The sequence below is a fragment of the Dysidea avara genome, chromosome 14 (assembly GCF_963678975.1).
Source record: "Dysidea avara chromosome 14, odDysAvar1.4, whole genome shotgun sequence".
Classification (NCBI taxonomy): Eukaryota; Metazoa; Porifera; class Demospongiae; order Dictyoceratida; family Dysideidae; genus Dysidea; species Dysidea avara.
In genome coordinates, this window is record NC_089285.1 from 733,049 (window position 1) to 845,322 (window position 112,274).

The following is a 112,274-nucleotide window of genomic DNA, read 5'->3' on the forward strand; positions in this document are numbered from 1 at the left end:
TTGATTTAATCAAAACCGATTAATCGGCTAGTAGCCAATATCGGCCGATACCGATTATTGAACCGATTATCGGTGCAACACTATCCATTAGTTGAACCTTCGTTATTTGCAGCTAATGCTTTTATGTGGTTTATATGTGACCTGCACATGCTGGGTTGACAGATCCAATTTGCCACTGAGTCCAGAATCCAGTGTCCAGTCTAGGTTTTAGTACTTCCTACAACATAAATAATGTAGCAGCCTGCCAGTTCTATGGAATAGCAGCATTGCAGGGGGAGTCTTATCACCACCAAGAATTTGGAGTCAAGCCCATTCAATACATACTATGCTCTCCCGTGGTCATATGATCAAAGCATTCTAACAGTTCCCATAACACTCTAATGAAATGTTCAGAAGCTTTATTACCAAAATTACCACATAGTAAGGAGGGTATCTAACGATGACCATCGGAGACTAATTGTATTGTCGTAGAACAACATTTTTATTGACACTCTTAGTTGACAGTTACTTTTATACTGTATTGGTGTGGTAATGTTATTCTGGTCAAATCTGTATAGGATTATCCCTGTTTAGCTACATCCTTTTATTGTAGATTCCTATGGGTGGAATGAGATACGAAGTAAGGCAATGTGGTGTGCGAAGTAAGGACCTGGGGCCCATAGTTAGTATGTCAATTCCTCCATATGCAGGATATAAAGAAATAGTTAGGAAGGAAAAGTAGCAGTTTTTTTGCTAACATTTTGCTAACAATTTGCAGCTAACTGATGATCCACACAATTATTTCTTAGCTGATGCACAAGGATCAAAGATGACAGACAACATTGGAGGAAAGGCATGGAACCTGACTGAATATTTACATGCTCATGGTATGTACCCTCAGACATTGCTCTACTGTGTTCAGGTGATCATAGACATAATTGTAGTCTAAATTGTTAGTGTAAATTTACAGGAAGACTGTGAAAGTGCCTTTGATGACACTTCAACGACCACTAATTGCAATTAAGTGAAAGATCATCTGATGAAAATTCCAGTGATAGGTATGTATAAGTCAGAGAAAACTCAGATGAAAAAGGAAGTACCAGCTAATCAAGAAGCAAAAGCACCATCAAGTGATCAAGGTATGGAGAAATATGTCACACATATACACTGTGAACTTCTTTATGTATACCGTATTGTCTCGAATTACGGCCCGGGCGTTTATTTCCTTCAAGCAACTTTTAACCCCGGCTACTAAACGAGACCGGCTACTATACGAGACCGGCGTTTATTAGCTCTGGTGAGTTTAGAAGACCATGGCAGCTGGTGAGACGAGTGAAGCGAGTAGACTACGAAGTGAAGCAGACTACGAAATCTATAGCATGGTTCGAGGCCACCATGTTTATAAAACAGTATGGACACCAGTAATAGAAGAGCAACTCTACCTCGAACAAGAGTACAGCAATCCATATGATGATTTCGCCGTAGCTGTAATTAAAGATCACCAGATAGTAGGCCACATTCCAGAAAATTTTGCAATGATCACGTGGCATTTTATTTCACATGGGGGCTCTGTATATTGTCGTATTACTGGAAGAAGGAAGAAAGGAAAAGGCCTAGAAGTACCTTGCAAATATATTTACTGTGGGCCTTCAAAGCATGTAAAAAAACTAAAGAAGCTCCTTGCAGAGGCTGATACTGACAAAGATTGACTGAAATGTATGCATGTTTTTATTGGCAAAAATTAATAATTTATATTAATGATTGAACATGATTAGAATATGGTACAGTATATACATGATAAGAAAATCACACTGAAAATGATGTATTGTACATAGAATACATGCAGTAACTAGCTATGGTCCTGAGCACTGCCGTCACTCACTACTGTCAATGTCGCTGCTGGTTGTTTCTGAATCTTCGTCTATTCTAACTTCATTACTTTCAGCTTCTTCTTCATCTTCCTCTGCAAACGGATCGATGTCGCCATCCTGCAATCGTTGTAATAACTGGCGTGATTTCTCATCTAGCATCGACTTCCCATCTGCACATGGTTGGCCTTCCTTAAAGCAGTGAATGAGATTATCTTCTGCACCACTAGTGGCTGTTGTAATACCACAAGACATGAAGGAAGCCTTAATGGTCTCACAGGAAATTTCCGCCCAGCTAGATTTTATCCATTCACAAAGCAAAACTCTGGAAGGTGCCTTCAAATTGCCACCACGTGTGAATTGGTGACCAGCTGAATCAGCCATCCATGCATCATACCGACTCCTAACTTTGCTCTTGAAAGCTGCATTCCATACCACATCAGGGGCTTGAATGTATTTTGTGCAACCACCTGGCACAATTGCTGTTTTGAGTCGCAATCGAGAAACCTCTGCTTTGACGGTACTGCTTATGTGACACTTGTACGAGTCCCAAACAAGGAGCCTCTGACCAAAGCTTAGTGCACCAACAATGCTTTGCAAATAGTCCACTGTAAGCGCATCGTTCATCCAGCCATTCGCACTGAATCGGACAACAATACCAGGGATCTTTTCTAGTGCTTTGATCAACCTAGTACCTTTTCCTTTAAAAACTATAAAAGGCTTCAACTTCATGCCACTAGCCCTAGCTGATAACACCACTGTGAAGTGGTTCTTTTCATTTCCAGTCGTCTTCAGAGGCACAGAACGTGAACCAGAAAATGTGACGGTAGTGTCTGATGGCATGTCCATCCAGCATGCAGTTTCATCCATGGCAATTATATTTTGTTCACTAAAGCTGGATTTTATCATAAGATGTCGTAAATGAAGGACAAAATTTACCAGCTTTGGAATGCAATCAGCTGGTGTTGACTGAGCCAAAGTAGTCCTCCTCCTCAAAGATAAGTTCTTGCGTTTCAGAAAGCGATACAACCACCCACGACTTGCCTTACAGCAATCAGAACTGGACAATTCCTTGGCCCTTATTTGTACCATCCTCAACGAAATCCGAAGATTTTGTCCGCACATTTCAACAATCCAATCGAAAAGCTCTTCTTCCATTTCAACATCGTCTACTTTTCGGCCGGCTCCTGTAAGCCTTTTTCGAGAGCTGTTGCCTTTCATCTTTTGTTCTGTAAATGAGTCCTTTTGCTTACACCATTCACGGATTCGTTTGGCATCAACATTGAAATGTCGTGCGGAACCTTCCTTACTGTGTTCTTCGGCAAACTTTACAGCTTTTAACTTGAAGGTAATATCATAAGAAGTTTTCCGCTTTGCCATTCGATATCAGGTGCAAACCAGGTGGTACTGCCCAAATTTATTAGAAACTTAAAAGTACCCGGCGTTTATTCGAGACCCCGGCGTTTATTTCTGTAGTTGTGCTTTTACCCCCCGGCTACTAAACGAAACCCGGCGTTTATACGAGACCAGCCGTAATTCGAGGCAATACGGTATACTTGTAGTGAAACTGAAGGCTGACTCATTTTAGGTTTCTGCATCAGCCATTACACTTGGAAGGAAACTTGGCGAAGGAGGATGTGAGATGGTTTATTTATCACAATACATTGGGACACGGGTGGCAGTAAAGAAGATTAAAAAAGCTGATAATGATCATATGAATGAAATTAAAGCTATAAGGTATTATACTGTACATGCATGATGTCACTTATGATCTAATGTTTTTTTGCCATAGAGTACTACGGCACCCAAATGTTGTTTTATTCATGGGTTACACCTGTGAAAAAAATAGCATTCAGATCATAACTAATTATGTAGATGGAGGTCATCTTAATTAACAATTGGGATAGCATTGTGTGGTTCTTTGTACCTCAATGAACGACATCCGATTAAGATGACCTCCATCTACATAATTAGTTATGATCTGAATGCTATTTTTTTCACAGGTGTAACCCATGAATAAAGCAATATTTGGGTGCCGTAGTACTCTATGGTAAAAAACATTAGAATCATTAGTGACATTGAACGACATCCGATTAATACTAGTTCATCACATATTTATCTATTTTAGAAAAGATTGCTAAGTTCTGCAGAGAAGAAGTTGATAGCTGAACATTGTTCGAGAAATTGTAACATTGGTGGATGAGTGGATTGAATAAACACCAGAGGTAGTCTCTCCACAGCACTATAAAAATAATAAATGTCACAATCTTATGCTTTAAAAATCCACTTTGTCGCTACTCCCCAAAACTTATACATTGTAAGTACAATACAGTGACTAGAATTGTGCTAGAGTTAGTTTCCTTCTACTTATAAGCATGCTAGAAATCTCACTCTCTGGAGTTTCTATTTAATGACATCTATCTGAAATGACATCACAACATAAATGGCGTTGATAGTGGGGGACATTAATACTTTTGCAATGGAAGAATTGAGCAATTCTCCGTTTTTATCATATGGTGATAAAGGAATACAAGAATCGTGTCCAGGTACAGTGGTAGAATTTTACGGTGCATGTTTTGCTCTTCCATAGTGGGAGGGAGATGGTTTTCCAGAACAGTTTGATGAAGATTTCTCATTAACAGAAAGGAACCGCCTTGTACCAACTGCAGTTCCCTCAGTGTATCCTTGGACAACCGAAAGCTTCAGGCGGCACAGTGAAACTTCACAAAAAGCTGTATCTGAAAAGTAGCGATGTGATTTGTAAAGGGAGAAAAGTGGTTTAGAAAGCACGCAATGCAGTGATAGTGATGTTGACAGAATAGACGAAGATGAGGATGACTCCAAGGAAGATGACTACTATTATTTAGATGATGCCACTGCAACATCAGCAAGTGAAATTGATGCCCTTCAAAGTCAGATTTTAGATTTACGTGCACAAATTCTGTAATTACAGCAATCAATTGCTGAAAGTCAAATGTTTGCACAGAAGTCACTGTTCCGTTTAGAGAACATCAAGGACAACGATGACTTGATTAAATTTTATACAGGCTTTCAGACTATACCACATTAATTGCTGCCTAAAAAATACTCTTGGAGTCAGATACCAGTGTAATGCGACAGTGGCATGGCAAACATTGCAAACAAGTTTACAGTGAATCTAAACAAGGTAGACATAGTAAGCTTCCTCTGATTGAACAGTTTTTTAAAAACTCTGACAAGACTTCATCTGGGGTTGTTTGAGATGGACTTAGCGAACAGGTTAGGGATATCACAGTCAATAGTATCAAGGATTATGTCAACTTGGATCAACTTGATGTACCACACCTTTAAAGGAATTGAGGTGTTTCCTTCTTGGCATATAGTAAAAAAATACATGCCCACTGTCAAACACTTGCATAATCATAGATGCAACTGAGTTTCGTTTAGAAAGACCATCCTCTCTTCTGTCACAGTCCTGCACCTTCTCTGCCTACAAGAACACAAATACCGTTAAAGTTCTCATAGGTGTTACTCCAAGTGGAACAATATCCTTTGTGTCTCCATGTTAAGAAGGATAAATTTCAGACAGGCGACTAGAAGTTAGTGGGCTATCAGAGAAGCTGGAGCCAGGGGATGAAGTAATAGCTGATAAAGGTTTTCAGATTAAAGACATTCTGGCACCACTTGGTGTTTGCTTGAATACACCACCATTCCTAGCTGCAAATACTCAATTGTCTGCCGATGATGTTGTGTTGACACGCAAAATTGCACGATTGAGGATCCACGTAGAAAGAGCTATATGACGAGTAAAAGAATACCACATATTACAAGGTGTTCCACCTGCTGCTATCTGGGACACCATCAATCAGATTGTTTATGTATGTTTTATGCTGTCTAATTTAACCGACCTTTAGTAAGCTAGTACTATGATTGGTTTACATAACAATGTCAAATCATGTTTATATGTTAAGTGTGGAATCATAATAACTATGACCATTATAAATAATTAACAAAGGAGTAGGGTTCCATCTATTCCACTGTTCACAAAGTTCCCAAGCTATCAATGGGATAAAAATACGACTATAAATCTAGCTATCATTATTGGCAGCGATTTACAAGAGATAGCTAACTGCAGTATGTTATATTAACAGTGCTTAAAAAATTAGCAAAATGTGAGCGGATCTGCAAAAAAGGGATGTAATCGCACAAGCCTAAATGTACAGTGAATACATTGGGTGAAATACCATTTGTTTACGTCATGTCAAAGCGATCGTACGTGATCAATTTTTTTCACAAATTTTGCCTGAATAAGGAAAGACTTACCCAGTAATTAATTCCCCTGGTCGTGGCAACACATTTTAGCTCCATACCTCAATCCATTTTGTAAGTTTCAATCATTTTTGCAAGCAATTTAATTTTATTTTCCCTATACTTGCTACAAATCAATTTTTCTCTTTGTAGGGATGTAACTCCTGCATATGAAGCCGATTAATAAACTCAATGAACCAATTGGAAAGTAGAAAACAGTTTTTAGCTGACAACAGTGAATAGAATTGTCTATTGAGTGAATTTTTATTTAATGCTCACCACATGTGTAACCTTTTTAATGTAACAGGGGACATTAAATAGAAATTTGGCATGTTTGTTCCAGTCCAGTTGCTGTACAATATATATGAAAACCGGTCACACTACCATGTGTTTTGAACATTACAATGTGTTTTAAAAATCTATTTACAATGTGTAAATCATTTTCTATTTAATGCCTGCTACATTAAAAGTTTGGAAACTTTTAAGTGAGCACTACTGCATAAACTAGTGTCAGTTTTTGCATTTGTTTAATGCAACCAATTATAACTGCTGGTGACATAAACTGTCAAAATGATTAAAAGTTCATGCTTTCAGCCGGTTGAGTCAGTTCATCCATTCCAACAAGTTAAACCCGCTCTTAATTATTTGCCTACTCCAATCAAATTTGTAGTGTTCTAACTGGCACTTACTAAATAGTTGGGCATACACTGGTTGCAGTGGCAGATCTAGGATTTTTAAAAGGAGGTTTCTGAAAGTTGGTGTAGCTGAATAAGGCATCTAATGACACTTCTCTAGAAAAATTTGAGATTTTAGAAGTTCTGAGATTGGATTTTAGGCTACTTTTAGTTAGCAATTAGCTACAAGAAATCCAATGCTTTAAACTGTAAATACTATAGCTAACTATAGGGCAAAAATGGTGACTATAAGCTGTAGCTTTGATTGCTCTATTAGAGTAGTTACTTGACTGCTCTATTAGAGTATCTCGATCGTTTTTACTGCAGTGGGAGATGAAAAATGAAGTGTTGCTGAGGGTTTAATAGCTATAAATGGTGTTAGTTAAGTGCAGCTGCATGCATGCTACTGAAATACACTGGTATTATAGTTGTTTGATAGGTATGACCAACTGGGAATTGTGTCTTGTATGTGTAACTATCATTTCCAAATTGCTGTATGTCTCTTAGAACTGTTACAGTTAAGCGTGATCAGTGCTGGTTTTAGTCTGCTGTATTTATATTCTGGGAATACCAGAATTAGCAAAAAAATGTTTATGTGGTGGACTTGGGTTAGATCTTTCAGCACTAACGCTAGGAGTAATCAGGGCTGATTCTAGCTTTCCAGGCTAGCAACTGTAGTATCTTTTTTCAAATACATCAGTAGTTTAATTGATCAAATAATGTACAACATGATGATTAAAAAGACAATTTTCAATGTTAATAATGCATAACAACAAAATCTGAGTATAGTACATAACTTTCTGTTAGTATCATGTGTGTGTATGTGATGTCCCTGTACAGTTGCAAATAATTGTGAAGAATATTTGTTTCCTATTTGTGAAACCAACTTCCTCAAGCGGAGCAGTCTAGTCTATACTTATTTCTTTATAATAACCATTATTTAGTGATTGTTCATTTTGATTGTACCACTGTATGTGGTAGTGATATGCTGGCAAAAGTAAAAGGCCTAAAGTTCTTTACTAAAAGTAAACATGTGTGCATGCTTTCTTCACAGCTTGGCTGTAGATAGAGTACTAGTGATGCACACATATGTGACTGGATTTTGGGAAAACGATCCAAATCGCACATTAGAAGTTCCGAGATAAACGGTTTTAAAGAATTGAAGCCAGCATAACTCTCCAAGGATAGCAAGCACGCGTATGAAATTTACACAAAAGATGCATCAATCTGTTACCTTTCAAGCCACTTCCAGTACTTGTAGCTGCTTGTACAGTTTCCCACCAAATAAGATAGAAAATCTGAGCAGTTGGACGAGCGAAGTAGTATTACGAGTGCTCACAAAGGGGTGGAGGCTGGGGGGTGGCGGGGAGGGCAAAAGTTAGACCTCAAAATGGAGGCAGACCACGATTGGAGTCCAGACACCAGATTACAGGGCTGTGCTGGCTCCTTAGTGGCTGATATGTAGCAAAATCAGCAGAGAACACGTCTGGCCAACATTATAAGGCTGTCCACCAGTAAACCACTGACTCTTGCCAAGCCAGGTCCTTCACAAGGCCTGAAACCGCCATTTGAGCACTCCACACCACCCAGAAAAGACGTGTGTAAAAACCAGCCTCGTGTAGTTTGAGTAGTGCTGAGGGTCAAAACTTGTAGTACGATAGTGTAGCTATCCACTGGTGGTGTTAGTTTGATTTTGCCTGATGTGCGATTTGGATCGGTTCTGTAAAATCTGGTCACATATACTGTCTGACCTTATCTATTCCATTCAGGCAACTTTTCATCCCAGCTACTAAACAAGACCAATAATTGTAGTATGAGGCTACCATTTAAATGCAATGCTATCATTTACACATAAAAATAATTTTGGAATTAACTTCATACCTCTGTCTTGTTCAATTAATTAAACATATGCATTTCCAAAACAAGGTTTGATTCTTCTATGTATTCATGGATTGATGGGTCAGCATGTTTGTTTTCCTGTAGATGTGAAATAGAACTACAGTATGTATGTACCAAGGTCACATGAATTGGAATACATTTGTGAAAGTAAAGCTCATACAGTGTATAATGCAATTCATGATCAGGTGGAAAGTTTTCTCAAAATTAGCAACTCATCCCAAGGGTATGTTACCATTAATACTCACCAAGGTCTATATCGCTGTTGACTGTTGCTGATCGACTGCAGGAGAGTAAACTGATGTTAACGAGTCATATTACAGATTGTATAATTTATAGTAATATAATGTACATAATAATAATTACTAATTTATAACAATGTAATAGGTGCACATACAGTATATTATTACTTTTAAAATGGTCCTATTTTATATTCTGTAAGTATTCTCTTTCTGTTACTGTCTCGGCACTGTTCTCTGTACATGCTGCATGACATATTAATTGTTAGGTTCAAAGTTAAATTGGCCATGCCTTGCCAATGTCGATGGCCCTCCTAAATGACACTTCCATGGGCTTTGGCACTCTGGAATACATGAATGATATTCTTATGTTGGCTTTATTCTTTGGGTAAACATCCTGTGGCGTACATGTAGCCATAACTTGATCGAGCCATTCAGCCAAGTTTTGGATGCTGCTGGCATCCATTGTAACACCTGAAAATGACAGCACAACCATGTAAATGTTGTAAATCTGTTATTTGTGTTGTTGGTTCAGTATTTCCGGACATACAAATCACTAAAACAAAAAATCAGCCAGGTGTGAAATCATGGCCACTTTATAAGGATTCGCTGCACATTAACCCTTTAGGGACCAGCGTCGTACATGTACGTCCAACTTGCCCTAACTATCAATTAAAAAAGTAGCTGTAACCAAAGTTCGTTACGCTTGACTGAAGGCATCAGTCAGGCAGCAGGTAGTCAGTCAGTTAGTAGAAAATTCCATTAAATGCAAAATTCTAAAAAAATCATAGAAACTTGCTGGAAGGGTAACGAACTTTGAGGTCCTGAGTTTTACAGACAAAATGCATATTTTGCAATTTCAAGCTCTAGTTCATTTAAATACTACTAAAAGCTAATCTATGGTTATCAATATAGTGCCCAAACAAATACACCTGATTCTCCAAAAATCAGGAGTATCCTAAAATTTCATACAATGTTATTTTATAGGCCTGTTGTCAAAAAAATTTTTTTTAATACGGTGCGAGTCATTATAAATGTCCAAAATTAGTGGTTTATGGCCTATGACAGTTTAATGACCATAACTCCACCACTGAAACACTTACAGTGTGACCAGAACTATGGTCAAAAAGCCAAATCACATCATACAACTCTCTGGGATACTTAACTTTAACAATTTTAATAACATGTTCAACTTGGGCAATAAATTTGTCACTGTTCCAGTAACCTTCACCCTCAGCCCCATACTTCAGTAGCACACGGGCTGTCTGCTTTAAATCAGGATACTCTAATTTGCCTCTTTCGAACTCTTCCATCATTAACCTCAACAAGCCATTGAATTCATCAACAAAATCGCTTACCATTATCCCTCGACCTTGCCCTTTAGGTCTAATTAACTGGTTTTCCTTCTCAGCCCAGATCCAGCCCTGATCCTCGTTTGAATGATACGTGCTCTCGTCATGAAAAAGCAAAACTAAGTGTCTACGTTGGGGCCCGATAAAAGGCTCTGACACTTCATCTGTACGTAGAGGTGGGGTTGCATGAGTACTGGACAAAATTTCTAAACGCCTCAAATAAAGGGTTCTGTATTCGACTACATCTTTCCTCTCATGCCCATCAATGTAGACACCCTTTTTGGTGCTGGAGGGCTGAAACCCTAGCTTGTGGAGCCACCTACAAGCTGTACTCAAACTAACATTGGCTGGTATGCTAGGATGGTGCTCCCTTACCAAAGGCAACAGGGTCCCATTTGCCCAATTACAAAAATCACGGGCAGTCATGTTTGGCATACCCTTCACAGATGCATGTCCATGAACCCACTCTAAAGTAAGATCTCGATATTGCTCGTACATCATCACATGGTAGCCATTGTGTCTTCCTCTGGAATCTTCAGTAAATTCTCCACTGTTGCTCAGAAAATCTTTTCTCCACCTTCTTATTGTCTTCTCATTCACTCTAAAAAGTAGCCCAGTTTCCTTTGCAGTAGTTGTCATAAACTATCATCGTTACTTTCTGCTTATCTGTGCGCTTCATGTCACTAACCCAGTCCTCAAATATAGCGTGAATTTCATCTTCAGCAATCGGACCTTCGTAATCTTCATCTTCATTGGCTTCCTCATCACTACTATTTTCTTCTAAAGGTGCCGGAAATCTTCAGATGGAACGGTGTCGACAGCACTAGTGCCTTCTCTGGTATCTTCACTCATCTCTTCCGACGTTCCAGTTCTGACCTCCTCACAAGAAACCTCACAGACCTCAAACGCTTCTCAACTTTTAGCTTATTCATTTCAGAAGCCCTTTCCCTTAGGGACGCCTTGCGCTTTCTTGACATATGCATTTTCCAGCTTGTTGAATTGAGCAAACAACAGACAGGAAGCAACAAAAGGTGCGAAATATTTATTGTTGTGATGCAGTGCGCATGGTTGTGCTATGGAAACCACTAATATCAAAGACGCCGCTTGCGATCTGATTGGCTAAAATAAAACAGGTGCAACATCACTATCACTTTTTGCCATGTAGATACAGTAGCTTGCATAAAGAACAAAACGAAAAAAGATTAAAAAACAAATGCACGAATTCTAACATGGCTCCACCCGTTGCCATTTATGGTATACTTTCAGTTACTATTTCTAGCTAATGTACAGTGCATCTATTTCTAGAAAATCTATTATTAGAATCTACAGCGTGTATTGCAGAACTTTTTAAAAACATGATGATTTGTATGTTACATAAGCCACTTTTATGATCATTTTCTAACATACATACATGCATAAACATAATATGTGTCCATATAGTTGACGTTGACAAATAGCAGAGCAAATCTCATTTGGATAAACAAGATTGCTATACCCATACTGAGTGAGCTTCTTCTTAATGTGGTAGGCTTTAAAACGATCTATACACATATGGAGGTTATAAGTCTCACAACCAGTTGAAGGACGCACATCCTTGAAAAAATGCACAAAAATTGAGATAGGCATTTTCTTGGCCTACCTATGTGCTTACAGATGTGAAAGTTTCAGTGAGCTGTTTTGCTAGGTCTCTCTATAGACCATTTAGCAACCTGATGTGTGCAAATGATGTCATCACAAAAAAATCATGTGAAAAGTAATACGCGAGCTAATGTAAGGCAAAAAACATCTATAATGCCATCACACTGTTGCGCTATTAACTACACCAAGTGCCATAGGAAGGGCAAAGGCGTTGGGTTTTATCAAATTCCTAAAGATTCTCCTGAGCGAAGACGTAGATGGATTGCAGCAATTCACTGCTTAGATGCAAACTACTGAAGTAACTCGGCTTTGTGGTCTGCATTTTGTTTCAGCTATACTAGTTAACTGCACTTTGCCATGAAGGTCCATCTAGCTAAATGTACTGTTTATTAATGCAGTGTTACAAAAATATGTTCATTTAACACATTTACAGGCAATATGAGATTTAAATTATACAGAATATAAAATTTATTGTGGTCATGTAAGGATGCACTTACCATGTAGGTAGACTGGTTGAGAAGGAAGGAAATATCATTATTCTCTTATTCAAAAACTAAGCCAGCTACTACTTAGTCCAGAATACGTCGCTATCAGAGGTTGATGCAAAGGACGACACTAACACCTGAAAGTAAATAACAATGTGCTTGTAAAAAAGTGCTGTCATTGTGGAGGCTGACTGCAATCAGTAGAAGTAAGCTGAGACATCATGCTTGTCATATCTTTATCCACAATAATACGTTAGTGAGGAGATCACTGATGGTGAAAATGAAAGAATGATTGAGCAACTGACATATTATGTGAGCTAGCAGGTAGCATGCAGCCCACCAGTATTGCCATGTTAGAACACAAAGGACAGTGTCATTCAAAATGAAATTACAGGTAAACCAGCTGACACTAGCGAAGCAGCAGAAGATAAGAGTAAAAAAGACCTTGAGAAAATAGTTTCTCGACAAGCTGCACTAATTCAAGTTATGCAGTCCATCAAAGAGACTTGCCAATGATGACAAACCCATTGACTATGTATGTGTCAAAACAATGGATTTTTGAATCGTAACTTAGCTTGCTCAAATACATTGAAAGAACTAAGCTACAATTAGTTTGTGTTACCAGTACTAGATTATGCTTAATCTATTTGGGATTCTTACCACTAAAATCAAATTAACAAACTCAAATGATCAAACACAGTGCAGTGCGCTTTGAGATGTTAGGGACAGTATTAGTTCTTTGTTGTCATCACTGGTCAATCTTACAATTTTGTAGAGAGAGCAAAATAATCACTAATCCTGACAACTTAACTCCCAACACCATCACCAAGCTCTAATACCAGATCAAGAAGCATCATGAAGTTCCTCAACCATAGTCTGTTCAAGTATTCCTTCTTTCCAAGAACCATCCCAGAATGGAACCAATTGCCATCAAGTACTGTCCATGGTGATACACTAGAAAGTTCAGGAATTCACTTTACCAATATGGAATGTAGCTACTAGTGGCTAATTGTAATTGAACTGTACATTAGCTTTATGTCCCAAGTAGGCTCAGATAATCAAATAATTTGCTTTATAACTCTACTCCAGGAACTGTTTTCCATCCTGATGTTTTAGACCATCCATGTTTGCCGCACCTTAAGGAGACTGCTAAACTATCGTATATCCTGGCTATTGAATGCTCTGTTGACCCAATAATCATTGAATTGCATCAGTCTCTGATATTCAGGATGTTCCAAGTGTTGTTTTTGATGCACTTTCTGCTGCTAAGGCATCAGTTTCTTGCGTCCGTTTATCCACTTTTAAAGTGCAAGGCTCATAGCTATTTACGTTCTTCTCATGACAATTATTGGAATTCTACCCCTTGAATCTGTAACAAGCAGGCTGAACTTTACCTTAAATTAAACACACCTGTGACTAACCTGGAATATTCGTCACAACACCAAAGACACTTGCTTGGATATGACGACCTGCAAAAAAAATTCAACAAGTGGACTTAAAAATTCAATAGGTCTAAAATCTGGATACTGGAAAATATCTTTATAATGCACCTGTCAATGTCTAGCCCCACCCCCCACCCCCTGGGGTCCTCATACACCTACTGGGAATTTGACATCTACACTTGCACCATCCCTATGGCAGCTTGCTGAACCAAAACTTATTTTGATAGGTAAATCAAATCCCCCTATAGAAAGCCCTCTATCAAGGTGGGGACATAGTGGGGCTTTGATAGTTTACTGTGTTGGAATTTTTGAGAGTCACAACATATACCCTAGGAAATTTTCAGTATAACAATATCTCAACAGCATTTTTAAGGTTGTGCATGTGATTATCAACCTGGGAAATTTTTACATATTAGACTTTGTGAACTTGAATCTGAAGGTATTTTTGTGCAATTATAAATCAGTATACAGTTTAGTTGTCACTCACAATTTCAGGGAATGAGTCTTCTGAGATTTTAAGGAGGGGACTTCCCCCTAATAACCCTAGAATAAACACTGCCTAATAAACATTAAAGTGATCTGGTAAAAGAAATTGCTATACAGTATACCTCTGGTTTTAAAGTGTGCATTCCTACACTCGTTTACTTTGATCTCACCTATGTAAAGTACAGTATAAAATCTGCAGCTAGTATATGTATTCATTTTGTAGCCACCTATGTATATAAAATAATAATTATAAAGCTCAATTTAGCTTTTGCGATGGTTGCAAAGCAGCCTGCACAGCTGTATAATATAAATATATACAGCTAAATTCATTGACCCAAAATGATGTACTACCACAGTTTAGTTTCTGGAGATGCCAATTTCACCACGAATACCATCAGTCTGATTGTTGGTGGATTTAATCAGCCTGTTGTGGCAAGATCCCTAATTGAGCTGCCATGAAATGCAGGGGTGAAAAGGGATTGAGCTGGTGGTGTCCTTAAAAAGTTCTTTCAAGCAGAAAAGAAAATTGTACTTGCTTTGTACGTTCTGTTAAGTACCCTTTTATTACACACCATAAAAATGGAAAAACATCTCCAAATTGTACTGATACTTGTTCAATATCTTCCCAACAGCTCCACCAGCCTGTTGTGCTATAAGTTGCCATTGATTTTCCTGTCTGTTTAAGCCACAAAAACCTTATTTTAGGACTATGTGAAAACAGGCTAATTCAACTTGTGATAAATTCAGAAAGATTTGGCATATTGAAATGTTCTCCTACGAGGTCAATGGTATGAGAAAAGCAGCTAACGCTCAAAAGGTTAGGGTAAACAACTTTGAGAGTATGAACAGCTGTTTCATTTAAGGCCATTTTAGTTGGTTCTTTTGGTAAGACAAAAAGCAGCTGGCTTATCGCATGCAGTTATATGTAACAAGCCAGCCTAACATAACAATGTAAAACTACTATCAGTAGCTAAGAGCCTAACACATGATGCATAAATTGGTTGCATAATAGCTATAATGTTGACTATACCCACCAGTTTCTCTGGGTCCAGGAGTCTCCATTAAATAATTAAGAAGTTGTCCAAGTTTGTGATTATCAGTTAACTTTTGCCATGAAACACATTGATGTGAATAGAACTCATCATTAAGGGCTAACAACCTCCCCCCATTCCTTGACATTAAATCACCCTTTTCTTAAAAAACTACAATCCTCTAATTTCTGACAGTTGTTTACAACCACAATGTGGCCCACAGTAATGCAATTAGCCTTTTGTGGACAATCAGTATTTTGCACATCAGTAAACACCAAGTGATTGCGAGCAGGAATTACACTCAGGTACACTGTTATCGTGGGTAGCTTAGTGGATTTATAGACCATTGTGGTAACAGGTTAATCAATAGGCGTCTTCGAGGATTTAAAAATAAGTAGCTACTATAGTACTTGACTTAATCAGTCAATTGATATGCTTAAGTAATAGTTAGACACTCACAATAGGCGTCTTCGAGGATTTAAAAACCTGAGGTGCGTCAATAATTACCTCGGCTGCGCATCGGTAATTATTGACGTCAGTGATGGTTTTTAAATCCTCGAAGACACCTATTGCGAGTGTCTAACTATTACTTAAGCATATCAATTGACTGATTAAGTCAAGTACTATAGTAGCTACTTATAATTAGAGCTGAGCGATAGTAGAAAATTCACTATCACGATAGATATTGAAGTATTATTCACGATACGATAATATCACGATAATTACACTTTGAATGATCTTCAGTCAAGTTCCAAGCATTTAATGCATGTTAAGCATAATTAACACAATCATAGATTATTATTTGCTTGGTTTTCTTGTAAGTGCATCAATTAGGTAATTAATTGATGTTAATTATGCTTAACATGCATTAAATACTTGGAACTTTACTGAAGATCATTCAAAGTGTAATTGCGTGGGCGGCCGATATTTCTACAATTTTTGTTATAGAGCGTTTTCAGCACTTGATCCACATCCGTCGGACGCCACTTTGATGCACAAGTTCGAGCCTGTCGAAGTGTGTTATGTGAAAAGGTAATAACAATGCTTTCTAAATATTTTGAAAGACTACCTGAAGAAGCCAAGGCTCGATATAAGCAGAAAATATCGTTTATCAACGGATTAGATCCTTTTCTAAGTCCCTACAGTAGTGTCGTTTCAGAGAGTGAGAGCTGTCCTCCTGTAGACTCTTGTGACCTGGTTTCGTACTTGGTATTGAAAACAAGCTCTGTATCCATGAACAACAAGCACGAGAACTTTATGTAAAGACTAACAAGCCGAACCATCAGAATTTCGGAGTAATTGAAAATGGTTTGTTTATTAACCCTGAGTGGCCTTTCATTGGGGCTTCTCCTGATGGTATCATTGAATGTCTATGTCATGGGAGAGGTACCCAATGCCCGTACTGTCATCGAGGTGAAGACATTGTTAATGTAGCATCAAATGACAAGAACTTTTGCTTGAAAAAAGATACTGATGGAAGTTTACACTTGGATCCTAACCATGCCTATTACTACCAAATCCAAATGCAGTTGTTTGTTTGTGATGTAGATTATTGTGACTTCTGTGTAGCAACATTTGCTGATTCTGGTAATAGGTCAGGTTTGCATGTTGAGCAAATTTACAAGAACTCAACATTGTGGAGTCAATGCGTGAAACAGTCTAGTGTTTTTTTAGTAAATGTGTTCTTCCCGAGCTTATGGGAAGCTGGTTTACTAGGCCTCTTGCCAGTGAAGATCAAACTGATGAGAGCATACAAAGTGTTGTCACACAATCTACTTCTCAAGCCAGTGATAGCCAGCTTGCCAACATATTGCTACTGTCATGGTCCAGAATCTGGTCGCATGCTAGCTTGTGACAATGAAGAGTGTCGCATTGACTGGTTTCATCTTGAATGTCTCAAGATGGATGAGAGTATGATTCCAAAGGGCAAATGGTACTGTCCTGATTGTAGGAAAAAAGAGAAATGTTCTACAAAAGGTAAAGGAAAGAGCAAGGCAAAGAATTTATAACAATAGACCATCAATTTTGTGTAATTCATTAAGATTAATTTTTGTTGATATATAAATTATAATCAAATGACATGATTTGAATATGATTACACAATTAAAAATGTACAGTGCGTCAATGTCGCATTGACTGGTTTCATCTTGAATGTCTCAAGATGGATGAGAGTATGATTCCAAAGGGCAAATGGTACTGTCCTGATTGTAGGAAAAAAGAGAAATGTTCTACAAAAGGTAAAGGAAAGAGCAAGACAAAGAATTTATAACAATAGACCATCAATTTCATGTAATTCATTAAGATTAATTTTTGTTGATATATAAATTATAATCAAATGACATGATTTGAATATGATTACACAATTAAAAATGTACAGTGCGTCAATGTTTACGTATCATTCAAATGGGACAACTGAGTCACATAGCTTATTCAAGGCACAGCAAACCCGAACAATTCTGTCCACTTGAGATGATTCTCCTTTTCTGACAATTAAAAAATCTTTTGGCGATGTTCACTGAAGTATTGAACATTTCTGCCTTACACAGCCAATCACACGTTCAACATGTATACGCACATTAGCTATTGTACGAGTATTCTCCACTTCTAAAGCTGACAGTTGTGATTTCCCTTTTGTGAAGGCTGGAATTTGCAGTGATGCTTGCATCATGCCGACTGACTCACTTATATCAAAACCTCTGTCAGCTAAGACGACATCACCTGGTAACAGTTTCTTCAAAATTCCACAACTCAGTTAAATGTTTATCACTTACTCTTCCTCCCCATGAATGGTTGCTGCCTGTATGGTTGTATTTCTGTAGTGCACGGACGTACACAGTGTTTTACTTTTTTTTTTTCGAACAGGAGCGAAGGAATCATTTCTACTGACTCACTGATAAGGCCATCTCTACATCCATAGATCCTTCACTCCTACTGTGGCCTGGCCTAAACTGGTGGCTTCCCGTATAGTGATCGTCGGAGGTTCGCGTCGCGAATACTGCTGTCCAGAGCATTACTCAGAACACTGCTGCATCACGATTTTTTAAATACAACACTGTACTTTAATAAATATCTTTTTATATCCTCGATTATCAAATTAATGAAGTCCTAATTGTCACGCATGCGCTTAGTTTAACTACATGTCTTAAATTGTTGTTGCTCCGTACTGTGAGTATGGGTGTCCGGATGGAGCTCCTCTTACCAGTGCCAGGTTGTGGTAAACTGCCAATAAATTTGTGTGAAGACTGCTATGACAAGTCCTTTCATCTGTTGTCAGTGCATGTTCCTTCTACAGGAATGAATTCCGTCATGCTGAATGGTCCAGTGATGAGTGCGGTCTCGGGTAACATCTTACTTTGTTGCAAGTCATATGCATTATATAAATTACAGTAATTGCCCACACCAGCTATCTTGAGGTAAATATCTGCTTGTTCAGTGGCAAATGGTGTACAACAGTAAAAAGGCATAACTCCTGACCATAACACATACAACTATATAAACCAAAAATACACTGAAAAGGAGAAAATAAAATAAAATGCAAACATCAATCTACCTATTTAATACAGACCATAATGAACCATAACACATAACTACATCTACACCAAAAAGTACACTGAAAATCAGAAAATACAACAGTACATCAACCTGCCTGTTCAATACAGACCATAACAAACTTTAAAAAACAAAAAGTATGCAAAACACATGCTTGTATAACTAAAAGCAGTAAAGCACAACCAATAGCTAATTAAAATCATTGTTTCCTTAAATATTCCCAGTGTAAAGGGGTCCTGCACACACAGGTCATATGGAGGAGTGGGGGGCTTACTATACTTATTACACCCAGCACAGATAGGTTAGGTTCTTACATCTACAGTATCATGTATCATACAGTACGGTAGTACTGTGTATTAAAGATCATGGTGATGTGGGTTTTCCTAGCCAAATAATTCACCCAAAAACCATCTTCACAACTCCATCCTGGTACCTTGGCAGTATTGGTTAGGTATAACCAAGCCCAAAAGTGCCTTCAGTACAATCCCAAAGGTTTCCAATAAATTGTTACAAAATTTAAAAAAAAATATTCAATGAAATTTTCTACCATCTAAATGCCTGCCTTCCTAATGCCTTCAGGCAAGTGTAACTCGACAATGGCTAAGGCTATGGGGCACTGTTCGACGTCGCTTCGTCCCAAGATGTGCCTTTTGGCATACCTCATTACGTACAATCCACTCATCATGGACTTATCTTTGTCCTCCTTTGTGTTCCATTTCTTTTTGCAGTGTCGATTAGCATGATGCATGGCTTCCCTACAGTACGAGTACATTTGAAACGGAGAATAAAGTAGCCATTGCTAGATGTCAAAAGACAACAGAAGATACAGCACTGATCAAAGCCATTCGACACATCCACTTAAAGGAGATTGTACCTGTGCATGGTGACAAAATGAGGCTGAGGAAAATTTTGAATGCATTCGAAAAAGAGGTAAGTAAAGGTCTACTTTGACGTGACTAGCAGAGTTGAGGTCGTTACACTAAAAATGTAACTAGTTACATACTACTCGTTACTGTTATGCGATGTAGCACGCTACAGTTACATATTATTTTATGAAAAAGTAACGAGGTACATATTACTCGCTACTCCGAGGGCTGTCATCTTTTTAGGTATCTTGGAAAATGGCGTTAAGAAATTCTTTTATGAATTTCAGAAGAGGGTGTGCCAAAGAAAATAACCAAAGTATAAGCAGTGAACCAGCTTCAAAACGTAAGAGAGTTGAGCCCAATGACAATAGAGAAGAAATTTCTGAATCCGAGTATGATGATGCTATTGAGACCATGAAGGGTGAGTACCAAAATAGGGTGGCAAAGAAACTATATGATCCAAGTGAAGTAAAAAGATTAATGATTTGACCCAACTGAAACGCCAGGCTTGGATAACGACTGAATGCCCACTTTTCTCAGAGGTCATTGATCAGTTCCCTCAAGTAATTGGGTAAGTGTACCGTAATTCTAGTATGTTAGCACGAAATGTTTTCTTTTGGTATGTAGATACGAAGGAAGTTTAAAGCAACTGTTCCAATTGAAAGCAACATAAAGGACTTCATTACTGTCAACTGGCCTGTGTGGAAAACCAAATCATCGAGTTGTCAAGAGTTGAATCTAAGACCACGCCATACATAAAGAAGCTATTAGGACTTTTGGATAAATGTGATGATTTTGCACGTTCAGATGGTAGGTAGCAATTAGGAATAGTGAATATATGTAACAAGGTCTTGTTTTTCTCAGATGTTAATGACTGTGTGCCTGGAGCTGATTTGCCATCTGTTACGTCCAAAAGGGTTTCCCAAGGATAGTGTTTTTCTTAAGCACTTTGAAGTATGTTTACTTGTAATTTTTTAAAATTACAACTGTAGACATGGCAATGCCTCTTGCCATCCAAAATCAATAAACAAGAATATTTCGGTGGTTTTATAGATGTGGACTCTGCAGTTTCAGCAATTGCTCAGTCAGAACCATTTCTGGTTGTAATAGGATGTTCTGGAGATGAGGGTAGCCGAGTGCATCTCATCAAAGTCAGTAATAGATGGGATGCTGGACATGATGGCCATTTACTTCTCTTTTGACATCACTTATCCCAAGTATATTAGTTCCATTCTTCTATTTATCCAGCACTATGTGTTTGATCTCAAGGATGAGCAACTGTTGCCACCAGCAACTGATCTAGAGAAAATATGGCAGTGAACTTGTATGACATGAAAGTTGGTACATTATGTATATATACATGTACAGCAGTTTTTAATGCTTGTATAATCATTATGTATATATGTACAGCAGTTTTCAATGCTTGTATAACAGTTTTTGATATCACCCTTATGTAAATTGTGATTATTGAACACTGCTAAAGGGTTTACTGAAACACCTAAAGGGTGTTATGTACTACCCAAAAGTTGCAGAAACTCCTTTAAGGGTGAAATGTAACCCTTAAGGGGAACCTGACAACAATTGTAGTTAAAACTAAGGTTGTACCGATAAGCCCTTTTTGACTTCTATCGATACCCGATATATAGAATGAACACACAAGCCGATACTGCAAGCCGATACCGATTGTCAAGCAAAGATTCCACATACACAATAGTGACACAATATTGCTTGTAATCAACATGTAAACAGTTGTACAAAAGTAATAAAAAATGTTGTATACATTGTAAACTCTTGTACATATGTAAAAATCAAGAATAAGTGATATAGTTAGTTATTCACTTGCACGATGTGACTTGTAAAAGGTCCATAGTTCAGCTCTAAGTAGTTGCTAAACTGAAATTATTTTTGATGAACAGAAGTATTTCAGCCTTTTCAGGGTTTAGGCGACTACGCTTTTCATCGTAAATATCACTAGCCCCAGAAAAAACACGTTCTGATGGTACTGATGTTGGTGGTGGTGCTAGGAAGCGTTGAGCCAACTTCGCCAAAAGTGGGAATCTTGCTTTGTTGCTTTTCCACCAGGTAAGACAGTTGCTTGAGTGAAACTCCAGCAGGGGTTCTGACAAGTATTGTTCTAAGACGCTGTTATCGCTGCTTATACCTTCAGCTGATGCTCCACTCTCTTCTAGTATTTCATTAAAGCTTTGCCAAAGTTCAGTGGTCTCTCTATTAGCACGTTTCGATGGTGGTTCATGTGCTGCATCAGTATCTGACTCAACCTGCCTAGCTTTCTCTTGTTCCATCTCTTCAATCAGAATCTTTCTCGCTTCAGCCTGCTTACTAACACTACTGAAAAATCTATCTTTAAAACGAGGGTCAAGTAAACACGCTATCACCAAAGGGACATTCTGCTCCACATCTTTAAATCTACGGCTCAGTGATGCCAGCATTGCATTCTTCATTGTCCTGACACCTAAATCATCATGGTGCTTTTTCAGCGTTTTGTCTAACATTTTTACAAACGGAATGATGACAGATATGGAAGCACTAGACGAGGAAACCGACTTGGTTATTTCATCAATAGGTGACAGAGCAGCTATAATCTTTTCTGCAAGCTCAAGCTGTTTGGTAGTCAATGCAGGTAAGTCTGAATCAGTGCAGTACGCTGCCAATGCCATTTTTTGTTCAGAAATGCTCTTCACCATTAATGTGTACCAATGATGTTCACATGAATCACCTTGGCAATGCAATACTTTTTGTGGTAAGTTGTACGGACACAATATGGAGTCTATGAAATTTATAAACCCGAAGGCCCGGGCTGTAGTGCATGAGCGAAGTGAGGGCGCTACTAAGGGCCTGAGGGCATAATTTATACTATGAAAGTAACTAGTATCTAGAGTACTTAGTTACCTTTTGGAAAGTAACTGTAACTAGTTACTTTTCTGAAGTAACTACCCCAACTCTGGCTGGTATGAGTTGACATGATGACAGAGTGCATGAAATAATAAGCAATATTAACTTACAATTTTGTGCATATACTTCATTTTGCCAAAGGGAACCCCATCTAGTAAATACACATACAGTTGACTGATTATTTACCTGGTACACATGCTGCCATGCAGCATGCATGGTCTATCCTATAAAGATATTAAACAAAACAAAAGTGAGTGGGTAGCACTATTATTTCGTGAAGGACTTCTTCATTTTTAAACATTCTGAAAACTACAGTATGCATATGAAATAGTATAGTAGTCACACACACAAAGTCCAAACGGTAATATAAAAGCATCTGACAAGTCAGTCACACGTAACTTCCGGATATGTAAAACAATGTAAATAAACAAATCTGGATAGCTGATTACTCTTGAACAAAGTTTTTCTTCCAGTATGTAAGTCCGATAGTGTGGTTCATAAAGTTGAAAACTGGTTCACATAAAGAAAATACTTTATTACCTTTAACAATGAAGATGTCCTGTATGACTCCTACAATAGGCAAATCATGTTTCACATTGAGGATGACTCCAGCACCAAGTTTGTATTCATTGCCGTCAATCTTCATCCATTTGCAGCTGTATAGTAATAAATACTATAGTGCATCACACACTACACTAGACACAAACGCTATATATATATACACACACACACACACACATACACACACACACACACACAAAGTAAAAAGCAAAGTCTCTAGATGCTGTCAGACGGTCACACCAATCCAGTGAAACACTGGGGTGCATGGGCACTAGTCAGGCGCTAAGAGCCATGCTGGCAAATCCATCTGGGGAGGGCTGGTACCCTGCAGGTGGAGCACACACCACACACACACACACACGCTACACATACTACACACACACATGCACACACTACACACACACACACACATACGTGCACACACACACACATACGTGCACACACACACACATACGTGCACACACACACACAACCTGAAAACTTCGGACACTGGAAACTCTAGTTGATCATTAATGACATCACACAAGCATTCACTAGCACATTATCTGCCAGATTCCAATCTCATCCAAAACTTTCTCCCATCAAAACATACAATATCATAAACATTTCACCTGCTTCTGTGACTTGGGTCTTGTTGTCATACACTGCCTGCGCATCTTTTCAGCACTACAGCTTTCTTTGAAGCCGCCCAATGCGAGACTTCCAAGGTTGTCTGTGGAGACTATAGCAAGAGTACCAAAGAATTTTCTTTTAGTTCCTTGAACAATAAATTCACCTTTCTCCTATAAAAACATATGTAGCATCATTACACACTACACCAATACTTGTGATTACCAGTTTCTTCAAATCACTAATAAACGGCTCCATTACAGCATCCATACCATATTTTGTAACATGAATAGACTTCACCAATACCAAAAGTTGTATACTAGCAACCCTAGACCTGTACTTAGGAGGAAAATTGCCGAGAGTAAAACAGAATGACCCTATACTATTACAATTAACAGAATACATACATGTACCTAGTTTATGTATTTTAACTTTGGATCCCAATGGGTTACAGATTTCTAATTCATCATAGTAAAGGAATATTTGCAAAGTATCACTGTAGATAGGAAAGAGAGGATGCTTGGCAAAAAACTCCCCATCACAATAGTCATGAAGAATGGAAGAAGAGCTTTTGTGGCCACGCTCAACCTAAATTATATATTGCAGAAATATTATAAGTAACCTACGTCAATGTACCTCTGTAAACACAGCATCATTCCTTAAAAGTACTTGAAGACTCTGAAGTATGGGTACATACATAAGAGTGTCATCTTCCCTTCCATACATGGCGAGTTCCAAGTGTAACTTCAACTGGTTCCTAATATAATTACATAAAATATATTGTGGAGGTTCAATTTAAAACTGAATGCTCACAATAAAGTCGAAGTGAAGTTACTTCTGTAGTAGTTTAGCTGCTTGCATTGAGTTTCAAGGTCAGCAAAAGGATTTGTACTTTTCAAAATACTTCTCAATTTCTTGCACTTGTGAATGAGGAATATTTGCAGTATTCATAGCTTTATTGATCTATAGATGGCAAACACAATGTTAGCAAATACATAAATTACTGAAAGATGATACCTGTGGCTTGAGTGTGCTGATGTTTTGTTGACTTAACGCTGTTACACCTTCTATAATACCTTGCAGAGATGCTTGAGTATCCTAGTGAGAACATGGCCAAGTTCTTTGTAACGTATCTTGGGAGGGTGTATATGACTGGTTGTCACAATCATCAGGTGGCTTATCAGTACAGGTGTCGCAATTGGTAGTGTCCTCCTGTGCTGCCTGATCCTGATCTGGTAAAGTTTCACTAGGCTCCATGTGCATCATAAATATGATTAAAAAATGTTCCTAGATTTCTGTATGTTCTCTGGTGTTAGGAATATATATATATAGTATGATGTAAAAATTATATGCACATGCGTATCCATTGTGTGACATTTATTAGAAATCAATGAACATGTGTACCCGTTACATGGTGTCAGAAGTAAAGTACTAGTAGTACGATTGAGTGGAAATGGCGAACTGTCAACTCCCTCCCCCAGACGCGATGGTCTGCACAGGAAATACAGCGGAAAATTGGAGAGTATTTAAAGAGGCTTATAATGACTTCGCCACGGCTACTGAACTGACTGGCAAGGCCGAATCAATACAAGCAGCGAAATTGAAGATAGTGATGGGTAAAGTGTGCCGGCAAATTTTGTCACGCCTAGACATCAGCGATACAGACAAGAAGCCGGAAAAGATTCTGGAGAAGCTAGAGGAGTACTTCGCACCCACACAGAACGTCCTTTACGAAAGATATCTCTCACTCCACCCAACAACAACAGAACGAAATGATTGATCAGTACATTATCTGCCTGCAACACCTAGCTGAGAACTGTAATTTTGTAGCATTGCACGACGAAATGTTACAAGATTGCCTGTATTGGGCTGCCGCGACAAGGGAGCAAGAGCTAGTCTATTCCGGGAGAAAGAATGCTCACTCAAGAAGGCACTAGAAGCCCTGCAAATTAGCGAAGTAACACACGAACAGCTGAAAGACATAGGAGGCGAAGACAATCCTATTCCTGTAAGTGCTGTTCACCACAAGAGAAGTACCAAGAAAGCCATACAACCCAGGAACCAGATCCCAGTTTGTAAGTATTGTGGTGGAAAGCATGAACCAGCAAGAACAAAATGTCCAGCATATGGGAAGACCTGTGGTAAATGTGGGAAAGCTAATCATTTTCATACAGTTTGTCTACAAGTCAAAGCAGGCACCAAACAGATATCTGTTGTACAGGAATCTGAGTCAGAAGTGTCAGAGAGTGAGGAGAAATTTTTTGCTGTTGAGCAGGTGGGAACAGTCAACCACAACTGCAAAGGACAATTCTTCGTCCCTTTGAGTTTCAACCACAAGCATGGAAGCACTAATATTGACTGTCAGTTAGATACTGGTGCCACATGCAATGTGATAAGTCTAAGAGATGTGTGTGCTATCCTGCATACTCAAAGCCCATCCCTGCAACCAGAAGCCTCACAGTTGAAATGTTATGATCAAGACACACGGTAGTGTGTCGTGCGGCCCAAGAAGCCGGCGTGCCACCCGTGAGTATATTAACAGGAAGAAAGAAAACGCAATTTTCACACCTATGTAGTTCAGTGATCCCTTATCTGATTGGAACCAAATTTGCTAGAGACGTGCCACCCAGTTAGGGGAGTCTATATACCAAAATTGATTTAACGACATCTACATCATTCAAAGATTGTGTTCCTAAAAACATCATGCATAAATATTCAACTGCAATGGCCAAGAAATCTGTTACTGTAAGCATGTAGTTGGAACCGTGTATAGTAAAACTAATTATATTACCACATAGGTGCCATTAGGATTAATGCTCCAGAACGAAAATAACCGTGAAGATATGCTGGATATCCTGAAAACTCTGCACAAGTATGTCCCATCAAAACCAGGAACCGAAGGTTTGTATTTTTATATTACTATCATGGAATTATATTTTACTTTGATGATAGAGGTTTCCACACTTCTTTTTATGGGAGATCAGTTAACAGTTGAGAGGGCTCGAAATACTGCCAAGTCACGTGTGAATGCTCCTTCAGCTTTGGAAGCCCTAGAAGGATTGCAGCCAGCTGTATGCGATTGGCATGCAGAGTGTATATTTTTACAAGTACGTATATCTTTACATTAATTATTATTGTACATCATATTTATAGGTAATATTCAACAGATTATACAAGCATGGTTCGAACTTGGAGAAAGGGTGCCTGATGCAACTGAGGAATTTAATCAACAGACGAAACGTTGCTTCAGACACCACTGGAAAATTCAATGCTACAGTAGATTTTTTTGAATTAGTTGTTGAATGTCATATCACTGCAGCTGCCATGAATTATTTTGGAATGCAATCACCTGATGATCCTTCCAATGAAAAACAAAGTTCCTAATAATATTCCTAATAAAGATAAATGGGAGGCATTAAAAAGGGCAGTTAATAACATAGTGGATCGATATGTGACCACTCATGAAATAGATCAACTATCAGAACGTCATCCCTACAGCTATCTGCTGGATTCAACCCACATCAAGCACGAATTCAAACTGAACATTCGTATGCATCAGCTTGTGAATTACATACAAAAAGAATTATAGAGGAACATAGCTATGTCAATGATATGTCACCCTCCACAAAAAAAAGACGTGTCTTACCTGCATCAATAGGCTATAACCAACCATCTATGTCATCAAGAGAGACCGCACCTGATGGAGTATTTGAATATGCATGTGCAGTGCTCAATGATGGGTTAAATTTCTTGGAGTTTAGAGATGCAATTCATGAAGGTGACGGCGAGAGGATTATACGTTGCTGGAAGGTAATGCTGTTGTATTTTTTCCATGGGAAACGTACGAAGTATACACTTGAAGCCATTCACTTGCAAGCTGCAGTAAGTGCTTGTGTTTCTCCATGTCTACGTGAGGAGTTAATTTGGTGTCGTGTAGTAAATACATGTGGTGGGTTAGGGAATAACCTCCCAACTGACTTGTATATGGAGCATTTAAATAGAACACTCAAAGATTATCTCGGAGGACTAGGGCCAAATGCATCAGAAAAAAACATGGTACAGATGAGCAAGTCTCTTCGTGGCTTAATGGATGTTACAAAATATTTTGATGATATAAGTGAAATTAGTCCTGAGTCTATCTCTCACACCAAATACTCTAATAACAAAGATGCACAATTGATTTTGAAGGAATTAACTACTGAATCAAAGGTATTTGACTATATACCTGGCCGCTTTCACAAGTCATTTAAATCCATCAAATCACACATTTCGAAACACCTGGATACACATGACCTAATAAATACAATTAAGCGACACCAACAATCGATTGCAGACCATATGGACCTGAAATCAATATTGTCACTAGAGAGAACACAAAACTGATTGTCTGTATATGTATTTTATCTGTATAATGCCATTTGTAAAATTTCAATTGCACGATACGCAAGAACAGTCAAAACATACGTTATAGTATTTACAAAAAATGCTCTAATAATTGTAATATTTGTTTAGCATATTCATAAGATCTTATCCCAAGATCAAACAATTTTTGTTCTGTGTCTATGTCATGCAAGTTCTTTATTATGTCCTCAATAGCTCCATCACTAAACCAGTGCAAATTTCCTCCCCTACTAACAGGTATGAGGTGTTTGCAGACTTACACCATTCTTGTCTGAAAGAAATCAATGAAAGACGCAACTGCTTTTGTTGATGTTCACTCAGAGTAGCAGTACCATTAGCTGACTTTGCTCTGCCACAACAGTCAACATCAGCAGATGGTTCACTACAGCTAGGGCAGCTGCAAGACTTGGTACATATATCACAGCTCATGTGAGGATCACATTTCTCAAAGTTAACATCCTTTATAAATTCATTCATTAATATGAGACGTCTACACTGGTGAAGATTTCTGCAATATATGCTTTCATGCTATCTTGCACATTACTGGATAAATCCTTGTTTTGAAAATAAAGTATTGCATGTGCTTTCTTCTTATCACAGCCAGCTCGTCCTGTTTCTTGTACATAAAGTTCAATATCCGTAGGTGGACCCTAATGAATGATTCTCCTACTATTAGGAGAATCAAGTCCCATTCCGAATGCCACAGTAGCAATTACAATACGAATAAATCCACTTGGGTTTGTGAAGTCAGCTACAATTTTAGCTTTGGTATTTCTGCTGTGCAGCCATCAAATTTGTCACAAATACGACCGCTATTCCCTTCTTTGTTGTACACATATAAGCAATTACGCTTGTGTAATTCAAGTACAATGCTTTGAAACAAAGTCATTGTTTCTTCATAGTTTTGACAAAACACAATACACTTGTCACTTTCTATTCCATCTTTGCATAATCTATCAATCAATGGTTGTAACATTTCCATGTGTGAAGGTTTTTCCATTACTGAATAATATAAATCCAGATTATTAGGCAGGTGAATAATTTCATGGCAGCTGTGCATTTCTAATGAATCATAAATTAATGTACGAGTTACTTAATTAGCAGTTGCAGTTAGGGCCATCATGTTGACTTTAGCTGGTATCAGTGACCATACTTGGCCTATATTGGAAAATTCTTGCCGGAAATCTTTTCCCCTGAAATAATACACATGCTGTCATATACCTTCTGTCTAGTCACGTTTCTAATAGAGCAACTATGTTATAGTGCTCGGCGGTATCAGATTTTGATTAGTCGATATTAGTAACCCCAAAATATCACGATATATCGGTATATAGTTGTTATATGCACATGTACTCTTTGCATACAATTTCTTCTTATACAGGTTGAATAATTTAACTGATATGCAATTTACAGCCAGTAATCAGGACAAGGTAAAGTGAGTTAGAATCAAGTACTGGACAGGACAGTCATGATTATGAAAGATTATAAAAAAGTTACAGAAATACAACTTGTCAACTGTATGTGTATATGCACACAGACTTATTCATGTACGTATACCTTTTCAGTAAAACAAAAATCAGTATTATAAAGATCACTGTTGAATAACTGAGACTTCAGAGTTTCTACAAGTTTTTGGCTAGAAATACCAACATGTTCACCTTGTGTGGCTTAAGTGCATTCCTCTTCTTAGACACAATGTGACCAGATAAACTGAACACTCTTTCTGACGGTGAACTACTGGCACATACACATAAGTATTTTCTTGCCAATTTGGAGATCACTGGAAAATCTGTGGCATGTATTTTCCACCATTTTAGTGGATTCACTTCCGGATCAATTGTAGATATTTTTAAGTATTCTTCAACTTCATTTCTCATCTTGTCTTCAGCTGTCTGCTCCTCGCCAGGTGTCACTGTCCCTGCAGTGCTACAAACAGTACTTGTAGCCTCTCTAAGTAGGCTGCTTAGCTTGCGTCGTTTGTTTGGCGGACAACCAACACCTCCACTACTTGTAGATGGCTCATCACCTGAGACCACAATTACAGAATGATCATCTACACCAGCTCCAGATTCTATCAACTCAGTGCCTTCTTCTATCACACGCTGCTTAATCACATCTTGATCTTTCAGATGTTTTGTCTTGACCCTTGGATCAAGGAAACTGGAAACATTGATTAACTCGTCAAAGTCAGATTGATCATATTTTGTCATAAGGTAATTGATAATCCTTTCCTTGATATCAGTAACCAATGTGGTATCTGTAGGAGATGTAGCCAAGGTCTTCCTCTGCAATAAATCAAGCAGTGGCTTAATGGCTGAAGCAGTAACACGTTCTTCACCTGACAGTGTGTCGGTAAACTCGGCCAGTGGGCTGAGAACAGCGTGAATTGATTGAAGCACTTCAATGTCTTGCCAGGTTGGTAGTAGATGTGAACATCTTCTATCAGATGCAAACACCTGTCGAATAGCAGATTCTTGTTCTAATATCCTTCCTACCATCAACTGTTGAGACCCCCACCGTGTCACACAATCACTAACAAGTGAGTGTTGGGGTAATTCGAGGGTAGCTTGAGCTTCTGATAAATCCCGTTTTTTCTTCCAGCTATGGGAAAATGAAGTAACAATCTTCCTGCATATGCTCAATGCCCGTTGCACTCTGGAATCATCTTTAATTGAGTTACCGATTGCTAAATGAAGGTTGTGACCAAAACAGGAAAGATACGGCCAAGCAAGGTGTGATCTTATGGCACACAAGATGTTACTACCATTGTCAGTAGTGATGCACACTTGGTTTGCTGCATCTAAATCCCAGTGTGAAAGAGTGTCTTTTAAAGCATCTGCAATATTTTGCCCTGTGTGATCTGCAGGGAAATATAGGGTCTGTAAGCACTTTGTCTTCAACTCCCATTCATCGTTGATGTAATGAATGGTGTATGACAGATAAGGCTCTCCTGTAACGCTAGTCCACATATCAGCAGTGGCAGAGAAAGCTTTCGCTTGTTCTTGAAGATCTAGCTGCAGTTTCTGACGGGTGTCTTCATAAAGAGCTGGAATGGACGTTTTTGAGAAATACTTACTGCTTGGCAAATCATATTGTGGGTCCATTTTCTCCACCATGTTTCTAAATCCAACTTTATCAACGGTGTATATAGGCAAACTGTCTTTCGCTAGACAATAGGTGACAGCAGTAGTAATTTTGCGCCATTTTCTCGTTGTTCTGTCATATTGTTGCACTTTCTTCATACTACTCGCGATGGATGGCTGCTGCCGCTTCTCTAAATCTTCTTTTCGACGATTTTTTGTCTTAAAAGCAGTCATTACTAAACCATGAATCGTCGGGTGATGAATTCTCAGGTGTGACAGTAAATTTGAAGTGTTCCCTCCCTTCGCCCGTACGCGTTGGTAACACTTTCGACAAACAGCAACATCTTCGCTTTTAATCCTTCCATCGCTCTCTTTTTCTAAACCGAAATATGTCCACACAGGTGACGTTGCATTTTTCCTGGCCACTAACTCCATCGAATATTTGAGAACATACAAACACGTGACCATTACTGCACAAAAAAACCGGTGTTTCTATAAACCGGTTATCTGAATATTGCACAACTAACTAACCGGTTACGTACATAAACCGCGATAACTATAATTATTGGTATACCGCCGAGCACTACTATGTTACCTGTATCCTTATACACATTACCATTTTGAAATCAAATGAGCCTCATCAACGACGATACCTGACAAATTATCACTGACAATAGTGCAGGTGAATAGGTCCCTGTGAACCAGTAGGGATTCTGGACTCATGTACAGTAGTTGGTATTTTCCCAGTGCTATTTTGTCATCCAATTCCTTGCCTTTAATATACATTACCTGCAATCCCCTTTTCGTGAATGACAGTACTTGATCAAGTATTAAAGAGGTTAAAGGAGATAAACAAACAACAATAGAATGGGGTGAAACCTCAGATTGAGCATGACCAGCAGTGCCCTCTTTGTACTTCCTAATGTTGTCAAACACTAGTGGTAACGCTGCATAACACAGACTCTTCCCACTTCCTGTTGGTAGTGACACGAAGACATCTCGTCCTTGGACAAAATTATTAATAGCTTCAAACTGCTCCTTCAAAGCGCTATTATACCCCAGAAACTGTACAGCTGATTCTATACACTCAGATATAACACTATCTGGTAAGCACACTTCAAAACGAGGTATAAATACTAGACTATCCTCTAGCTCCATTCGAGGCTCCATAGATACAAACCAACTCGCTTCTAATTGTTCCACACAAAACAATGTGATTGGCTATAACATGAAAATGGCGCAGGGCCCAAAATTTACGCCAATGTCACCAGACCCTACTCAACGCAGTGGGTGGGGTCTGGGCACGAGACTATCAAATTATTTTCCTCTAAATAGTGAGCACTCTGAGCTTTATTTGAAGTTAATACGATGAATACAGCCAAAGTTATGGAGCGATTTCTACAAGGTTAGTTTTATTGTTGTGTAAATATTAAATGTTTGTACTTTGTTAGGAATTTTACACAGGCTAGTTTTGTGTGATAAGTTGGCCTTATACATCAAAAGAATCGCCTATGAATGGCGAATACAATGGCCCCTGTTTCGATCTAATAGCTTGATTTGTTGCGGAGTTATAGCTCTTTGTTTACTGCCAATAATCTTGGACGTAATATTACGGCGCTGGTCTTTCGAGCAATACCTACTTTGGACGTAATATTACGGCAGTGGTCCTTTATGGCACGCGGTTTGTAACAAAAATCACTCCTTACAAGGACTCCCTGTAAGTTTACAAGGAGTCCTTCTAAGATTGCAGGAGTCCTGCTAATGTTACGAGGACTCCTGCTAACGTTACAAGGACTCCTCCTAAACAGCAACTGCTAGGACTCCTAAGTCTTACAAGGGCTTCTTGTAATCAACTTCCACATAGTCCAACTTACAAGGAGTTTTCCTAAGAATACAGCAACTAAATTTAGGTGGCGCATATCAGTTTAGTATACGGCTACCTTCACCTTCGCCCACTTTCCGGATTATTCCATGGCCACGTGTAGCAAATGGATGTCTCTAACGTGCTACTGCAAGTAAAAGAATCTAAGCGGGCTTTGGTTCTACATAGAAATGGTCGTGTAGAAGCCATTCGCAGGGCAGTACGATCTGTTGACGAAAGTATTTTTGTCGTGTTCAACCGTAAAGATGTGCCATCCAACGCTTCACCATACATACTGTGTTGAGTGGAAAGATTTCTTGGACGTAACTTGCCACGATGTGGATTTAATCTCGGACAGGGACCGGCTGCAAGTCATACCGGCGCCATCCTTCTGTGGGTCAGCAGCTGCAGTCGCACGTGCTGATGGACCTAGCACGAGTGTAAGTCAACGCACAAAACAATTTACATTTAATATCAGTGTAAAGTGATAATGTTGATATGAAGGTATAAAAGTTTGCTCAACTTGTTTACTTTGCTTGCTAGCACTAGCGATTTCAGATCTCCCATAAATTACACCAACAATAAAACAGTACCGGTAGCAGCTAACAACTTACCGCATTTACTACTGGCAGTCATAGTTTCAATCTGCAGTCATTTACGTGCATTTTAAGCTTTACTACGTAAAATTCCATGGGACTATTACAAAAATATAGTAAATTAAAGATTACGTTATATATTTTCCCATACATTTCTAATGGCAATTACTGAATTGGCCACTTCAAGGTTAGGAGCTTGCCCATGCATCACAGTTTGGCTAGATACGCTTTGGGACCTATCATCATTACAGCACTACTTGACAGCCCACCCTGCCCTGGTCTGTTTTGAAGAGATTGATATTAAGGGATATCACTGGGGTTTGAAGGGTTAAATATAAATGGCCACCTCACTAAAGAAAAGTGAATCATTGTCCCTCTGACTCTACTATGACTGGTAAAAGGTGAATAAACCAGTCAGACAGGCTGTCCATAGCATACTTAACCTGAATGAGGAACCTTCTCCAACCCAGACTGATTTCAATTTCCTCAAAATCCCAGAGGTGATAGGTGGGAACAGGAAGGGTTTCCCTGCTTTCCACGTTCTGTTTTTATTCCTCTAAGGATCTGGTATAGCCTGGGCATTTTGTTGATGATGTGGTCACTTCTCCCATGAGCTATCTGCAGCTGTTTCACCCCTGACAGGTATGTCCTTATAGTTGAGGATCAAGCAAGCTGAAAAATAACACAGGAGTTCCTCCAATGTAGGCAAGGGGTCAGGGCAAAGCTACTACAGAATTCTCTATACCGCCATTCAGCTGCTGGGTATGTTTTGTTGGAGGAAGGGGCCTGAGATAGGAGAGATACTGGTGGCTAAGGTACTCCAGTGGGTTACTGGTCTGCTTAAACACCTGTGTGAAAAACGCAGACAGATAATTCCTTGACAGTGCATCTGCATCCTCATTGCATCTACAGCCTCATTCTTGGTCCCTTGAATGTGAGAAGCCACAAACTAAAAATTAAAATTTGAAAAAATACTAGACGCTCATTAAGTGGCAGTCTCTACTGAAGGTGGCATTTAACACTGCCACTACTGCTTCATTGTCATCATGAACTCCACTATTTGACCACCCCAGCTGTGACCAAGTGTGGCTGCTGCTATGACAACTGGGATCAACTGCAATAGAGAGGGGGGGTTAGCCTTGTGGTCCACTGCAGCTGAAACCAGTTAGACTGGGTGTATGTCACACAGCCCCATGAGCCTGAGGCATCTGAGTAGACTTAGGTGCTTGGCACAATTCACCACAAGACATCGGCTTGCACAGGGAGGCTAAGCCCTACCAATTCAAGTGATCTGGGTGGCTCCCTACTGCCTGGAGAATAGACAGCCTCCTTTGGATTGGCCCCCCTGTTCTGACTACCTTTGTTTCAAATTGCAGCAGCCCAGTCAGGCTTTCTAATTCTTCTTTGGGGACTAAACAGTGGCAGATTGCCCTTTTTAGCTTGTCCTTCAGCTTACTTAGTATTGCATCAAAGTTTGACATGCTCCATCCAATTTTGTTTTGCTTTGTGCACATTAGCTCAGGCTAGTGTATCTATATAATTATGTATATGTATATGTGTAGCCACATATATAACCCAATGTATCTATGCATATAATAACCCAGTGTAACCACATGTAACCTCTTGTAATCACATGTAAACCAGCTAGTGTATCCTCGTGTGACCCAGCGTATCCACTTGTAACCCACATGTAACACAGTGTATCCACATGTAACTCAGTGTATTCTCTTGCTATCCAGTATAGTGACATAAAATTTCATATATCTTTCAAATTCAAATTGTAGTGTTAACATTCACAGTTTTACTCACCAATTTTTAAAACACCTTATGTAATGTTACTATTAATTTTAATTCTAATGATCCATCTGAAGTGAATATTTTTCACTTCCTCTTTGAGCCCAACCCTGCTACAAATATGATATTTATTAAGACTACAGGTCTTTTTACACCTAGTCTATACCATTGCATCTTTGTATCTGGTTACATAGGCTACTTTCGCAACTTTATCATGTCTCATTTTAAGGCATATCTAGTAGAGGTGCTTATAAGCTCTTGTTGTTATGCACAATAATTATTATTCCCTAGGAATTGACAGGAAAGGCCACGACTATTAGCCAAAGTGTCTTTAATGTGTCTGGGGCTCATTTGGAAATCAGTGAATATGAAATACTAGAATCAGGAAGAAATGGAAAACGTTCACCAGCTAAGGAACAGTGGCCAAATGGAACTAGTTTGATGGAAGGGATATACAAGCGCAAAGCTGTTCTGTATATTCGTGAAAAGCTGCCAGAGGTAGTTTGTTATAGGGCAGTTGTTTTTGACATAATTATTGTGTTGATACTGTATACATGTAAATTTTCAAGGGACGTAATTTTTGAGGTTTGTTGACCTAATAAAGTGATACTATACCTAGACCTTGCAAACTATTGGCTTAATAATGTGTAACAGAAAAGGACCAAACCAGGGAAAAATCCCTCCTACCCCTATTGTATTGGTAGTTGATATGGAGACTACAATGTTACCAAACCCAATGTGCAGGGATCTGCCCAGGATAAGAAGAATTGTGGTTATTTGAGGAGCTTTTGTGCTCCCCAGACATTATACAAGTTACAAACCATAGTGCAAATGTGCAATAATGCTTTTTACTGAGTTAGAGTAGTGGCTATTTTAGTTGAAGTGGTGGTTATTTTATCTGAGTACTGGTCGGGCCCAACCACTGCCGACCACTGTAGGCACAACCCTGAATGTGGTACTTCAATAAATAAACCGAATTGTTATTTGTAACTTATTAGAGAGAACGGGATGATTTATTAGACCAATAAGGTTTTTCTGTTATAAAGTTGAACCAATATGCATATTTCAGTCTGAGTCAGATGAAGTATTTCCAGCTGTATGCAATATTTCGGGGAAGAGAGCTGCTGACCCTGAACCTGTTATTGACCTATCTGGCAATATTGACACAGATACTGATCAACCAGATCAAAATCCAGAAGTGTTATCTCCTATATCTCCTGGATCATTTTACTCTGCTCCGGCGTATTCTGAGCTATAAGAATTTAGACGCATTAGAGAGGAACAAGATACAGAGTACAACGCAATGCTTGAAAATGATTTGGCTTTTGAGGTATGTTTGTAGTAATGTGCATAATCTGTGTGTATGTGGGTGCATGTATGTGTGTGTTTTTGTATTGCTATGTACATGCCAGTGGCAGATCAAAACTTTGAAAAGGGGGGTTCCACTCTGATGATTGTTTGCATTGATATTTGTGAATCGAGACAAAAAAATGTTTCAGAATTTACAGAGTGCTCTTAACTTCAGATTATAACTGATCTCAGAAATTTGCAACCATGGGTGGCATTGAGACACACTGACTGTTGTGATTGCTAGAATGACTGCTTTATTAGAGTAGTTTGATCTAGCTTCCTTGATGTTCTTACAAAATGGGGGCTCCATGGAACCCTTGGAACCCCCTCTGGATCCACCACTGCATTTGTATGATCATAACTTAAGTGGTACAAAGATATATGAACAGGGGCAAATATCAGCTAATAGTTTCCAATCACAACTTTCCCCCTATACGGTAGCTTTGCAGATTTTACTTACATTTTCAATTTAGAAACCTGTGTCTGAGGACCATGTGCCTGAAAATATGTCTGAGGAGAAAGCACAACTGAAGGATGCCCTAAATGATTCATTTAGCAGTAGTGGGTATCATGTGAGAATTCGTGTTCCTGGGGAGACCAGTGCTAAGCTAAGCTGTAGCTTTGGGATGGATGTAACCACTAAGGTATAGATAATAATGCGGATACCTTGTATGTTTATAATGTTATAATGTTTCAGAATTTGTATCAATACGCATTTGCGTTTAGTGATCTTAAAGGCAGATTGTTGATTTATACCGTGTCTCCACGGTCAGCCGTACCTTGCTCAGATTTGTTACTGGGAGATGGCAGATTTGGACACATTTTTGCTGTTGAAGATGATGAAAATGGAATAGACCCAGGTATTCTTTTTGATTTAGACAAGTCACAAGTAGTTTGCAGTGAAGCAGTAAGTGGTATGCCATCAGAGGAAAGTCATGTAACAAGGATAATGGAATTTGATGATAAAATGGCTGAACATTCATCAAATTCAGGTAATATTTAGTTTTGAAGTGTCACTCACTATAGAGTGAATTCATATTATTATAAGGGGGAGAGTATCCTACTTCAATATAACACTAGTTTCTGTGAGCACTAATCCAGATTCCATCCTTAGGTCAATGGATACTGTATTAGCCTCAGGGCAAATGCTTTGTCTGGTCCATATTGCTGTACTAATTAAGTCTTGCATTGCCAGACTAATTACCAGGGTGGCTCAGTGCCAAAGTGAAAAGATAAATCATTGAGCATACTCACAGATGTTCCTTCCACTGATGCTTTGTTTTTGCCTAAAGAGTTTTGCACGATACAACCCATAAACTATACTTCTGTGTAAATAGTAAGCTATCCTTGCATAGCAATATTATACCAGGAGCATATAAGCACCCCAAAGGCGCAAAGGAGCGTGAAACATCTGTGGTACAGGATATCATCAGTGCAGAGTTATCGCTTCTATATACAGAAAACCACTAATGGTGTTGAAACGTCATTAGCCATAGATCCCCCCTGTAGAGCATCATCAATGTCTCTTCACTAGAAGCCAAACGGCAGCACAATTTCCATCCAGCAGCGATGCCTTACACTTAAGCAACACTTAATCAACACTTATTACGCTGGTTAGCAGGTTGGTTAGCACCACTTCCCTCTTATTACCAGCTTTTGTCCTATTGCCAGTGGAATTCATCACCATAATCATCGATACAAAGAAACAGGTGCATTGCAAGAGCTTCTTACCAATTGCTTACGCAACAAAACCACCAACAGATGGTCTGTGGATTGGTGGTGTTCCAAAAATGGTGATGAACACCTAAGCATGGTTAATATCAGATGTTTCACTCCAGCGCTTATATGCTCCTGATTATACACGGCAATGAATTAAGAAATAAATAATAATATACAACAAATCTTGTGTAACTCTGTAAAAAGTACACAAACAGGAATTTTAAAAATGAGTAGGGATAAATGTAATAAAAAGTACTGAAACAAGGAGAGATTACAGTATCATTGCATCCCCAGAAGTCTTGCTAGTGCACACACAACCTCTACTCCAGCACTATTACAGAATCAAATTTGGCATACAACTGAAGTAGGAACTATGTGTGCACTAGCATGACTTCTGGAGGTACGTGGATAATCTCAACACTTTCTATTACATTAGTCCCAAATCATATTTAAAATTCCTAATTTTTTGTTACACTCATAATACATCTCTCAAAACTTATTCATCCAGCTCAATCAGTTGTATTTTAAATAGTGGCTAGAGCTTCATGTTTGCTTGTATCATATATTTACAAAATGTGTATGACATTATGCAGATAAGGTGTTTAAATGTTATGTTGTTTTTATGTTAGCAACTGAGCGCCAGTTTGTTGTTGTTTTAAAAGAAAGTAAGTTGCTTATAATACATGTTCATGTGATTTCCATTATGTGTATGATTGACTATATTAAAAACTTTGCTTAATTCTCCTGTGTACTTTTTCTATTTTTAGCTGAGCAGGAGTGTCACACTTTTCTGCAATCATTTTGTACATGAGGACCAACTCACGCAGTATGTCGCAGCCAACTATTTGACGATACACTAACATTGTTTGCGGACGATGGACCTACCAATCATTTTCCCTTCTGTGTCAGATATGTTGGTGAGCAAGCAGTGGACTGTGGTGGTGTAGCCCGTGACTTGTTTTCTGGATTTTGGGAGGAGGCTACAAAGAAACTTTTTGATGGCTGTAACCTCCTAACTCCCTCCGTTCGTCCAGAAGTGGATGTAACCATTTTTCCAATTATGGGTAGGTTACTCTCACATGGCTTTTTAACCTGCAGTTATCTGCCAGTAGTTGTAGCATTCCCTACCTTAGTTGGCGCACTTATTGGCCCCACAAATATTGTGCCTGATTCAATATTACTGGAAGCAATAGCAGACTTTTTATCTGAAGTTGAATCCAAAGTGATACAAGAAGCCATTAGGTGCACAACAGAGTTCAATTCTAACTTTAAGAGCAATTTGATTTCAGTTTTTGCGAGATTTAACTGCAGGGAAATCCCAACAAGCAAAGCAATCAAAACTTTACTCATAAACATAGCTCACTACGAGTTTCTGTCAAAGCCTCTTGCTGTGACAAAGCTCATTCACAGTGGCATTCCTTCCATCCACAAACAATGGTGGGACAGTAAAACTGTTGAAGAGCTCTATGAAATCTACATGGCTACACCTGCTAAAGTTTTGGAAGTGCTTAGTTCAGATTTGGAAAACAAAAACCAAGAACGGGTCTTCATCTACCTGCAACAGTTCATTGCAAGCATGAACATGGATATGGTACGCAGGCTTTTGTGATTCACCACAGGAAGCTCAGTTTGTTTGTCTAGTCACATTACTGTGATATATAATGAGTCAAATGGATTTTGTAGATCCCCTGTGGGTCGCACTTGTACCAGCACCCTGGAATTACCAGCCACATACGTGACTTATCCCGAATTTGTTTCTGAGTTTAAACATGTCCTTCTATTACCAGAATATGAATGGATAATGGAGATTTCTTAATACTGTCTTTACTAGTTCAGAAAATGCTGGTTCATTTATTACTTAAACCGATTACTTTGGTTTTTATGCATGTCATATAATTGATGTGTTTTTATGTGATCATCGAAATAATTATACTGTCACAACAAAGTCAATATACTGTATTGTTCGTTGGTATAAGTCTATTCCATAGCTTTCACTGTTATTTAAAGGATCTACCGTATTAGTAAGGTTCCTGTAATTGTCTTCTGATAATTCAAATTCAATTATGGAAATTTCAACTGATTCGTTAAAGTCATCATGGGAAAGTCCTGCTTCATCTATGCCATAATTTTCATCTACTGAATCAAAGAAATCTAGAGCCGTGAGGCCAGACTGGTGAAGCTGTAATATACCAGACACAAATAGTTGATAGGGTGTCTTGTTGTTTTCTGTGCGTATACTATGATTGTTCCACCCTTCCCTGAAGTCATCAAGAGATTTTTGTATCTTTGGTTTGTATATGTAATGAAGAGCAAATAAATGTTTATGATTGAGAGGATCCAGTAAGCCTTCTAACTCCATGTGATAAAACAGGCAGTAGTATAATTGTGTCACACACCTAAAATGCAACTTGTGATCAACATTAACAGCATTAAAATTTGTTACCTGTGCATATCTTTCCACATCCTCTCGATTCTTTGGTTGTGCACAGAGCTGCCTGTAATCATGCTTCCTCTCTCAGTTCCTCGAGTCTCTAACATGTACCTGGCTACAGCAGTGTTTTCTGTTCCTTGATCAGATCTCACTCGTGATGGTCGTCCATACTGACGTACAGCAGACAAAAAACCTTCATATACAGTTATTGCTTTATTGTTAGAAGCACATCGCAAGTAAATAATCAGTCGAGTAAACCCATCAACTCCTCCATGGGTGACTAACTTCCATCTGATTAACTTGTGGTGTCCGTCTACAAAGTAGGTGTAAAACAAAATCAACAAAAAATATTTACCTATGTGCCAAAGAGCATTAGGTGATGGTACTTTGTATTGTCTCCTGTAAGTTATAGAATTCCACCGCAAAGCAGTGCCAAGTGGGTCAGCTTGTTTTAGGGCTTCTCTCAGTCCCTGGACACGTAATATCCTTGTGATCTGATTAAACCTAAAATCATCGTTTGTCCCAAGTTCGGGTGTTCTCTTTTAATCTCTCTAATCAAATCTTTTAAAGTATCATTGTCAGGTAAATGTGATGGGTCAGAAAGTAGATCATATTCAGCTCTTCTACGGTAAAGTGTCATTCGACTTATAGTGCGTTTACACTAGCACAAAACACGGCACGGCACGGAACAACATGGCACGGCTCTGCTAATGTAAACACTTGATAGACAGAGCTGTGCCGTGCCGAGCTAAACTGGACCCACATGAGCATACGTGCTGGCACGACCCAGCACGGCACGGTCTAAAGATATACAGAAATTTACAATGAATTACAGAGAAGATTAGAAAATGGCTTGGAGTGACAAAGAAACGTTCAAACTTATCGAGATATGGGGCGATGCTACGATTCAAGAACAGCTAGAAGGCTGAAAAAAAAATCGCGAGGTGTATGAGAAAATTTCCAAGCTGATGTGTGAGGAGGGTTACGACAGAACATGGACCCAATGTCGCGATAAGATAAAGAAACTGAAAGTAGATTATAGGAAAGTGAGAGATAAGAACAAACAGACAGGAAATAAGCGACGAGATGGCAAATTTTATAAAGCAATGAACAAAATCATGGCTGATAAACCTACTACACAGCCACCTATGTTAATTGACACATCTACCGATGAACCAGTTGATGTTACAGCAGTCCTTGAAGAGGAAGACAGCAACTGTGGCTCACCCTTCACTGATAATAGTATTACTGAAGAGAGTCGTGTGGATGGTGGTGATACAAGCAGTCAGAAGGATGATTCGAGTACAACGTCGGCCACCAAAGAGCCTTCTAGAAGTGATGAAACGAAGCCCCTTGCAGGTTTGAAAAGAAAGCGAAGTACAAAACTTGATAAGGTAGAAAAGGCTATGGAGAAAGTATGTGATAGAATGACGAAAGGTCAAGCAGAGAGTGATAAGCTTTTCATTGACTTGGAGGAGAAATGCATGAAACTGGATTATGAGATGTTGAAAATGGAGCAACAGTGGAGAAAGGAAGAAGCAGAAAGAGCTGAGCGTCAAAGACGAGAAGAAAGGGAGTTCCAATTACGTGTGTTTCAGATGATGCACCCTCAGGGGAACACCACTTTCTATCCTAACCCCCAATACTACCCTAACATGGACCCTCCTACCTAGTAGCTATGAATGTTGGCAGAGTAAAACTATGTATTGAGTATATTGATTATTACTACAAGCTGTTGTTAACTTGTATTAATTGTTATAATAAGTAACTAATGTTTCCCTAACTGCTTTAGCGTCACTTTCAGGTCGTTCCACTGGACTAGTAGTTGATGGCTGCTCTAATAAATCAACTGTTGAATCATCCATCCATCCATCAGGAATTTCATCTCCAAATATTTCACAAATGTTGTGAAGAATACAACATGCTGTAACGACGTGTGGCACATTAGATACATTCATGTCATTACGCTTTGTTAATCTGCGCCATCTTGCTTTAAGCCGTCCAAATGCATTTTCTACAACTATCCGAGCCTTTGATAAATTGTAATTAAAAACTTTTTGTTGATTGGTTAGAGCAGTGTTGAATGCAAATGGTTTCATAAGAAAAGTTTTTAATGGGTAAGGTGAATCACCAATCAGAAATAAAGATATATTTTTGTCTTGTATTCGATTTATAATTACAATCAAGGATTTTTCACTTGTTAACTTTGAAAATATTCCTGAATTAGCAAAAACTCGTGCATCATGCACACTGCCTGGCCAGCCCACACACACATCACGGAACAGGTAGTTAGAATCAACAATTGCCTGAAGAACAACTGAGTACCACCCTTTTCTATTGTAGTAATCTGTGTGGTTGAGGGCAGGAGGTGTTATGGGTATATGACATCCATCAATGGATCCTACACATTGTATCATTCCCGTTTTAGACTTGAATTCTTCTGCAGCAGTTTTAAGGTCTTCACCACATGGAAATTTAATAAACTGTTTCTGTAATACTGAAATAATGGCTTTACAGGTATCATGTAGTATCACGCACACAGTGCAGCGTGCAACTCCAAATAAATGTGCAATTGTTCTATACTCTGAACATGTTGCCAGACACCACAGAGTCATTGCTAACCGTTTATTAACAGGTATAGCATTACAAAGTTGAGTGTTTTCACGTTGGATGACTGGTCCCAGCTTTTGACATAAATAGTAAAATGTCTCCCGACTAATCTGAAAATTGTCCATCCAATCCACAGGAGTAAAGGTTCTTAAGACAATATAATCCCACCAGTAGGATGACCTGTTTAATTAATTAAAAGCATTAAATGCTTAATATTTAACTGATTTGATCAAAAACATAGCTACAACATATTCTACGTAAACATTACTATTGTACATGTATAGGCTACCTCTCATAAGTCCACTGCACCTTTGGGCGAGGTACTGTGGCTGCTAAAAGTCCCACAGCAACCGACATGAGAAGCAAATTCCTCCTTCGTGAAGTATTACGCTTGAAAATTGCCATTCTCCTTCGCTGTAAAGCAGTTCTCTTCTTAATGACTGAAAGTAGTTGTGACTTGACACGATGTTGCTCCCGGTTGCCAAAAATTAACCGTAGTTCACCAGTATAATCCATCATCCACTATCGCTCCTTGGAGATCTGTAAAGTCATGTGAGGTCACGTGGTCTTTAATTCGCGTGCCGGCACACTTTTCGTTTGATAGTGTAAATGCTACTAGTTCTCGTGCTAGTGCCATGCCGTGCCGTGCCACGCCGTGCTAGAAGTCTAGTGTAAACGCACTATTACTCCCAACAAAGAAGAAATGTTGGTCCATGAAAACCCCAGTGAAGTCAAGTACAACAACTGTTCCCTTTGTATGACAAACCGTGGTCGGCCTCTTACACCAGCTTGTACAGAAACACGGTAAGAATGACCTCCAGTAGATTCCAGCATGTCCAAGTATTGATCCCATTTGTGCTCTATTTGCCTGCAGCATTCTATCAACTCCTCAATTTGCTGGACTATTGGTCTCAATTGCAAGTCATTGGCAGATTCTAGCTGATCTCTAATGACTGTGAGGCTCTCCACACAGATCTGCATGTTTTAAACACAAAATTAACAAAAGCAAAGCAAGGGCGATGGAGCAGGGGATTGGACAAATGAGATTGACTGTTTGGTTGCCTTGATCTTTTACATGCGTTTAACAACAAAAGGGTGAGGGGGATGACCCACCTGCTTCCACCGACCTTAAAGCAAATGACCTTTTCATAACATTGCGCACCTGTAGCCTCTCTATTATGTGAGTAGAATGATCTACATCCACACAACCAAAATGCTTATTTGCATTCCTTAAAAATTCCGTAAGCTCACTAAAGTATTGTTCCCAGCCCAAAATATTCGACATCGAAAAGACAAACTCAAATCTTGTTCAAGATCGTCCACCTCGAGATCTTCACTGCAAAGATTTCTATTCAACGCACATTGATTTACTAGACTATTTAATGCACACTTTTATTCGCCACATAAATAATTGCTGTGTCCTTAGGAGGAGCCCAAGTAAGAGGAAGGTGCTTACAAGGAGTCATTGTAAGACTTAGGAGTTCTAGCAGTTGCTGTTTAGGAGTCCTTGTAAAGTTAGCAGGAGTCCTCGTAACGTTAGCAGGACTCCTGCAATCTTAGAAGGACTCCTTGTAAGCTTACAGGGAGTCCTTGTAAGGAGCGATTTTTGTTACAAACCGCGTGTCATAGTCCTTAAAGGGTTAATGGTAAAAATTTTAATAACGACAATTCAGGTGAATTTTGTGCCAATTGACCAAGCGGCACCAAATTCACCTGAATTGTCGTTATTAAAAATTTTACCATTAACCTACCATCACAGCCATTTCTTGGCCGCTACCTTAGATTTCACATCTTTTTTCACCATAGCCTTTTCAAGGGCTGCACTCCTTTTTTTACAGCTTGGCTGTTTTTGATTAGATAATTCAATCATCAACACTTTAGGCAAGTGCACACTGGAATGTAACTACTTCAACAAGTCCTACCAGCTCAGCTTTAAGGTCATCAATGGAGACCAGAAGCCATTACTTTCAGGTATCACGTGTACAGAATTAGGTCTTATAACAGTACATGCAGTGTGTAATGTTATAAGTGCTAAATTCACTGAACAATATGATGTTTTTAGGGTGCTTGGGGGATGAGTATCATATTGAGGTAGATAAGTCAATACCACCGGTACAGCATGTTCCTAGAAGGGTACCTGTGGCTATGAAAGAGCCTTTAAAGCGAAAGTTAGCAGAGCTCACTAAGCAACGTATTATTAAAAAGGTTGAGGAGCCTACACCTTGGATTAGTAACATGATGGCGATCAGGAAGCCTGGTAAACTTAGGCTATGTATAGATCCCAGAGACCTAAACAAGGCAATAAGACAGCCAAAGTATCAGATGCCCACATTAGAGGAGCTTCTGCCAACACTCACTGTCAAAAGCAAGGGTATTCACAGTACTGGATGCTAAAGATGGCTTTCATCAGGTGAATCTGGATGATGCCAGCTCATACTTGACAACGTTTTGGACTCCATTTGGTCGTTATCGCTATTTGCGCATGCCATTTGGTATTTCGTCAGCTCCTGAAGAGTTCCAAAGAAGAATGCATGCAGTGCTGCAAGGCCTTCATGGAGTGGAAGTTATTGCAGATGACATTGGTCTTTGGCTGTGGTGACACTGAGGAAGAGTGCCAGCGGGATCACAATGCCAACTTACAGCTTCTTCTCCAACGAGCACGAGATCAGAACCGGAAGCTCAACAAGAAAAAGCTTAAACTGTGTCCTCCAAAAGTCTCGTACATGGGACACCGCTTGACTAAAGATGGTCTCAGCCCAGATCCTGCTAAGGTTAAAGCGATCAGTGATATGCCACATCCGGGTGGTGGAACGCTTTTTAGGTTGCTAACAGTACTTATCACGTTTCCTGCCACAACTAGCAGAAGTAGCAGCTCCACTGAGGCTGCTAACAGAGCAGTCAGCCATGTTCACATGGCAAACCCAACAAGAGGAAGCATCCCAGTCCTAGAAGACTATGATCACCAAAGCTCCAGTCCTAAAATTTTATAATGTGAAAGCAGAAGTCACAATACAATGCGATGCCTCAGAAAAGGGCCTAGGTGCTACATTGCTGCAAAATGAACAGCCTGTTGCCTTCATCTCATGCTCTTTGACACAAGCAGAACAAAATTATGTGCAAATAGAGAAAGATTGCCTTGCCATAGTATTTGCATGTGAATGCTTCAATCAATATACTCATGGCCGGTAGCAGACAACAGTACACACAGATCACAGGTGATCACGGATAATGGCCCACAACCTTAGAGGCCAACAGTATGAAAACCTTGCTAAGCAGTGGGGTTTCAATCATGTCACCAGTTCTCCATACCACAGTCAAAGTAATGGCAAGGTTGAATCAACAGTGAAGATCGCTAAAAAAAGGTTATGAAGGACAGCATTGACATAAACCTGGCTATGCTGTATTGGCGTAATACACCAACAGAGGGTGGACAGTACAGTCCAGTGCAAAAGTTACACTCGAGAAGAACATGCACACAACTCCCTACTTCAAGCAAACTGTTAAAACCAAAAGTAGCAAAGAGAGTGGTGGAGGAAATTAACCGCCGAAGACAAAGAACTAAACAACAATATGACCAAACAGCTAAAGAACTGCCAGCCCTTGCAGATGGACAAATTGTCCACATTCAGCCAGTCAAGCAAAAGGGTCAGTGGAAAAAGGGTCAGTGGAAAAAGGGCACAGTCTTGAAGAAAGTTAGTGCTTGATCTTATTTAGTCAAAGCGCAAAGGCAAAACCGAAAGCATTTATGTCATATCAATGAAGTACCACCAGGCACGTTAACCATGCATCAAGGAGCTGAGGATGAGTCGGCTATACCGACAACGATCACAAGCCAACAAACTCACAAGAATGAACAAGTGTTTGATAGTAATGACTCAACCTAATCAAACTCAGAATCAATCTAGTGAAGCTCAGCCCTTGGAACGTGTAGTCTCTAGAGCTGGACGAGTTACTAAGCCACCAACTCGGCTTAAGGACTACATCAGACATTAAAATATTTATAGCCTTTATTTTTGTAGAACCTTATAATTTTTTTAGGCCATGATTGTATAGTAACTCTGTTGATTACACTGTGATTGTATTACTTTTGTTTTTGTGAAGGGAGATGATGTAGAGTTTATTTTCTATTTGTTGTTGTAAAGGAGGGAGATGTTAGGGATATATATATATATACATAGTATGATGTAACAATTATATTATGCGCATGTGTATCCATTGTGTGACATTTATTAGAAATCATATCCATTGTGTATCCATGTGTATCAAATGTGTATCCATTGCTTTTTAGGTTGCTAACAGTACTTATCACGTTTCCTGCCACAACTATATAACAATTATATGCGCATGTGTATCCATTGTGTGACATTTATTAGAAATCATATCCATTGTGTATCCATTGTGTATCAAATGTGTATCCATTGCTTTTTAGGTTGCTAACAGTACTTATCATGTGTATCCATTGTGTGACATTTATTAGAAATCAATGAACATGTGTACCCGTTACATCTGGCAGCCTTCAATGCCACAAGTTATTGTTATTTTGAAGTCTGGTCGATGCCCATGAAACAATTTCACATGTTGGATATACTCCTTAACATTCAGCATGGGATATGATGTAGCAGAGCATGCTGTGCACATAATTCCTAACGTTTTCAATTATCTAGGCCGAATTGAACCAATAGGACTTCGCTAGGTCTGCAGCAAATGGTAAATATACATACAATGACACAAACACAATTACTAAATGTACCTCACAGCTAAGGGAACACTCAACTTGCTAGCTCAACTGACGAAACAAAGTATCGCAACGTGGACTTACAGATCAAATTTGGTGAGAAGTCAATGACTCATTAGTAGTTTCACTCTGCTTTCTCTTCCATCTTCTTTTCTTCTCTTTAACTGTTTGTCTATTGCGTTCATCTTCCTCAAGCTCTTTATTGGGCTTTTCATCACTCTTCCTTCTCTTTAACTGGTTGTCTAGAGCCTTCAAACTTTTCAGTGGGCTCTTCATCAGGGTTAGGCTCTTTATCAATATGGTTTGTGGCATCATCATCTTCCTCATCCATGGCCAATAACCTATCATCTTCTTGTTCACAACTATCTTTAGTTCCTACCACAGAATTCATTACATACAGTACATAATTCTGTTAGTAGTAAGTTGAATTGTTGTCTCCGTATTAAGGAGAAGCATTCAGGGCCATCGAGAGGGTTAAGCAGGCCAGGGCACATTTACTTGGGTATCTTACCATGTTCTACAGGTAACATGAGTAAACAATGCAATGTTAAACACATCCTTTCCAGTTGCTGCTTTAGCTGTTTTAATTAGAAAACTCTTACCTATGTGCTAAAAGTCCTCTGTGGTGGGTGATATTTGGGATATTGCATCCTTAATTTTGTTTAAAATTCTACTCTGATTGGGATTAAGGCTTTAATTATGCCTTCAACATTAATATCATGTTCAATATGAGCTACACATTCAAAATCTGTAATGTAATTAAAAACTGTAAAGGGCCACCAGCTGGCAGGCTCTCATTCATGTCCTCCGCTTCCATCTCTGCTTGGCATTGTTGGACAAGTTGTTATTTAACAGTGGTATCTGCATCCCTTAGGTGAGAGAACTGCTCATGATACCAAAAGGCATCCAGTAGGTCATTTTTGGAAACATTGAATGTATGCATTGATGTATGTTGAATGATCTCCAGTAGGGTTGGGCGATATACTGGTATGGTAGCAGCATTAACTTGCAAGGAGCCTTACAGAAATCTCACGGTATGGCATAATTTTTCAATAATTCTGCAATTGATATTGTATCACAATATATTGAGTGTATCGAGCCACGTAGGCATAAAATTTTGAGATTTTGAAATGCAAGTGCCAGTTTACAGCCATGTTAGCATTTCCATATTCTGTGTGTCTTTCAGTTAAGAAAATTTAACATGTAATTATTGCATTGTGATATCGCAATATATCATTGTATTGTGATATATGTATCAAATACTTTAAAATCTTGTATTGTCTCATCCCTAGTTTACCCTTATAAACATTTAAATTGTTCGAGAGTTTCTGCATTATAGTAAGTATATTTAAACAGTTAAGCTTACTGTGCTCTAGATAAATTGTTGCACTAATGCTATAATTTATAACACTAATAAAAATCTGTGTCTGGTTGTTTTGTCAACCACACACTATCAATGCTAGCTAAACTATGTCTGGTAGACTCTTAATTTATGTACATACTGCATGGTGCTTAAAATAACGTTCATGCAGATATCTGACATTTTATTTCAAACCAAAGTTAGTGGTCATCCGAGGATGTTCCATTTTGGTCAGACATACATACTAATCCTTGTCTTATACTTTAATTTTACTTAGAAAATTTACAGTTATTTTAATGCTTGATATATCTGAGCAATTTTCAAATCGCTTATCCAACATAGCTTTGTTCAAGCACAATCTCCCAGCATTTTTTTCTACTTAGTCGACTGACTGCATTCGTAAAATATGAATGCATAAATTTGTAAACCGGATGCATTAAACAGTCTTATAAAAGCTCAGAATAAGAAGTTATGTTGTACAAGTATTTGCAATAATTATTACGGTACATGTTAGCAACAAGTTAAACCACGCATGCAAGCGACACGCATCTCACACGCGTGGGACACGCAATCCAAACGCGTGGGGTATATGCAAAAACACGCTGGGACGCGTTACATGGGTGTCAGTTTGTGTACCAAGTAACTAGCTACACAAATGCATGAAGATCGCGATGAAACATAATTAGTCACAATTAAAGTATTAACCTCTCACAATGTCAGTGAAGAAAGTTCACACTGACCACGACGATCTCGCTTCCTGAGCTTATGTAGCTATATTATAACTGTACATGTACAACAACAGTTTGCTCTTCATTATAAATTTTTGCATAAATTACCACATACAATCAATTTATTCGAATGAAAGGCTAAGATCAGGTGGAGGCGGTAAAATTTGAGAAATGGGAAGAATGAGTTTAGAAATATGCCAGCGAGTGGTGAATATGTGGCGCAATAAAATAAAGCTAAAAGATATTCAGCGTCGTCTTCAAGAAGAAAAGGTATCAGTAAGCAAAACCAGTCTTTGTTTACTAATATGGAAGTATAAAGATACAGGAGCTGTTACTGATCGGCGCAGACCACCATCCTGCGCAAAGAAGCTACAATTATGCCAGCTCATTATGATAGATGAAGCGTTAGCCGAGGATGACGAGTTGACCAATGCAGAGCTACGTAGCATCTTAAAAGAAGCTGGAACAGACGTTTCTCTCAGCACAATTCAACGTGCTAAGAGACATCTTGGTTAGTGATCTCTAACATAATTATTTAATGTATTAACTGTATGACAGACAGTATAGACAAGGGCGGGTAAAGCTGTTAATATTTGTAGGGTTGTAACTTCTAAAGTTTTTCAGCATACTGTATATATGGGGCTGAACTTCACAGCATAAAGGGTTGGCACTCCAATATCTGATGGTCATACTCAAAAAATAAGCTTTTACTCATTAAAAAACCACACTTGACCACATTTTTAGTATATTTCTGTAAATTTATGCTTACATTGCTAATCTGAAAGTATTGATGGTGGTACACACTTTCAAGCTGTACTTGTCAAAATCATTTTGTGAACTACAAGAAGGAAGATAATTGAGCCTATGTAGCTAAAGTACACAAGAAAAAAGTGAGCCTAAACAAAGTGTACAAAAAAATCAAAAAAAAAAGAGGTATACATGTAATATTCCTAAACAATATAACAAGGTGAGAGTCAATCATGTAACAATCACTTATCATCAAATTACCAGTTAAACAATGGTCAACATTTCATGGTTTTCTTTATCCCCTTGACAGTTGCCTGACACCCCCTTGCTACGACGTAATCGTCGTCCATACTCATCAATAGCCTTCACACATTGCTGCCATGCAGCTGCCTCACTTTCAATAGACTTCAGTGGCCACATCCTCAAACAGGCTACTCTGATAGCTGATATAATATCAGGGTCAAGCTTTCTCTTGCCCCACTGTCCAGAAACATTTGATGATACTTTGACTTCTTCAGTAAAAAACTTTTCTGCTAGTGTTCTAGCAAAATTTGGTCGGGACACACTTTCAGCTAAACGATCTGACAAAAACCGAGTATTAAATATTTCAGTTATAGGATATACCCTGTTATCTATTTTCTTCTCCTGCCTTGGAGGGATGTCTTTGAACTCTTGATAAGAACTATCTTTTGCCTGATATGACTTCAAAGTGTCAGTTATGGTCTTTGCTGAATCAAGTTTCCTTTTTTCACTTAGCAGTGAGACATCTAGAGGAGGAGGGAGAGGTGGTACTTCTTCATCTATGTCACTTTCCTCAAATGACCACTTAGAACCTTGACAAGAGTCATCAGACTTGAAAGCTACAGCTTTCATTGAATGATTCATCAGACACCTGTGGGCTTGGAGATGGTAAGTCAGCTGACATCAGTGATGCACCGGAAGAGTAGCTTTGATATGGAGTTTTAGGGACTTGTGGCTTCCAGTTGTATGATGAACTGTAACCATAATTATTTATCCACGGTCTGTAATCAGTGTAATTGCCATATGTCATTTGGTGATGATGGCCATTAGCCTGATTTGGGTAAATTGGCGCTGGTAGAACTTTTATAGCTGCCATAACGGTATCAGTTAGGTGCTTGAAGCCATCTTTTAACTACACCAAAGCGAAGCGAATAATAAATAATACTAGCAACAAATCCTTACTGTTTGAATCTCGGTCAATACATCAACACTTGCCATTACACCACCACTTCCCTGCATTACAGAATCCTGGCAATAAAAACAAACTCAAAGATGATGTATAGTGTTAAACCTGATATTTGGATGTGTACAAAATGCCTAATGTAGCCACCTGCTTTACAAGGTGACTGTGTATGTACTAAGGCCAACCTGATAATCCACAAATGTGTTATTTGTGCACAAATAACTTGCCCAATGTGGTCATTAACTAAGCTCCCATTAATTAGGTGTAGTTTGTTTATAACCTCCCTAACAACTTGTGTACAAAATAGATGCCTTGACTGAGTGTGTTGCACCTCCTTTAGATGGTGCTAACTTACCTCAGATGGTTTCGTTGATTGAACATCTAAGGTGCTACAATAAGGGAAAAACAAATAATACAACCACTCTACTACAATAAGGGAAAAACAAATAATACAACCACTGTAATGTTGAAGTAGCCTCAGTATATATGTAATAATAATCTAATGTACTCAGGTGCATATCCAGGACTTTCTCAAGGTGGTTTCCTTGGCACAAGGTTCTGGGGGCACAGCTCCGTGCCGCTGACAGGTATCGAACATTAGATTCATTGATAAACTGTTTTCAATATGCTTGGTTCCATGAAGTCCTAATGTCAATTATGGTTTATGGCTGGTATGTTAGCTACTATCCAAATAGCTACATATCCAAACTGATACTCCAATTGGAAACTCAATGTTTTATCTGCTGAATTGCTCTTTAAATTTCAAGCTAATTTACATTATTCTTTTAATACCCATATCGTATTCTTTTAAGAATGAGGCAAAAGTTAGACTAAGGCAAATATGTATAGCAATAACCATATGCAAACTATAAAAAAACTATTACCTCATCTTCACTCGCAGCAGGTGAACCTATTTCCATATTTATGTCACATTTTGTGTTCTATGACAAAAAAAATCAAGCAGAATAGCATGTGCTATGTACTACACCTTAGTGTTCTCTTCAACTAGCTGTCTTTTTTTGCCTTTTAGGTTTCTGCTACAAAAGAGGGATATTAAGCTATTGCATGCAACTCTCCAAATTATTATTTTGCCATTAACTTACAAAGATACACGAGCTAACATAACTGAATTTCCTTACTCTCCACAGTTGATGTTTTTTCTTTCTACTGTTGTTTTTCTATACATACAATGAAGAGATAAGTTGTACTCAAGACTATTCTGAATTATCAACCTTTTGGGTAGTGTCACTACTGTCTGCTTTGGTACCTTCCATATCATTATTACACTTAGATAAGTACTCAGCTTCCAAACACGCTCTCTTTTCAGCTTCTTTGTATGATCCTATAACAAAGTTGAGGATTATACTTAGACCCTTTTTGTGGTGAATTTTGGAGATGTCTAAGTTACTTAGACCCTTTTCATGTTTACTTAGACCCTTTCATGTTTACTTAGACCCTTTTCATGTTTATTACGCGCACCCGGACTGGTAGCGTTGGCAATGCATCGCCACCTGAAAATTAATTTTAAACCTGTAACTGTTGTTACGGGTGGAGTAATGGCTTGTTTCTACTAATGAACGCTCTATATCTCTTTGTCACAAGCAGCTGTCAACAATGTTAAGGTACAAAAACTACATAAAGGGTCTAAATAACTTAGACTTCAGACCACAGGGGTCTAAGTAATTTAGTAACCCTCAGGCCCTGTAGTAGCGCCTTCGCTTCGCTCAGGTGCCACGACACAGGGCCATCGGTTACTAAATTACTTAGACCCCAATGGTCTGAAGTCTAACTATTACTTAAATTGTTATTAACATACGATAGGTATACAGTATTATTGAATGGATTGAAGATATGGCACATGCAAATATAAAATACATAATTGACATTCTTCAAATAATATACAGCACAGAAATAGTTGGCAAGCATTTCACTGTTGCACTACAACAGCATAGGCCAACTTGTTGAGTGACTAGTTAGCTTTCCTCAAATCACTATGTTGCATTACTGTACGCATCATGTGTGTAGCACTTAGCAACACACAAATCATTCAAGCCTATTCCTCTAAAGAAATGCATAGGGGTCATTCCATGTCAAATCAACAAGGAATTTAGGGTCACCTCTCGGATTTTGATGAAACTTGGTGTGTTTGTAGTACCTGTGGTGCTTATCACTCATGCAAATTTTTAGCTCCATACATTCCATAGTTTCTGATTTATGACCACAAATATTTTGAATATTTCATGAAAATTTGGTCCATCTCTAGTTACAAAATCAACTGCAACTTTGTACTGTGTAAATATTTTTAAACACAATTTTCACTGATGGAAGACTGTTGATTGACCTTTCCAGTAATCCCTAAATTATGGGATATCTACTTAATTATGGTTCAAAAGTACTTTATTGAAAACTTTAAACCTTCATATTTTGAAAAATGCTACTTGAAATTTTTCAAATTCTTTTGTGAATAATGATTGGGTCATAGTCTATGTTTGATAAAATTTTTGTGGTGGGACCACAATGGGCTCAAGAGATATAATGAATTATGTTGTGGTATGCGGTGGAATTTGCAGTCTATTATTGCTGTATTGGAGTGTACACCTCCATTAACCACTCACAACAAGGCAAGTTTGTCTTACAGAGTGAAGGTATCTAGGTACATTGCAACCTGTATTAATGACCATGCACCTGTATTGAGAGACCATCCATAAGCTGCAGCTAATTTATACTTAAATTGGATCTTAATGTACATGTATAGCACCAAAAGCATCAATCTTTTCTAGCAAATCCAAAAATGGTCCTTATTAGACAGATTGACTATAAACGAGATCATCATGCATCCATAAACACATTAATGTTGTAGCATCTCTTCAGTAATACCTTATTTATTAAGTAAAATCTTGCCATAGTGCACTTACATACATATCCCCACTCTACACTATTCAAGTTACGTACATGGCTGCATAGGTACAACAGACCTCCTCAAAAAGGATATTTGAGTACCTTGATAACCTCATGATCTTACTTTATAATTGTACTTACATTTTGGATCCAAGACAAGTCTGTGGTTTCTCAAAAATTAACACTTCATCAATGGTCCATGGAATAGAATAGTTACACTATGTACAGTAGATGCATTACTTGTACCAAGAGTTTTTATATTATTAACACTTGCTTGCACCTCAATGTGTGATTTATAGTACTGTAATTACTAAAACTAATGGGTTTTCAAAGTATTTTGTGTTCACGTTTTGAAGATCAGTACAGGTAAATGTTAAATATGTGGTCAACATGTTTACTTCCTACATGAGTATGTGTATGAATTTATGATCAAAGTGGTCGTGAATGTAAAGTAATGTTGTAATCAATTTCACACATTGAGGTACAATTAATGCATGTATATGGTAAAACCCCTCCATTGCTAAGACCATAATAAAGTGCTCATATTACAGAAGCCACAGAAGTATCTTGGTCTAAATGTATGTGCACTGCTAGAGTGGGAGTACAGTGTATAAACAGGTGTCCTGGTTATCAAGGTATCCTGGTTATCAAGGTATCCAGGTATCCCTTCTGAGGAGTTCTGTTGTATGTACATATGCAGCCACATACGGAACTTAAATATGGCTAAGTTCACTACAATGGGATTCAAATTAATAAAGAAGGTACTTGTAAAGAGATGGTACAACATTAACATGATGTTTATGGACACATGCATGGTGGTCAGGTCTGTAATTTATAGTCAACCTGTCTAATAAGGACCATTGTTGGATTTGCTAGAAAGGGTTGATGCTTTGGTGCTATACATTAAAGAAGTATAACTTAACTGCAGCACATAGATGGCCTTTCAATACAGGTGGTCACTAATACAGGTTGCAATGTACCTAGACACCTTCACTCTGTAAGACAAACTTGGCATAGCCTTGTTGTGAGTGGTTATTGGAAGTGTACACTCCAATACAGCAATAATAGCCTGCAAATTCCACCACATACCACAACATAATTCATTATATCTCTTGAGCCCATTGTGGTCCCACCACAAAAATTTTATCAAACATAGACTATGACCCAATCATTATTCACAAAAGAATTTGAAAAATTTCAAGCAGCATTTTTCAAAATATAAAGGATTAAAGTTTTCAATGAAGTACTTTTGAACCATAATTAAGTAGATATCCCATAATTTAGGGATCACTGGAAAGGTCAATCAACAGTCTTCCATCAGTGAAAATTGTGTTTGAAAATATTTTCACAGTGCAAAGTTGCAGTCAATTTTATAACTATAGATGGACCAAATTTTCATGAAATATTCAAAATATTTGTGGTCATAGATCAGAAACTATGGAATGTATGGAGCTAAAAATTTGCATGAGTGATAAGCACCACAGGTACTAAAAACACACCAAGTTTCGTCAAAATCCGAGAGGTGACCCTAAATTCCTTGTTGATTTGACATGGAATGACCCATAGATTCTCCCATTCCTTCGTCCATGGTTTCACCATACCTTACCAAGCATTTCAATGGAATGGTCTACACCACGTGACAACTCGATCAGACTGCCAAGACCATGTGCAGGAAGTCTGCAAGACATTCCTATAATGCGTTGTACTCAAGGAATGCAGCTTGAAACAATTGTGGTCAGATGGTGCAGAAATCACTAATACTTTCTCAGCTTATGGTACATAAATTACTGTATGCTGCTTTTTTACTACATAGAGGAATTGTTTCTCTTATCAGAAACTCTCCTGGACTACTAAACTCTGAATATTGTTTTCTTATTTGCAATTATACAGATATGGATGGAATGAAATTACAAAGGACGATAGACAGTTACAAAAATAAATTTTCCGACAGAAAGTTGTCACATCTGAAGCATGTGAAAATGATGAATAGCAAGCAGCGCTCCACTCCCATATCTTTCTTCCATGATCCTAGAAGCAACTTTCCTATATCTACAACTTCACTTCGTTTGCCAGATTTGTTGGTATACCTTTCCAACATTCGTACCCTCCCATCTCTGATTTGTTGTCACATTGGCAAACTGCCATAACACTATGTAGGGACTGGAGAGCACATTTAGGATATAAGGTTGCAACAGCTATTACTAGAATTAAATAATTAAAGTAAGCAGAAAAACCAAGGTCCAGGCTGTCTCAGAGGATAGCTTCCGGGTGTCAATACTGCTGACTAACATTGTTGTTTAGAGCATTCTCAATAACCTTCTAGAGAATCGCTTCCAAATGTAACACCCTTAAAGTTGTTTCTTGTCCTTTACCTCATTCTCTTAGACGCTAATTTATTTTTGTGTAATTTTAAAAGTTGTGGCTACTACTGCAAAATTGAAAAGAATACGATTGACCCTTTAGCTCTGGAAGTGTGGGCATCATTCTTCAATGAGTTTGCCACAGGCACACAGTAAGGTTTAAATTGTGACCAAAGAATGAAAGTTGGTCCACTTTAGGTGAATATTGACAGCATTTATCATATTTAAACCATTATCAGTAGTGATACACACTTGCTTCTTGGATTCTAAATTCTATGATTTCAAAAACTCTGTCAGAGCATCACTTAAATTCTCTCCAGTATGTTTCTGAACTGTGTCACTGAAAAAATAATTTTATGGAGCCTTGTTTACTTGTAACAGCTTGTATACAGTAGGTTGTAACTTGTAACTGAACATAAATAGTAGTTAAGTTTTTTTTCTTTTCTTTCAGAATTGCAAGATGTTAGGATGATGGTTTGGCATCAATAGCAACACTATAGTATGTAGCTATAGATCATATCATCAATGGATGTAGAGGTTCTGCATTGGGGGTGGGGGAGGAATTCACAAATTTCCATTTGAAATTCCTAAACCAACAGTTTTTCTCAACCCATAAAATTAGTTTTGCTACAGAAGGCTTCTTTTTTGTAATAGTATTTTTAAATTCACTCATACAATAAATCTAAAGATTTTGTAATTTGTATGCTTACAAGGGTCACTAAACAAATCTTCCTGCAAAACCTTTTTAAAAACATACTGCACTACAACTATAATACATCCTGCAGAAAAGTAATTATTGCCACAGACTTGTCAGTACAGTATTCAATTAAAATGCGTCCCTACCACTTCGCCGCTCACCGATAAACACTATCTTCGTCTTGTACTTTTCCCGTCACTCCATTTGACCATCCTATCCTGACCAATTCCCAGCTCTAGTTCTTCAATAAGTAGCACGTTGCTTTGCGGCAAATTAGAAACTATCCCATCTTCGAACCTTGCCAAAACATGAGTTTCCTCGACCTTCTTCTTTTTTGTTTCTAAAAGCACACAGTGAAATTTGCAACTGCCAAGAAGCCACTAGCACTTACCATCACGGACAGCAGCAATCCGCCTTCTACTAAGCAACTTCCTCAACATTTTTGCCAGGTGGTCGCAACTGCTCACACGTGTTCAGCAGGTTTGTCAGGATTACACTAAATTTAAGGCACACTACAGATTGCATCACGTGAGTAAAACATTATTACAAACAATCATATCGCACTGAAGACGTATATACATGAATAAAAACATTATAAGTGAAACATTAGGTGTTCAAAATGTTCAGTTTGTTTTTTCTGTGACAGTGATCTTTGGAGAGCACGGTTGCGGATTGTCTCAGTACTTGTCTGCGGTAGTAACTTCACTAACTTGTAGTACTGCCAGGGGAAGACTGGAGTCAGCTACATAGCTACAATGAGAAATATCAATCGCATATAATTGTGCATAGCTATACATACGTACTTTAACTACATGCATGTGTCACTGAGCGTATGTGCATGCACACGCGTTTCTATCATGAAAGGCCACGCGTTTTAGCTTTGGAAGCCTTGCTCTCCACGCATCTCACACGCGTGCGACACGTACAAAATGTTTAACTTTTGACTAACATGTACTGTAAGTCAGATGCTACAGTTGAAATTATCCTGTTTAACTCTTTAAACTCATGTTGATCGTGAGCCCTGTGTGTTACTGTGAAACTCTTTAGATGCCTAAGTAGGGTAAAGAAGGAACTTTTGAATGCTACATAATAGTTACACACCAAGACCAAGGGAACTAAGCGATTTAGTAACCCCGATGGCCCAAGGTTGTAGCGTCCCGATCACAGCGAGGGCGCTACTAAGGGCCAGAGGGGTTACTAAATCGCTTAGTTCACATTGGTCACGGTGTCTAACTTATTTAGACTATGGTTTAAAGTATATAGCTTTATAGCCAGAGCATTAGGGTGGGGTGAAAGAGCAACGCAGAACGGCAGAACGGTTTCTTCCTGAAGTCCTTACAGCGCCCACAAAAATAATTATTCAACCGGTAACCAGAGTAACAGCTAGAGCTACAGTAGATATGCCGCTTAGTCTACTATTTGTCCAGAATTATTCGCAGAACACGGAGAAGAATTGTATTACAGTATTATCAAGTACTCCAGTGCACCTTTCGTGTTATAATTATTTTTCACGTACAAAATAGCCTGAGGGCGGGTTACTAAATGAACATGTGTAGGTGACTAAATGAGCATGTCAGGTGACTAAGGGATTTAGTAACCCTCTAAATGAGCTGTACCATAGTCTAAATACTGTTTAGCGTTAATTGAAGGATGGCTTTCAAACGTTTTACTTATAGGTCACACAAGCTGTTATTGTTTGGTATCTTGTGGTTTTATAAAAATAATTCAGATAACAGGGATAAGAAGTGTCAATATGGAAAATTAGTACCTCGGTATGGTTTCCTTGCTTGAAGAACAAGACAACTGTGTAATTGAAGATGAAAAGAAAAGCAAGCACAGAATTGTCAGAATCAGAAAGGGCACATGCCTGCCATGAGTTTTTAGAAAGAAATAATAGCAGTATGCTGTTTTGTTAGGCCTCTAGCGTTGCAACTGTGGTTAGTAGGCTGGCAGGCAGACAATTTTAGCATTTAAAACAAAAAAAATCTGTATTCAGCTTCCTGTAACTGTTTACTTGCTTTTTTAACACTTGACTTGATGCTTCCATAAATGTGACTTTCATTGTGCACGATAATCCTAAGTTGGTTTTTGACAGGACTTTTTGTGGGCGTGTGCCACTTTGGGGGTTATCTTATTTATGCAGTACTACCATACTGCTTGACAGATACATGCAAATGTAAAGGATATGATGCATTCTTGGGCGTAAATGGTGTATTATTGTCATCTCACCGTCACTATTATTGTTGGGACAATTGAAAGTCTTGCAACAACAAACATTAGGTTTTTTCCTCAACATAGACCCACCACAGTCAGGGGTGTACTGAGGGGAGCTTCCAGGGGTTTCAGGAAATCCCTTTGGATTTTAAAAACATTAAGAAATTGAAATTACAGGTTTCCAGAATCTGGAATCTATCCAATTGGAACCAAATTTGCTACAGAGTTGCCCGCCAGCTAGGGAAGTCTACATTCCAACTTTGAAGGAAATTGCTCCAGCCATTTCCGAGCCAAAGTTTCGATTTTTTTCTTCATTGTTTTCTTTGTCTATTTGCACACTTGCAAAAATTACTATTGCAAATGCGTACTCTGATCACCTTGAACTTTGGCACACAGAAAGGGAGTCCAAAGGCGAATCATATTATCAAATTTGGTGCAAATCTGATGAATGGTTCAGAATTTATGACCAATTATTCGTGTAAAACTATGCAGTGAAGAATGGTAATAGAAGGAACAACTTACCCAGTAATGGACTCCCCTGTTCATTACGAACACAATGGTGCAAGTTGCAACTCTGTACTGCATTGTATTTGTAAGTTACAGCCGTTTTTGTAAGTGCATGTAATTTATTTTCCCTGTACTTGCTGTACAAATTGATCTTTCTGTTGTTTCTACTTTGTAGGGCTGTAACTCCAAAAGCTGTTGCCATATGAGGCTGAAACTTGGCTAGAGCATACACTTGGCTAAGTAGATTATAAATGTGACCGGGCCTGCGAAACAGGGCATGTGGGCACAAACTACACTCCGTGACTCTACAGGTCATATCTCAGTGCTGGAATAGAATATTTGTATTCTGTAACTTTCATCATAAAGCCAATTAAATGCTTACTAAGAGCCGAAAATTGCATTGCCATAGCACAATAGTACAAAATGTTATGAGTGATGAAAGTTTGAAAAAGTAGGCAAAAATCATGTGCCCACATGCCCTATTTTCGCAGGCCCAGTCACAAATATTCAACAATAAAGAATTTCAAAAAAATGCACCATTATGTCAGGTTTTCGCAGATCCGGTCACATACATACAAATCGCTGAGTGCTTCACCTACAAAAGTTCTTCAACCAATTGATGACAACTCTGCAAGCAATCCCAAAGAGGAAAGAGTACTCTCCTACCTTCGGCAATACATTGACAACATGCAGCCTGCTCAAGCACAGTGTTTTCTAAGGTTTGTGACTGAGAGCTCAGTTTGTTTGGTAGTCTATTATTGTGCAATTTAAACAACTTAAATGGCTTCAACGCCAGCTTAGAAGCAAGCACCTGTGGTAGTGTGTTAGTTGTGTGGAGTACAGTACGCGTCAAAATAAAGTTAACATAACGTAGTCGTAATTACGGTCGTAGTACATATTTTCTACGGTCGTACTACAGTATGGAGTAGATGTAGGACACAGTAATACGATTACGTAGTACGGCTAGTATTATGTAATAAATACGCACGTGCTACGCTTGAAATAATTTCGTATTACGAGTGGAATTACGGTATCAACCACGCTGTATAGATTGAATGGCTGCGCGTGCCATTACGAAAGCTCTGCAGCTGTCAGCAAAAGATAAACGTACGTATATGAACTGTATATAGTTACTCACCATACTAAATTATTCTTTTGTAGAACAATATGTTTTAATCTACTGGCGAGAAGAGAATAGTGTGAGTACCCATCCGGCAGACGAAGTCACGGCCACCCTCGACTGTGAAGGGTTGCCAATCATCGGTTCGCTGGCCAAGGCAACGGTTAACAAGAAACCGTATGAAGGGGGTGAAGTTGCTGAAGTAGGTACGTACATATGTACATAGCTAGGTGTTAAGTGAATGCTAAAACGTGTTTTATCAATTCTCAAGGAAGCAAACGGAATATCCTAGAGCTAGAGAGGCTGTTTTTAAAGGGTAATTATACACCATTTGTAAGTCCATCAGGTAAAAGCAGTGACAATGATTATGTTGTTTATTTTTATAATGTACGTACAGTCACAGGAGAGATGGGAAACAAGCCGACGGAACAATATCCAGAAAGTGAAGAACCAATGGCTCTAGACCCAGTATCAACAGAGGGAGAGCTAGCTGTAGGAAACGAAAACTCAACCGAAGGACAGCAAAGGAAGCGGAAGCTGAAAAAGCATGAGTATGTACTTGTGCATGTAAGGTTGTTAAAGCTTTCCACCTGTTCGTGTACATCAACCAACACAAATAGCAGCTCTGGAGGCATACAGCAAAGGAAGCAGAAGTTGCAAACATGTGAGGCTGTTTAAATGGAGCAGGATTAATACCCTGTGGGTTCCCCATTCACCTCAATGACACGAGGTATAACTTTTGTCAAGTGACGGATGTACCTTTAGTGAAAAATAGCAACTTATATGGTACCAGGTACATACGTAAGTATAACCTATGTACCTAGTGCATTTGTGCTTATCCACTGTCTTCCAAAACGTCTTGATGCCTTCCACCAACTCTTCCTTGGTATGTGGCTTGGCTTCTCGCGGGATAAACTCTTTGAGCTCATGCCAAAGGTTTTCAATGGGGTTGCAGTCAGGGCTCTCGGCAACGGTCTTCCACCAGTTGATCCCATTATTCTGAAAAAGCATTGGACACGACCCGAAGTGTGTTTCGGGTCGTTATCCTGCATAAAGCGATGACCATTTGGAAACTTCTCGGAGATAAATGGAAGAAGATGCGAGTCCAAAATCCTGGCGTATACTTTGGCATCCATTATTCCCTCAAAAATACAAATTTTTGTGGGACCTTTCAGGCTAATTCCAGCCCAGACATGCACCTTTATAGGATGCTTAGGTCTAGGAAACAAAATTGAACAGCACTAATATTATATGCATACATATATGTACAGTCACTAGGAACTACATTAAGCACCTTATGTAGGGTATAAAGGAGCATAGCAATAATTTGTCAGTTACAATCTGTACTTATGTACGTATGAACACTGAAGTTGGTAGACATTTCTTTAAAAAACACTTCAATATAGTGGCCACCTCTAGAAGGCCTAGGTCCCTTCATTTAACAGTCACCTCAATATTGTGACCATATCATGAAGCTCAAGGTCCCTATTAATGAAGCTTCACTGTGTTATGTACATAACTACATAAATGGATGCATACTCAGAATGCTTGCTTGCCTGGGTTTGTTCTTAGGAGAACAGTTTTTTTTTACGGTAACAGAACCGCTTGTGAGTATCGCATTGAATTTACGATTCGTCGCTCCATATGACATTGTCAAACCCGTATTCTGCTTCATTTAGGTACTGCTTTGCCCAGGCGAGCCTTTTCTGCTTGTTTATTTCTCTTATTAGCTGACAGTATGCGCTGCCTCTGTAGGTCCATCCCAGAGCCCTGCAATACCGTAATACAGATGATATAGAAACACGCATACCCCTTTCTAATAAGAGTTTGTGCAACTGGTAGGTTGTAGTTTTATCATCCTTGTTCATCTGTTCGTCCACGATCCCCTTAACTTCTGGCGTGAAAAAACCTCTTCTTCCTCCTCCTTGTATAGCAATGGTACCGGTTCTTTCATATCGTCGCAGGAATTTCCAAATAGCTACCCGTGAAGCTTTGATGTCTTGTTCCCGAAGTAACTTTTCTATGCTTGGAGGTTTTCTTCCATCGAAGTAGTACTCCAAGATTTTCACCAAGACTTCTGAAGAAAATACCATTCTTACAATCGACTTCAATTAACGCACATTACTCTAAAAAGTGCCCATATGTAATTGTTTCGTACGGCAATGTGACTTTAACGGTATTGCACCATGTGGATGAGGCTGCGTGGTTGGGTTAAGCTGCTTGGACATGAAGCTCTGAAGACTTTGGCAAATCGAAGGTAAAACTGGTTGTGATGTAATTGTAGTGCTATAATAAGAATAAGTTGGTCGCACGTGAGTTCACCTCGTGTCAAGTGGTGATAACGACGGCAAGGGTTGTGACGGGTGAAGTCGACAATAAGGAACCAGACGAATCGCTTACATGGTCCTTCGAGCCGGACACGCACTGGTGTACAACGGCAAGACAGTCAGTAGCAGAAATCTTTAACCACAAACGCAGACACCTTGGTACCGGGTTATAAATGGTACCCGACCAGGCTAGTGCATTGTGTCAATTATTGTGTATTTCTCTGCTGTTTTCTTTAGGCGATCCGATTCAGTTTGGTGGACACCAATTAGAATTTATTGTAATTGACACCCGTCGATACTTCGACTAAGAGTTGCAACATTTTTCAATTGTTAGCGACGATGGAAACCCTTGCACGAATCAAGAAAGTGAGAGCTGGACATCGTTCGTCAGCCTCAAGACTGATGAATCAGCTGGAAGAAGCAAGTGCCGTCACTGGAGGACCGGCACTCGAGAAGCTGCATCAGTGGAAACTTTCATTGAATGAAAAGTTAGTTAAACTTCGCACCCTTAATGACGAAGTGTTGGCATCAATCGAGGATGATGCGATAGAGGAAGAGATAGAACAAGCAGACGTGTTCTCTGAATGATTACAACAGTCAATATGTCACGTAGAGCAGCTTATTTCAACACGTCGAAATACACCTCCCACACACGGCAGTTCGCCAACAACTACCGCATCAACAACTACAACAGACACAGCAGCAACTACCACAGCAGCAACTACCACGGCAACAACTACCACGGCAACAACTACCACAACCGGCACAGGTGCTGCTTCAGAACTAAGGCCAGAACATAGAGTGACACCAGCTACAGATGCTGGTAGCAGAGTCAAGTTACCTAAGCTAGTGCTGAAGACCTTTAACGGTGACCTCACTAAGTGGGAAGCATTCTGGAGTACATTTGAATCATCCATACATCTTAACCCATCATTGTCTGCAGTAGATAAATTCACGTACCTAAACTCATTGCTTGAAGGTTCTGCAATGAGAGTGATAGCGGGCTTACAACTCTCTACTTCTAATTACACCGAGGCAATTGACATTCTTAAGAAGCGATTTGGTAATAAACAGTTGATTATTGCTCGCCATATGGACACATTAGTAGAACTAGCATCAGTTCCATCTGCAACCAACACTAAGGCTCTTCGCCGCTTTTATGATCAAGTAGAATTTCAGGTACGAAGCCTCAAATCACTCAGTGTTCCTTTGTCTTCATATGGACATTTGTTGTCATCCTTATTTATGAACAAGTTGCCTGAAGACCTTAGGTTAATTGTCAGCAGAGAAATTGGAGATGCTGAATGGACTGTAGACCAATTAATGACTATAGTAGAGAATGAAATCAGTGCTCGGGAGAGAGCCTTTTCTTCTACTGGAGGTTCACAAGGGTCTGTGATGTCCACTACAGCAGCCTTTATTGCAGGTGATGGCCAACCCAAGTGTTGTTATTGTAGACAGGGACACTCTTCATCGTCTTGCACTGTTATAACAGACATCACCCAGAGGAAAGGTATTCTAAAGCGAACAGGGCGTTGTTTTGTCTGTCTAAGAAGGCATCACCTCAGCAAGGATTGTAGATCCTCCGCCAAGTGTGCGCATTGCAGTGGACGGCATCACTCCAGTATTTGTAAGAACAGTCGTACAGTCTCTAGAGGACAACCACGCTCAGACTCCCAGAACCATACTGCTGCAGAACACAATGCAACAATAACGCCACAGTTACCGCAATCCAGTTTACCAACACTGCAGCCACCAACATTCAATTTACAAGCTCCACAGCCACTGCCACCTGGTCAGCAGGACATACCTACTACCACCCAGTTGTATTGCGTCAACACAGAAGTCCCAGTTTTGTTGCAAACTGCCAAGGCGTATGTACACAAATTAGATGAACCTAAGCGTGGAATGACCATTAGACTGATGCTGGATGGGGGGAGTCAGCGGTCCTACATAACACAGAGAGTGAGGGATGCACTGGGGTTGTTACCAGATCGTGTTGAACAGGTTCAGATCAAAACGTTTGGCTCAGATACCACAACAATGCAGACAGTGGAGATGGTGAGAGTTGGTATACCTCTTAAGAATGGTACCACTGTTAAATTGATGTTGTCTACAGTTCCGCTTATCTGCGAGCCACTATCTTGTCAACCGATTGCATATACCAAGGAGAAATACAGACATCTCAGTGACCTTAATTTAGCAGACTTTTCTAGAGTTGGCGATGACCTGCAAGTAGATGCCATGATTGGCTCCGACCACTATTGGCAGCTGGTAACAGGACAAGTGATCCGTGGGCAGAGTGGTCCAACCGCCATTGATACTCATTTAGGATGGGTGCTATCTGGTCCAGTCTGTAGTGATGCTAACTTGCATAACCTGAACCCTACTCACTCGCTCCTTGTTCAAACCTCTGATGTACAGTCCATGGACCAGTTGCTTAAGAACTTCTGGGAATTGGAGTCACTGGGTATACAATCCGTCGAACCTTCAGTCTATGACACTTTCAAACAGTTCATTAAGTTTGATGATGGCAGATATGAAGTAAGTCTCCCATGGCGCTCAGATCAGATACGGCCTCCCAGTAACTTTCTGCTAGCTAAGAGGCAACTTGAAGGACTGCTTAAGAGGCTCCGTCATCACCCCGAGGTACTACAGGCATACAATGCCATCATCCAACAACAGTTAAATCTGGGTATTGTGGAGAAGGTCAGTGATGAGGGCTGTAAGGACACTGATGTAAATAGAATCCACTATCTTCCTCATCACGCAGTCATTCGTACAGACAAACAAACAACCAAACTAAGAATAGTGTACGATGCTTCTGCTCAGGACAAAGGCCTATCTCTGAATGACTGCCTATTCTCAGGGCCAAAGTTTGACCAAAACATCTTAAGATATTCTCCTCAGATTCCGCACTTACAGGGTAGCCCTTATAGCTGATGTGGAAAAAGCTTTCCTGATGATATCTGTTGCCAAGGAGGATCGTGATTCCCTAAGATTTCTGTGGACAGATGATGTTGCCAAGCCACAACCAGAGATCCAGGCGATGAGATTCACTAGAGTTGTTTTTGGAGTGTCCGCAAGTCCCTTTCTACTCAACGCTACCATTAGCTACCATCTTGAGAAGTATCGTGATGACCACCCAGATCTAGTGAACACCTTGAAGCAATCCATTTACGTTGATGATGTTACATATGGTGCTGATGACAATGATGATGCTTATAACCTGTATAGTACATCCAAGAAGCTGTTTGCTGATGGAGGATTTAATCTACGTAAATTTGTTACCAATTCGTCCCACTTGCGTCAGAGAATAGCTGCAGAACAGAAGTTGCCAACTGAGGTGGAGTTGTATGGTTGCATTATGGAAGAAGATGCAACATACACAAGCAATCTTCTGACAGGAAGCATACCTGGAGGACATAAGGTTCTGGGCGTAAGTTGGGACCCAGTACGTGATGTGTTGTTGTTTGATATAAGGGATATAGCCAATTCTTTGCACACTTTAGAGCCAACAAAGCGAACTATTGTTGGTTTTGCTTTCCGATTTTATGACCCTCTGGGTTTTCTAGCCCCAGCAATAATAATGTTAAAGATGTTCTTTCAGGAGCTGTGCAAGGTTAAGCTGGATTGGGATGAGCAATTATCTAGAGAAATGTTGACTAAATGGAAAGGTTTGCTCTCCAGATTTCAAGGTACTGTTATCACGCTTCCTAGATGTTATTTTCAATTTATAGACAAACAGTCACCAAGCATCCTGTATGGTTTTTGTGACGCCTCCGCTGCTGCTTACGCCGCAGTTGTGTACCTCTGCGTTGGCTCACAGTCTGCTTATTTTGTAGCATCCAAGACGCGTGTAGCGCCACTCAGCCAACAGACTATTCCCCGATTGGAGTTGCTATCTTGTCTCCTACTTGCCAAACTTATGTGTCATGTGTTTGAAGCACTTAATACAGTGATTGATGTGAAGATAGGCTCATGCTTTACAGACTCCAAGGTAGCTCTCTTTTGGATACAAGGTGAAGGCAAACAGTGGAAGCAGTTTGTTCATAACAGAGTCACAGCAATCAGACAGTTAGTGCCAGTACAACACTGGGCACATTGTGCCGGGAAAGACAACCCAGCCGACTTGCCTTCTCGTGGTGTTTCGACCAAGGACTTGGAGAAGAGCTTGATGTGGAGACATGGTCCAGATTGGCTACCCAAGTTTTTACCTGCTGACTGTTCTGATGAGGGATCCATGCCAGAAGACTGCATCTCAGAAATGAAGGTGAACAACCCCAGCAGTCACACTTTACTGATAGCAACAGAGAATCCTGGTATCGGGAAACTGATTAACTGTGCACACTACAGCAAATTACAGAAGCTGTTAAGGGTGACTGCACTTGTGCGGAAGTTTGCTGCAAGGTTCAAGATGGTTGGTGATGTTGCCTTGGTTGACTGGACGATCACTGCTTCAGACCTAGAAAGAGCAGAACTGGATTGGATTACAGATTCCCAAAACCAACTGACCAGTGAAACCAATTTTGAACTATGGAAACACCAATTGGACTTATTTGTTGACAAACACAATATTTGGAGATGTGGTGGCAGACTGAAGAAGGCTAACATACTGTATGGACAAAAGTATCCGATTTTGCTCCTCAAACACCATCCATTGACTACCTTGATTGTGCAATATGCACATGAGCGAACCTTGCACAGCGGTGTCAAAGATACTTTAACAGAAGTCCGGTCTAAGTACTGGCTTGTCAAGGGAAGGCAGTTCATTCGTAAGATCATCTATCAATGTGTCGTATGTCATAAGCTAGAAGGCCAGCACTACAGAGCAGCACCTCCTCCGCCGTTGCCAGATTTCCGCGTGAAGGAAGCACCTCCATTTGCATATTGTGGAGTTGACTTCGCTGGACCTCTCTACATTAAGGTGGAAGATAGATCAGAGAGCAGCAAGGTGTGGATTGCTCTGTATACATGTTGTGTTACCCGTGCTGTGCACCTTGAGTTAGTCCCTGATATGACCACACAGACATTTCTGAGGTCTTTCAAGCGATTCACAGCTAGAAGGGGGATTCCGCTTCAAGTTATTTCGGACAATGCCAAAACCTTTGTTTCTGCTGCACTAACCCTTGATAAGATGTTAAGTGACCCAGAGGTGCAGCAGTATATGGCAGGCTTGAAAGTCCAGTGGAGATTTAATTTAGAGAAAGCACCATGGCAAGGCGGCTTTTTTGAACGAATGGTCCAATCGATGAAACGATGTCTAAGAAAGACCATTGGCAAGTCGCAACTATCACTTGTTGAGTTGACAACTGTGCTAGTTCAAGTTGAGGCCATTCTTAATTCAAGGCCGATATCTTATGTATCTAGTGAGGATCTTGAAGAGCCATTGACACCTAGTCATTTGTTGAGTGGTCGTCGATTACTGTGTCTACCAGATGGTACAGATGTAAACCGAGTTGATGAGGACTTTGACATAACCTTTCAAGATCTCAGGGATAGAGCACAGAACCTTACCAAAGCACTGAATCAATTTTGGAGTAGATGGCGTGAAGAATATCTTCTTCAGCTTAGAGAACGATACTCTACCACTGATGAGGTTGGTGTACTACGATCACCTATACCTGGCGAAGTGGTTGTGATACATGATGAGGATCGTCCACGTACACAATGGAGACTGGGCAGAGTCAGTGAAGTACTGAAGAGTTCTGACGATCAGATAAGGGGTGTAGTACTGAAGGTCAACACTAATGGTCGACTGTCGACACTGAGAAGACCTGTTACATGCCTTTATCCGCTTGAGATTGCTCCGCAGATGTGTTCAGAGGATCAGATGCCTATTAAGATGGCTCATCAAGAGAATACAGACGCATCAGTATCCCAATACAGATGTAAAAAACCTGTCAGAGTAGCAGCTCAGAGAGCCAGACAACAAGTACTGAAGTGGATGACTGACTCTAGTTAACCTGGTATTATGTTAACATATATGTACATGTAACATATGTTATGTTGTAATTAGGACCACTTATGTACCTTCTAAGTTGACCATGGGTCAACTTGGGGGGAGTGTGATGTAATTGTAGTGCTATAATAAGAATAAGTTGGTCGCACGTGAGTTCACCTCGTGTCAAGTGGTGATAACGACGGCAAGGGTTGTGACGGGTGAAGTCGACAATAAGGAACCAGACGAATCGCTTACACTGGTATTTGTATTGTCATGGAACTAGTCGTACCATATGTCGTACCATATGTCGTACCATATGTCGTACCATAGATACTAGAATACATAATGGATTGGAAACGCAATACATTTTACGGTGACGGGCTCGATACGGTCACGTGATTTATGGCAACGTTACCAAGTGTACAAACTGCAGTTGTTCTTAACACTGAGACTACTATTACAGGTTTTATAAAGCGTTAAATCATTGCTAAAGGATTTAGCTATTTATTAGGTTGTGACTGAAGGTTAGTCGTTTCATGCAACCGAAGGTGTGAAAGAAGGAAGGCGAAATTTATATTCAAAAACTAGTGTGGGGGTTTTAGTGCATAGGGTGTATTACATACGAAGTTTTAGAAGTGCTGAACAGTTTATTACATACGAAGTTTTAGAAGTGCTGAACAGTTTCGCAACATAGTAATGAATGCAAAATATAGCACTGTACAGCAGTTACTTTCCATAAGCGAAGCAAAAGAATGGCTACATGACGGTAGTGGCTGTGGGGGTTTTCCTGGCTTTGTGAAAACGAGTCTAGCGATACATGCTATACTAAAGAAAAGTTCATACATTCAAGAGTCCTAAAAAAGTATGAACGAATTGAACAAGACACCTGTTTTCGAGAAAACTCTGGGGCGAATTCGACAAAAATGTATTGTGCCTATTTAAAATGCTGCTGTGCCCTGTAAATTTTATCACGTGACCGTATTGAGCCCGTAACCGTAAAATGTATTGCGTTTCCAATCCATTATGTATTCTAGTATCTAATGTCGTATGTACCTTTTCCTTTGCTGTTAGTGTGCCTTCTGTCGCCGCGTGGTGTTATAGGCTGAACCGCTGAACAAAGCGACATGAAACTTTGGCGAAGAGTGAAGGTAAAACTGGTATTTGTATTGTCATGAAACTAGACGTACGTACCATTTCCTTTACGTATAGTGCACCTTCTGTCGTGTTCCACTGTACTGGTCAAGTAGAGAAACTGAGATATTTAACTGGAAAAGATTGTGACCAAGCTAAGTTATGCTATGGTTTTGCTTTCTAGAATAATCCATTTGTATTGTTAATGTGTTTACAATCTTTAATTCATGCATATTACACAGCTAGTTGGTGAGCAATAGGAGTTTAAATATTGATGCTGATACCTCGATGCCTGATACTTTGGCATCAAGTACTTCTCAAGAAGAATGAAATTTTTGATGACTGGTATTCATGTGATTTTTTGTTTGAATTGGCCAAACAATTTACAATCTTTCCATTGTCATGTATTATCACTGTAAACATTTGTCAGTGCATGACATGCTGCATTCTTAACTTATGTAAGAACCTTATTTTTTCATTGCTCGATGCACAAATTCAACTTTCAAGTTTGGTTCTCAATATTGGTATTGACACATGAATACTTTGACTGTATAGCCTTGTTCGATTAAACTTGTGATAGCCTGAGGTACACAACAGCACAGGATTGTTTGTTGTATATGTATCTACATATTATTCTTTTTCTCAATCCAGAAAGAAGTCAGCTGATCATATACGTATATGTACATATAGTTCATATTGTTGTACAGTGTACATGTGCCGGCTGGTATAATATATCATTAACATATGCATGTGTATTTGCTCATAATCCGGAGCCAACTACAGTTAGTTGTGTGCATCACTGCGTTTCTTTTTATACTGGGTAACACTTTTTTGGCATAGTATCATGCGTATCTCTCAAGTTCTATACTGGTTAACACTTTCTTGGCATTGTAAGCCAAGGAAAGAACCACAGTCTCTCTTTGTAGGGTTCACGTTATCAATAAAATCTTCAGCAACAATTAATGTTTCAAGCTTTGTGGTGGATAACACCACTACATACGTATTAAAACTCTGTATCGTTTATTGTCATTTCTCTTCCAAAAGTAACCCTACATAGCATGCATTGTTGTATTCCATAGAATAATACATATAACGTAATGCCAACTGCATCTGATCATGCAACACCTGATTTGAACTGTCAATAAATACTGCTCAACACTAGAAGGGGCTTTTCCACCTCCACCAATCTATGAATATGCGATGCGAAGCATAAGTGCATCTTCAGTTTATTATGTGTAGTAGGTATCACTGTAAGATTCAAATGTTTCGGTGACAAAATTTCACCATACGGAACACAGCCTTCCTCTTGTATCCATTTAGATCACGATGACTGACATTGTATTGGTACATGCGCAGTAGCTTCTTCAGCCCATCATTCTTCTCTCCCATCAATAATCTTTTGTTCCAATAGTGAAGAGCAGTTGGATTTTATCTGTCACACCATATTCTGCATTAACTGGCTGCGTTAACACTCATCCTGTGTCATACGTTAGAGCGATATGTGAAACTACGTACATACAATACCACTTGTTGATTGTTCTTGCATGCACAACTTCTCTTTTATAGTGTCGTTCAACACTTTCCATTGGACCTGTGAATACAACAAGATGACATATATAATCTATCACCTACAGTACTTGGCAGACAAGTGTGTGGATCCTTGATGGATTGCGTAAATTAATTACTTAATCCTGTGCTGAAAACCTCAGGCGACCCCACTGTACCGGAATGTCACTAAGTGAAATAAAAAGGCTAGAAATGAACAGGGCAAAATAAATATAATATGTAATATGATTGAATTGTGGTGCTGTACATATGTATAAAGTATTTGTGATGCTAATGGTGCCATATATAATGTATGACCTCACTGACAATGACAGGTTTGAATATATCACTGACTGGATACAGGAGTTACAGGGATACTCTCAACACAATGGTATACCTAGCAGATGTAATGGAACTTGTGCAAGTAAATATAGCTAAGTATACTGTTGTTTATTACAAATCGTACCTGTAGTGATGACAGAGGCTATACACATTGAAAGTAGTGACAGGGTGCACAACTATGGGACTTCAACTGTTTTTTTGTATGTACGTATGTCAACATATTATTTTTATAAATCATAAAAACTGCTGAGGGTTACTCAGTGTACAAAAATATTTTCTATGGCTACTCTAAGCAGGGAAATATCCCATGTTGGGTAATCTAGCGGTGATAAACCAATGTGACCGCATTTTGGAAAATCAGTCTTGATGTCACATTTGACAACCCAAATATTATTTAATTTCAATCAACTTTACAGTAATTAGCTATAGAATCAGTAGAATTATAGTAAATCCTGCAAAATATTCCAACAGGTCTTCCTTAATGGAAATAGTGAATTGTAAAATTCTATACGTGGCATTAAGACAAAATCTGGTCACATATTTTGTAACAAGGACCTTTAAATAATAAATATAATTAAAAAGAGTCCACATCTCTTACTCCAGTATGCATACTTTAGCCAGGTGTATAGATCTGTGCGAAGTAAATAAAGTAGTAATTATAAGTTTTGATGTCCTTTCTTTCTAGAATGTGCAGTTTGACTGAGGCACATAATAATGTGACCAAATTTTGGAAAATCACCCTTATGGGTGCATTGTACACATTAACTATTTAGCTCTGAATACACCTTGTAAATTGAAATTTTTACCCATTTAGGGTTACAATCAACTATAGATGCTTTGAATTACAAGAAAAATTTCAGAAATATTTGAAGTGTTTTCTGCTGTCAGCAGCACCATGGTGAAATCAAAAATTCTAATTGTTTCAGGCACCACCATAAGGATGATTTTCCAAAATTCGGTCACATATACAACCAGATTTACACCTCCAGTTTCCTCCTTTTCATCATCATAAGCCAGAGTGCAGTGGGACACAATCACAACAAAGAATACAATGTTTTGAGTAAATGGGTGACTGCATCAGTTCAAAGAACTGTTTTTCAGCAGTGCCCTACATACAATATGAAAACAAATTACACAGCATTACTACAACATACAAAGTACAAGAATAATAATAACAACATGCATACTGCAGTACAAGAACAGCTTGGAATACATTATTGTACATGTAGTCTGCCAACCCTTGCTTCTTTGTTTTCCTCTTCCTTTAAATGGGTGTCCTACTTTAGGCCGAACACTTGAACAGTCAGTTGGCATCTCTTAAACTAGTCTATTTTTTCTTTTCTTTGAAAGGCAGTCACCGGTCTCTGAAACAAAAGTGGTGTTCGGCTTTTTCCACATTCCTTCAAATTCGTTGTACGGATACTTTTCTTGTGTACCATCTTAGTTTTTCCTTATGGAGATGAATGAACTGATGGTGGTCTAAAGACATCACTGTGTTATCATCGGAATTACTTTCTGTTTTGTTGCGTTCTGATTCCATTCTTGCCATTTCATCTATCATCATAAATTCATACACAATGCCTGGGGCAAAAGAATATACCTAACAGATCAGTTAATATCCTTGATATCAGTGGTTACCTTTTCAGAATCGTCTCAATTGGTTTCCAGCTGACTTTCCATGCCTGCTGGCCAACCTCACATGCCTGCTAGTTAATCCTGTAGTACTTCTTGTCCTCTGAATCTATTGTGCCTTATTACATCTCGATTAGTCTGCAAAATGCCATCGACGCCTTCCACAGTCTCCTTTCTTGTAAAACTAGTAAATACTTCGCTACATACGTCAGCTGTAGTGTAAACATTATCTTGTCCATCATCAGTCTTCTCTGCAGAATACGTAAAAGGTGCTTGGTACATCGGTACGTCTGATAGTAACAACACTGATAGCAAAAGGATATACAGCTTACATGTTCAGAAATCTTGATTTCGGTCGATGCACAGGCACCTCTGATTTCCATGTTCAGAACCTGGCCCACACGCTTTAAAATAGAATCAGTATCACTGAAAAGCAACTTTTGATAACTCCACTAGAAGCTTCCTTGGTGGAACGTCCATCGCACAAACGTACACTCATTTTTTACGCTTCGGCTACCCGTTCACAAATATGGCATTATAACGTATACCCTATTTCTTTCTAATATGGAAATATCTATTTTATGCTGTAGCCTAGAGAACAGGCATTACATCAGTGCTTGGATTACGTCGACCAACATGCTATGTCATCACGTGACATGGTCAGTTATTCCAAATAGTGCATAGTGTAGTTAGCTCGTTGTCTTTGCTTTGCGTCGTAGTGGTAACTTAATATCCCTTTGAAAGTGAGATGGATTAGATTATAGTATATAGATATAGTCCAGTCTATGTATGGCTGTCACCAAAGTCAGAGTACTTGATCCTCGCGGACTAGGCCTTCAGTTTTCATTTTATATTTGGCTATCACAAGAATCTGTGTACGTATCTTACCAAGTAAGTGTATATGCAATTATGTACGTAGCTAGCTACATATTATTGAACAAAAAAATTCACTGCATGTGAATAGCTAGCTACATGTATTGATGTTGCTCCACTCGGTGCCTGCATAATAGAACAAACATGGAATCATATACGTTGTTAGTGTAAAGGCATTAGACATACTTTTAAAGTGTAGCTTTAGTAGCTCATACAGGAGTGTTTGTAGCTAGTTTCTGCCGTCGGTATTAAAGCAATGTCCTGACATGTCACGTAGTGCGTAGAGATCGGCCGAATGCCTGTGTGGGGGCAATAGATAGAATTACTAACTACTTACGTAGCTAGCAACATACAATATTGAACATCCAGCTATTTAATATTAGACTAGCTCCTTATACCTAAAAAAATTATCGTAATACGATATGGTACATAGTTATAGCTACGAAACGTAGTATGATCATTGGAGTAACTACGATCGTACTACGATACATTTTTTGTTAACTACAGTGAAACTACAACTACGCTATGGTGTACTTACGCTACGCTATGTTAACTTTATTTTGACGCGTACCGTATGTACAACTTTTATGCCGACTTGAAATTTTAGTTTGATTGCATATTAAGCAACCCACGTTTGTGGTATATGAATGCTTTTTGATTCTAAACTGGACTTGTTTTGTCAGATGTAATTATATGTATTATGATTTTTCTTGGTACTAGGTTGGTATACTTTTTGTATACACATGCGCATGTGTGTTTATATGTGCAAACATAGTTCTTTTTGTTGATAATCATTAAAAGTCTACATGTTAATATATTATACTACAATAAAACATTACGAAGGAAATAAAGTGTATCTTCATACAAGTCAATACCTAAGTTATCTGTTGACATGGGTTGGGGGATAATTATTCATAAAAATGTTAAGGGTACATAATATAATGGTACAATTGGTGCATACGAACATATGCAAGGCATGAGGGTTGCATTTCCAGAGCGCAATATAACTTTATCTGTCACTATCAGACCAAGATAAAAGTGATAGGTCATTTAGATTAGTTGGTCGGTCATGCTGCGTGGTGGATCTATGCTGGTATAAGTGACTACTATGAAATGCGAAACATGAGCTTTCTATGCTAAATAATAGTTAGACACCAAGACCAAGGGAACTAAGCAATTTAGTAACCCCAATGGCCTGAGGCTGTAGCATCCCGGCGCTACTAAGGGCCAGAGGTGTTACTAAATCGCTTAGTTCCCATTGGTCGCGGTGTCTAACTTATTTAGACTATGGTTTAAAGTACATACCTTTATAGCCAGAGCATTACGGTGGGGTGAAAGAGCAACGCAGAACGGTTTCTTCCTGCAGTCCTTACAGCGCCCACAACCAGAGTAACGGCTAGAGCTACAGTAGATACGCCTCTTAGTATACTATACTATTTGTCCAGAATTATTCGCAGAACACAGAGAAGAATTGTATTACAATATTATCAAGTACTCCAGTGCACCTTTCGTGTTATAATTATTTTTCACGTACATAATTGCTTGAGGGCAGGTTACTAAATGAACATGTGTAGGTGACTAAATGAGCATGTCAGGTGACTAAGTGATTTAGTAACCCAGTAAATGAGTTGAAACAAAACCACTTTTAGGGGGCAGTATGACGGCGTTTCCATCATACAGGCGAACAAATCACATTTATGGAATAATGAAAGCAGTCTAAAGCATACAACTCAAGTATGATTGGTCACTGCACGTATTCAGCCAGCAACTCGATAATGCATTTATCAAGCTTGCATTCGGACACCCAGGGAACACCTTTTTCCAAGCGTTTAACCAACTCATACAGTAGCGGACAAAATAAAGTTTACATTTTGTCTTTTAAAAACAAGTGTAATTTAGTATAGGCTCAATGGTTATTATGATTGAGTAGTCTTTAAAACGATAGTGTTTCGAAAGAAAAAACCACTGTATAATCGTTTAAACTATGATGCAAGCGTTTAAACTGTGACGTAAAACCATCGTGCAACCGTTTTTACGAACGCTAAAAGGCGCAAAACTATCTTTATAAAGAAAAAGCAGTCCTAGTACTGTATTTTTCAAGACTTGCAGAGGATAATATGGAAGGCGAAAGACCTGTAGGTGCTCAACAAGCAATGGCGATAATAAACGAAGAAACTGGTAAGCCATTAGTGGTTTGTGGGATATCCCCGTAGCATTAGAGTAATTTGTTGAGTAAACTTTGCACCGCCCAAACATACTAACCACAAACCACTAGTCCATTTATGGCCATTACATAATTTATTCGCCAGAGGGAGCATTTCTTCCATTAGTGCTTCAAAAGTGAAGCCAGAGAAAGTGGCCACAGGGAAGAAGTGTGAGGTTGGCAAGAGGAAATATATAGGCACTGTGGTTGCTAGAGGTAACACAATTTATATATAAAATAATATACAACATTATATTCCAGGCATAAAATTGAAATGGACAAGCTCGAAGACAAGTTTGTCACTGGTGAATGGTTTCCACCGGGCATCACTCCAGCAGCACCAACTACTAAAAAAAACAAAAAGAGGAAACATAAAGAGAACAACAATAAAGCAGAAAATCCAACCATAAAAAAATCCAACCATAAAAAAGATGCAGTATGCAAATCAGAATAAAGTGTATATAATCACTTATATTTTACAATTTACAGGTACTATTTTATTCATTACACCTACCTCTGAAGTAGGGTGTAGCTCTCTAGAGGTCCCAGCAACTAGTTCCTCAAGATCATCCGTGATACCTGCACCACCAGCGACAACACCAGTCAGCTTGCCACCAGTGACAACACCAGCCAGTTCGCCACCAATGATAATATCAGTTGGTTTGGCTGCAGTGACAACGCCAGCCAGTTTGGCTGCAGTGACAACGCCAGCCAGTTTGGCTGTAGTGATGATGCCAGCCAGCGTAGTGATGATGCCAGCCAGCGTAGTGATGACACGAGTTAGTGTGCCACCAATGACAACACCTGTCAGTTTACAACCGGTCATTCTTCCAGCTGTTACATCTGCAGTGGTGGCATCATCAACTAGTTACAATTCAACACCCTCACCATCTTACAGCAGATTCCCTTTTGTACCACCTACTACCACAACAAGCAGTATCACACCAGCTCATTAGTCAAAGAAATGACATCTCCACAGGCTGACAGGGTACTCGATGAATTAAGATACATTAACTGGGACCCATACGATGAGCTTGCATAGGTATCACGTTTTCATCTTACAGAAATGTATTCATTGTTATTACATACAGGCTCCGAGGATGATGTACCCTACACCTACAACAACAGTGACAATGGCAAAAACAATGGCAACATTAGCATCAACAACAGCACCAGCAACAACAGTATTGGCAACGACAGCACCATAAGTACTGACAACAATGGCACCAGTAACACCACTGAAATTGCCCAATTTTTGGCTTCTTCTATGAAGCTAGTACTGGAGAACCAGCATTTAATAATTCAACAGCTTAGAGCTTTTGAAAATACTTTACATCAAATAAAAGGTAAGTACCTTGATATATGTTTTCAGTTGTATATTCTTTCAATAGTGTGTGAATCCCAATCATTGACAACCACCTGCTTTGTTAATGAATCAGCCAGAAGTATTCCATTACCTACATGTACACATCAATTATCATCATGAAATCAACACATGGCAACGGATCAACAAATGTCAGCAGCAAATCAACGAACACCAACGACAAATCAACAGACATCAATGACAAATTAACAAAGATCAACAAGTAATCAACAAATGCTAGCAAACCAACCGATAGCAACAGACCAACAAGCATCAACATTGTCACCACCTGCTTGCATCGAGATACTAATATCCAACAATGCTCGTAAATATGGTATGGTTTCATCAAGTGAAATCAATAGACGTAGTTTAGTGGATCCAGACATCATTGTTGCCAAATATAAGCAGTACCATGTTGAAAGTAAAGTGTCAATACTTGCACAACTACTGGCCCAGAAGTCCTACTTTGGCGATGCTATACTAGGTAGATGCACTGTTGGGGGATGTAAAGAAGACCTTGCTCTTCCCATAGTGGAATTAAATCAATTGAAGGGAGGATTTTTCAATTGTTTCCTGAGTATTGGCTGGACCCCATCAAGTTTAAGAAGACATGGACTGCTTGTTCATACTCCATTGGCCAACGCTGCAAATGGAAGTGAAACCACGTGTAAAACTATATATGTCACTACAATATTCAAGAAGTTATTTATCATTGTATGTATTAATGTTTAATACACAATTACTGCATTATTGTTTATGTATGGCAGTGATTCTGCTTAACTTACCATTTGATGTTCTTTCGCTCTTCACAATTAGTGGTCTCTTTAATGGCCGCTGTAAAGCCATAACCTCACTTTTGACATCCGATGTTAAGCCTGCCATTTCTGTGATGCCTGCCAGTTTGGCTGTAGTGACAATGCCAGTCGGTATTTTTAGCAGCAACTGTCGAGAACTAGTAACTATGACATCAATATAATTATTATTAGATATTATGTAATGTGGTATCACGTGTATGTATGTTCTTGTTAGTGCCCTTCATGATAAGTGAGAACACGTGTAACGGCACATTGTAGTTCGCGAGTGGAGTATTCCATACCAAATCGTTCATAATGGAACCTAGTGCTTCGAACTATCTATCACATTTTGGTGCTGCATTGGACCAGGGATTGGGATGGATGCCCTTCAACGTGCTCGAGCTTCCAGATGCGGCAGCCATTCATTTGTTACGAAGCTACTAAACAAGGCCCAAGCAATCACTGACACTGATGAAGCCACTCCTCAGACGATTTCCAAACCGAATAGATCTTATGTTGAGCCAGTTGTCAACTAAGAAGCGCCAATTGGAGGAACTAGACGAAACTATCCTTGCGGCAACTACAACGGAAAAAGGTCATGAGGATGAAGTTACAGAAGTAGAGATGTACCACTTTCATCTAACTGAGCAAATCACCACTCTCCACTGGTTTTGTAGCCAACTACTGTCTCGGCAGGTCCAATCAGTGTTGAAGGAAATATTCTCTTCGATGAAGGTGCACAGCGCTCCTTCATCTCTCAGGACCTGGCAGACAGACTTTGCCTAAAGGCAACCCATACAGAACGGATCTCCCTGTCCTCCTTCAGAAACACCGTATCTGCTACTAGATCCTTACTAGTAGCCAGTATTTCAGTGCACACACAAGACCAGAGTGCCATACCAATGTCAGTCTTGGTAGTACCCAAACTTGCAGCCCCTCTACAGAACTCTGTACGTATGGAAAAAAGGAACGTGTCTTACTTGAAAGACCTGAAACTAGCCCACCCTGTTACCGAGGATGACAACTTTGAGATCAATGTTCTTGTGGGGACTGACTACTATTGGACGTTCGTCCAAGACCACATCATTCATGGCAATGACCCTACTGCAGTCCAGTCTCGCTTGGTCACTTACTCTCTGGCCCTCTGTTACATTCATCTGCAGCGGTATCCCTTGTTCATGTCAACTTTACTGCTATGGACAACCAGGACCTGGACGCTTCTGGACGACTGAAGCAGGTGGAATCTCCTCCAGCACAATGGATGCTGATGATTCCTTCATGAAGGCCTACATGCAGAGCAGTATCAAACGTCAGCTTGATGGAGCCTTATCACTTAAGTTCCCTTGGAAAGATGATCATCCTCCTCTGCCCTCGAACTTCTCCATCTGTGAAAAGCGCACCAGATGTTTGGCTCAGCGATTAGCCAAAACCCCAGAATTGCTGCAAATGTATGGCAAAATTCTTTCTGACCAGGAAAAGAAAGGGTTTATTGAAAAGGTGAATGACTTCAAAACTCACCTGGCACATTACATACCTCATAGACCAGTTAGGAAAGATTCAGATACCACACCTATCAGAATCGTTTACGACTGCAGTTGCAAACAGTCATCCCAGCATCCTAGTTTAAACGATTGCCTGCACATTGGTCCACCTTTCCTTAACCACCTCTGTGCCATACTCTTGCGCTTTCGTCTTTATGTGCATGCTGTCTCTGCTGACATCGAGAAAGTATTTCTCCATGTTCAACTCGATGAATCAGACAGAGATTGCTCTCGCTTCCTTTGGCTTTCTAACCCACAAGATCCGAGTAGCCCTTTCCAGCCTTACCGTTTCAAGGTTGTCTTATTTGGTGCTAGCTGTTCACCATTCATGCTCAATGCAGCAATCACATTTCAATTACAGCAGCATCCATCACCAGTATCCACCAGAATCTTTGAGGAGCCTATATGTTGACAATGTTGTTTCAGGCTGTGACACCGAGCAAGAGGCCCTCCAATTCTTCCTAGAGTCCTGATCACTGATGAACATATCTAAATTTAATCTACTTACTTGGGCTTCTAACAGTCGATCTTTGAGGGACTTAGCTAAACAGCACAATGTTGCTGATGAGAAAGAGATACGCCATGTTTAAGCTTTCCTCTCCTCCCTCAAGTCTTCAACTTCTTACACACTGACTAATAGTACCTAGCGGTGAGCTTGGATGGGCTGAATACTGTACGTACCAGTCAGTGATACGACTGAGTCCGCCGAATTTTATTCTCTTTCCCTGAGTCTTGAACTATTTCTACTGTGCCACAATAAGGTGCCTAAACCCTCACGAGCAGTGGTGACTTCCGTTGGAGCCGGTTTAATAAACCGGTGTGTCACACGAGATGACTCAGATATGAGCTCAAACGTTCCTGAAGAAACAAGAACGAGATAGACTCTAGTGAACGTCCAGTAATTATTCACGAACAAGTAAACACTTTAGTATCACCTTTTAAGCACTACAATTCCTCAGAGAAGCAAACCGCTTTCAACTACTCAACACGGCTCTGTTGTTAAAGAAGCCGTTTCTATGGTAATACTCTTCACTCTAAATAATGCGCTTGTAATAGAAATGGTATTTAATAATTGTACATATGTATTTCAAAATATTCTTGACTCTTGAGTAACAATTCGTCCTGCTTTCGTACTGTCTGTTTCCTTCACTACGTCTTGGTTAGCCTGTAAAATAAAACATGAGTAAATGGCTGCCATTGAAAAGGAAGCCTAAATAATTGCTTTCCTTTTTTACATTCAGTGGCTAGAATTGAACTGGTTAGTTAATGGAGAACATAGTGAGACAGCTATAACCTGCATGTGGCTCATTCATATGTATACTGGCTCACTGAGTTCACCTTAGCTACTAGCTAGCTGGTAATGGGAACTCTTCAGTTTGGTACCTTCACTTACTTGGAGTTCTCTTTACCCTTAGTGGGTTACTGTTACTCTCCTAGTAATCCAAACTCCCCTTTCAGAGTAAAATATTTTACTCCCCATAGTTACTGTTACTCAGTGGCGTAGCCAAGGGTGGGCATGGGCGAGCATTTGCCCAACCATCACAGTTTCTTGCCCAACCATTTTCTTATACTTGGAGTGGCTGTGAAACAATGAACACAGCATTTAGACAAGGTAAAGCAGCAATTAAGTGATGTGCAAACAATTGCCAAGTTGATGTTCAGTCATAATGCAACAGCTGCACAAATTAGAGATTGATTGTTTGTTATTTTATTTGTTGGGAAACAGTCTGATTCATTACACACTACACAGTCTCAGTTATAATAAGTACATGGAACAGTTATAATAAGTACATGGAACAGCTAAAACCATTGATCCTCAAAAGGTCCCTCCAACTGCAAGAGCAACACATTTTGACAACTTGCATGTGCATTGGAAGGAACTTAATGACTTACTTGATCCATTACTATGAGTAAAAGAATCAAAGCAACAGCTGATTGTGACAATTATATTTGTTCAGAATTTATATAAGAGGCGCTTACTTATATAACCAGTCTTATTCTTGCTTTAATGCAGCTATTTTACAATGCACTTATGAAATTTTATAAAAAGACAATGGATATCAATTTTGATGTTCACAATGACCAGATTTGCAAAAATTAGTCTACCTAATTGAGAAACCGTAATTTAGTGTGCTCAAGATGAAATGAAATTTTATCCAACTATTAAGTGATGCAGTAAAATTTTCCAACCTTTACTTATGAGTCATCGAGTTGGTACATTAAATGTGTGGAAGACCCATGCATTCTTCTGAATCATCTCAATACTTCACTGGCTATAAAAATTTCCCCAAGGCAGGTTTTAGATATGTTACTCTATAAAAATTTGCTTTCTAATGATACCAGAATCAGCTCTCTCCAAATTTTTTCCGGGTCCAACCTTAATTCTGCCGGACTATTATGATTACAGTAGTGTTGCACCGATAATTGGTTGAAGTATCGCTAACAGCCGATATTAGCTAATTTTACAAGTATCGGTATCGGCTACAAAGTGGAAACGATTTGCCAATTAACCCAAACCCACAATCAATCGTTAATGATGGCAATGAACAGGTGAAAGTAAAGAAGGCGGTGAGTGTAGCAGTAAGTGGTTTGCTGTAACTGTTTTGGCTTGTTTGTTTGCACAAGTATGGTTGCAAGGCTACAATAGGCTGAGTACATTTATCAGCCGCCCACGCAATTAGTTCATCACTCTTCACAAACTGTCTGGAGTCCCACTAAAAACACTGTTTGATAAGCTGGCTTAAATGTTTTATAACTACTTGGCTTCCTTTTCCATGAAAGGGGTTATTAGTGGCAAAAGTGTAGAAAACATTGCAAAAGTCAGCCTCCCACGCAATTAATTACATAGATTACATTATCATTAGCAATGGATTACATTATCATTACAAATGCAGTTTATACACATAAACTTTAGGTGATTTTCTGCTCCTCCTCCCCTGTTCTGAAGAATATCAGTAAATCTCGGCATATCGGCTACAGGAATAGGCAAATAATTGGTATCGGTAAATGTGAAAAATGCATATTGGTGCAACACTACATTAAAGTAATTCACAAAAATGTAGCCGTAACAAATTGTTGTATAGCATTACAGATGCTTGAATATAATCTTGAAGTGACGGTTCCTGTTGGTCTCCTAATCCAGAGTTTAGCAAGGAAAAGACTCGTTCTACAGCTGCTGAGGATGGCTGCACAAGTCAATTTTTTTTACTACAGTACACCAGTTTGGCAGACTTGTTTCCTGACTTTTCCACCATGACAGTTTGCCAACTGTGTCATCAAGATCCTCAACCTTAGCAAGACAAGCCAGAAGCTCAGCCTTCAAGTTGCATATTTCTTCAGTAGAAAGAAATGGAAAGGATTTAAAAAAATTTCCAACGGATGAAGCATCAGGGTTAAGATTCCTTATCATTGTTGGGTTTGTCAACTGTGAATCTTTAAAAGCCATTAAGGGAATTTTCAAGCTAGTATTAAGCTGTAGATTAAAATATTCTAAAACTGGCTGAAGATGGTGTAACTTCTACATATCTTCAAAAAATGAAGAGACTAGGCCTGGTGTGTGGACCAATGTCAGTTTTGATCAGAAATCATTTTATGCCTCTGAATTGTAGCAATAACTGTTGCATGACCTCCCAATTGCTCCACCATCTAGTATGGTTTTACATTGCAATAGCTTTGCCAGTTTGATCTTTTCACAAACACTTTGTTTCAGTGCTATGTGAAAACAGTGTCAACCATGCACTAACAAATTCAGTAAGACTTGGAAGTTTAAAGTGATCACCCACTGGCAATGCTGCAGAACAATAAAAATTTCCTGCAAGAAGAGATAGAGCTCTGGCTAATATTGTTTTGTCTGTGGATACTTCGCTCCTGTATCTCATAAGTGATCCAACTGATCCTGTTGTTGTTTGGGGAAAGGTAGCAGGACACTTTGAGAAGAAATGTGGAAAAATGAATGAGAAATCACTAGGTGGTGTGGAATATTTTTTGACGTTTCTTGATGATAAGTAAGTATATTGTCTACAGTGTAAAGACCAGGTATTTGAAAAACTTTCTGGATGGCAAGTAATGGTAGAGAGATCCACTAGTCAAAAGTTGAAAGCTATACGCACAGACAATGGAGGAGAATTTACCTCCACTGAGTTTGAAGCATACCTACGAGCAGAAGGAGTAAAACATGAACTTACAATACCGAAAAACCCAGAACAAAATGGTGTGGCTGAACGTATGAACAGAACCCTTGTTGAGACCGTTAGGTCAATGCTGTCTTGTACCAACTTACCACACAAATTTTGGGGTGAAGCTCTTTCCACTGCAGCTTATCTGCATAACCGAAGGATTATGTATTACTAATAAACACAATTAATTCTGTGTAAAATGCATGTGTGTAAAGTTCAGTGATATGTAGTTGAAAGTAGTCTCAAATTCAAAAATTTCCTGGGGGGGGGCATGCCCCCAGACCCCCCTAGAAGGCTTGTGCTTCGCACTGCGGGCTGTGCTTTGCACACCAGGATGTTACACCTCTATCTTACGGCCATGAAATTTCTTATGGCCATGTAATTTCAGATATGGCCAATCAAATTTACTTTTGATTGGCCATTCTGTCAGAGCAATAATTTTTCCTTATATTGTACACTGCTCAGTGACCTTTATTCCATATACACTATTCTATTACCTTAATTAACCAATAAATGAATTGAAAAGTATTGAAGTAGAAATAGTGTTGTTCATCTGCTTAGTAAACTGTGATTTGTAGACTGCATCCATACCGGACTAGGACAGATAATTCAAGGATTAGAGGTACTCATAGAAAGTTAGTGTATGTACACTGTTTATGGAGAATAATTATTTCAATAAGAATGCAGTGTAGCTGAGTCTACCTTAATGGCCACTTTAAACAGCAGTAGTTCTGATTGAGAGCAGCGATTGAGGCAGCATTAAACAAGTTATAGTAATGGACAATATAATTAGTCTAGAATTACATTGTGGTTTTTGACTAGAATTGCTAGATTGAAAGTTATGTACTTACTCCAGGTACGGTACAAATCAGCCACAACTTAAACGATCCATGCATTTACCACGCACGTCATTTACATGTGCCTGCTTCTCGTGCAAAGCCTCGTGCAACTTTGCGTGGATTTCAATACACTTAACAGAAAATATGCATGTAGCTAACTATCTAGCCATTACATTAGTACACATTTTATACTAGCATTGGTTGTTAGCTTAACCCTTTAAAGACCGCCGCCGTAATATTACGTCCAAATATAAACTCACTTGAAAGACCGCCGCCGTAATATTACGTCCAACTTCCCCAAGCTGCTAGATCGTCTTCTTCTCTTCATAGAGCTTTAATTCGAATATATATTATTAGATGCGCTTATCGGTAACCAAGTTCTGTCGTTAAGACTAAAAAATGGCGTTGGAGGTGATGATTTTGAGCGCTTGAGTGGGGCGGTCGTTCTTGCGCGGCTGTCCAATTCTAGCGACGAAATGGACGATTCTGATGATTCCTTAGAGGTTGTTTACGCTGGAATGGATGCAGGTGAGTTAGAAGAGGTGAGTTCTTGTGGTAATCTTTCTGGTAGCGACGATAATAATGAATCTGGGAGGGGAAACGAAAGCGTGATCGATCCTTCACTGCCTGGGCCTTCTAGCGGTTCTGTAGGTGTTTCTCGCCGTTCTAGTCGATTGTATCGAGCTGAAAACGAAACGGATAGCAGTGAGGAGAGTGCGAGAAGTGAAGATAGCTTGTCTGATGACGATGAGAGCGAAAGGGAAGAGAGTAGCCCACGTGGGAAAGCCCCCAAGCGAGCTAAAACTTCACAAAAGTCCGCGGAAACGGAATGGAGGAATGCTAATGGTTTTTCACCACTCCCCTTGAAGAATTTTGATAATAGCAACTCAGGTATTCAAGCACCTTTTAAATTGCCTACTGATGCAAAGGAAATGGACTATTTCAAGCTGTTTTTTGATCATGAGCTAGTAGGTGAAATTTGTAAAGAAACAAATAGCTATGCAAACCAGCTTTTAGCTAGTTCTACAGCAAAGACGAAAACATTGCAAAACTGGGTAAGGACCACTCACGATGAAATGTACAGGTTCCTTGGATTGGTTATTTTGATGGGTATTGTTGTTAAAAAATCATACACGGAATATTGGTCGACTAATCCAATCATTCATACGCCAATTTTCAGTGCGATTTTTACTAGGAAACGTTTTCTTCAGATCAAACGATGTCTTCATTTCTCAAGCGACACTGGAGGTGCTTCAGCAGATAGACAGACTGATAGATTGAGAAAAATTAGGCCTGTAGTTAGTTTTTTAACGAAACGGTTCTCCGAAGTGTTTATGCCATTGCGTAATCTTTGTATTGATGAGAGTCTTCTTTTATGGAAAGGAAGACTCTTGTTCAAGCAATATATACCAAAAAAACGCAACCGTTTTGGAATCAAACTATTTGTCCTGTGCGATTGTAAAACCCGCTACATCCTTGATTTTATTGTCTACACTGGTGATAGGAGCGACATTACCTTTGAGAAGGAGTTTGGCTATACTGGATCTGTAGTTAGGACTTTACTATCACCGTATTTAGGTAAGGGTCACATCTTGTATGTAGATAATTGGTATAGTAGCCCAACTTTGTTTGCAAATCTTTTTAAAAATCACACGGGTGCTTGTGGGACTGTTGGTGGTAGGCGTACTAAAATGCCATGCTTTAGGAAAATATTACGTAAAGGACAAATAGAAGCTTACCGAAATGATGCACTTTTGGCAATGAAGTGGAAGGCCAAACGGGATGTACGCATGCTTACGACTGTGCATAAACCGGATATAATAGATACAGAAAAAACTCACCATGCAACAGGAGAAATTATACGTAAGCCTGCCTGTGTAGTTGACTATTCCAAACACATGGGGGGAGTGGATAAAACTGACATGCAAATTAGCCTCACTGAATGTACACGTAAAACCCGTAAATGGTATATTAAATTGTTTTTTCACCTTGTCGATATGTCTCTGTATAATGCGTATGCTTTGTATAAAGTAAATACTGGTAAGAAATTACAATTTGTTGAGTTTCGTAAGCATATTGTAGAGCAGATATTTGAGCATCACTCAACCCAATTGGAGAGGACTGCATCCCCCAGTGCTGTGGACAATCCCAATCGTCTTGTTGGTAAGAGTGTATTGAAAAGTGTATTACATAAATATTATTGTACATATATCAGGTCGGCATTTTCCATCACCGGTTCCAGAGACTCCAGGGCAAGGTCGGACGACACAACGGAGATGCCATGTTTGTCGCACAACAACGCAGCGAGCTACAAAAAGAAAAGAAACGTGGTTTATGTGTACTGACTGTAACGTAGCATTATGTGTGCACCCATGTTTCAAGGACTACCATACATTACGTGACTATTGACATATGTGTAATGCGTATTATTATACTGTTGACTTGAACTATTTATAGACATGCAACCCCCCATGCTTTGCATATGTTACTATGCACCATATGCACCAATTGTACCAAGTATATGTACCCTTAAAATTTTTATGAATATTTATTCCCCCCCTTCCCCCACACAAACCCTATTATTCAAAAATGTTCTAGTATAAATTAACCTTTGAGAAAAATACTGGTTTGTGTTACATGATGTGCATCCTTACATGTGTGTGTGCTCACGTACATTCATGCTAGTGTGTGTGTTTGTGCATGCATGCATGCATGCATGCATGTGTGCGTGCTTGTATCACTGCGTCTGCATGTGCATGCGTTTGTGTGTGTGTGTATACAGCCGTGTGTGTGTGCATAACTCTGTGTGTGAGTTTGCATGCATGTGTGCGTGAACATGTACGTATTCATCCTATCATACATAAAATGAAGTGCTGGTGTAATGGGACACAGTAATAAAGGTAATATCAGAAATACAGACAGATGGATTTTAAGTGTTTCTATGGCAACACCAAAACAACCAGAAGCCTTAAAATGTACTGCATATGGAAAACTGATCTCCTTGATCTATATTGAATTTAAAAATTGGACAAAATTTGTTTTGATAAAGTATAGCAACAAGTTATTTTACAATATGCAAATATGGGAAAATAAAGTCAACATATCAAAATAATGGATTACAATAGCTACAAATATAGACACAATAACGTAAAACTGTTGAAGCCATATAAATACATAATGTGTTTGGGTTGGTTGTACGCCCGTACTTTTTCAGTCATGGAATGTTGTGGTAGTCATGGCAACACAGTCATGGAGATGTTATCAGAATTGTATTACTACGTATAGAAATGTATTACTATGCATTATTTAACTGTATCTATGGCAACACCAAAACAACCAGAAGCCTTAAAATGTACTGCATATGGAAAACTGATCCCCTTGGTCTATATTGAATTAAAAAATTGGACAAAATTTGTTTTGATATAGTATAGTAACAAGTTATTTTACAATACGCAAATATGGGAAAATAAAGTCAACATATCAAAATAATGGATTACAATAGCTGCAAATATAGACTCAGTAACGTAAAACTATTGAAGCCATATAAATACATAATGTGTTTGGGTTGGTTGTACGCCCGTACTCTTTCAGTCATGGAATGTTGTGGTAGTCATGGCAACACAGTCATGGAGATATTATCAGAATTGTATTACTACGTATAGAAATGTATTACTATGCATTATTTAACTGCATCTATGGCAACACCAAAACAACTAGAAGCCTTAAAATGTACTGCATATGGAAAACTGATCCACTTGGTCTATATTGAAATTAAAAAACTGGACAAAATCTGTTTAGATAAAGCATAACAGCACATTATTTTGCAATACGCAAATATGGGAAAATATAGGCCACATCAAAATAATGGATTACAATAACTGCTAATATAAATAGAACAGCGTAAAACTAGTGAAGCCATATAGGTGCATAATAAGTTTTTGTGGTTTGTACGCTCCTATTCTTTCAGTCTAGGAATGTTGTGGTAGTCATGGCAACACAGTCATGGAGATATTATCAGAAATGTAATACTGTGTATATTTATATGTTACTATGGCAACAGAAAAACAACATGAAGCCATAAATGTGCATTATATGGAAACTGCTTCCTATGGTGTACTTTAAAATAAAATTTAAATGGAGAAAATCCATTCAGGTGAAGGAATACAGCACATTTACAAAAATCATATAAATTTGGAAAAACCCTTGGTCTTACAGGGTAGAAAAGTGTACATTTCGGTGGTCCTTAAAGGGTTAATTACTAACTAGCAACCATACTTAGCATACAAGAACACATCATTTATGGTAGGCACTCACTAATATCCACTGCACAAGCTTTTCTGCATCACCATTTGGTGAAGAAGAGGGTGAGCACTTAAAAGAACTGGCACACATGCACCTTTGCGTGACAAGTTGAAGGGAGCGAGCAGATGTCTTGTCGCCGGAGTTGATACATAAGATGTCTCAAAGGAGGTTAAAAAAAGATGAAAATGGTGTGTACTAGTAGGCCTATGAGTTATAAATGCATAATATCACTGTTTCAGAAAAAAATGGTCAAGACTGAGGCAGAGACTTACTTTGTCGTAAATTACTGATGATGGCAGAGTAGAAATAGTGCCTACTCACAAGTGATACAGCAACCATAATGTAGCTTAGCTACTGTTTGACTCACAAAATCACTCGTCAGCTAGCAAAATTGAATATTTTCACACCTTCTAAAGCCATCACACTTATTGCTGAATATCTAGTGCCACAAATGAGAATCCTGTGATCCTGGGGAGCAATGCCTCTAACTGAATATCCATATTTCCTTATCCTGTTTCATCAATCCACACAAACATGCTAGGATCATATATAGATATCTGAGCCATGAAATGAGCCCTACACTCTTCAGAACGTTGTAGAGCTATGTAGTGGATTATTTGCTGAGTGCATCCCATACGATGAAATGTCTTGCAGATTGTTGACAAATGAAGCCACACCCCTAGTTTTTCCTGAAGCAGTTGCTGAATTTCGTGCAAAGTCCAGGGCTCTCTAGAATTATTTGTAAAAGCACAATTTGCTCGTAATCACCAAGTAAGGGTAAAGGTCCATGATTACGTGAAGCTGGAATTACATCGCCAGTGATATAAAACAAATTGACGTATCTATAAACGGTACGGACGGATATATTCATCATCTGGGCAACATCAGTCAGAGCAAAGCCAATTATTACCAGCCAGACGATTCGCCATCGAAGATCTACTGAATAAGGCAGTGGCATATCTAGTAGCAGGAGTAATCAACCGTACCGTACAGAGTTTAAAGTTTGAATTACCCGGCAGAATAGCTTCACTGCGCGTGCGCGAGTTTTTGGTTTGACAACGACCGGAAAATTACGGTATAGTGATATGCATGCTTCATGTATTCCCACAAACAGTAATCCAGATTCCTGAAAGCTGGCTTGCTACAAGGCTAGTGTAACAACAATTGATTAGTGGATGTGGCTAACAAAAGAAGCTTGGCTGCAGTAGCACACATCATTGCACTTCCACATCATCAAATTAACTATTTTGTGTCACATGTGATCCAATCTGGGTCAGACAAAGCGGGTCAGGCTCGGATGACCAGGACAAAATTACCTGAACCCTATCCTGCATGTAGTACTAGCTATACTAAGTAGCAATGGCTGCCATTCGATGTAACTTTAGTTTTGTACATTTTTGTTGCATTACTTGTATGCAGCAATACTTTTATGTAGCTATGGAAACTGTTCACTGACATGCAGCTGTAACAGACTTTGTAGTAATTAACATAGTCCTTGTACATGCACACATAAGCACATATAAAGTATTGAGGGCAGTTGCCCTGAACTTATTTTCAAAACTTGTTGCCTTTGTGACTTATGACCAATTGTAATTTTTTTTGTATAGTCACTGTATAAATAGATTATTTTGCTCTTCCTACTGTCTATCGCTATAACTCCACCTACACTGAAATTTTGACAGCCCATTGTTTGAGCAACGAAGTCATAAAAAAGTTTAAGAAAAAATGCTAACTAATTGGGTTTGTGCTCCCCCTTCATATGGGCAAACAAGGGGGTTAGACAAAAAAAAAAAGGCAGTCTTACTATGCTACACAATTCAGGCATTGTGCTAGACCAACAACATCACTCCTAAGTAGGGGAATTAGACTTCAAATCCCCTCCTTGCTCACATATGGGTGTAGATGGGGCAAAGCTTTGATAAATGCATGAGGGAAATGTGTTTAAAATAACTAACTCAACAAGTACCACACAACAGAAACTCTAATTAAAATAGCCAGCACAGTAAATGAATGTTCAACACAGATGATTCACGCTTAATGTCCATAGTTATAATTAAAGCCCACCAGAATACCACTTCTTGTTAGCTACGTGATGACTAAGTAGCTAGTGTCTATGATACCAGACACTTAATTGTTCCTGAAAAGTACAGTAGCTAAATGGTTCAACTCAGTATCGGACCATAGATTGATCGGACTGTTCAGCCCAGTCTGGCACCGCCCACCCCTTTGCAAAAAGGGCGAGCGGCGCTAAACTATGTTCAGCCATAAATATCCATCCGTTTCCGAGCACTATGCCTATCCGTAAAACAAACTACGGTGGTTGTAGAAATTTTCTAAGTCAAAACAACTGCTTGATGTAGTAAGTATGCCATCCAGGTAGCAGATCACTTTGGTCAGACTTTGCAGAACAGTGTCCATCACTTTCTGAAACAAAGCTGGGGCAGATGCAACCCCAAATGGTAGTCTTGTTTACTGATACAACCCTCTATGAGTGTTAATGGTTACTAATGGTTTAGAGGTTTCTGCTAATTTGATTTGTTGATAAGCATGTTTCAAATCAATCTTAGAGAACCATTTTCCCCCTGATAAGGTTGCAAAAATGTTATCTGGCTTGGGCAGTGGATACTGACCAACCTCTAGTAGTGAGTTTATGGTAACTTTGTAGTCACCACACAATCTGATGTTGCCTTTTGGTTTGGGCACAGGTACAATAGGTGCAGCCCATTCACTGTATGAACCTTTTTCTAAAATTCCCTATGATTCCAATCGGTAAATCGAAACGGCACAGCAACTCATGCCGTTTCCTTCCATACGGTGAAAGGAACTTGTGCCATCAAGGTAGTGTGGCTTATATCCGTTTATTATTCATGATGCTATTCTCCTAAGCACTCTGGCGCTTGGTGTAGGCTTTGTAAGTAAAGCGAACTGGAAGTGTTGATCTAGGATTCGTTAGGACACAATAAAGAAGCCTCTGTGTCTAGTAAATTGGCTTATAGAGTTGTTGTTCTCTCTGTGCCATAGGCAGTGGGACATGGCCTGAAATAGAGCAGTCACAGTGTTGAAAGAAGCACTACCAAGTAAGCTGTGTATGTGTAGTGATAAATAAGTAGATATATAACTTTTTAGGGGGAAGCTCAGCAGATTTTTTTAGTCTTTACCTCGCTTTATACAATTAGCCCTGGTCTGGCTACGCTAAGTTGATCCCCTCCATCATGGCACTCCTGCTGCCCTGTGTGTAAGGCATGTACTCGTATCATTTAATGAACACTTATCCCCAAAACCTTTGTAATGGTAGACCTGGAACACGAACAAAATAGTAGCCTTACCATTACTATTTTTTATTTAAAAAATCCCAGCGAATTCCTTTAAACCCGGGGCTTCAACCTATTTAAATTGTTTAATCAAGAGAAAGTTACGCGTGGATAAACTTTCGCAATTGCTTTTAGCAGTAATTTCCATTTCATTACATAATAAATAACAGGTACATGCATTGAGGTCTGTACATTATACAGTAATAATAATAATATAATAATATTAGCAGTAGACAATTAAAAATGAAAGTATTAGTTGTTTGTGCATAGACTCACATAACCAGACCGCTTTCCTTTTTGAAATGAAACAATCCAGATGATTATGGACTACACATGTAGTCTGCGCTGGTGGGCAAAGTTCAAAGCTTCAGTAAAAAATTCAAACATCTGTACCAAAATATATACCTTTACTCTTTTGAAAACCGATTCTTTCAGGCTTTGGAATAGTTTAGTTTGACTTCCCCTAGCTTCTCGATGAGATAGATAATGCCCACTATGGTACAATGATTCCATATGCTTCAAAAAAATAGGGTACTTTTAAACTGTCTCACTTTTCTTAATATCTTTAACATTCTATTGAAACACTTGTTCTGTAGAAGCAAAAACATCTTTCTTTATCAAACCAATTAAATCACTTTGATCATTTTGTTGTATTTTGTTTTTACCTCCCACAACCAAGTCCATTTTCTTTGGAGATATGAAAAACATAGATGTTGAGTTGATTAGGGTCACATTCTCTGAAGGCTCTTTTTTTGCACTATCATCAGTCATTACCACTTTTGGGCCATTACCCACACCATTACCATAAAACGCTTAAGCAGACAGGACATCTTTAAGCATACACAAACCTCAATAAATAGTTGACTACTTTTCATCGGATGCCACCCTAAGGTAATGGTATCTGACTGGTTGACAGTTGTGTTAACTCTATCTAGAGAAGAGGTGGCATCACAATTATACTATTTCAGCTGCCTGTGGAAGACAAGCATGCGCTCTAGCCATTAGTGAGTACAGAGGGCTAAAACAAAAGGTTGACTTCTGAGATTTAGCTTTGGGTGTTGATGTGTCAGAGTCACGGTCATTCTCTTTATCACTATTTATTGCCACCAGCTGCATCCTCACTTTATGGAAACCTGGCAACTACTGGATAACGGAAGCCTACATACGCCAAGAAGCCATACCAGCAATGCATACACCTCACTTAGGTCATTTTTATGTATTGTATCGCATAGTAACTGCTTTTGTATAAATATGTTGTACCCATTGTCATTGTTAGTGTATGGTGTTAAGACTTATCTAAAGTAGTGAAACTTATCCTACACATTCCTCAGCTTATCCTTAAATGACTCTAGCACCATTCACACTGTACACAACTCACGCAAAGTGGAGCTTCGTGCTGCCTCCTTGCTCGACCAGCTACTAGTTTCCGTGCTCAACGGTATATCCACCATACCCTGTTGCACTAGAATCCCATCATCAAGGAATATAATTGCCTTCAAACACTGCCCCCTCCACTATCTAACCAGTGGTTTCATGAGCTTTGTGAACAATTGATAAGCTGATCACACAGACAGACACAAGCAAATAAATAAAATCATGAGTCATAGGTATCCTGACAAAGAGCACCGGTATGATGTCTGGTATGTTGCTAAAGGTAAATTCCACAGTGTTAGTCCGCAGCATATCACCATTGAATCTTTATAGCACTGAAGAACAAATTGCAGAAGGTTGCTATAGGATTGCACGGTAATTGGGGGAGTGGACCAAGATCACATGTATTGGGTGCAGCCTACTCCACAGGAAGAGATGGAAATTTTTATCGGACCATCTTTGTAATGGCAAGTAATGTATTAGACCACGCTGCCTCCGAGCAGCACAAGAATGCCATGAGTAAACTTCGCACTGCACAATCGAAGGCACGCAGCGAGCCAGTAATACAGTACGCCCCAATTGCTCGTGTCCTCTCAATGTTAAGCGAAGTAGACCGTACAAGAATGAGACGAAAGTTTGATGTTTGCTATGTTATGGCCAAGAAGGGCATAGCATTCGAGAAATTTATGCCTCTGTGTGAGCTGGAATCACGCCATGATGTTGAGCTTGGTCATGCTTACAAAACTGCTCCATCAGCGAAGCTGTTTACTCATTACATTGCACAAGCTCAATGCCAGCAGTTCCTTAAGGTTCTCTGTGAGAACAGTTTTTATAGTTTTTTAATGGATGGAAGTACAGATGTTGGCAACATTGAGCAGGAACTGGTGGTTATTCTTACCTGTATCAAAGATGATGCTGCTGGAGAAATACATCACAAACTAGGTTTTTTAATTTAGAAGCCCATGAGAGAGCAAATGCAAGTGGGCTTGTGAAGTGTCTCTCAAAGTCCTTGGCACCACTGGAAATTACAGACATTCTCAGTGATGAAATTGTCAACACTGAAGGAAAGCCTGTATTGGTAGGTGGAGGGACTGATGGAGCCTCTGTGAACATTGCGAATCACAATGGAATGAAAGGTATTATGCTGGATTCCCTTGTGTGGTCATGGTGTTATGCCCATCACCTTGAGTTGGCCTGCAAGAATGCGCTTCGTAGCAAGCTTTTCGAAGATGTTGCTGCGGCTGTTTTACCTGTATGAAAGGTCACCAAAGAAGATGAGGGAATTGGAAGAGATTGTGAAGTAATTGAAAGAAGTATACGAATTCCCTAAAGGTGGAAACAGGCCAGTTAGGTCACAGAGGTCAAGGTGGATCAGCCACTAACGTAAGGCACTTCAACGTGTAGTTGATCGTTATGGAGCGTACATCAGGCACCTTATTATGCTTTCTGAGGATAGTTCTGTCAAGGCAGATGAGAGGGCCCGAATCAAGGGATATTTAAGGACATGGACTAGGTACAGTAGCATTGTTGGCTGTGCAATGTACGTGAACCACCCTCACTACTGAGCATGTCATTACAGGCCAGTAAGCTGGATGTTGTGCTTGGTATTAAGAACACCCTGAAATCTATTACAGAGCTGAAGAATATGGCAAAGAAGGATCCATTTGAGTGGCCAAGTGTCAAGCTTCTGTTGCAAAAGATGGAGGATGAAGGAGACAAGAAGCTGTATCAGGGAGCTAAACTGCAGAACTTCAACGAGTCAGTCCAATTAAGGTTGAAACAAGATGCTCCGCATGAGCTGGATGAGAAGATGAGGGAACGCTTGATGTGGTCCGATGTTAAACTATTACGTGCATTGCTTGTCTTCCTTGAAACACAATCATGGGTAAAGCAGCTCCATATTGCTAGTCATACTGGGATTACCTCAGGCAGTGAAGATGACAATCTTTCTGACCATGATGATGACAAAGCGCTATACGAGGTCAAGGAATCTGTGGACTACTTTGCTTCCCATTTTAGAATTCCATTAGAAGCCAAAGGTGTAGTGATTGCTGCACTTCAGGATGAAGTAGAGGATGCTGTAGAGTATGCACCCAGGTATTTGGACATAGGTCGTACAGAGCATCAGAGGGTCTGGTACAAGCTGCATAGCTGCCCTGATATGCGGAAATGGCCCAATCTTCTCAAACTTTGTGCCCTAGCATTTAGCTTACCATTTTCTAATGGGAGGGTAGAGCAAATCTTCTCCTCGATGAAATTTGTGAAGAATTCACGGAGAGCCAATCTGGAGAATGATACACTTAACGACTTGCTTGAAATTTACATTGAAGGACCACCACTGAGCTCATTTTGCCCAGATGTTGTAATAGAATTGTGGTGGTCTGATTGCTGTACAACTAGAAGGTTGAATCAGCAGCAAAGAAAAATATATCGGCCTCGGAAAGCAAACCTTGGAGAGGAAGATGATCCAGAAGAAGAGTGCACAGCAATCCAGTAGTGGGACGAGTGGTTTGATGATGTTAACAGTGAAACTGATGAAGACTGAAAACTTGCTTGTTGTTAGTATATGTAAATTACTTTCACTGTAATAATCTTAGCTTTAGAATTAATTATAACATTAACAATGATTTGATTCAATGTTATTGTAAATTACATCAATAATAACCATACCCACTATAAGTTTGGAAAAATGCAACAGGTGTAATGACCTACTTAATTATACTAGGATGTTTAAGAGGTGGTGATTCATGCATCACAGCATAATGATTACATTTGATCATCACATGTACAGTTAAAATTAGTTTGCATGTTGTTTTTTACAAAATATAAAAATAATAGTGTTAATGTACTGTAATATATTATGTAAATTCATGTGTAGCACATATTCAGAAGATTATGATGATGCATTAACACAGTATTGCTCATTGTGCTGCTTGCTAAATATGTTGTAAAGCTACAGTAGCAAAGTAGAATTTGCATAATTTCTATTGAAGACTTCAACAAACTGCCTGTATGATATATATGATTTGTATGCCAATTTTCAGTCAAAGTTGCCACCAAATTCAATCTTGGGAAGTAATTTTTTTTAATTTCCTGGGGGGCATGCCCCCATACCCCTGTAGAGGGCTCATGCTTTGCATTTTGCAGAGTGTGCCGCATCACTTCTATGTGTGTTTGGTATAAAATTATCATTAACCCTTTATATAGATGTCAATCCATGTCCGACCATTTTAGCAAATGATCTGACATGTTGCCGGACACCTTAAAATAGTTATATTTGTCACTGGGAATGCAAAAATTTTATTAAGAGGAAGAGATGATTATGATATCATGGCACCTGTTTTGGATGAGATAGCATAGAGGTACGCTTGTTTTTTTTGTGTGTGTGTGTGTGTCTTGCCTTTTTCCTTGCTGCTATTGTACTTTTGGGATGGCCCAAGATGGTACCTTTCCTTTCAGTAAAGAGCAACTCTCCTTCAGAATTTAAAGACATGTTATCCTATACTTAAAAAAGAGATGTAATTGTAAGCTATATTGTGGATATATTGTGCTCCTATTCATAGGCAGCAGAATGGGGGGCTAGGGGGCTTCCTATGATACCACACCAAAATTATCCTTCTTGGAGTAGGACTGAAAACCACGATAAAGATCTAGACTCCTGTAAGGCCACTGAGAATTGTAGACATTCATCTTTGGAAGTGCTCAGGCACTGAAGAAATGCCAAATGGCAGACGTTTGAAACAGTATCGCCCATACAGGGAAATTGAAGGTATTAGTAAAGCGGACTCATGTGAGACCAAAATCCTGAATTGGCATCCAAGGTAGAAAACACAGTAGCACCAGCAAGTTGGGCCAGTTTCTGTTTTACTACTAACCCAGCACACCATTCAGTTGGTTGTTCTACCTTCCCAGCGTTTCCATCCTTGCCAATAGGCCTTTCATTTTTGGTAGAAGTATTCAGTAACTTTGTAGGGTTTCTTAATTGACTGCTGGAGTACATTATGTCAACCAAAATACCACAACCTCAATAGGCTCCTGTACATTTTAGCCCTTTTTAAAAATTCTGCGGTTGTGTAACCATACCGTATATCCTAATAAACAGTATGCTAGTAAATATACCAAAGCCTGCTCTACACACTGGTGGTGGTCTGGGATTAATCTGTCAAGGCAATCCTGAATAGTGAAGCGACAACGCTGACATGGTTTTGTGGTCAAAATTCGCTATTGATATATGTGACTGGTGCAAAGAGATAGGTTTAACAATACAATAAACTGGTAAGGACTCTTCTTTGTAATGTAAATTAACACTTTAGGTAGTAGCGAACTTACTAATCATGGTTTTTAACAATATCGCTAGCATTATTAGCCCAAAAAACCAATCAACTTTATCGCTTCACTACACAAGATTTCCTTGACAGATTAATCCCAGACCACCACCAGTGTGTAGGGCAGGCTTTTGTCTATTTAACAGTACACTGTTTATTGGAATATACAGTATGGTTACACAACCACAGAATTTTAAAAAAGGTCAAAAATATGTATTGAGCCTATTGAGGCTTGGAGTATTTTCACAGAAGAATGTACTCCAGCGCTTACATCATTAGTAATTAGTCTGATTGCATACCTTAGGCCCAAAAATGAAATGGCCTATTCTTCCTTAAGTAATAACCCGTGGGAGAAGAGGGATAGCTGTGCAGAGGGAGAACAGCTTTGTTCCCTCAATGTGGTAATGACCTTCCAGTTTCCCTAGTCCTGTAAACAGATTTGGAAATCATCGCTTCACTGAGGAGTCTGTGAATTGAATGATATTAGCATGTTTAACCAATCCAAATTCTTCAATTGTGACCCAATTTGCGAATAGGTACCTTTTCCGCAAACTGCTTTTACTCTGTTAAAATTCTAGCGTGATACACCCAACTGTTATGGAGATATAGTGATTTTTGACTTCAGTACATTACAAACTAACTTTAATGAATTGATCAGACTTGTAGTACAGAAGATTCCGTACATTCTCCGTAACAAATCAAGGCGACAAATCTTCTCCAGGCTTCTCCTTAATCGGTAACAAATCACCGTTCTTATAAATGGAACGAAATTACATTAAGCGGAATTGCTTTACGTGACCCTGTGCTGTTTACTTTAAGTTACCTCGTGATGATTTGTCACTTTAGCTTTACCTCGTGGTGATTTGTATTGTGAATCACTGCTAGTTTAACTTGGATTTCTGGTTAGTTGGTGAATGATAGTTTATTTGTCAACGGTAAACGTGCGATAGGCCTACCAGATAGTTTCATTGTAAAGTCTTTTTGTGCACACTTTCTAGTGTTCTTTTGTTCATTTGTTTGGTAGAGACAGGAGCAATTACAAAGAAAGACATGAAAACAATCATGTTTAGTGAACCCTTTATTGAGCCTATTTACAACTCGAAAAACATTCCAATTTTCAATATTATGTCATGTGATTATATGCAATAATTTAATAACTGTTTCAAGTCTGCACTATGCTATATTAGTAAATTGATGTATCGCTCCTTGTCGGACTTGCAGTTCTTGATAAACACTTTACCAGGATGTGCTGAACTGAAGCGGAAGTGATGCATCTGTGTTATCCCTTTTAATTAATGCTGTTTTCACGGTGTGGGGATCAAAATAATCAGCCCAATTGTACATCGGCCCAATTGTACATCGGAACAATGTTGCTGCCATCCTGTGCTACCGCTAGTTGAGCCCAGTTAGCTTTAGCTGACTGATTTACCACTTTGACGATGTCATCAAGGCACCCAACAACTTGTACTTTTGTTTTAGTAGCCCAAACCCCCAGTCTGGTGAGAACTTTGTGTGGCCAACAGGAAGAAAAGAGATAGTGATCTCATCATGTAGACCAGTGAGTATACGCCACATAACGTAGTACATAAGAAATCTATTTTTGTTCTGCCCACAGCAGTTGTCAGCATGGAAATGGGCAGATGTTTCAATGCATGATAGAGGAAGTGATGTAGCATGGAGATGATGGTATTTCCTCCTTTGCCAACATTGAAAGCCTCGTCTATCAAGCAGTTGATCTGAAATTAGAACATTAACCCTTTAAGGACTGCTGCCGTATTATTACGTCCAAAGTAGGTGTTGCTCTAAAGACCAGCGCCGTAATATTACGTCCAAGATTATTGGCAGTAAATAAAGAGCTATAACTCCGCAACAAATGAAGCTATTAGATCGAAACAGGGGCCATTGTATTCACCATTCATAGGCGATTCTTTTGATATATAAGGCCAACTTATCACGCAAAACTAAGCCTGTGTAAAATTCCTAACAAAGTACAAACATTTAATACTTACACAACAATAAAACTAACCTTGTAGAAATCGCTCCATAACTTTGGCTGTGTTCATCTTATTAACTTCAAATAAAGCTCAGAGTGCTCACTATTTAGAGACGAATACTTTGATATACAAGATCACGTGATGCGGTTTTAAAAAACTAAAATGGCGGACTGTTGTTATTGGTTGTGTCACCATAGATATTAGAGAGAAGGGATAGGCAACCGAGCGCGCGTCGTGTATATATACCATTGATTGTGGTTGAAGCACTCCTCGGTATTGATTAAATCCATGCGGACAGGATGGCAGTTTGTGGTTTAGTCGTCTTACAGTTGATTTCAACCACCTTGTGGTATTTTAGTTGATATACAAGACTTTTAATGCTTCTGGCTTCTGTTGTTTAATCGTCTTGGGTGGTTTTCATCGCCATTTACGATTTTGATCATCAATGGGTACCTCCGTTTTTTGTCTACCTGTTATGAAGAACAGAAGTCTAGTTCCACTGGGGAAATAGTGCTGAAGTCTTCGCAATACTTTGAAGTTTTGCACAGTACCACTGAAAGATGTTTCTCGCATAACAGCGCTTGTGTTGAAGTTGATAAATCATGGAGTAGTATTTTAAAGAACCGAGATGAGACTGCCAAAGGGCATTAATCAAGCGGAATAATAAAATGAAGTACACCATGCAAAACTATGTTACTTTAGGGTTACTGTGGCATTGTTTGCCAGTCGAAAGTGAATTTACCATGAACACAACAGGTACACAAAAAAATCGTGTCGACTGAGATTAAAATGATTGATGGCGGCAAAAACTCACAACAAGATTTACAATAGGAGTTTTCCTAGTACTTGTAAAACATAAAGAGATTGTCGTGAAATACTCCACGCCCGTAGAAAGTAGTCCAGAGCAGAAGACACCATTTTGGCCTCATGAATTCACCAAGGTCGGAGTGTTTCAGGGCGCGCGCTGGTTTCTAATCCCTGTACTCTAATATCTACGGTGTCACGAAGAAATCGTTCGCGTGTAGGTGTTTGAAACTCACCTTAGTGCTTTTAAGACATTGGTTCTACACTTTGGTAAGTTAGATAATGTTGTTTATTATTGTCAGGCGAGTCTTTTAGTATAATTTGTTATAAAATTGAGCACTTGTAGGGGCTTTGTCAATGCTATAAACTTATTATATTTTTTAAAACACTAAATGCGCAATAATCATAAAACGTGTGGGCTTTCAGGGTAGACTATGCACACAATTCTTGGTCCTTAAAGGGTTAAGGATGCAACTGTATGTGCGATACTGTCACCATTACCTGACATGGAACTGCTTCACAGCAGACCCCAAATATTGCACATTTGCGTAGGGTTAAAAAATAGATTGGCCCAGGCTGAAAGGGGTTGCTTGGATAGTGAACCTGTAATGCATATGTATGCCATGGTGGTAAATTAGAGGAAATAAAATAACTGCTGAGCCATATCAAAACTGTAATGGATACTTCCATTGTTTCCCCATGCTTATATATATCTGCTCTAACAATTTTGTGCTGTCTTTGCATGCCTTTCTGTAGTAGTCTTGCTCCTCCTTAACATGTTTTATGTGTTTTTCAGCTTCCTTGATGGCCTACAATAGAAAAGTATGAATCTTACATATGTAACAAATTTAAGCAGAGGAGGTTGGACGTGCTCTAAAAGTCCTACCTAATTATATTACTGTAAATTGCATCATTTTATTTGATGTTTCACGTGACCCTTAATAGTTGCAATGCAAACAATGGGGTTCACTGGGGTTCATTAGACATTCTGAACGCGCTTCAAGTAAGCTTCAAGGCAATGCACTTCGTTTTGTAAAAAGTACTTGAATTCTGGGGAAAAATTAATGTTGCGGTTAGTGTATACAACTTCACCAGACTTGTCATGTACATATTCTTTAAACAAAACAATGATTATTGGCTGCAGATTGATATATTACCCTCCTCGATGAGATGATTTTTGAGTACGTTGTTTTAGTTGCACTTAAGGCGTGTCCAACCTCCTCTGGAATTTAAGTATGCCTTGCCAATGAAACCATGTCTACAGTTAAAGGTAATTTTAAAATGCTCATCTGCCAGCTCCTTAACCACCCAATTAAGGTTATTTTTGTTTTATACAATTTCATGCAAAAATTCTATAGATATTGCTGTGGTGCTGATGCTTAATGACTAAGTCAAGTGATAAGTCTAAATTGTAAAAATCCTATTAATGTGGATTAAAGGTGCTTTAGCCAAAATAGTATTTAAGATTAGCGTATCACTCATGTTTGTATATTTAATTTACCTGTGCCTTCATCTTCAGGGTTAATGGATCGCATGATTGCAGTGCTATTCTACTGGCAGGTCAAGCGTAAGTCAGTGTGTGGTCTGGCAATCAGAATATGAGGTATAACTTCCTCCAGTATGCATAGAAGGTGGTGTTTGCTACAGTAGGGGACAAAATAAAGTTTACATTTTGTTTAGTAAAAACGATTGTAATGTAATCAGTTTACTTTCGTTCAGTTTTCACGAAACGATCGTTTTTACAGCTGCTGCATGCAAAAAAACGATCGTTTTTGTAACTATATGCAAAAACTATCGTTTTTTCAACTAGCTAGCTAGGCGAAAAAAACGAACGTGTAGTAAAAACGATGCAGTGCATGCATAGCTGATTCGTAATTATTTAATCATTTTAACTGTAACACATCTTGTTATAAAGCTGCAAGCATCAAGTGAATAGTTATAGTGTGATTTATTGCAATTATTTGTGCGTAATACAGTAGCTAGCTATGGTGTATTCTTGGTACGAGAAACGGCGAATTTTGCACTACCATCAACGCGGCCTACTACCTCCTACAATTGCAAAGCTCCTCGAAGAAGAAGGAACCACCAAGACATCACGAAATGGGGTAGCGAAGTTTATCAAGAAGTTCGAGCTAACGGGATCCATTGCAAGAACCCCTGGTTCCGGAAGACCTTCGAAAATAATCTGGGCTGGAATCAGCAAGCGTGGGAAGACCGGGATATGCATATTTGAAGGGATAATGGATGCCACTCTCTACATCGAGATACTTGACAAAACATTACTTCCTTTCCTTGAAAAGGTGTATCCTGATGGACATCGTCTAATGGCAGACAATGATCCAAAGCACACATCCAATGATGCTAAGAAGTTCCTGAAGGACCATAAAGTCACCTGGTGGCGAACACCTGCCGAATCGCCAGACTGCAATCCGATTGAAAATCTCTGGCATGAGTTGAAGGAGTACATCCGACGTGTGAAGAAACCTAAAACAAAAGAAGAACTGATAGATGGAATCAAAGAATTCTGGGACGGTTTAACTGTTACAAAATGTTTAAAATATATCAACCACTTAAAAAAAGTATTACCTAAAGTTATAGAAGTAAACGGAGCTGCTACTGGATACTAACTATGGATATTTAAATATAACGTACTGTATACTGTATGTTAATAGCTTCTACCTTTGTGTATCTTTTAAGAAAAATTTTCACTCAGTATTTAAACAGATAATAAAACAAAACAAGATGGCGTACCATATATAATTGTAGCCTAAGCAGTTACAATTATTTTTTGTAAAAGGATCCTCACCCAGACAATCGCTCTTCTTCTGTATTCCCCTTTGGAAGGTTGCTGACAGTCAAAACAAACTTCTCCCAGTTCACACAGTTGGTCACACACACACACGCTAGAGCTAGAGAATAATGCAGTAATTGTGTATTAAACATTAATACATACAATGGTAAATAACTTATTGAATATTGTAGTGACACATATAGTTTTACATGTGGTTTCATTTCCGTTTGCAGCGTTGGCCAATGGAGTACGAACAAGCAGTCCACGTCTTCTCAAACCTGATGGGGTCCAGCCAATACTCAGGAATCAATTGAAAAATCCTCCTCTTCAATTGATTTAATTCCACTATGGGAAGAGCAAGGTGTTCTTTACATCCCCCAACAGTGCATCTACCTAGTATAGCATCGCCAAAGTAGGACTTCTGGGCCAGTCGTTGTGCAAGTATTGACACTTTACTTTCAACATGGTACCGTTTATATTTGGCAACAATGATGTCTGGATCTACTAAACTACGTTTGTTGATTTCACTTGATGAAACCATACCATATTTATGAGCATTGTTGGATATCGGTATCTCGATGCAAGCAGGTGGTGATGTTGATGATTGTTGGTCTGTTGCTATAGGTTGGTTTGCTATCATTTGTTGATTACTTGTTGATTTGTCATTGATGTCATTCGTTGATTTGTTGTTGATGTTCGATGATTTGTTGTTGATCTTTGTTGATTTGTTGGTGTTTGTTGATTTGCTGCTGACATTTGTTGATTCATTGCCATGTGTTGATTTGATGATGATAATTGATGTGTACATGTAGGTAATGGAATACTTCTGGCTGATTCATTAACAAAGCAGGTGGTTGTCGATGACTGGGATTCACACACTGTTGAAAAAAATATACAACTGAAAACATATGTCAAGGTACTTACCATTTATTTGATGTAAAGTACTTTCAAAAGCTCTAAGCTGTTGAATTATTAAATGCTGGTTCTCCAGTACTTGCTTCATAGAAGAAGCCAAAAATTGGAGAGTTTCAGTGGTGTTATAGTGCCATTGTTGTCAGTACTTATGGTGCTGTCGTTGCCAATATTGTTGTTGCTGGTGCTGTTGTTGTTGTTGATGCTGATGTTGCCATTGTTGTTGCCATTGTTGTTACAGGTGTAGGGTACATCATCCTCGGAGCCTGTATGTAATAACAATGAATACATTTCTGTAAGATCAAAACGTGATACCTGAGTTGATGTATGCAAGCTCATCGTATGGGTCCCAGTTACCAGCGTCCATGTATCTTAATTCATCGAGTACCCTGTCAGCCTGTGGAGATGTCATTTCTTCGACTAATGAGCTGAACATATCTGGTGTGATACTGCTTGTTGTGGTAGTAGGTGGTACAAAAGGGAAGCTGCTAAAAGATGGTAAGGATGTTGAATTGCAACTAGTTGATGATGCCACCACTGTAGATGTAACAGCTGGAAGATTGACCGGTAAACTGACAGGTGTTGTCACTGGTGGCACACTAACTCGTGTCGTCACTACAGCCAAACTGGCTGGCGTCGTCACTACAGCCAAACTGGCTGGCGTCGTCACTACAGCCAAACTGGCTGGCATCGTCACTGCAGCCAAACCAACTGACATCATCACTGGTGGCGAACTGGCTGGTGTTGTCACTACAGCCAAACTGGCTGGTGTCATCACTGGTGGTGAACTGGCTGATGTTGTCACTGGTGGCAAGCTGGCTGATGTTGTCACTGGTGGCAAGCTGGCTGGTGTTGTCGCTGGTGGTGTAGGTATCACGGATGACCTTGAGGAATTAGTTGCATCTTTTCTTTTTCTTTTTTATTGTTGGCTTTTCTGCTTCTTTATTCTCTTTACGTTTCCTCTTTTTTTTTTTTTTTTGTAGTTGGTGCTGCTGGAGTGATACCCGGTGGAACCCATTCACCAGTGACAAACTTTTCTTCTAGCTTGTCCATTTCAATTTAACGCCTGGAATATAATGTTGTATATTATATTATATATAAATTGTGTTACCTCTAGCAACCACAGTGCCTATATATTTCCTTTTGCCAACCTCACACTTCTCCCCTATGGCCACTTTCTCTGGCTTCACTTTTGTAGCACTAATGGAAGAAACGCTTCCCTCTGGCCAATAAATTACGTAGTGGCTGTAGCATTCTAAAAGGAAGTTGCATAATATTAACACGTTACACATAAATGGACTAGTGGTTTGTGGTTAGTATGTCTGGGCGGTGTAAAGTTTATTCAACAAATTACTCTAATGCTACGGGGATATCCCACAAACCACTAATGGCTTACCAGTTTCTTCGTTTATTAGCGCCATTGCTCGTCGAGCACCCACGGGTCTTTCGCCTTCCATGTTATTCTCTGCAAGTCTTGAAAAAGACAGTACTAGGACCGCCTTCTCTTTATAAGGATGGTTTTGCGCCTTTTCGTGTTCGTGAAAACGGTTGCGTAATCGTTTTTACGTCATAGTTTAAACGCTTGCAACATAGTTTAAACGATTATACAGTCGTTTTTTTTTTTTTTCGAAACACTATCGTTTTAAAGGCTACTCAATCGTAATAACCATTGAACATATACAAAATTACAATCGTTTTTAAAAACGATATGTAAACTTTATTTTGTCCCCTACTGTATGTATCTTGTGCCAGCAGGAGTCCTTGTAACGCGTCCACACATGAACAGATTAATACCATTTTATTGTGAGAGGTGTTACTTTAATAGAAATTTTAAGGTTTAAATTGTAAAAATTGTGTATTGTAATGTTTTGGGATGGTAGTCATCTATTTTTTTTTAATTTGGAAAAGTAGTAACACCTCTCAAATGTATAATATTATGTGCACATACAGTACAACTTGCAGTGTGTGATTTAGTATATACGTACCATTTTGCTGCTGCTTGATGGTAACAATTTCATGTCGTCTCTTTTGTATCCAGGCATGCGACCAGGAAAAAGGAAAGCATGTTGTTCTGCGTAGCTTTACAAAAACTTGACAGCAGCATTGATGACAACAAATGGCAAAGACTCTTAGTGTTGCCATGCACTCGCGGTTCATACCGTTTTCCAAATAATGGGACCTGAGAGACTGGAGTCTTTAGAATCTGTAACAGTGATGGACATGTACATGCACACATATACACATGCTTTGTATCAATCAACACATATAGGTATTGATAGCCTGTATAGGGATACAAATATTCTTCTGTCCTTAAGATTGTGACGAGTGTAGTGTGTCTAAGCGAGATCCTACTTTGTAACAGTGGCGTAGTCGGCAGGATCGTATCCTTCATTGAAGTGGCCAATCTCATCAGTGTTCCCAGTCATTGCCGACGCCTCCGGACTGATCTTTGTAACCCGAGGAGAAAAGTCTGTTGTACCGTGGAAACCCGTAACGGTACCCGGAGAGGTGAAAGTGTGTTGCATATTAAACTGTTTGTTCTTTTCGAACCCGTCTAGAGTCTGACGCCGAAAAGAGAGCGACTGTAGCAGTCAGAGCAGTCAGCACGGTGAAGTCAATGGCTCAAGGAGAACGTCCTCAGTTGTTACCCGAGAAGTTTGACGGTACCGGAAGTTTTGATGACTGGGTGAGTAATTTTGAGTGTATATCTGAGATCAACGGCTGGAATGAAGGAGAAAAGGCACTTTGGCTGAGAGCTCATGTGACGGGAAAAGCTCACGTGCGATTTCGGTGTTTTAGTCACGAGATCCAAGGGACTTTTAACCAAGCGAAAGCGGCTTTACGAGACCGTTTTGAACCTTCAAGTAAGCAGGCATATTACAGAATTGAATTTGAGAAGAGGGAGAAACAAGACACTGAAGACTGGGCAGACTACGGAGACGATTTACTTTCACTTGCTAACAAAGCCTTCCCGGGCCTTCAGGAACAAGCAAGAGAGCAGCTGGCGCTGTTGCAGTTTTTCAGGAAGTTAATCGTCACCAGTCTGTTTTGCTGTAAAGCAACGCAAGTCTAAGTGTATTAGGAGGCAGCAGATGTCACTCGTGAATTAGAATCGTACTTACTCATGGGCCCATCAGATTCTCGCCAAGAGGACAAGATTACACCAACAATTAACAGCCGACCACTTTCTCAGTTACAGAGTTTAGTGCAGAAGCTGCAGCAGGTACAAGAAAGATTGGCTGAACTTGAAGTCACTGCGTCCTCTGTAAAGCTAGATGGCAGGAAACGGAATAGAACTGGAGATCACCCCAGGGTGTGCCATAAATGCAAACAACCTGGCCATTATGCAAGGTTCTGTGCACCAAGCAGACAAAAGCCTAGTGTTAACCAGGAAAGAACACATCAGACATTATCTGTTAACAGTGTCACCAGTTATTACTTACAAGGGTATGTGTGTAATGAATCGATATCATTCCTAGTAGACACTGGGGCAGGTGTCTCCCTACTAAGTGGGAAAGTGTGGGACAAAATTAAACCCAGCACTGTTAGTCTAGAGCCAAATCAATGTCAAAATATAGTAGGAGTAGATGGACACTCAATACAGGTACGTGGTTCAGTGAAAATCCCAGTGACTATAAGTGATAGGACATTTGAACAGACATTTATTATTGCAGATAAGATAACAGCAGAAAGGATACTAGGCATGGACTTCCTTGAAGGAAATAAGTGTGTGTTTGATGTGGCTAAGAGAGAAATAACTTTTGAAAATCTTGAACCCTTATCTCTTGTACCCCCAGCCCCTTCATTGACAGCAGCAGTTAGTAACGTTGCACTGGACAAAACAATCACTATTCCTGCAGCCTGTGAAATTGAAACTATGGCACAGTTGCCTTCAGCAGGAGGACCATGGCTAGTAGAAGGGAAGAAACGCAGTGACGTCTTAGTAGCCAGAGCTGTGGTCACCCCACTTAGAAAATTTAACGTGATGCCATTTGGTCTATGCAATGCCCCAGCCACTTTCCAAAGACTAATGAATTCGGTTCTTGCAGGGTTACAGTGGACCAGTTGCCTTGTGTATATTGATGACATTATTATTGTAGGCAAAAATTTTGATGAACACTTGGATAATTTGCATAAGGTTTTGAAACAACTTAAGCAAGCTAACTTGAAGGTACAACCACACAAGTGCCAGTTTCTACAGCAACGAGTTGTTTTTCTGGGCCATGTGATCTCTCCAAATGGTATTGCTCCCGATCCAGACAAGACATCCAAAGTCAAACAATGGCCAATACCATCCTCCAAAGTGGAAGTACAGCAGTTTTTGGGTTTTTCCAACTATTATCGTAGATTTGTAAAGGATTTTGCTTCAATAGCAAAACCTTTGCACCAGCTTACAGAAAAGAAATCAAGTTTCTGTTGGACTAATGAGTGCCAAGTAGCATTTGATCATCTAAAGCAATGCTTAACATCTGCACCAACCCTAGTAATGGCTAATTGGTCATCTTCATTTATCATCGACACTGATGCCAGTGACACAGGTATTGGTGCAGTACTTTCCCAAACAGATGAAAAAGGCACTGAACATGTCATAGCTTATGCCAGTAGATTACTAAGCAAAGCAGAGCACAATTACTGTACAACCCGTAAGGAGCTTCTTGCTGTAATCACATTTCTGCAACACTTTAGACAATATCTGCTGGGACGGCTTTTCACAGTGCAAACAGATCACGGGGCACTGACATGGCTGCAGGGCTTCAAGAACCCTGAAGGCCAACTCGCACGTTGGTTAGAGAAGCTCCAGGAATACCAGTTCAATATTGTGCATCGTCCTGGTAAGAAGCACATGACTGCTGATGCACTGTCGAGATTGCCATGCCGACAATGCGGAAGGACCAATGACATACAGGTAGCAATGCTGACATCTGGTAACACATCTTGTGGTTACTCACCTCAACAATTGCGTAGCATGCAGTTAGACGATGATTGCATTGGTCAGATTCTCAGAGCCAAGGAGCAGGAGCAGCAGCCTTCAACTAATTTTGCAAAAAGTCAGCCCATTAGTTTTCGCCGCCTACTGCAACAGTGGGATCAACTGATCACCCATGACGGGGTACTATACCGATTGTTTCATCACCACTCTGAAGAGCACACGAGTTTGCAGTTAGTTGCGCCCACAGTACTGAGAGAAGAGATTGTGAAGGAGATGCATGAGGGTGTGGCAAGTGGACATTTGGGACAGGATAAGACACTTCATCGTCTCAAAGAAAGATTCTACTGGCCAGGTCATTACAACGACGTGCGTGACTGGTGCCAGACATGTGCAACCTGTGCTTCTAGGAAAATGCCAACACACTCTTCAAGGTCACCACTAGGTTCAATCTCAGCTAGCTATCCAACCCAAATAATGGCAGTTGATCTGGTTGGTCCATTGCCTGAAAGTGACAGTGGCAATGTTTACATTATGG

At 39.2% G+C, this 112,274-nt stretch overlaps 7 protein-coding genes across 7 annotated transcripts; 3 read left to right on the top strand and 4 right to left on the bottom strand.

Moving 5' to 3' along the window:
- Positions 1–21,669: 21,669 nt before the first annotated feature.
- Positions 21,670–22,470, bottom strand: LOC136244829 (zinc finger BED domain-containing protein 4-like). Its single transcript, XM_066036378.1, has one exon. It carries the CDS (start codon positions 22,468–22,470, stop codon positions 21,670–21,672), a length of 801 nt encoding a protein of 266 aa, XP_065892450.1.
- Positions 22,471–29,898: 7,428 nt separating this feature from the next.
- LOC136244830 (E3 SUMO-protein ligase ZBED1-like) lies at positions 29,899–31,794 on the bottom strand. Its single transcript, XM_066036379.1, has one exon. The coding sequence runs from the start codon at positions 31,792–31,794 to the stop codon at positions 29,899–29,901; it is 1,896 nt and encodes a 631-aa protein (XP_065892451.1).
- Positions 31,795–40,482: 8,688 nt separating this feature from the next.
- On the bottom strand, positions 40,483–41,875 carry LOC136244832 (uncharacterized). The gene is made up of 4 exons (XM_066036380.1): positions 41,771–41,875; positions 41,466–41,580; positions 41,123–41,423; positions 40,483–41,075 (listed from the first exon to the last, which is right to left on the bottom strand). Exons 1-4 carry the CDS (start codon positions 41,873–41,875, stop codon positions 40,607–40,609), a joined length of 990 nt encoding a protein of 329 aa, XP_065892452.1. The 3' UTR covers positions 40,483–40,606.
- Positions 41,876–42,858: 983 nt separating this feature from the next.
- Positions 42,859–44,236, bottom strand: LOC136244833 (putative nuclease HARBI1). The gene is made up of 2 exons (XM_066036381.1): positions 44,010–44,236; positions 42,859–43,900 (listed from the first exon to the last, which is right to left on the bottom strand). The coding sequence occupies exons 1-2, from the start codon at positions 44,234–44,236 to the stop codon at positions 42,859–42,861; spliced, it is 1,269 nt and encodes a 422-aa protein (XP_065892453.1).
- Positions 44,237–65,604: 21,368 nt separating this feature from the next.
- LOC136244834 (uncharacterized) lies at positions 65,605–70,582 on the top strand. Its single transcript, XM_066036382.1, has 3 exons — positions 65,605–67,493; positions 67,543–68,315; positions 68,358–70,582. The coding sequence occupies exons 1-3, from the start codon at positions 65,605–65,607 to the stop codon at positions 70,580–70,582; spliced, it is 4,887 nt and encodes a 1,628-aa protein (XP_065892454.1).
- Positions 70,583–81,461: 10,879 nt separating this feature from the next.
- On the top strand, positions 81,462–82,397 carry LOC136244836 (uncharacterized). The gene has a single exon (XM_066036383.1). The coding sequence runs from the start codon at positions 81,462–81,464 to the stop codon at positions 82,395–82,397; it is 936 nt and encodes a 311-aa protein (XP_065892455.1).
- Positions 82,398–87,383: 4,986 nt separating this feature from the next.
- Positions 87,384–89,552, top strand: LOC136244490 (piggyBac transposable element-derived protein 4-like). Its single transcript, XM_066036084.1, has 2 exons — positions 87,384–89,162; positions 89,215–89,552. Exons 1-2 carry the CDS (start codon positions 87,476–87,478, stop codon positions 89,406–89,408), a joined length of 1,881 nt encoding a protein of 626 aa, XP_065892156.1. The 5' UTR covers positions 87,384–87,475; the 3' UTR covers positions 89,409–89,552.
- The last annotated feature ends 22,722 nt before the right edge of the window (positions 89,553–112,274 follow it).

What these genes read in the sequence shown, in the direction of transcription:
- LOC136244829 (XM_066036378.1), bottom strand. Translation starts at nt 22,470, where the DNA reads ATGGCATTGGCAGCGTACTGCACTGATTCAGACTTACCTGCATTGACT.
- LOC136244830 (XM_066036379.1), bottom strand. Translation starts at nt 31,794, where the DNA reads ATGGAGTTAGTGGCCAGGAAAAATGCAACGTCACCTGTGTGGACATAT.
- LOC136244832 (XM_066036380.1), bottom strand. Translation starts at nt 41,875, where the DNA reads ATGTGGGTCCAGTTTAGCTCGGCACGGCACAGCTCTGTCTATCAAGTG. An exon ending in GTGCCGTGTTTTGTGCTAGT is followed by an intron (nt 41,581 to 41,770) that starts GTAAACGCACTA and finishes TTACGTGTCCAG; the next exon opens with GGACTGAGAGAAGCCCTAAA. An exon ending in ATGTGGAAAGATATGCACAG is followed by an intron (nt 41,076 to 41,122) that starts GTAACAAATTTT and finishes GTTGCATTTTAG; the next exon opens with GTGTGTGACACAATTATACT.
- LOC136244833 (XM_066036381.1), bottom strand. Translation starts at nt 44,236, where the DNA reads ATGGATTATACTGGTGAACTACGGTTAATTTTTGGCAACCGGGAGCAA. An exon ending in GTGCAGTGGACTTATGAGAG is followed by an intron (nt 43,901 to 44,009) that starts GTAGCCTATACA and finishes TTAATTAAACAG; the next exon opens with GTCATCCTACTGGTGGGATT.
- LOC136244834 (XM_066036382.1), top strand. Translation starts at nt 65,605, where the DNA reads ATGAGAGTGATAGCGGGCTTACAACTCTCTACTTCTAATTACACCGAG. An exon ending in TGCCTATTCTCAGGGCCAAA is followed by an intron (nt 67,494 to 67,542) that starts GTTTGACCAAAA and finishes CCGCACTTACAG; the next exon opens with GGTAGCCCTTATAGCTGATG. An exon ending in TTTGCTCTCCAGATTTCAAG is followed by an intron (nt 68,316 to 68,357) that starts GTACTGTTATCA and finishes TTCAATTTATAG; the next exon opens with ACAAACAGTCACCAAGCATC.
- LOC136244836 (XM_066036383.1), top strand. Translation starts at nt 81,462, where the DNA reads ATGACAACTTTGAGATCAATGTTCTTGTGGGGACTGACTACTATTGGA.
- LOC136244490 (XM_066036084.1), top strand. Translation starts at nt 87,476, where the DNA reads ATGGACGATTCTGATGATTCCTTAGAGGTTGTTTACGCTGGAATGGAT. An exon ending in CAATCCCAATCGTCTTGTTG is followed by an intron (nt 89,163 to 89,214) that starts GTAAGAGTGTAT and finishes TACATATATCAG; the next exon opens with GTCGGCATTTTCCATCACCG.